This window comes from Rhipicephalus sanguineus, chromosome 7 (genome assembly GCF_013339695.2).
Source record: "Rhipicephalus sanguineus isolate Rsan-2018 chromosome 7, BIME_Rsan_1.4, whole genome shotgun sequence".
NCBI lineage: Eukaryota > Metazoa > Arthropoda > Arachnida > Ixodida > Ixodidae > Rhipicephalus > Rhipicephalus sanguineus.
Genome location: NC_051182.1, coordinates 153,644,698 through 153,748,745, shown reverse-complemented (window position 1 = coordinate 153,748,745; position 104,048 = coordinate 153,644,698). Strand labels below are relative to the sequence as shown.

The 104,048-nt window shown below is 49.0% G+C and overlaps 6 protein-coding genes across 6 annotated transcripts; 4 read left to right on the top strand and 2 right to left on the bottom strand.

Moving 5' to 3' along the window:
* Nucleotides 1-14,773: 14,773 nt before the first annotated feature.
* Nucleotides 14,774-16,815, bottom strand: LOC119400959 (uncharacterized). Its single transcript, XM_037667837.2, has 2 exons — nucleotides 16,645-16,815; nucleotides 14,774-14,974 (listed from the first exon to the last, which is right to left on the bottom strand). Exons 1-2 carry the CDS (start codon nucleotides 16,776-16,778, stop codon nucleotides 14,839-14,841), a joined length of 270 nt encoding a protein of 89 aa, XP_037523765.1. The 5' UTR covers nucleotides 16,779-16,815; the 3' UTR covers nucleotides 14,774-14,838.
* A 1,975-nt stretch (nucleotides 16,816-18,790) lies between these two features.
* Nucleotides 18,791-33,304, bottom strand: LOC119400958 (uncharacterized). Its single transcript, XM_037667836.2, has 11 exons — nucleotides 33,163-33,304; nucleotides 32,545-32,560; nucleotides 30,406-30,503; nucleotides 29,468-29,632; nucleotides 26,926-27,172; nucleotides 25,256-25,415; nucleotides 23,575-23,687; nucleotides 22,970-23,108; nucleotides 21,498-21,671; nucleotides 19,785-19,910; nucleotides 18,791-19,001 (listed from the first exon to the last, which is right to left on the bottom strand). Exons 1-11 carry the CDS (start codon nucleotides 33,302-33,304, stop codon nucleotides 18,798-18,800), a joined length of 1,584 nt encoding a protein of 527 aa, XP_037523764.2. The 3' UTR covers nucleotides 18,791-18,797.
* A 3,719-nt stretch (nucleotides 33,305-37,023) lies between these two features.
* On the top strand, nucleotides 37,024-41,483 carry LOC119400288 (uncharacterized). The gene is made up of 2 exons (XM_037667310.2): nucleotides 37,024-37,847; nucleotides 39,533-41,483. The coding sequence occupies exons 1-2, from the start codon at nucleotides 37,381-37,383 to the stop codon at nucleotides 41,142-41,144; spliced, it is 2,079 nt and encodes a 692-aa protein (XP_037523238.1). The 5' UTR covers nucleotides 37,024-37,380; the 3' UTR covers nucleotides 41,145-41,483.
* Nucleotides 41,484-44,995: 3,512 nt separating this feature from the next.
* Nucleotides 44,996-49,860, top strand: LOC119400285 (uncharacterized). The gene is made up of 2 exons (XM_037667308.2): nucleotides 44,996-45,562; nucleotides 48,221-49,860. The coding sequence occupies exons 1-2, from the start codon at nucleotides 45,090-45,092 to the stop codon at nucleotides 49,830-49,832; spliced, it is 2,085 nt and encodes a 694-aa protein (XP_037523236.1). The 5' UTR covers nucleotides 44,996-45,089; the 3' UTR covers nucleotides 49,833-49,860.
* Nucleotides 49,861-59,229: 9,369 nt separating this feature from the next.
* On the top strand, nucleotides 59,230-63,069 carry LOC119400287 (uncharacterized). The gene is made up of 2 exons (XM_037667309.2): nucleotides 59,230-59,786; nucleotides 61,094-63,069. The coding sequence occupies exons 1-2, from the start codon at nucleotides 59,314-59,316 to the stop codon at nucleotides 62,703-62,705; spliced, it is 2,085 nt and encodes a 694-aa protein (XP_037523237.1). The 5' UTR covers nucleotides 59,230-59,313; the 3' UTR covers nucleotides 62,706-63,069.
* A 3,206-nt stretch (nucleotides 63,070-66,275) lies between these two features.
* Nucleotides 66,276-71,869, top strand: LOC119400284 (uncharacterized). Its single transcript, XM_037667307.2, has 2 exons — nucleotides 66,276-66,883; nucleotides 69,823-71,869. Exons 1-2 carry the CDS (start codon nucleotides 66,414-66,416, stop codon nucleotides 71,432-71,434), a joined length of 2,082 nt encoding a protein of 693 aa, XP_037523235.1. The 5' UTR covers nucleotides 66,276-66,413; the 3' UTR covers nucleotides 71,435-71,869.
* The last annotated feature ends 32,179 nt before the right edge of the window (nucleotides 71,870-104,048 follow it).

The window sequence follows — 104,048 nt, the reverse complement described above, 5'->3', positions numbered from 1 at the left end:
CAATGAAATTTGGCAACATGAAATGATAGGGGAGCTCAATAAAAGATCAGATTGCCGTATCAGGAACGGATGGTCGCCGACAAGTCCACGATCTAGAGAAGCATCAATTACTTGAAAAAGGGTTCTTACAATACGCATGTGACCGGCGAATCTTAGAGGGCCGCATTTGTGTACACCCGCATTCCTGTACTTGCCGGCGCCGGGCTTTTCGCGTACAACGGCACCACCGAAATCTAACTCATAAGAGCTTCGCTTAGAAACGCAGTGCCATAATGGCGTTCGGTGTAAAGGAAGGACGGAAAATGTGTTCATAACGCTCGGGATAGATTCAGCAAACGCGACAGGCATATACCTACCTCTCCTGGCCGGCCTGATGACCTTTTGCAGGAGGTCTAGGACCTGGTCTCCCAAAATCAGGTGCGAGCACTCGTGAAGCGGCGGGCCCGGACGCACACCACCGCCTTCCACCAGGCAAAGCAGGGAGCGCGGTCCTGGGGCCAAACACCAATATATTGTTACGGTGCGACATGGGTTCTCCGAGGATAAAGAAGACGAGTAAACGTGAAGCGCTTGCGCGTGGGGCTCATCAGCCATATTGTATTAGCTGCCGATTCACTGGTATAAATATCTATTAAATCTACATCTCGCCTCCGTCACAATAAGTGTGACGTCACACTCAATAGAAGCGGCTAGCAACATTGCCGACGTCATCGTAATCAGCCTGTCAAGCTGGGCTAGAAATTGGCCTGACTACATCGTCTGCAGGACAAAGGCCTCTCACTTGCTGCACCAGTCAACCCGGTCCCGTCCTTGCTGTGGCTCAGTTATCTTGGCAAACTTCTTTGCTTCATATGTCCACCTAACTTTCTGCCTCCCGATAGTGCACTTGCCTTGTCTTGGAATCCAGTCAGTTACTCTTAATGGGCAGCGGTTATCTTGCCTTCTCGCTGCTTGTCCTGCCATTGCCCCATTTCTTCTTCTTGATTTCGACTAAGATGCCCTTAACACCAGTTTGTTCCCCGACCCACTACGCTCTTTTCTTGCCGCTTAAGATTACATCTATCATTTTGATGGCTTGCTGCGTCGTCCTCATTTTAAGTGGAACCCTTTTCGCAATCCTCCAGGTTTCTTAACGAAAGTCTTGTGGCGTTAAAAGAACAAGAAAAAAAAAAACGAGAGAAGAGAGGACAGGGCGCACTATCCTGTCTTCTCTAGTTTCTTCCTTGTTCTGCTTGCGCCACAAGTCTTTCGTTAGGCTATGCACCAACGCTATTAACGTTACACTCTGCCCACGTACCAAATTCCTAGGATTGTTGAGAGCAAATAATGAACAATAGCACACAGTCGTAATGAGGGAGCCGGCGAATCACGTTATCTTACCTGGCCCGTGCATTTTGGTTGGCAGGGGCAGGGCTGCCAAGAGACCTCGTGGCCGGTCGTTGGGTGTGTCGTCAGAGTTGACGTCAGTGCTCACGCCTCCGGACTCGATGCTCTTCACTCTGCCGTCGCTTTGTACCTCTGTCGCCGTCGAAGACGACGCCTTCTTGTCGCTGCCGGTAGTGAGAGGGCGCTCGCTGCCTACGGCATTGGTGTCGGTGTCGGGCGCTTCAGTTCCTGACAAGACGGTGCCGAGAGCAAAAGAAAATTTCTGTCATTGGTGGATCTTGGAAGAAATTCTTCATGGGTATTGACAGACCAGCGTAATTTCAGTACTTTTTTATAATTTATTCACTTAATTACTTTACGTGCGCAAAACATGTATTCTTTTTTTTTTCCACGTCTCTGCTTTCTTACGCGGGGCTAACTGTAATAATTTCTGGTGTGTTACCTGCCAAAACCGCGATATGAGTATGAGGAACGCCGTAGTGCATGGCTCAGAAAATTTCGATCATCCGATCATACTTAACGTGCGCTGACATTGCACAATGCACATTCCCCTAGCATTTCGCCTCCATCGAAAGGCGACCGGGAGCGAATCCCTGACCTTCGGGTCAGCAGCCCTAAGATATAGCCCCTTCCGTATAGACGTCAATCACGTACCTCCGCCGCTTGAGAATGGCGTCTGCGCCGTCGTCCCGCGAGCTGTCGTGCCCGTCGCTGGGACGGTCGTTGCTGGCTGGTCTCGCCAGATGGGCCGATAGCTCCCCCTCGAGGCCACGTGCTTTTTCGCTGGTCTAGACTCCGACACTGCTGGTGGTGCCGTTGTTTGGTTGGTCCGGAACTTTGCGAATTCTAGAGAGAATAGTGAGAGAGAGGAAGAATTGGTTAGACCTAGGCGTGCGACGGGTTTGGGGGGGGGGGGGATAAGTCTGCCCCATACCTGTATGAAAATAGCGCAAAAAACGTAAGACCAGACGAAGAAGGCCACAGCACAAGCAAATACTAACAACTGAACTTTCATTAAAAAAAACGAAAATATATAGGAAGCGCAAAACCACATGTTTACCACGAACAGATCTAAAAAGCTCAGATGTGCGTATCCAGGTACCCTATCTATACTTTATTTAACGCGAGGGAGGGCTTTGCCACACTGTTATCTCCAGCTTTCACCGCTTGAGAATGAATTACCTGCTCGCCCAACAGTCTACTCCCATACCTGTACTCTGTCGGACCTTTGACGTCATTGTTTAATGTGAAGGGTTATAGCTATGCACATTTTTTACAATAATGGCGGCCGAGTTCCACTGATGTCGCATTCCAAGATCAGCGTACGTCCCAACTTTAACCACACAAAGCCGTGAACCAAAAGCAGGCCGCTAGGAAAAGCACGTAATTGGCTCATTTCCATTTTTGTATCCATTGCAAAGCTTGTTATTTTTTTCGGACTCGACCAACGGTGGGAAGGGAGGGGGGGGGGTGAAACTTCACCCCCCCCCCTCCCACCACTGTGTTCAGAATGAATGAAGGTCGTGTTACTGTCGCAATTCAGCAACTAGCCAATAGTTTGTTAACGCTAACTAGAACTAACCAATGTTAGAAAATATGTCAATATGACCCGGTACTAGCCAACATTACCTTTCGTTTAGCCACTAACGCTACTCAACTTTAACGACCATTGAGCCAGAACTAGCTATTAGGCATTTAACTCACCATTAGAATGCCGCATAAGTTCGTCTGCTGCAAAAGGTAAGCAGGAGAGATCTGTGATTACCAGCAATAGGCGTGGTTTTTGGCGACCCCTGAAAACTGCGTTGAGGACAATTGTGTGGGATGCCTTGCCAATAATTTCTAAACCTGGCTATTTGACTACTGAAACACTCTGTATGCTACTTCCAATAATTCCATGTTTCCGTCAAGGTTCATAAGAAAATACGTGAAAATATATGGATTCCGTAAGCAAACATATGGCATTTTTAAAATGGCATACAGAATGTTTCAGTAGGGTTCAGATTAATTACGGTTGCTATAATGGAGCAACGAACAATCCATCTTGTAGTTTCACTTCGCATATCTTATAGCATACCACGAAACTTCTCAGTCCTGCTGCGAGAAATAATACAAATATCGGTGTTGTTGGACATTCTATTTGATAAGAAAATAATAGCTAGAAAAAAAAGCTAACGTACAAGTATTTTTGATAACGAGATGACATGGTAACGATTTAGATATCTTTAAAGATATTCTTAGCGAGGAAACATAGTGATAAAGAGTTAAGCCACATTAAGCGCTTCTGTTGAGTGAAGAAGCGTTAATATTTCGGGTATTGCATATAGAGCGTATGAGAATCATATGAGAAATACAATGGCGGTAAAAACAAATAGAAAATACATTGATGAGGGTGACGTACCGTATCTTCGCATCTCGTAAGCGCTGGGCAAGTCCTCATCGTCGTCTACGAAAAAGAAGCAGCCGATATGTTTTCATAACATACACACTGATCTGTATTACATTGTAATCTAATAGTCTAAGCAGTGCTTTCTCTATTGGGAGCAACAGGGACAACTGCTCGGCACGATGCTCATTGCAGGTGCTTTTCGAATGCTGTCATTCTCATGCAGGGTCGTCTAATGAAGTTGGCTTGAATGCAGGACATATGGGATTACTTGCATGTTACCGTTCATAGAAGAGAAACAAACAATCGAAGATGCGTCCAGTGCTTGAAGTTATGCATCAATGCGTCTAGGATAAAGGAAGTACTTGCTTTTAAGCTCGTCCTAGATACATTTCCAAGTATGACTTTGTGACTATACATTAATTTCGTTTATCACATTCTCTTCTTCACTGTAAAAAAAAGGAAATAAATGACGGTATTATTATGGCAAAAATATTATTGTCTCATGTTGTGCTTGTTACGCACCTTTCCTGTGAAGCTAAAATCTACAGTCGTTGCGCTATTAGTTTTGAAACAGTTACGCAGCGTTGATCGCGGCAAATACTTTAGAACGATGTAGTTTTTCTAGAAAGGGCGTTTGTGGACAAAAATAGAACGGAACGGGACAGTGCTAAATTAGCCTACTAGCTCAAAGTTAACATAAACCTAAAGTAACCCTGTGTAACCATTGCAATAGCAGCAAGCACGAAACGCGTTTTTGTACCATGCAGGACTGGCATCGTGTGCTGTATGCAGGTGTGTGTTGTGCTGTTCGTTTTATGCAATGTGACTGTGTCTGCACTGCCTGCCGTTCAGTAGCGTGAATCCTATCTCAGCACGCTCAAAGCCAGGTCGTTCGAAGCTTAAGTAACGCGAAAACAATTTTCGTAATAGGCGACACTTCTTATACTAGTTATCAGTTCATCGCTTTATCATAAAAAATAATGACATCATGATCAAAAAAAGATATTACTCACTGTAAGCCAAATTCATACCGGCTTCATCGTAATCGTCCAGCGAAGCTGTTAGGAAAAAATAAAAAATAAAGAAAGAAGAAAGAGAGAAAAACGTAACCCATGTGACAAATATTGTTCCTTTCCCTAGGCACATTCAGAGTTTGTTATGAACTACGAACCGTAAGCGACAATTGCGAATTCAAGAAATGTACTGCGCGTCCCTGAATGATACCAAGAAAATGCCATCGGATGAGATATCGAGGAGTCCACATAATTTTTGAAGGTTACTTCGCCCACTGAATGTTATCAGGCGTCGTGATCCAGTTAACGAAAAAACACAGAACGGCGCATTACTTAACGGGGTTACACTGATTCACTCTTATAGTATTAGTACATTAGCGTGACGATTAGGATGACTGCTCGCTTACCTCTGGTTGAAGCGCTGCTCTTGTGACGGGACGGCCATTGCCCTTTCCTAGGAGCTGCGCGACCTGCGTTTGTTTGAGATAATTTCTCTGTGTGGTGTTTATAGCGCCAAGGAACTTGCGTTACACTGTGATAAAGATCACGCGGTTATCGAGAACAGATCGCATGTGTGTATGCAAGTGAATGAGGTATTGCCTTACGCGTGCTACGTTTAATATCAGGGCTATCCCACGACGCCTACATAGGATCTCATGCGTTTTATCGCCGACTTGCCTGTAAAGCGGGCTCTGTTGCACTAACACCTTTCATGTGGCAAAGATGCCTTCACGAGCAAACACTTTTGGTCGATTCGGACGCATGAGCTTTTAAAATAAAAACGTTAAATAAAAAACAAACTGAGGCAAACTAACTCACACGTACGAAATAATTGTGACTAGCTAATGCTCGGATGCTATCAAGTGATGATTGAACTCTACATTTAGTCGGTTACCGTGATTGGTCATCGCTTGATTGTCGCTAATACCGCGTGATGAAGGCTTAATTGTAGTGATAGGTTAGGTTACAACTTGTAGATAAACAGTGGGCCGTTTACGTTTATTGAATGCGGAGAAAACCTGTGGCTGCGTAGTTTCGACGATGTGACATAAGCGTAAAAGTTCAGGTCGCGTCTTTAGAAACCATATTAAGTCTATGTCCGGTAGCAGGCTGCTACCGTAGCGTGTAAAATTTTGCAAACTATATGCTTGGCAATTGAAACGGAATACTCGGAGCGCGTGGCTGCTGGCAGTGAGGGTGAGGGTGAGGGTGAGAGCGTTCCTTACACATGCAGGACCGCATCCGGTAAGCAGTCGTTCAGTCTGTGGTTCTCGGTGTCGCCGGCGGAGCGCTGCTTGTTGTAGCTTAAATACACTGCGCTCACGTGCCGCGCCGAGCTAAGCGGCTGGAGCTGGTGGGCGTGCGTTACGAAGAATGGCAGCGCTCCGCATCGTTCCACCGAGAACTATATGTATACAGACTGCACAACTGCTTACCGGATGCAGTCATCCGTGCGTCACGGAACGCCCTCGCCATTACGGTCAGCATTCACCGCCAGCAGCCACGCGATCCGAGTATCGCGTTTCGGTAGCCGAGCCCAGTACGTGTTGCCTACAGACTGTATAGTCGAAAGTCAAACCTCGGAAGTATTTTTACTCCGAGCCAGCAGTCTCTAAACATTCTTTTTTTCAGCATGGTAACAAACAAACCTGGCTTTGGCGATAGCATCCTGGATGGCCCAGCCGTGATTCGAGCTGTGGCGATGGGCTCGATGTTCATGTCAGAATCTGTCAGAATGCGAATACAACTTGTAAGACACTAGGGCAAAGAAAATGAGCTTTCATTTAGCTAAAGGATAGCAAGATAAAACTAAGGAATGCTGTCGCGCCGATTTCGAAGCTACAATTATACTTATGTTTGTTTCAATTAACCAGAACTTGGTTCAAGAATGCCTGGTGTAAAGGGTGTGACCACCGATTTGTGTTTTGCGAACTTTTTTTTTCCTTGGAATTGTTCGTGTTACTTGCGTTACTATGAACAACATGAAGGATCGAGCTACGGCAGAGTGCTCTGAATACCGTTGTTAAAAGATAACAGTGGACTGACAGATTTAACGTTTGAACAACGTTACCTGCTCTGTCAAGGCCTGCCACCTCGTCGATTGCTGCGCCCACTGGGAAGAAAGAAAGAGAGAGAAAAAGAATGAAGAAAGAAAGAGAGAGAAGAAAAAATTAAAAGAAATTGCGGATCAGGAAATAAACTCCAGTCATTGTATCAAAACTGTATTTTTTGAAGCACTAATGGTATTTAAATATCTGAAGGACAGGGCGTCCTCGGAACCGAGATGATATATTGTCCGGATAGAACGCCAAGAAGTATTTCAGTATAAGTGTTTCGGTAGTAGGCTGTGATTGGGCTGTTGGGTGCTTTAATTGTTTGCGATGTGCTGCGCATGTCATTGAGTATATATATGTTACGTTCAAGGCGTAGTTCCCAATCGCTCTGAACGTAACACCCTTCTTTGTTCGTACTAATACATTTAAATACAACTTTTCCACGTGCAATAGAGCTTTGTAATTCTCTCCCTTGTAACGTTCGCTCCTTACCTCTTAAAGATTTCATAGTTGCAATTGAAGAACATCCTACTGACATGTAAACTACTCCATTTTTGTTATTGTTCTCTTATGTGTGCATTTGCTTTACCGTTTGTAGTATTTTATTGCATTTTTTATTTGTTGTCTAGCGTTACATAACGTCACATTCCAGCTATAAATAAATAAATGTAATACAATATGAATAGATAGTCGAAAGCTTGCCCCCCTTTCCCCCCGGTCCCCTTCCCTCGTTATTTGTTTGCGCCTAACCGGCCATATATTTTTAGTAGGGGTGTGCGAATATTCGAGTTTCGAATTCGAATCGAATAGTTCTTTATCGAACAATTCGATTCGACTTTCGAATAGCTAGTATTCGAAGTTTCGAATAATTCGACAGGACGAATATCTAAAACGCGACAAAGGCCAATGGCGCAACTTGGTTAGGGTGGGGTGGCTAAAACTAACGCTAACGTCGCCGTTCGTTAAACTTTCAGCGACATCCTTATTCAAAATCGAGTGCATGTGATCCTAAAAGAGATTATGTCATTTGCGCACGTAGAAAAACACATGAGAAAACTGTCAAGTCCTTCACAACATCACTCCCGAAACGAAGGCACGGACTTCTTGCGTAGTTCGGTCGCATATGCCGCAAGCGCCGTAAAACGACCCTACTTTAGCCTGCGAAACCCTCGGTGACTGGCTTTCTATGTAAAAATTTGTTCACGCTGCGCAGTCGCCAGTGCCACACCGCACCACTAGTTCAGAAACTCCCATCGTTCCGGCGCGCAGTTAAAACGCTGCTGTGAACGGGCGCCCGAAGACTTTTGGGGCCGGAGCACCCATGGCGATGAAGCACATTACCGTTGTCAGATGCGCCGTATTGCGCGACCATAGGGATAGAAAACTAGCTACCGTACCCCACTCTGTTGGAAGTTAGGAGTGGCGCTGCTGATGACTGTAAAATGGCCGCTCTTCTATCAACATGCTTGCGTGCCCATAAACGTTGAAACAAAAGCCACTACCGAACAAGTGCGTAATGAAGCTGTAAGCACGCCATAGTGTCCCTAATTTTTCCTTTGTCTTGCCGTAACTGGCGGTACACATTTCGTGTAAATATACCATTCGATATTCGATTCGATATTCGATATTTTGGCCACTATTCGGCACTATTCGATTCGAATTCGATTCGATATGAAATTTCCCTATTTGCACACCCCTAATTTTTAGCTCTACTGTGTAAAACAAACCGATTAGACCAGCAACGTGTCCTTTTGTTTTAGTAGCGCCTATCCTTCTAACTGGTGCCATGTAGTTTTGCACTTGTGTGCAAGTATGCTGATTCTGACAATATCGTAAACTCTAAAGTTCCGACGTCTCACCGTGCGGTCCGCCAGAGAGTACGAAGGTTGCCGTGGCAACGCCTCCCACCGCGCACAGGAGCCCCAGGAAGCTGCCCAGGTAGACCAGGGGCCGGCCCAAGTTACAGTCCGGCGAAGGCAGCTTGCTATATGCAGAGAGATACGGCACCCCAGTACAGAACCTAGCTTAGCCTTTAATCACTAACAAATTTTAACCTAAACATATGAATGCTTCTTGTTGGGCTAGTTCGTGAGACACAGCTATAAACTGAGCGGCAAAAATTAGGATATTAGCGCTCGGGGGATTTCATTGATGGGTGTATGTCCTAATTTGCTCTTCTTAATTTATAGCCAACCTAGGCTGACCAATCCTTTACTTTCCTCATGTAGGTATAATTTGACGTAACCTGGCCATCATTGCACTGCGTAACCTAACGTTGCTATCCTACAATGACCTAACATCGTGGACGAAATACTCATCTTGAAAGAGTTAAAAAAAAACCACGAAGCACTGAGTCGTAACAAAGTTTATCGAAAAATCAACAACCGATGGACGTGTGCAAAAACATTTATCAGTAACATGATTGTGTCACATGTGCACAAGTATTAACTGGTGTAAGATAACTCCATAAGTTGGTACATAACGCAATTTACCCGTTACCTGACGTAATCATGACTAATTTTGAGTAACATAACGCAATGTAACCTAAATTCACCTAATGCAGCCTGAAATCTCACCTGACTTTATCTAACGCAGCCGAATCTTGCCTACGGTAGCTAAGCCGTATCAGGAACCTGATAGAAGTTAACAACAACGAGCGATCGGGAAAGAACGCAGCATGATAGTCCAAACAGTGCGTTTCGTCACTTAGATTCAGAGAGAAACGAATATTTACGGAAACGTTGATTGCAATTGAATACGAAACACATGACATATTACTGATGTTGTCTAATAGTGTTCGATTCGAACCTCCGTGGTAGCCTAGTACGTAAGGTGTCGCGCTGCTAAGCTCGAGGTCGCGGGTGCGATTTAAAGCCACGGCGGCCGCATTTCGGTGGGGGCGTAATGCAAAAGAACACCCGTGTACTTTGATTTATGTGCACGTTAAAGAACCTCAGGTGGTTGAAATTAATCCCGAGTCGTGCAGTACTGTCTCACAGTCATACGTATCTTAGTTTTCACGCGTGAAACACCAGCAATTATTATTAATGATGGCTACGGCCCATTAAACTCACACGTATCCGGCGTCGTTGTCGTGGGAGCATTCGGACGAGGGCGGCGAGTGTGACATCCTGCACGTGTCCTGCTCGGAGCAGGATATGCTGGACCAGTGTATGCCCTCGAGCGACGCTGGGCTATTCGGTGCAGGGATCAACTTGCGCTCTGCGGGTGCACACACACAACTTTCTCAGTACAGTGCAGCGCGTGAACACACAGGCGACACATGTTATTACTGTGATTTGCTTGGGAAGAAATTGCGAACAGCGCGCTGAGCCATGCAAGAAAAACTGCAAAGGGGAAAGTTCACAGTAAGACACCTTACACCATTAAAGGGGTTTTACCGTGTCTATAACTAACACTCTTACACCCAAGAAAAAGAGACATTTTCACGAATCAATACACCCATATTGTGGGGGATTGCCAATTGTCTAAACGCACCTTTTACTGAAAAAGAGAAAATGAAAGTCTAGTTAGGGAATATATAATTGCATCAACATCCAAGGATAGAATACCACACACACACACACACACACACACACACACACACACACACACACACACACACACACACACACACACACACACACACACACACACACACACACACACACACACACACACACACACACACACACACACACACACACACACACACACACACACACACACACCACACACACACACACACACACACACACACACACACACACACACACACACACACACACACACACACACACACACACACACACACACACACACACACACACACACACACACACACACACACACACCACACACACACACACACCACACACACACACACACACACACACACACACACACACACACACACACACACCACACACACACACACACCACACACACACAACACACACACACACAACACACACACACACCACACACACACACACACCACACACACACACACACACACACACACACACACACACACACACACACACACACACACACACACACACACACACACACACACACACACACACACACACACACACACACACACACACACACACACACACACACACACACACACACACACACACACACACACACACACACACACACACACACACACACACACACACACACACACACACACATGCACACACACGCACACACACAGTTGTACAAGAAATTACACTATTTCCCGCTAAGAGGACCATGAGGCGATGCGAAGCCGGAGCACTTGCACGATCGCGTTCCGTTGGCGTTCGTTGGGTATGCTACCGACATCGCGTCGTGGAACGCGAAGAGGAACTCTACGCACGTCGTGTTTTCCCTCTAGCCTGGCCTTTAATTCTCACAGGGCGAGCGGGGAACGTGGTCGATAGGCGCGCGAGGTAGGGAGAGTAGGAGAGGAGAGGGGGAGGGGACGCGCATGCGCTGGCGCTCATCCAATGCCACCTAGTCTAGGTGGCGTTGGCTCATCGCGGCGTTGCGCAGGAGAGGGGGAGGGGGAGAGGAGGTGTGTGGAGAGGGTTTGCGCATGCGCAGTAAGAGTGGTCACGCCGCACGTCACCACCGGATTGAACTCCGCCATGAGATGCTTCGCATCTAAAAACATTGCATAGTAAAACACGAAATGGACGGAGCGATTGCGCTATAGAAACATACACCGACCACCTGGTATATAGAGCCATGGTATCTTGAGCTGCCGTTGAGTGCCGGGGGAGATATTCTTCTTCTCCAAAATTAAACAATAAACATTCGCAGAACATGCGTGCATTTCTGGTAGGCTTTTAGATAGCCCTGAACAGGCAGATCATTCAGGATTCGTTGCGCTTAACTGGCGAGTACAAAGAAAAAAAAGAAATATACTAACAAGAAATAGCGCGAGATGATTTTGAGCGCAACACTGCCACGTATTTCATAACGTACTTTTCTGTTGAGGGATGTTTAGCCACACCATTTCATGTCTTAGTAAAGCGTTTCTGTGTTAGACTTGTAGTTGAATAGACAAATTTGAGTTGACTTGGTGCTAGACTTAGAGGCTTTGCCTTGATATAAAGCAATCGTGTTTGTGGAATACCTAAGTCCTAATTAATCGGTTTATGGCGAAATAAAGGGATTGCGGCCTAAGTGTAGGTACACTCACTTGCTTCGGCCTCAAGACACTGTTCTGATTGCTACTAAGAGTATGTTTACCGAAATGATCACGGGTTGAAATACTCGCGCGTAGAACATATGATGCGCGGAGCGTTGTTATCGATTTGGACTTTATACGGAACATGACGGCGACAGTAACGCCGACAGCAGAAAGCCGCCGAGGATGTCCATATAATTGCTATGGCAATAAAATCAGAACGCACGCGCTGCTCACCCGCAGGTTGAGGACTTGGCGTCAGCGCCTCCATCGGTTTGTTGGGTGATTTCGGTATGGACGTCCTATTGGTCTTCATTCGTGCACACAAAAAAATAACACGAAATAAATTAGCATACTGTATTAAAGTATAGCGATACGACTCGTAGCTGCAGCAGCAACATCAAAACAGTTATTAAACACAAAACGCGAAGTAAAAAGGAAGGCTAAAGCACCCTGCACTTGCATACGTTTGTGTTAGCTGCTACAACGTGTTTCTGACAATGTAAGTACACATTTTTTCGCATGCATGAAATGCTATAAAAGCCAGGCCAAAAAAAAACTCACAGGGTCTCCTATGCATTCGCCTAAGATGAGTCGAAGGCGAAGGCCATTTTTTTCCTTCTCAGTCTCAACCTTCGTATAACACGTCCGATGTTCTACCAATTGAGCTACAGCGACGGTCGCTTTCCAAAGCGTTATCCGAAGGTTGTGGGTTCGGTCCCTACCTGCGGCAAGTTGATTTTTCATCCACTCTAATTCATGTCCATTTATGTCTTAGTTACTATACTACAGTTTAAGCATGCGATCTACTCCATACCCTCCTTAGCTTTATTGTCTGTTGGTTTCACTGCGTTATACTTCCTGAAGCAAGATCACGTTCATTTTCTTTGAAACAATATTCTGCAGCGTCGTGCCAGTCGGAGCTTGCGTCCGTGTCCTAACCTGGAAAGGAATTTTCGAAGCCGAGATTCCCGAGGTTATTGTATTGTTCAGGCCACCTTGACGACGCAACTCGCCTATCGTTCACGCCAACAATGAATCCTAAGTGCTTCCTAGCTTCCTGCTTCGAAGTAGGAGGAGAACGGTTTTACGGCTTGTAGATGTAGATGTAGATCCTAAAATTTTGACTCACACCCACCACGAGAGATCGGCCAGAAATCGGGTAGCTTAGAAAAAAGATTTAAAAGCTAGAAAATGGAATAATTTCTCGGCTTACCTCGCGGGGTCCACAACGCTCGCGGTCTTCTCTTCTTCTACGTTCTTCACGTGCAAACGAAGCAGCACTGATGCACGTGTTAATCGGCTGTGCCTGGCGAAGTCCCTAGCTAAAATGGACGTTTTCTTGCCCACGATGTGAAACCTAACCGAATGTCTGATGTCATAGAGTTTCTTACAATTATTTGCTACAAAGACGATGCATAAAAGAATGTACGCCGTGAGCTTGAGTGTTTCGATGCGGCTGATTGAAAACTGGAGGGATAGATAAAGATTGTTTTTTTAGTTGTAGTATTTGTTGTAGTCATGTTCGATGTCGTTGGCTTGAGCGGTAAGTAACCGCACTGCAGAATCAGCTGAGTATCAGGCCGTAGTATGAGATCGACAAACGACGTAGTTAATAGTTAGAACATTGACAGATGAACGGTGAAATTCAAGGGTCCGGGAACAACACAAATCTAGGTAAATATACGCAGAAAACTGAACAAAAATATAAGTCTACTTGCCCGAATATTTCCATATTGCTTTTCTTTCTTCCTCAAGAGCTTTCTTAATATTCTTCGGTGTGAGCCAAAACTCTAAGAAAAAAAAGTATGTGTTACTCTTTACGGTGAGTCCTGACTTGCCAGGCATATGACTCTCTTTAAAGATACACCTGAACACTCTTTTGGGTCCCACGACTCTCCGAATAGTGTAAACTTACCTCCAAAAGAGTTCACGTAACTCCTTAAAGAGGGTCATATACGTGGCGAGTCAGGACTCACAGAAAGGAGTCAAATGACTCTAGTATACATTTGGTCGCTGTATTACTGTAAGCTTTTTATTAAGGCGAAAGCCTTCGATGCCTCATCAAACGCGAAAATTGACCGGCGTCCCGCGTCGGCGTCTTCTGTCGGCGTCCGCACGACTGATGCAAAAAAAAAAAAACGTCATCACATGATGACGTCACCACATGACGTCACAGATCGCCAGAATTTGTTACGTGACGTCACATGATGGCGTCTTCACATGCATCTTAGCTAGGTCAATGGTGCGCCGATCACGGAGGCAGTGCAAAACTAGGTGAGGGGCCTCCGATCCTGGAGGCAATGCAAAACCACATTAGGTGCCGAAAGCTTTCGGAGGGTAGCTGCGCAGGAACAACACATCGGCTGAGAAGAAAAAGAAGATGGTTTTTGCCTTACAGTCGTCTTAGGTGTGTGCATGAGGGACCCTGTGAGTTTAACTTAGCTGGATGTCTAAGGTGTAGTAGCTTAATGTCTGATACTGTAACCACACCTCTGTGTGTGCTATAGTTGTATATACATAGAGAAGACGGAGAGAAAAAGCAAAGAAAGTTCGAATTGTTAACCAGGCCACAAATCCTGTTTGATACACCACATGGTTTGGAGGGGGAGAGCAATCACTACTTTTCGCAGCACATTGTGTCTGAAGAACTCATGGGCTGTCGCATTACCGGCAATTTACACTGCAGAACAAAACCACAAACGAGCGTAGTCAAAGTTTGATGAAAGACACCTTTCGCCTGGTGCGCTTTATTTCCACATCTAATGCATATTTTCCTTGACCCCCGAGATGTTTTACGAGATGCGTTCACGGCAGGTGCGGTCCGAGCCGGGCGTCCAGGTGCAGGTCGTGCTGAATGTACGGCGACTCTGGTTCCACGTATGGTGAGCCGTACAGCTGGTCCCTCATCAGGCAGCAGATGTTGTAGCGGTAGCAGCACTGCCTGCGTGTATAGGAAAAATAAATAAATGAGCAAACCAATCACACGCAGTCGCACATTGCGTGCGACTGCGTTTCTGTAGGGACTTTCTGAGGTAGTCCGTTAACAAGGCTAGATTTGTATTTATTGTATCATGTAATTATTCTGCATGTATTGTGCATTACGAACGTATTATGTATGAAGTGTTCAAATTCTCTATGATGAACAATCGTTTCTTTCTGTTCTTTGATACCTTTTATGTTGTGTTGAATGATGTGATTTTAGAGCCCCCCTTACACAATGCCCAACGGGCCTGTAAGGTATTTCAAATAAAAAAAAAGAATAATGAATTTATTAGGCTGCTTATGCGCAGCATTTTTTCCGCGTTGCTTGCTAGGTGCTCAGTGGGCAAATAATGTAAATTGAAACATTGTTTTCACCTACGCCCAGGGCTTGCTGAAGGACCCTGAGATTTAAATCGAAAGTTCGACGGAAACCCGTCTGGTCGGGAAGAAACATGATGAAGGGAACGAAGTACACCGACCAAATAAAAGCTTAAAAGAAAACGACGTTTCGGCTTCCCTACGGAAGCCTTGCTTCTTGAATGGATTGTGAACAAGGTTGGTTGGTTGGTTGGTTCCTAGAGGAATGGCTCAACCCACCACGGGGGATCGACCATGAATCGTGCGGCAGTAGGATTTGTGAAGGAAAAAAAAAAGGCTTCCGTATGGAAGCCGAAACGTCGTTTTCTTTTAAGCTGTTGTTTGGTCGGTGTACTTCGTTCCCTTGACCCTGAGATTTGGTTTTGTTGCAATAATGTTTCACCTCTTCTCTGCCTCTTTCTATATGCCTCCCTGTCCTATTTGAGTTGAATTGCTTGCGTAAAACACGAACACAATAATTAAAGCACGAACTTGAACGTTAAAGAAACTTCACCAATTAGTGCGCAATTAAGCGCTTAAAGCAGCATATGTCGTAATTACAGATTTGGAATCTATCAGCCACTGCGCTAATTTGAGCATAATGATTTGAAAAAAAAAATGTTCTGTACGATTTTCGCCATACCTACAGCTCGCTCGGAGTGCTTGCGCTTCACGATGATTATGATGTTTATAGAACATCTGTCGCTTGTGGCACATAGCCAAGATGTGTGCAAATGAGAGCAATAAATAAAAGCTCAGAGAGTGTTGAAGCGAACCAATGTACACATCCTTACAAGTTGCTTTCACTGTTTATTTTCGTGCCTAATGGGGCACTATTATTGACACCCTTGCCAAGATACCACCGAGTAGGTGTTCTAATGAATTTTATAGCGTAAATTTCTTACATGTTGATAAACGTCTGTGCAATGTTTTTCATTTCCCTTGCGCTTACTTTTTCACACTCGTAATTACGAACGCAGCTCAAGATACAACAACGTTGTTTCTTGAGGAGATCCCATTGCAGTCTTTTACTTCGGGACCCCCTTCTGCGTAATAAGATCCTGTAATCTTCTTAATAATCACAATAAACCAATTCTGGTGCTCAACGTCCGATGCCTGCTTAGAACCAATAGATTTGAGGAAGATTCGGTAGCTATGTTCTCTAATCGAGTCAAACATGAATGTTTTGAGAACAGGCTTCGACATCGGATATTCGTTCGGCAGCGGATATTCGCTTTACTCCTAAACGTAACTGCAACACGCCATACTCACCTGCGCACGGTCTCCGCGATGCCGCAGTACATCCTGCAACGCTGATAGCCCGGAGTCGGCAGCTGAGCCCGAGCCACATCCGAAGCCAGAAGGATTGCGGCCAAAACTAGTACAAATGCCCTCCCTGCAGACATCTTGCTATCGCCCTAGTAACCTTGCGAAACCACGTTTATGGCTTAATGAAAGATGTGCGGTTTCCCGCGATTGGCCTAATATTTGTCAAGGATATAGGCGGACAGCCGGTTACGACTGTTCTTGCAGAGTCAGTAATGTCTGTCTTGTCGTTTTGGCTTGTTGTTGGCTTCTGTAGCCTGTAGTGCACTCGGGTCAGGTCAGACCCACCAGTCGTGGCCAATAAGTACAATCACGTGGTCAACCCCACGTGATATTATCTGCTTCTTGTCAAGCGTTCTACAATCAGCATAGCAGTGCCTTTTTCAAGTGCACCCATTTTTCGTGTTTCCACAGGGTTCGCAAAAGCCGCGACCTTCGTACAAGAGTTCAAACCGTTGACTGATCAAACTGTGCCCCGCTTGTTGCAGAAGTGTGGTTCAAGATTTTAGGACGGCGAAGGACAACGGAGGCCCTTGGAAAGTGGATAAGTTCCAAACTGCTCTCTCATTTTCTCATCCTCGACAAGACGAGTTATGAAAACACACTCGAAAAACGGGGTAGATAAGATCATGCGTTCGGCTCTATCGGTTTCTACAGCGCCGGTTTCAAGCTGGTTGGGTGTTTGTCCACGCGATTTGCTCATTTTTCGTTCTTGTCTCTCGCGAAAGGGTGTCTCGCGGAAGCCGGACGAGTCGCAAACCTTTCAACTTGACCGTTGTCCGGGGTTTCCGAGGAAATCGTAAAGCCGTCTACGCTGGCAACACGTGTATTCGTCCAAACACAGGAGGTTGAATGACCCGCAAAACGGGCCTTGCAAGGAAGCCTAAGGCTGATCCGTTACCTTTGCCACTTATTGCCGCATCTTATCGCGCAATATGTATTAATGCGCCGATAACCAACTCGTCTGGCAACCTCTTGCCCGGTTATTAAGCCTCAAAGAATTAATGAATTTTTCGTGAAGCTTCCAGCATTAGCTGTTTTTCAACACGTAAGTGTGTACTAATGCCGGTGCTCACTTTGAAGCACATCACGTCTGCCACGGAATTGACATTAATAAAAAAGGCACGCGGGTAGCTCAGAAAGAAATTCAGAAAAAAAAAGAACATGAGTTCATGCATGTCGAACTGTGTCATGCCGGCCCAACAGCAGTACAACTGTGCAACGAAGTAGCAATACCAATACACACTGTGCAAATCGTATTTCTTAACGTCCAACACAGCTGTAACTACTTCTAGGAGGGCACGTTTCACTTTCATGTTATGAACAATTCCCATGAATGAGGAATCAAGTCTTCTTATTCCTTACCTCGGTTTTGAAGTTTTCCTGGGGCCCAATGGTGCGCGTTCAGTTTCTCTAATCTTAGTGCTTGTAATAAGCGACAGAAGGAGGTATCGAAGAAATTGAAGAAATTGCATTGCCATTTAATTACTGTGTCATTATGCTGACAAGTAGTCTGTCACGTAGGCAACCTTGATGCGTACTTCCATGCCAAATGATCAGATTGGAGTGGAAGTGGATGGCATGACGTTGTCAAACTGTCGCACATCAAACCTGTACGCGCGAATGCGTACGTGATCGAGCATTATCATCATCATTATTAGGAGCCTCAACATCGTCACCCTTTATCAACATCATCATCATGGCTTCTTTTTATTTATTTATTTATTCCCTACCCCATCGGGTCAGGTGACCTTTGTGACCACTACTACTACTACTATTACTACTACTACTACTACTACTACTACTACTACTACTACTACTACTACTACTACTACTACTACTACTGCTTCTAATACTATTACTATTTCTACTAGTACTACTACTACTACTAAGACGACGACGACGATGTAAAAGTCAATAAGGGACAAGAAAGCGTTGCAACCATCCATGCAGTAGACTGAGCGTTTATTGTAGCACTTTATTTATTGTTAAAACTTTTTTGTACGCGGACGCGTAATTGACGTGTACATAAAGCAACTTTTTGGGCGGGGAATAATCAAGCATGTGCGTACTGTTATCCCCCGCGTGTCGTCAGAGGGTCACGTGGCTTGTTTCTCGCAGTCCCCAACGTTGCCTGGGGTCACGTGACCCGCCTTGAAGAAGTCGAGCACGCGACGAAGCGCGTGCAGAATCGGGAACGGGCCCCGCTTCGTGGAGCAGACGCCCGAGAAGTCCGCGTAGTCGAGGTCGAAAACAGCGATACCGAATTTCGTGGATGTGTGCTGCGCCTTGATTGAGCACAGCTGCAAAGAAATTGTCCGTTAAGCGAGTAAAAAAAAGAGAGAATCGGGATCTAAAGGAGCCGCAGCTTTAACGGAGAAGTTTAAATAGCGGCACTTGTATCTTTACAATTTTGTACGTTGTTTACCGCGAAGTTTAAACAGCGGTATTTGTAGCTTTGTTATCTTATGTTTGACAACGCGCTCACCACGATTAACTTCGACTAAACTCTGGCATAGCCTGACCTAACACAAACAACCTAACCTAACCTAACCTAACCTAACCTAAACTAACCTAACCTAACACACCCTAACTTCTAGCCTAACCCAGCATAAGTCGACTCGACGAAAAGTAACTTCTAACCTTGGCCTATCTTTATTAAGGCGGAAGCCTTAGATGCCACATGAAACGTGAAAAGTGACCGTCGCCGTCGGCGCCAACACGAGTGATGCAAAAAATCACGTGATGACATCATATCAACGTGACGTCACAGGTCGCCGAAATTTGTGACGCCATCGTGACGTCACTGTGACGTCGCATGTCGCTTGGTCAAAGGTGGGCCGATGCCACAGGCATAGCAAGACCACGTCATGTGCAGAAACCTTGTGACGAGAGCTCCGATTTAGCACAAAAATTCTTCTGCAAGGCAACTTAGGCGAAACGCACCGGGACGTCGCTGACATTCTCTGCGAAACCGGTGATAGGCAAAAGCCATTACTTCACCGGAATACCGGAGATGCTAAAACTCTGTCGCACGTCCTAAGACCACGCCAACGGAAAAGCGTGTTCACGTGACCAGAGCTCACCTTTTTGCTAAGTCCCGTCCGGTCGTCGTAAGAGAACACGAGCGACCTGCCGGAATGGCGAAGTTGAGTCGCCTCGTAAAAGGAGCTGTAGATCTCCCTCCTCGAATAGTCCGGGGACTTGCACACCTGTTCACGTTGCAGGCAGCGAAAAGAGCGTACGTAAGAATATTGCGGCTGAAATGTATGAAAGGAAGAAAAAAAATGGGGCAGCTACGAATTAGTAGGGCGAAGACTGAGGAAACAGGGGAGCTGATGGCCTTCTGCTCACCCTTACTTATCTTTCCCACACCCTTGCTATATCATACTACACATGGCTATGGAATCCTTTACCCTCTAACCTCCTACTTTCTCTTATCATCACCCTCACGTCACTCCTCCTCAACTTAGTAGACTTTAGCGCGAAAAACAGGGATAAAGAAAGCAGTACACGAACACGGCGCAAACTATCAACTGAGTTTTATTGAAAAACACACGCGTATAAAGTCTACTAAGATGCTGAACCAACTAGCCCAACAAGACCCTCTTCCGAACTCCTCCACACCGTCACTTCTCTTTCATACCTCCTTGCTTGCTATACAATGTTATGCAATCCTTTACCCTCTCCTCCTCACCCTAACTTCCCTTTCCGGTCCTCCCCTTGCTATACTATACTACGTAAGGATACACTATGCGTTACCCTCTCCCCTCAATTCCCTCCTCCTCAACCTCACTTCTCTTTCCCACCTCATTGCTATAATATACTAGGCGTAGCTTTGCTATGCTTTCTTTTTCCTTCTCTCTCCTTTCCTTCCTCCAACGCGTTGTTAGGCGGCGCACTCGGCGAAGCCAGGCGCAGCTATGCCATGTGTCTGAAGTGTTTAGCTCAGAATTATGAAGACGGGACAAGAAGGGAGAACACGTACACAGGCGCTTCTTGTCCCGTCTTGATAATACTGCGCTAAACACTTCAGGTATGTCGTACCAACAAGGCCAGTAGTCAGCCCTTGCCATGCCAAGTGGTTGCTAGGCGGAACCTCGTGCTCCAACGGCTTCGCTGTTAAAAGTGGGGTGGAGCTCTCAGCATTTAAATGGAGGTAGGTGGAGCCATGGTGGTACACTTGAATAAAGTTATTAAGGCGAAAGCCTTAGGTGCCTCATCAAACGCGAAAATTTACCGTCGGCGTCCCGCCTCGGCGGCGTCAACACGAGGGATGCAAAAAATCATCAGCACGTGATGACGTCACCATATGGCGTCATAATGACGTCATAGATCGCTAGATGTTGTTACGTCATCATCACAAAACGTATCGCGAAAGCACTTCTTGTAGAGATTTTTGTGCTGTACATCTGTGCGCCTCTGTCGTGTACTTTCGTGTGTTTCGTGCCTTGTTTGCGCTGGCCGTCATGAATGCTGTACAGATTCCATAAGCAGGAATCTTTGTTATAAACATGCCTTTGTCAAGGGTGGCTTGTCAACCTTGACGCCAAGAATGACAAGGCGCCTTTCACTAAAACAAGTGCACCGATGAAGACGTCGGCCGGCATATATGAGGAACGCTATTCCTGTTTATGGAACCCCCTTAGTACATTGTGTTTGCATCCGTCGACTGCGTTTTTACTGTGCAGAGGCGCAGATATATCGGTACAACGCTTTGTCTTGTAAGGTATCGAATGACCTAACGAAATGTCAGCTGTGACTTGGTTAGGTTGACAACATGACTTGGTTAGGTTTACCTCGGCGTAGCTGGCGAATGATTCCATGCTGCTATTGCTGATGCAGAAATCCTGGAAAGCCAGTAGGTGCGGGTCTGCGCCCGTCGCTAAACGACCCTTCAACGTCACGGAAAGCGCCAGCTTAGTCTTCGAACGCTGCGTCGACACCACGTCGATGCCGTTTGCCGCCGAAGTCTGCGCGAAGCAATATCAGCCAGGATTAGACGAATATTGGCAATGCGCGAAAATGCTGGAAGAATACAGTCAGCGTTTTTTTCAGTCTTGAAGGCTCGATCAAATTCAGTCAATGTGTTTTGATAACACCCCAACCCACTAGCGGCTACAAAACGCTAGCGTGTTGGGGTGATAGACAGATCTATCTATCTATCTATCTATCTATCTATCTATCTATCTATCTATCTATCTATCTATCTATCTATCTATCTATCTATCTATCTATCTATCTATCTATCTATCTATCTATCTATCTATCTATCTATCTATCTATCTATCTATCTATCTATCTATCTATCTATCTATCTATCTATCTATCTATCTATCTATCTATCTGTCTGTCTGTCTGTCTGTCTGTCTGTCTGTCTGTCTGTCTGTCTGTCTGTCTGTCTGTCTGTCTGTCTGTCTGTCTGTCTGTCTATCTATCTATCTATCTATCTATCTATCTATCTATCTATCTATCTATCTATCTATCTATCTATCTATCTGTCTGTCTGTCTGTCTGTCTGTCTGTCTGTCTGTCTGTCTGTCTGTCTGTCTGTCTGTCTGTCTGTCTGTCTGTCTGTCTATCTATCTATCTATCTATCTATCTATCTATCTATCTATCTATCTATCTATCTATCTATCTATCTATCTATCTATCTATCTATCTATCTATCTATCTATCTATCTATCTATCTATCTGTTTGAGCGACCTAGATACACTACCTTCCACAGTTTGTCTAATATCTAATGAACGCGCCGTGTTATGTACCTAACGAGCTTAGAAAATCCTAGCCGCTAAGCTGTCACAATATGGAACGCAAGCAAACAAGATCATACAAGTACGTCCCATGAAGGGCGCAACTATTTCTAAGAGTGTGGAAGACACTGCAGCGATGAGGGACTCCATAATAATTTTGATCAGCTGGGGCTCTTAAATATTCACCTGAATCTAGATACACCGGAGTACTTTTTTTGTATAAACCAAACAAGTGTCTCTATTCGTAGCACAGTAGGTGCGCCACCCGCCACGTTGGTCTAGTGGCTATGGTGTTCGACTGTTGACCGAGGTCACGGCATCGAATCCCGGCCGCGGCAGCCGCATTAAGATGGAGGCGAAATGCTAGAGTCCCGTGTACTTAGATTTAGGTGCACGTTAAAGAACCCCAAGTGGTCTAAATTTCCGGAGCCCTTCTCTACGGCGTCCCTCATAATCATATCATAGTTTTGGGGTGTAAAGCCCCAATAATTATTATTAGTAGGTGCTCCACGCTCACCAGATCGTGCTGGTAGCTGCCATGACCACTGGCTGGTCTATGTAGCACCGTCGGCGGCATGATGATGCAGGTGGGCAAGGTATTGTCCCCGCGGACGTAGTGGCCAAGAGCAATGAAGACGTCCGGCACATTGTTTTGCCTGAGCATGTGTGCAGAGAAAAAAAATTCACCGACGATTACGATACTGCCTAATGCGTATTCTCTCTCCCCTCCCCCTCTCCATTCCCCTTTCCCCCTCTCCCCCCTCTCTCCACTTCCCCTCTCCCTTTCCCCTCTGAAATGCGGGCTCGACATGCCAAAACGCTGCTTCGCATCGCCTCATGGTCCCCTTTAGTGGGAGATGGTGTGATGTTTTTTCTTCAGTCGACTGTATTGACTGAGGGAAATCGACGGGCGTGCGACTGCATGGCAAAGCAGGGTAGGAGACAAGTGAAAACTGATAACCCTAGTGTATCGACCAATCGAGAGCTTATTTCCTCATGACGTCACGTGAAGAGGCTACTAGCGTCACGAATTCTGCCGAAAAGACGAGAAACGCTAGGAGAGAATAACGCACTCGATCTTTGTTTTTTTGAGAGGCTGTTTAGGGGCCCTTTAAGACTTACTTGAAATAGCGGACATATGTGTCAGCCAAGGTGTCGTTGGGAATGGCTGCGGCAAGAAATGAGAGCATCGTGTTGCCCATACGCCTGAGTGGCACCGTTCTTGAGTGCACGATCTGCGAAAAGACCGAATACGTCAGCAAGACGTCATTCCTAACGTCATTCGCTACATACAGCGCACGTCAAAAGTTTACCGAGCGCAGGAATAGTAGCTACTCACTACAGGCAGATACACACGAGTTCCCGCACAGAACGTCCGAAGCACTTACCTTAGTACTGATTTCGGAACAAGATATCCAAGTATTCCTTTTTTCCACAAGCAATCCGCGAATTACAAAACCACTCGAAAGTTTCAAGGCCAACATATCAAACAATGCTTTGTAGATATGACCGGAATGCAGGCGCACTGCACCCGCCACGGTGGTCTTGAGGTTATTGTGCACAACTGCTGACACGAAGGTCGCCGGATCGAATCTCGGCCGGGGCGGCCGCTTTTCCGATGGAAGCAAGAACGCTTGAGGCCCGTGTACTTAGATTTAGGAGCGCATTAAAGAACACCGGCTGGTCAAAATTTGCAGAGGACTCCACTACGGCGTCCCTCATAATCATATCGTAGTTTTGGGACGTGAAACCGGAACAATTATCATTATGTGGGTCATGGTAGGTTCGATTCCGCATTATACCCTGACTTTTATTCTTTGAACCCATCGGAATTTTTCATTCGCGAACAACGCTACGGACACCGACGCCGCATTTTCTGAGACATGGCCTGTTTAACGCTACCGCGTTAATAAACCGCTTCATCGTGTATTAATGTGCCAGTTTATGTAAAAAAAAGCACAAAGCTTTCGTTTTGATGCTTAAAAAACGTCATTGAAAAGAACAGTATTAAATATGTTTCTTATTCTAACCTGACATGCGGTTAAACTAGATTATGCTTTGTATGCCAACCTAAAATGCTGTTAAACTGTTGTATACAAGTTAGATGTTCTCATTACGTTACGTATGCTAATCTAAACTGTAATTAAATTATTGCGTAACTCTGTCTCCTGCCTGTAAATTTATGCATGTTATTTCAGAATAACTTCTTCCTGGGCGAGTTGGTGTTCACTAAACGTATTGTAGTAGCGCAAAGTTTGCCTGTTTCTTCTGTCTCCTTTTTTTACGAACTTTGCGCTGTTACAATATGTTTAATATGTATGTTATGGTTGCATGCATCCATACTATCATTCTGCTCTGTATCCATGAAAGAGGATAATTTTGAGGGCTCGTTTCCTTGTTTGACACAACCTTAATGAAAACCAGCAGATAATGAAGCCAAAGAAGGCATAGGGGACGGTAACTGTGCAGTTTTAAGTGTATTGTTGTAATTGTGATAGAGATGTGAAGAAAGTGAAAGGGACGAAAAGACAACTTGCCGATGGCAGGGACCAGACCTACAACCTTCGGCATGCAACCGAACCTGCAGCCTTCGGATCCGAAGGTTGCAGGTTCGGTTGCATGTTTTATGTGCGATTTTCAATAGTGACGTTCTAGAGGCAGATAACAGCTACGTTCCAAATGCAGGTACCCGGCACCATACACTTGTTTTCTGTATTAGAAACCTGAAAGCCGCAGCGTCCACAGCCTGTCCGACCCCAATGAATTAGACGAGCCACGTCCTACTCGAATATTAGATACGCACCCTGAGAGATAGCAGGGCCTCTAGTAGGTCTTGTTCGCTCGTGTCCACGGTTGGAGTGTCCAGGACGCCGTAGTGATAGATTTCCTTTTCCCAGAAGGGCTTCAGCGGCTCGAAAGATGAGTCGGCCTGGAGCAGGGCCGACGCGAAGTGAGACATACAACTGCGTCATGGAAAAAAAAAAATAGGCAGCGAAATTTCCAGTGGGTAACTGTCGTGCAGTGCACGAAGCATGTGTTGGAGGGAGGCAGCTGCGAAGTAGTACACATGCATTATTTTATTAGGTTGTTACAATGTCGAACAGCTAATATTAGCCGACATTTGGCAGACACTAGCCTAGAGCTGGCCATCGCTATACTCTGATACATCAGCTGCATCTTGCAGTAGGTGCGTTCGCACCAAGAAATGGTTCAATAATATTACCACCCGTAATGTGATTTTTTTTTTCGTTTTTAGACTGAGTAATAAAGAAAGACGCTTTTTAACTTAAAAATAAACAAACCGCGTCATTTGTACGGTTGCCAGTAGGTTTTTCTGGATCGCTTAGCGTCTCTTTATTTTCGCATCGTGGCCTCCGCGATTAGTTCCGGTAGCACGCAGCCGGATCCACTCGCGGAGGCCAGATTAAAATGACGGAATCCAAGCGATCCAGGCGCGAGACGCACGGACTTGCACATTTTACTGACCGAACTTCGTGCAAAGCTTCCACAGCGTTGCACCTGGCGTATGAAAGGGAGTGCAGCCAAGATTGGACAAAAAGTTATCCAAGGTTACACACGTGCTCATATTCTGCTGGAAAGCGCGGTGGGCTTCCAACAAACTGTACGCCTTTTCAAAGGAAGCTTGTTATGAGCTACAGATTTCGGTGGCGGAGTAGTACGCGCACAACCAGGCGTCGGTCGGGTACAGAAATGCGGCTCTGGAAGGCGCGCCTGTAACAAGCGTAATTTGTATGCGCCGTTTTCTAATAATGGATGCTCTCGCGATCGCGGGCTCGTCGGCGATCAGCCATTTATGACATGGTAATCTCATCTTTTATCGAGGCCACTTGTCACTTCACGTTTCCGCATTTCAGTGTTGCCAGGATATGAACGCATGACCTCACGTTACGGTGCCGGCGCCGGAACGGGTGTCATGAGGCAAGCGAAACGGCTCTGATTGGTTGCGGGAGTGGCGTGCGTAGGCGCGCCCTAACGCCACTCCCGCAAATAATCAGAGCCGTTTCGGTTTCCCCTGGAATAGAAAAACAGAAACAATGATAGAAAGAAGGAAAGAAAGAAAGAAAGAAACAGAAAGTAGTAGGCCAGACACACACACACTCCAAGCTTCACTTCAATCAATCAATCAATCAATCAATCAATCAATCAATCAATCAATCAATCAATCAATCAATCAATCAATCAATCAATCAATCAATCAATCAATCAATCAATCAATCAATCACCACTTCAGGAAGTAGAGGGCATGGGAAGAAAAAGCTCTTCTGAGCTTGACTTGGCTTCCCAGCCTTACAGTTCAGTTGCAGTGACGGTATGCAAAAAACTGGCGTACATAAGTATAAACACACAGGGAGCATACTTTCTCGATATTCCCGATAAGGGAAGACCTTCTTTTTTTCTTTCGCGTGCATGTGTCTTTTCGTCACCAAATGAACTACGGCTCCCTTCTCTCACCTGTGAGCGATGCCAACGCCGAAAGCCGTGGCCTGGTACGTCGGGTAGGCGTCAACGAAGGCGCTCAGGCTGGCGTCGAAACCTCTGGGAGCCAGGAGCGGGTCCGTGTAGCCCTTGTAGAGCGAGTCGTATAAGATGTAGTCGCACAACGCGTCCGGTGGGAACATCTGCGTCGAGTTGATCTTCGCGCCCATTGTGCACACCAGAGGCTCGTCGACGTTCCCTATACGAGGTCGCCTTGACGAGGCTGCATACCGTACGCAAAAAAAAAAAGACGAAAACCCTTTAAGCATGAACACACAGTTGTTTGGCCACAGCGCACACATGCGCGGAATGTATTTTGATACATTAGACAAAAAAAAAAGCATGCTTGATGGCTCCGTCATAGAAATCGGTGTAACACGACAGTGAAACGTGCCTTCCCAGAAGCATAGGGGTGCGCACATGGGGGGGGGGCAGGGGGGCAGGGGGGCGGCCGCCCCCCCCCCGTAGTCACCTAAGATGAGGGGGGGGCGAAAAGTCTTCCCCATACATTGACTTAATAGGGAGGGGGGGGGCGCCGCGATGAACCTTCGCCACCTCTGAAGGGGAACCCTGCGCACGCCTACGCACAGAAGTAGTTGATTGTTTATTGTACATTGATATATTAGAGCTTCCGCAATGACTATTTGTGTTTAGCAGCTATAGCACCGTTTAACGATGCCGCCTGGTGGCGCATTTCCATTCCGACCACTAACGTCCATGATAATCATTAAACCTTTGTGGTAATTGAAGTAGTTAGCATAAACCTGGACGCAACATATGGTGAATCCCGTGCAAAGATGGCATCAACAAGCACATAATAAACACTAGTACTCGATATGCACTCATTCAAATAATAATAGTAATATCTGGGGTTTAACGTCCCAAAAACTCATTCAGTGCGTCGTCATTTGAGGAGAGGAACGGCAAGATGTGGGCTCCCCAGTAATAGGGTAACCTATGCCCCTGCTCATGGATACACTTCCACACAGCGCTTCACGAACGCGAGTTGCAGAGTTCGTAACATGAGCCATGACCGCGCCAAGGCGTTCCACTTCCCGCTGGTGTCTCACTCGCGGAGAAGGTGTGAGATATGTAAGGTGCGATTGTAAAGCCTCGTGCATGTGTGTGTGTGTCTCGTTTTGTCAAAATGCAGAAAGTGCGGATGGATGTACCGGAGTGGGTTTCCAGAGTGGAATCGTTGCAGTAGGAAACTGGCCGCTAAGGAAGGCCTCTGCTCGTGACGAGTTGTAGGTGCCAGTCAGACTGACGTACAGATAGATACAGACAGGCAGACAGACAGGCAGACCGATAGACATACATGCCTTAGTTTTAACGTGCAGTCACCTAACAGCTAATGGTGCGTATTGATTTTTGAACGAAGAAACAGCGCTAGGACAGGACAGGACGACGACGAGAGGAGACAAGCATGGCGCTGACCAACAACCATATTTTAGTGCGTTTGCACGTCAATATATACAGGAGAAAACACAGTCAGTATGTTTCCCCTGTATATATTATAGTATTAGTATTAGTATTAGTATGTGTCCCCCTGACTAACCAGCCCAATTCAAGACATTAATGGTGCATCACTGCACTGTTCCCTGATTTACGATTAGCGTGTGAAAATTCTTGTGTGAGGCGATAAAGAAAAAAAAAAAGTCGGTAGCGCAGTGTATGGAGCGACCAGCACCTATCGCCGCGGGTTGAGAGGTCATGGGTTCGACTTCAAGGTCATCCGCATAACGAAACTTTCTACTTTTTCTTTGTCATCTGTCCGTGTGCATTTAACCAACGTCATTCACAGCACGAAAATGACGCCAGTGAAACGCTGGTGCACCCCGCCATAAAACACTTTCGTGTAAAAAAATGTTGTAAACCAGCGGCCGTGGTGTCGTTCTCACTTTGTGTCGTACGCGCTGTCATTTACTGCGTACTTGGCGCCAACGAGCTTAACGCTGCTCTCTTTTGCAGTAGGAAACTGGCCGCTAAAGAAGGCCTCTGGTCGTGACGAATTGTAGGTGCCAGTCAGACTGACATTCAGATAGATAGACGCAATATTAATGAGAACTAAGAGACAGTAATGCCAAGGAAAGTGTAGGGGATGGTATTTGTAGTCTCTGCCGGTCCCTGCCGGCGGCAAGTTATCTTTTCCTCAACTTTACTTTATTCACATTTATATCCTAATTACTACAAATAGCGTCCCCTATACTTTCCTTGGCATTATTATCTGTTAGGTCTCATTAATACTGTGTCTAACAAAAAGTCTTCTTTTCTTCATGGATAGATAGATAGACAGACCGACATACATACATACATACATACATACATACATACATACATACATACATACATACATACATACATACATACATACATACATACATACATACATACATACATACATACATACATACATACATACATACATACATACATACATACATACATACATACATACATACATACATACATACATACATACATACATACATACCTTATACACTAGCGATAGACCTACTTTTTGGTAGTGGGTTTTTCGACGCAGAAGGCGCAGGAGGAGTGTCCATGTCGGTGGAGTTCTGGGCGTCTGCCCCGCTGAGGAACAAGTGAATGTTACCACCGCCGCCGGGGATGCTGCTGTCTAGGTAGTCTGTCTCGGTCGTCCCGCTGGACAACTGGTGGCCTGCGAAAGCGTGCATTCTCATGTAAGTCAAGTGTGACTGGTTTGCTATACGAAAGTAGGGGAATTATCCGAGGGGCTCATTTTCTCTACTACACGCAACTAATGAAACCGAAAGACAATTGAGCCAAGGAAAGCATAGGGGCCATTTTTGTGGTTTTTTAATTGTATTGCTGTGATTTTCACTTAAATTGAAAGAAATTAAAGTGGACGAAAAATCCCCCTTTCTGTCGGTGGGATCCGAAACCACAACCTTCGAATTACGTGTCCGATGCTCTACCGTTTGAGGGACAACGGAGGGTGCTCCCCCGTCCACTTTTTCGTAGGGTATTTATGTGAGCTTAATACCTGGGAATGTTAGTCAGCGCACCCCTTAGCCCAGGCGATGAGCGTGGCACGCTCTTTTTTGCCAGAGATCTCCGTTCTGCGACACTTCAGTGGACCAGTGTTAAGAAGTGTGGTTTGCACCATTTCTTTGGTGCATACGTTTTTGCCCACGGACCCTTCATTTTAGTGGACAGTGGTGAGAAGTGGGCCTTCCCAATTCCCGCGGCGCATATCTGCGCTAGGGACAACCTGCCTACGGAAGTCCGTTTCGCCTTGGCATATACAACTTCAATGTGAAACAAAATCAGCTCGGTCAACACAGGTTAAGTTGGAGATCATCGAGGGAGGCCGTCGTCTTGCAGGGGGCATAGTAATAGGCTGATGATGATGATAATGATGACGTAGAGACACGAGAAAGTATGCACTTAGACACCAAAACTAGAGCTCACCTAGCGCCAGCAGGATGAGCGTAGTTACTGAGCCTATAAGCATGAAGAAGATGACGGCCAGAAGGGTCATCACCATTGAGGGCGCATTGAAACACCATCTGCGCAAAACAAACAACACCGGTACATAAGTACAGGGCTTAAACGTATACTGAAAAGGAAAAAAAAAACGCCAGGCCTGCGCGGAAAGCGCAGCACAGTCACAGCGAAAGCTGGAAGAGCGGCATTTTTAGAGTGTTATAAACTCTCCTGTGGCTACTAATACAGGTACATTAGCAACGTACCCACTACGCCACGAAGCGTAATTTTTGGGAAGCTGGGAAGCACCCAGCACGACATTATTCGTTGTTCTGCGGAGAAGCGAGGTACCATATGCAAGCGATTATGTGCAGTTTGTTGATGCGGCGGTTGATGACGATGAATAATTAAGGTTGCGCCCTTTGTAATGGGTTGGAAGCTTTAAACGACCCACTAGTTACGTAATGCATATTGTGTGACGCCCGGTCGTTATTTAACTGTCCCACCACGCTTTATAACATACGTTAACCGGAGAAACGTAGAGCGAGAGAGAGAGAGAATTGACTTTATTGAGACCCTGAGGAAATGGATCATGGGAGCCTTATGGGCTTCCTTGGCAACCAACAGAAGTGCACATGCGAGGAACCCACTACGCTATAAATCATTGTAATTTTTGAGAAGTAGGGCAGCAGGCACTGTGCCATTTTTCGTCATTCTACAGACAGCCGTGGTACCTGCTAAACGCATGTAAGGCATTATGCGCACTTTGTTGATGCTGTGCGTGATGAGTATGAAGAATTATGGCAGAGCTCTTTGTAATGGGTTGGAAGCATTCAACAACCTACTCGTTGCGCAATTCGCATTGTGTGACGCCTGGTTACAGAATTCGCGTTGTGCGACGCTTGGTGCTTATTCTACTCTTTTACCACGCTATATTGCATATGCTAATGTGGTTCGTTCCCGAAATGAAGCCTGTATAGGACCTTTTTGCAAAGCAGTTTCAAGCACCGGCATGGCTCAGAGGTTGAATACTGGGCTCCCACGCAGAGGGCCCAGGTTCGAACCTCGTTCCATCCTGGCATTTTTTTCTTATTTAGTTTTTTTTTCTTATTTCGAGCGATACTGGTTACGGACACCGGCGGCGGCGGCGGCGGCGGCGGCGGCGGACAACTACGGCACCAAAAACGGCCGGTGAAATGATCTCATAACAGATTTCGCTGTAAAAACGTTTTAGAACGAAAGCTCTAAAACTCCACATCTCCCAAGGTCATTCATCGCGTCGCAGTGACCTTGAGGTGCCGGAGAACGTGTGGCGGGCGTGACGTCATGCCACGTGATTGGCTGTGGAAAGGCGTTGGAATTGCGCTCGCTCGGAGCCTCGCCGCTGAGGTACCACGTGACAAGGAAAATGTTGAAAGGGACGCCATACCATCCCGAGGTGGAAATTTAGTTGTGTGGCTGCAGTTCTGCACGGCGAGCGGAGTTACACGCGTCTGATAACCGAAACGCGGCCCTTGCTCGTTTAGCTCTTTCGTTCGCTACGCTGCATTCGTCGGCTCGTCTCTCCTCCTGCTCGAGTGTTTCTCCTTGTCATGCAATGGCAACGAGCAGGGAGCGCGTGAACCGTTCGCACGTAACAAGAGGTATCGTAGCGCTAGCAGACATGGACGAGAAAGTCACAAAGGGACGAGCGCTCCCCCGTAGACCGCTCGTCCCTTTGTCTTTCTCGTCCATGTCTACTAGGGCTAGGCTAGATTTTGATGCATTCAACCAACTAGCCCAAAAAGCCACTTTGTCAATCTTCGCTCGTGTCTTGCAGATCACTAAGCAAGTGACGAAGGCACTCATGGCGGAACACCTTCTCCCCCACTCCTCCCTGTCCACAATTCCCGACTTCAACCCATACATTGATATAAACGAGGGATGCATTTTTTCGCATTCATCTCGTGTACTTCGTAGCCAAGTTGACTCATGTAAGCTTTGGTGCCAGCGGCATATCACCCAATCGTTTACATAGCGCACTTGTCCGTCCGATGCCAAGGTTAGCGGCTAAGTTCATTTTAACGTTAAAACATCGATATGTTGAAGCGCAAGTTTAGATCAAGCCAAAATGCCTGTACTTACTTGGGCACCTCTTCATCTGAAAAAAAAAAGAATAAATACTTAGCGGCGATTCAGCGGTGAATGCAAGAGTTACCAATCAATTACACTGATAGGCTGCTAGCCAACATCCAATGCCTACACTACCCAACATAGCCGGTAGTATCTCAGTAAGTACGGTAGCCCGCCTACATGGAACAGCCCGATTTCACACAAACTCTGGAACACTTTCCCTGTTTTCCCCTCCTAACGTTAGCCCACAAGAAAAAAAAAATCGTCAGTGCCTTTTGTCTGCGCCTTGAAGGATTGTTCCATGTGCGCCTTGAAGAAAAACTTTTTTTTTTAATCTGTGGTTTAACGTTCCAAAACCACGATATGATTATGAGAGACGCCGTAGTGAGGGGCTCCGGAAATTTCGACCACCTGGGGTTCTTTAACGTGCACCTAAATCTAAGTACACGGGCCTCAAACATTTTCGCCTCCATTGAAAATGCAGTTGCCGCGGCCGGGATTCGAACCGCGATTGAAGAAAAACTTAATCCAACCTAACCTAGCCATACGCTTCCAGCTCACGGCTTCAGTTAAGCAAGCAAACCTTGCTTTGCGCTCCGACTCCTGTCCGCTATCATGCTTCGTACGTACCTTTGGTGACAGTAGACGTGGTAGACGCCGTCGAGTAGTACGTCGTTTGAGTGTAAGGCCAGGTAGTAGCCGTCTGGTCGTAGTAGCTCTGGTACGGGGCGTAACTCTCCGGTGTCTCGTAGGAAGCCGCAGGGTACGACATGCTGCTGGCAAGCTGGTGAACCTGCAAACGGACGGAAGCAGCACTTCTACTTGAGCACGTTTCGCGGTGTTCAGTACAGAGAGGAGCGCTATTGTCGTAGTTGACACTACACAAGCGGCACCCACAGAGTGAGTGGGATCTGGCAATAGTTGGGTGGTGTGTATGCTTGGTTTGGGGAATAAAAGAAGGATGGGGCTACTTTCTGCCGACCATCAGGGAGCATGGCTCAGTGACATTCAAAGCGGAGCAGAATAAAAGTGATGATGATGATCGTTGGTATCTTGCTTCCGAAAATCACGATATGATTGTGAGGGCCGCTGTAGTTGAGGGCTCTGGAAATTTTGACCACCTGGGGTTCTTTAACGTGCACCTAAATCTAAGCACGAGGGCCTCAAGCATTGTCGCTTCCATCGAAAATGCGGCCGCCACGGCCGGGATTCGATCCCGCGACCTTCGAGTCAGAAGTCGACCACCATAACCACCATGGCGGGTAAGGAGCAAACAGAAAAAAGTGACATGGCGCCCTATGCATTTGCATGAGATGACTCGAAGGCGAAAGCCATCTTCTTTATCTTCCCAGTCGAACGCATCGATTCCATATCATTATTGTGCGCAGTAACAAATCGATAGGTGGAACGTGGCAAACACGTAGGGCAGGTGCACCTAAACGCTTGACGCTCGCGTTAAACGTTAAACGAAAGGGCGATCGTTAACGCTTCTCCTTTCGGCGTTATACCCTGTCTGTGTGACCGTGTGTACGCTATGATAAATTCCTGTGTGTAAACTAAATTCTTTTCCACGGCACCTTAACCCTTTACTACGGATGAAGGCGGCATGCAGGAAAAGTATTCCTTGGGGGACGCATGCCGTGTGTGGACGTGGACTTACCGGAGCAAAGCACAACTGGCCGCCGAACTCGAAGAAAGCTGCAGGAATGGCACTAGGAGGACGACGATGATGATATCCTTTCAATACGGCTATTACCCACTATGGGTGTTTGCCCAAGGTTAGGGCATCTGAACATTTATATACTAATTTGAGGTACAAATTGATAAAAGGATCGAAAATAAAAATAGTACACCATCTCCCACTAAAGGGAACCATTTGTGGATGCGAAGCAGCGGGGAGCTGGGTCGCTTGAGCGGTAGTTGGTGTAATTTTTTTAGGAGCTGGCTCGCCAGGTTCTTAAGCTGGGGCGAGGTCCCGCGCCGTAAGCTGCATCCATCCATTCAAAACGTCGTTAAACGCGAAGAGGAACGCTACGCGCGTCGTGTCTTCCCTCTAGCCTGACCGTTAATTCTCACAGGGCGAGCGGGTAATGCTGTCGAAAGGCGTGCGAGAGGGGGGAACATAGGAGAGGAGAGCGAGGGGGAGGAGAATGCGCATGCCCAGTAAGGGTGGTCACGCCGCACACCACCACCACCGGATTGAACTCCGCCACAAGCTGCTTCGCACCTAAAACTTGGAGCACTCTTGAACTTCGCTTTCAAGAGTGGAATGCGATAGCGTAATGGGACCGTGTTCTTACCGTCTTCCCAACGGCTAGCCTGGAATCGCTTCTCGGTGGACGCCTAAACCGTGTCGTAAGAAGCGCCAAAGGTTGGACGCCCTCCGGCTCCTATATCCGTGCTTGCGGCGTGACGAAACACGGTGGGGCGATGCCGTTTAAAGCACGCCCGTGGGCCCTTTGCGCCTTCACGCGGGTGATCGTCAAGCGCCTGCCACGCTGAAGCACCTACGAGATGTGCGTACCACCAACGCTAAATGGTTTATATGAATAGCTCATCGTTGGTATGCTTGAAGGTGTATGCGTGGTGGCTGAGCGGCTAAGCGCACCGCGCTACGGAGCGAGGAGTCGCAGGTTCGAATCCCCGGTCCCACTGGAAGCGAAAAATTGCTTTTATTATTCCTTAATCGAGCTCAAATTTTCGCTCGCTCGCAACCAACAACGCCGACGCCGAGACCGACACCGGAATTCCTGCGAAACGAGCTCTTTAGCGCTATGACCGTTAAAAAAATATAAAATAATAAAGTGCAAGCACTGTGGGATTGGGAAACAAGACCAGACTGCTTTATAACCTGACAATAATATTTTGCAGTAAGCACAGAAGAAGTTAAGGCCTGTTTTAAATAACATTTTGAGAATTTTAGGCTTGTTTTTTATCTATTTTATTTTTTAAAGACGAATTTGAAATCCTGTATGCTTTGTTGATGAAATAAAACGGGAAACGGCATCACAGACATCCCCGTGGCAACATTATAGAGCCGTAACAACGAACGTGAATGCGATTTTTGGTGTTAAATTTAACCCTATCACAGAAAGCGAAATATTCAGAAGTGTTTGTAAAATCAATAAATATCGGCGACATAATGACACAGAATGATCGATATCTTCTATTTCTACGCAAGATTCAAATAGGGACGACAATACCAGGCCAGCATTCTATACAGCATAAAAACGGCTGTCGAGTGAAAAAGAGACGCGTTATTGCTTATGAAGTGAAATACGAGGGACTATAAGTACAATTCGGCTGGCTGTTGAGAGATCAGATATCAGAGATAGCAAACTACGTCCCGTTTTCCAGCCGAATGTCACGATTCCGCCACTGCACAGATGAGAACACTCGCCATTTTGCAAATTGTACGTTCGTTTCTCGGCTTTCATGTTAATAATTGTTGGGGTTTTACGTCCCAAAACCACGATATGATTGTGACAGACGCCGAAGTGGAGGGGTCCGGAAATTTTGACGCGCTGTTGCTCTTAAAAGTGCACCTAATAAAATAATATCTGGGGTTCAACGTCCCAAAACCACGATATCATTATGAGAGACGCCGTAGTGTAGGGCTGCGGAAATTTCGACCACCTATGGTGTTTTTTAGCGTGCACCTATATCTAAGTACACGGGCCTCAAACATTTTTAATTGTGCGCCTAAATCTAGGTACATGGACCTCTAGCATATCACCTCCATCGAAATGTGAACCCCGCGACAGGGATCTGCACGTCTATCAGCACACTTTGCTCACATTTAAAAAAAAAAGGCCGAGCGTCTAGGTCGTGTCTTGAGGTTGAATACGCGTTTTAATGGCGAAAAAAAAGGTCGTGTTTTCTCGGCTAGGCTCTCCATGATAGCTGGCAGACGTGTTTGTTCCTAAAATCCGCAGCACGTCTCTTGCGACGCCCAGCGCTTAGGAAGCCTTCATGTGCGCGCCTCATGAAGGCTTCCTACCAGAGCTGCTTCGCAGACTCCTAAAAAGCTTCGTGTACACCGATCACCACAGAGCCGTCGGAACTCGATAATTTCCTTCTTTTTTTTGTCATGCGCAGCTGCTGAAGCTTTTAAACGCACGTCATGGGGAAGACCAATTGCTTTACTGCTGCGCTCAGAGAGAGTGTCCAATGATAAACTAATCATTTGCGCATGTAGTGTAGGCAAGATTATTCGGAGTAAACAGAAAACCTTTGTTGTCGCTATTGCGCATAGATGCGTGGGTAAAACGCGTAAAAACGACAGACATTCCCTGTGACGTCTCTCTTTTCTGGTTGCGATAATCCGCAGCTAAAGACAGCTCTTGGTCTACGACGACAAAACGTTCAGGTCAAATGCTGCGTACTCGGTGCTAAACCACAGTAATTGCGCGGCATTCAAACGGTTACCAGCTTTATATCTAACGGGACGTTACCGCTCGGATAAACTTATATTGATCTCCACTCCCGAAAGAATACACGTACAGAGCTCAACATACTTATCTAGAAACGCCGGAGCAACGCATTCCGCCCTGAACAAACAGCGTCTAGACCCGTAATGCGTGGTTTGAGATAGCTAAAGTCTACGCATGCGCGTTCACCAATGATGCATGATTAGATGTGGGCTATCTTATACAAGGCGTCGTCGGTATAGACGTCGCCAGTGCAGTTCAGAATGCGCCATTCGAGCTTTCTAAAAAAACGTGTTGAGTTCTGTACGATTAAGATCTGGGGAAAGACAAAAAAGGTGCGGTCTGGTTTTTCGTTCGGACTTCTTTTTTCACGAGCAGCGCAAGGGCGCTTCATTCAAAGGCTGCCGACGACCACGCCATGGGCCACAGGAAACGCATCAGGGAGGAAGAACCGAGTTTCGATGACATCGACTTCCCGGGAGTGAGCCTGAACATTCCTTGCAGCGCTCGAGGCGGTGGCGACGACGACGGTCGCAGCATTCCGACGTCCTTCTGTCACATCCTCAATCGTCTCTTCCACTGGAACCGCTTGCTATGGCACGTCGGCTTGCAGTTGCGAGAACTACGTGGTCCCGGCAAGTTGTCCCTGGTGCGCTTGGCCCACTGGGGCAGCGGCGGCTGCAGGCAGCAAGAGCGCAGCCACATCGCGCGGGTTCTCTTCCACGTCCTCCTGGTTCGGCACAGCTGCGTCGAGAGCCTGTACCTCGACGACGTCCTCATCGAAGGCAGTGGACTCGGCGAGTACCGGGAGCGCGTCGTCTCGGCGCTTCGGGAAAACACGAGCCTACGGACGTTGTTTCTCGGCAGTCTGTTCGACGACTACAGGTCAGTACGTGGTACGCGTGGTTTGCCAGTACGCGTGGCTTGATTCGTTGGCCAACAGGTGTTTAATGGGCGTGTGCGTGTGTCTTCCCTCCCTTTCTTGTCTACGTTTTTTTGTGCAGCATTGCTCTTCGGAAAGTGAATATGCACCGACTGGCCCAAGTTGCCATCTTGTTTAATTGGTAGAGTTTGGGACCTTTGGTTCTTTGGATGCTTTGTGTTTGCGTAGGCGTGTCGTAGATGCGTTAGACTAGGATTTGGCCCAAACAAGCCAAAATGAAATGAATTACTCTTGAACATTCACGAGAATAATTCAAAAGTGCTTCGGTTGCTGCTCGTGTAGCTATTTCGCCAAGATATGTCGCCGGGATGCCAAAAGTGAAGCGCCTGGTGAGTGCGCACGCAAAGCTCTGTGTACCCTAATCTAAAACTGCGTGGCGCATTAGCTCTGCGTGATGTGCTAGCGACCAAAAAGAGGCACGGTTAAGATTTTCAATACCACCGGCTCTTATTGCGCAGAGGATGGCAAGCTAACGCCAAGGTTTTGTCAAGGGGACTTGTTACGTTAAGGACAAGTCTCGCGGAACTGTTGCTTCATATGAAGTCTCATGTTCGAGCACTGGTCACTCATCGGCGTTATGAATGGCTGAAATTTGGGCGTGTTCGCAGGGCATAAGGAATGTAAGAACAGCGCAACAGACAAGGACTGGCGAAGAATACACACGCAGCACTGACTTCCAACATTCAATAGCGAATCAGTTAACATTTGATCCCGCAGTCAACTCGAGAGATTATTGAAGCGTATCACGTAAGAAAGTGTATTAGCTTTTGTGTAAGTTCCCCATCAGTGGCGATATTGCACAAAAGATTACGCGTATCAGTCAGTTTTAAATTTCGTACTGCCCTCGAGCGCATTCAACACGTGACAAGAGATTTGTTATTTTATAGTCATCGACACGCTTGGTAACTGTCCTACGCATGCCTCCGTACCATATTTATATGATCTTCGCTTAGCTATTAAAGGTCGTCGAAAGTCCGCACTGCGTGTGTATTCTTCGCCAGTACTTGTCTGTTACGCTGTTCTTATGTTCATTGCGTAAGCCCTATACCTCGTAGAATGCGTGCGCAATGCGCATGCCCTACTTCTACGTGACACCACAGTACATGTGCCGGCATATCAACGCTTTAAGCCTACAGCCACCGCTTACCGGGTTCCTTCGAAGAGGTCAAATAACCGTGGCGTGATGAATCGGGCTTTAAGGGCGTAGCGAAACACTAAAGCAGTCGCGACTCCTGGCCGCACAAGAACTGTCATCGCAAACTGCAGCGGGAGGTTCCGTGAAGCGACGACCGCCTTAGTAATTGATTTCTTGCTGCCATGGCGCGTGTGAACATATGTACGTGTCGCTGGAGCACACGCTTGAGACCGAACCTACGACCTGCAACCTTTAATTGGTAGGACATCGGACGCGTTACCCGAAGGTCATGCGCTTGCTCCCTACCTGCGGCAAGTTTTTATTCACGTTAAATCCTTTCATTTATGTGATAATTACTGTGCTACAGTTAAAACATGCAAGTAATGTTCTCTGTACGTCCCTTAGCGTCATTGTTTCTTTCATTTCGTTGTGGTTAACAAAAAGAAGCGAGCCCTCGGTCAATCTCCCTTCTCTCGTTTTTTTTTTGTCCAGGAGCATTCGAGGGGACATGTTCAGAGCCATCTCCACGATGACCAACCTTCGAGAGCTGGTCCTCCTCGGCTGCGGCGCGGCCTCCATGGTCCTGCTGGATGCGATTTGTGTGCTTCTCGTGGACACCATGTGCCTGATCACTCTGTCGATGCCGCAACTCGTTTTCGACGAGGAAAGCGGGCGGCTCCTGATTAGCGCGCTCCGCCGCAACGACACCGTCGAGAATCTATCCCTACACGGCAGCGTCGTGCATTCGTACCTGTCCAGCGGGCTTTCCCGTTTCTCCCGCTTTCTTGGCAACAGCCTGCTGCCGACCTCTCTCAGTGTGGAAGGGGAGCGTTCGGATGCCGAAAGCACGTACGCGGATCTCCACAGCATCATCGCGCCGCTCGTCTTCCGCGGTAAGCTCCAGAAGCTCCGCCTCTCGGGCTACCTGCTAAGTGCCAAGTGCGCGGCCCTGTTCGCTACCCTCGTGTCTAGGTCAGATGGGCGTCTTGAAAGCCTCGACATTAGCGGCTGCCGGTGGAGAACCAAGCCTTCGCCTGAAGGCCGAGGCGACTGTCGACCTAATGAAAGCGACCAGTTGGGTGACCCCGCCTTCACGCAGTCAACCTGTTCCTGGCTTCAGGAGTTCGACCACACCGCTCGTGTGGAACTGTCCTTCTTCGCCCTCAGCTTCGGGGGACTGAGACCGCAGAACCTGCGGGCTCTGTTCAACACCGCCGTCACCGTCGATTCCCTCCAAGTCATCTCGCTGAGAGACGTGTCGCGGCAGAATCTGAGCCAGGTTTGCCGAGTAATCCGGGAGACCGGAATGAGCGATCGAGTGCGCCTAGAAGACGCCCACCTCGTCCAATATTCGGTGCTAGTCGAGCTTCGAGAGTTTCCCGAAGCGCTGCGCAAGGTGGCGATCAGCAGCGTCGGCTGCGTGAGTCCGAAGGCCTTCGTAGACACGGTCCACCTGGCGTGTGCCTGGTACCACTTGATTGCGTTCAGGCTCCTTTTGAATCAGGACGTGCTGTCTGACGTCCACACGATTCACAAGCTGAGCAAGTGCTTGAGAGGAGCAGTCTCGCTAAGGGAGCTAGTTCTCGTCGGTCACAACCAGCCGGATCTGGAGCGTACCCTTCGACCGGGAAGTAATCCCCACTGCGTCCTCCTTGATGCGATCTTCGCTAACGAAGGCATTCAAGAGCTGCGCTTGAATGGTCTTCGCCTGGGTCAGGCCAACTTGTGGTTCTTGGCCGAGAAACTTGTCACCAGCGACAGGCTGTACGCGTTCTTCTTCGCCTCTTGGGACCTGGCCGAAAACGACGCGTTCGTTCAGCTCCTCGCCGCGGACATCCGAGAAAACGACTTCATCGTCGACCTGCGTGTCGCAGAGTCCGCGAACGGCGCCAGAGAGCATGAGAGGTTCATCATCGATGATGTCATCGGCCGCAACGTGGGATACGTGACGTGCGCTGCGCACCATGTCGTCCACGGAGAGGTCTTGCCGCGCTGCGTGGCTGCCCACGGGGTCGTCTCCGAAAGTCCTTTTCTGAAGAAGATAGTTCAGCAGCTCAGGAAAGAGCTGAAAGAGACGTGCGCCATTGAAAGCATTTTGGAATAGTAGTACAGCTGCCAACGCAGTTGTCTCGAACGCTGGAATGGCACGCTCCGGCGTCATGTATACCAATAACAAGTAGTTTGATTTAGCCCGCACTTTAGTATTTATCCTTAGCGGCCATGCATGCTATACGTAGGGCCCTTTTTGAACTAGATGTAATCGGCAAACGCCGTTAGTGCTGTCTGGAGCGCACCGTTCTAGTGTTCTAGACAAGTTTTTTGACCTCTGTACTCGCTGTCGGGCTGGTTGGTGCATGTTCCGTATCAATAGTAAACTTGGCGCCAAAAACACGACCACTCTGAAGCACGAAGCAACACAGACAACACAGGCGCTCTTCCTGTCACTCCTCCTCGAGCGACCGTCCTGTCCTATCTGTGTGTTCCTTTGCTCTCTCGGTGTCTTCTAATGCTGTAAATATGGAAGCGAAAATACGAACTCTGTCAACATATTGTGTATCGTTCCTTTGTGTTCCTGCGTGGTGGTGTTCTTGGCGCTAAGTTTACTATGCAATCGGACCATTTTGGAACAGGTACAAGTTTTCTGTTAGAATTGCCGGAAAGGTTTTACATGTTTTTAGCTAACGTCGGGAGTAGTGTGACGAAGAGAACAGCTGATGTTCTCCGACTCCATACACATCATTTACCATTTTTCGTGCAGCCATTCATCCACTGGAACTGCTCTTGGGCTCTATTTTTCAATAGTCTATTCATTCAGACAAGAATGAAACCCCGGGGTTCTTAGATTCGAACGACGTGACTTACATTCAAAGGAGGTGCCATGAATTTGTCATTAGTGTTGTACTTCTGTCTCATACGCGTGTGTGTAACTAAAACTGCTGCTCATGCCCATTGCAATTACATGTTCGCCTTGTTCATGTGGAATCAAAGCACGTTTTACTTTTGACGATGTGAGAATGTCACATTAAAAAAAAAATGTTCGAAATAAATGCAACTAGCAGCCTAGTCGACTTGCCTCTGGGACACTTTATTTTAAAGGAACGCTTGATTGCGTGGAGCATGTCATGCTGCGCGTGAAACTGTTCTTAAATCTTCGCACTTCAATTCGATTTTCGAATCACCCGGATACTCTGTGGTGCTTCCATACTAACTTTACTTGATAAAAAGTTTAGCACTGCAACAATCCTATCCCAGGGATAATAGCCCACGACTTCGCCTGCATAACTTGAGCGTTTGACAGAGCTCGTTCAAGTCTTAATTGCTGACGCGTAATGAAATTTCAAATGCTGCCAAAACTTAAAAGTCGCTGGTGTGTACTTCATGATTCCTCGATTGTGTATTCCTAAAGCTCGCTTTCGCAAATGCCGTACGCGGTCCTTTAAGTAAGCTTGTCGCTGCCCGAAAATTTGCAATACTGTTCACACTCCATGCTTTGTTGTTGTTCAGAAAAAACAGGGTGGTCCGCCGCGGTGGTATAGCGGTTACGGTGCTCGGCTGCTGACCCGAAGGAGGCGGGTTCGATCCCGGCCGCGGCGGTCCCATTTCGATGGAGGCGAAATGGTAGAGGCCCGTGTACTTAGATTTAGGTGCACATTAAAGAACACCAGGTGGTCGAAATTTCCGGAGCCCTCCACTACGGCGTCTCTCATAATCATATGGTGGTTTTGGGACGTAAAACCCCAGATATTATTATTATTATTTAAAAACAGGGTGGTTCAGCCTTTTCAAGTTAAAGCTATCTGCAAACCGATTCTGCGGAAGCCTGCAAAGTGGCGGAAGAGTAAAGAAAGGAAAATCGACAACAATCCGTTTATAGCCCAAAGCTACAATTTCTCGGAAAGTTCTTTATTGCGGCGACGTGGGAGCGGCCCGCTGCGTGCTAATCGCGCGTACCGAAGGACTAAAATAAAGTTGTTCATCCATCCATCCGAGAAGCGTTCTTTTTGAAATCTTCTTTTTTCTTTTCGGCAACTGAAATGGCTTCTTTCTGTGGAATCTGTATGGATTTCCTTGTGACTTCGTGCTACAAACGAGCGGTTTTGAATTTCCCTTGTGTAAGTGATCTGTTAAATTAGTTGGGTGATTTAGCTGCACAGCTACTTCGAATGTGTGCTTTCCACACTACTATTCAATTTCGGTAGTTATGACCGTACCAGCCGCTACATCCGTTGGATTACAACTCACCATTTCCACTTTCTGTCTAGAGCCCGTCGCGCTTGTGCAGTGTTAACGGTGCTCGGCTGCTGACACACAAGTCGCGGGTTCGATCCCGGCCGCGGCGGTGGCATATCGATGGAGGCGAGATGCTAGAGGCCCGTGTACTGTGCGGTGTCAGTCCACTTTTAAGAACACCAGATGGTCTAAACTGTCGAAGCCCTTCGCTACGGCGTGCCTCATAATCATATCGTTGGTTCGGCATGTAAAACTTCACAAACTGTTTTCTGTCTACAGTCGGGTGCAATTTTGCAAGTCTACGATATAACCTCCTCAAAGACGAATGCACAAAAGTCTGCCCCAATGGGCGCGCACTTCATATTGACGTCGTGAGCGGGGTGGCTGGTGACCCCGCCTTCGGAGAGCCCTTCTGAATGCATGAGCGGGGCTATGTCTTTTGTGGCAGAGGCGATCGGCTTCGGTCATCTGGTTGGGGCCTCTCCGGACTTGAGTTATATCCGACTGTAGAATGAATACAGGTGTCAATGAATACGGTCACAGCACAATTGTCTACGGGGATTTGCCAAATCAAAATAATTTGAGTTGTTCACTAAGGATGGAAGGAAGGAAGGAAGGAAGGAAGGAAGGAAGAAACAAGCGGAACGACAGGGAGGTTAGCCAGTTCTTAGACCGGCGGGCTACCCTGTGCTGGGGGAAGGAGTAAGGGGGATAAAAGATGATAGAAGAGAGATGTTACAAAAAAAAGAGCAAGAAAAGGAAAAGAAGAGAGCTGTTTACTAAATGCACAGCTGTCCCTTATGGGCTCGCTTCCATAGTTGTTGCTTAAAAATTCAAAGTTCATAAAATGCCGAACGTAGCTAGTCTATACGCAAGCCTCACCTTGTACAAGATTATGCAGAGGATAAAGCTGGTCACAGTGTGAGCATCCGCCTTTATTGGAACATATGCGTCACGCAGCATGGTAGATAAGCGGCTAGAATATGGCGCGGCCAAGCTCATGTACGCGGGTTCGATGTCAGATCACGGCGGCGACATTTCCTCGAGGACGAAACGCAGGATGACGTCTGGTGATTAGAATTACTCCTTGGTTGCCGACTACGGCGTGCCTGTGTCAACAAGCCGTGTTTGTACGCAGCAGTCGTAGCATTGCACATGCGTAATTTACACCCTTGAGAAGGGTACCTGCTTCACCGAAAAATGTAAAGAAGGCGTTTTGAAAAACCCATAGCCAAGTCGGAAAATCATTTCATCTTCAACTACTGCACGTGTAGGTTTGTCAGTTTACTTTTTTGTTTCATGTGTATCAGTGTAAGGATGCGAGACCCACACCGAGAGCCGACCTTTCGTTTTCTTGCTACGCCAGGCTATCGTGTCTATTACGTAACACTTTTCTCTTGCACACTTCCGATGTGCAAGATTCGTGGCAATATACAGAAGACAAAAGGCGTGCCTAGTGTGTAGGCGCATCGGCGAAAGAAGTATCGCTGGCGTTGAGTGGTTGAGTTACTTGTATTCGTAGTCGCGATAATCTGCTGCTAACAACCGGTTTTCAGTCGGCGACGATAAGAGGTTTAGTACAAATTTCGCCGGCTTGCCCGCTATTGCGCTATAGTCGAACGGTCGGCTCCAGCTTTATATCTGATGTGACGTCAAAAGCCTACAGAAAGTATATTGGTATCCGCTGGCCGAGCAAGAAAGGATTTGTAAGCGAGCCAGCAACGCGAGAAGGTGCGGCCCGGTTCTTCGCTCGGACGTCATTTCGATCAGTAGCGGAAGGGCCGTTTTGAGCAGCTACCTACGAGCCTTCGCACAAGCCATGAGCGACACAATACGAATCGGGGTTGAAGAGCTAGATTCCGACGAAATCAACCGACGGTTTCCAGGAGTGTGCCTCAACGTTCCTTGCAGCGCGAAAAGTACATGTTACGAGAACGACCGCAGCGCTTCCACGTCCATCTGTCACGTCTTCGACCACCTGTCCCGTTGGAATTACATCCTATGGCACGTTGGCCTGCAGCTGCGAGAAATCCGTCGCCCCGGAAAGCTGTCTCTGGTACGGGTCTTCTACAGGGGTAGGGGCGGCTACAGGCAGCGAGCGCGAAGCCGCGACGCGCGGGTTCTCTTCTACGTCCTGCTGGTACAGCATAGATGCGTCGAGAGCCTACACCTTCACGACGCCCTCATCGAAGGCAGCGGACTCGGCGAGTACAGGGAGTGCGTCGTCTCGGCGCTTCAGAAAAACACGAGCCTACGGACGCTGACCATTGGCAGTCTGTTCGGCGACTACGCGTGAGTAACCACGTGTCCTTTATCGATCGTTGAATGGTGGTCCAGCTGGTGTGTCAGTGCTGTTTCAACTTCGAGGTGGTTGTGAGAGAACAACTCTATTTAAAACAAAGCACGAAACCCAGTTCGGGTTCACTAAAAGAAGCAAGGCCTATTCATGAGAAAGTCTAGAAGTTCTAGGTGTTCGAGTGGTGCCTTCATGATGTCGGGGGAGGGGCAAGGGGAGTTGGTCGGCGACTCATCCAGGGTCGCAGGTCTTACTTTAGCGGGTATATGTCCTCGGCTTCGGCTCATGGTCGCTCAGGCACCCGCACAAACTGCCTCGTTCTGACCGCATAGCTATCAAAATGAGGCAGTCGGGCATGGTGAAGGTGTAATATTCTACTGTTCTCGAAGAGGGGTAACTTAAACTGCTGTCAATATTTCGTCGAAAGAACTTGTATTTAGCGTAACAAACCTCAAAACGAGTTGTTCTGATAAAGTGTAGTTTCCTCACGAAACTGTTACGTGCAGTGTAATCTCTTGTGAAAGGACTGCTCACAAGTAGGTGTGATACGGGGGCGTAGCCAGAATTTTTCGGGGGGGGGGGGGGGGTGTTCAGTTCAACCATACTTTGCGTATGTTCGTGCGTGCGTTTGTATGTGTGCGGGTATATATACTCAAGCAAAATTGAAAATTTCGGGGGGTTTGACCCCCCCCCCCCCCCCCCCCCTTTGGCTACGCCCGTGGTGTGATACGCATGCGTGAAAAGACAACGTGATGATTGTCCACCTCTCATTTGGCAGCTCTTCGTGGCGGATACATTGGTTCGTGAGTGGAGGTTCTTTAGCTTAGAACCGCCGCTCGCGGATAGTTATTGCAGTGAGGCGGTAATCAAGCGAAGAATTTAAGTTCTATGGCAAGGCGTAGAGCACCGCTCAAGCTATGGCGGTATCCGGGCTAAAAAAAAAAGCAGCTGCCTTGAAATAAAATTGGCCGCGTATCTGCGTGCTTCGCTGCAAATGTCGTCTAAAGACGATAGAAGAGGCGCTGCGTGAGATATGGACGCCATCTGGCAATACGTCGGGAAACACGAGTGCTGTGTTGCAGGCTGGTAGTCCCGGCGCAGCGGCAGGCGAAGACCGGCGGTGACCAACGCGACCGGTGGGGACGCCGGCCAGCCCGAACACGCTGTTTGGCGCGATGCGCCGAAGGAGAAGAAACGTCCGCACTCAACGAGTACTCTCCACAAGCTCTTACTTACACGTCGCCTGGGTAAAACAAAAATGCCAGAGCGGCACCCCTGTCATTCGTACAATGCAATACTGAACCGAAACCGAAACACAACATGAGCTTGTGTAGAGGGCACGGAGGAAGACAAGTTTCAGCGCAGTCGCATTTTCAGCGCACCTTAAGAAACTAGGGTTGTAACATTGTAGGGCGAGTAGGGCCAGAAGGACCGTCACGACGAAAACCTGCCTCCTCAGTCGTATTCGCCTGGAACGTTGGTGTGGCTTCGCGTTCCCTCCTCCGCTCCTGGCCTTTCCACAAAGCTACTACCTAAGTACGAAGGCCCCTACCGCGTCCTACGTCAAGCATCCCCAGCTAACTCTATGATTGAGCCTGTTCAATAATCTACGGACCGCCGTCGTCGCGGCCGCGAGACTGTTCACGTCGATCGACTGAAGCCGCATTATGACCCACCAGTTGTACCTGTTCCTTAGGACGCCAGGATGGCTCCTTTTCCGCGGGGGAGTGATTTGTAACATGGTAGGGCGCAGACAAGAACTGCCTGCGAAAGAAGACGAAGACGGTTGTTGTTGGCGCTCGCGCTTGCTCGGCTTGGACCGCTGATCGCTTCAGCTGTGGCAATCTTTTACTAAACGCGTTACTGTCTCAACGTTAAACGCATACCATCAAGGTCTTTAAAATTGCGTATCTATGTATTTTCTGTTAAAGGAACACACCGCCTAATACTTACCTAGTGATGTTGCGCCTCAGATATGCGTAATGTTTGCTTTTTGATCAACAATGTACACAAGTATGAACCTAGTCAGCCGTTCACGATGGCTGGCCCTTGGGCAAGTGGTTCAACTTTGGCCGAGTGGCTGAATCGAGGGACGTGCCGACAAACAGAAAGACAGACAGAAGGACAGACAGAAAGACAGACCAAAATTTCTGCGTTTAAGTTCCCCAAGAAAGACTATCGTCTTTAATACAGACAGACCGAGCTGAAACGAATGGTGACCTATTTGGTAATTAATTTGTTGTTGTCGTAATGGAGCTCGAATAGCAAGGCGTTTTCGGATAGAAGCGAGTTGACATGGTCGCTGCCACGTTGTTTACGGTCGCGTTGTTCACAATTTTCCATCCCAATCGCGTTGAAGTGACCCTGCACCACATATGCTTGCCACTTGTACTTGACGTACTCGAAAATGTTTCGAGGCATATTCACGAAGCAAGAGATCAACAGTGACGTTTTTCCATAATAACTTCGAAAGGTGTCAGAGGGGCCCCTTTAATTACCTGCAGTGCACGGGAGTACATGGTTTCCTAGTTTGTCTCTTAAGAGCCTGGTTTCTTGAAAGGTTTCACGTTCCTTTGTTAAGGTATTTGTTGTGTAACTTTACTCATGAACAAATAGGCTTATTCAGTCATATATCGCCCTCGTTCTCTACACAGGAGCATTCGAGAACACATGTTCCAAGCCATTTCCACGATGACCCACCTGCGAGAACTGGTCGTCCTCGGCCGCAGTGCGGCGCCACCGGCCCTGATAGACGCCATATGTCCACTCATCGAGGACACCACATGTCTCGTCACTCTCTCGATGCCCGGCATCGTCTTGGACGAGGAAGGCTGGACGCTTCTAACGTGCGAGCTCATGCACAACGATACCATCGAGGATCTGTCCGTGCACGTCAGCATCCTGCATTCGTACATGCCGAACGGAGTTTCTATATTTTCCGCGTTTCTGGCCACTTGCATGCAGCTGACCTCTCTGAGCGTGCAAGGTGTGAACTTGGATCCAGAGAAAACATTCTCGGACATCGAGCGCATCGTCGGAGCGCTTGTCCTTCGTGGCCAGCTCGAGAAGCTCAGACTCACGGGCTTCCTGCTAAACGCAGAGTGCGCGGCTCTGCTCGCCGAACTGGTGTCTCGGAAAGAAGGACGCCTTCGAAGCCTCGACATCAGCGGCTGCCGGTTTTGGATACCCAAGTCATTGCCAGAACGCCGACCATCCGGTGAAGCTACTAGCGGCGAACAGCCGGGACACCCGGTGCTCACGAAGTCGAGATGCCTTTGGCTTCAGACATTCGACCACACTACACGAGTGGAACTCTCGTTTCTGGCCATCAGCATGGCGGGACTCAGGCCTGACGACCTGCAGGCTATGTTCAACGTCGCCATCGCCATCGAATCTCTCCAGGTCATCTCGCTGAGAGACTTGTCGCGCAGTAATCTGATTGACGTTTGCCGAATCATCCGGGAAACCGGATTAAGCGGTAGAGTTCGCCTGGAAGACGGCTACCTCGTCGACTCTCCGGCACTAGCTGAGCTTCGGGAGTTTCCGGAAGCACTGCGCAATGTGGCGATTACTTCTGTCAGCCATCCGAGTCCCAAAGCCTTCGTGGACACGGTCCACCTGGTTTGCTCCTGGAAACAGGTGACTACGCTCAAGCTCCTCTTGACGCAGGAAGTGCTGTCTGACGTCCCCACGTTTCACAAGCTGAGCAAGTGCTTGAGTACTGCTGTCTCGCTAAGGGAACTTGCGCTCATCGGTTCCAAACGGCCGGATCTCGATGGAACACTTAAATCGGGCGACCCTCCTCACAGCGTTCTTCTGGACGTGATATCTGGTAACACGGCTATTCGAGCACTGCGACTTAGCGGATTTCGTCTAGGCGACGGCAACTTGTGGTTCCTCGTCGACGAAATTGTGGGAAGCGAGAACCTGTGCGAGGTCTCTTTTGTGTCCTGGGACCCGAACGAAAACGACTGCTTCCTTCACCTCCTAGCCGACGAATTCCGTGAGAACAAGTCCGTCACCAAGTTACGACTCCGGGAATTTACGGACGGTGTGGATGAAGAGTGGTTCATCGTTGAAGACATCATCAGCCGCAACACGGGATGCCTGACGTGTGCGGCGCACTATTTCGTGGGCAATGACGACTCGCCGCGTAGCGAGGCTGCATACGAGGCTCTCAGCCACACTCCGGCCTTGATGAGAAAGGTGGAGGAGCTAAGAAACGAGGGTCAGACAACGGGTACTTCTCGAAGCACTCCGAGATAGCCTCTGAGCTTTCGTGAGAATTTTCGAGATGTAGCTGCATTTTTTAGCACGATTTTAAAGGACGGAGAGGACAGCCGATGTCCTCTGACACTTTACTGTCGGCTACACAACAATACGGACCACGCGAGCACGTGGTAGAACTGCTATCTTCGCCGTCTAGTGGTGAGCCATCTACTAACGAGAGCTCTGGTGATTGCGTGGCCAGTGCTATGCTCTCGACAGCAGACGGCTGGCCACTAGAAGGCACTGACGGTAATTCCACCACACGCTCTCGTGGTCCGTATTATTTCGTGGCCGACTGTAGATTTAATATCATTCACTATCCTGCCGCACTCATCTATCTATTCACTGACGACGTTCTTGAGCTGTTTATCTTCTGTTGTAATCAGCCAGTTATTGGAAAGATATAAGGGTTATTCGATTCTATCAACCTGATATACTATCAAGAAAAGTGTCTTTATTTGCCTTCTGTGGTGATTGCTGTAGCGCAAAATCGGGACAAGGACAAAGAGGCACACGAAGGCTAGTGCTAACTATGACCGATACAAGAGTGGTAACCACCGTTAGCGTCGTATTTGTTTCATGCTTGTTTACCGTATTAAGTTTTCTTCATGTTAATTACCACTTCCTGTTCGCCTTGTCTTTGCATGCCAATGCACCTTTTATATTGGACGATGTGAATATGTTGCTGATTTTCAATAATCGTCGAAATAAACCGAGTTCTCCTATTGACATGCACCTGAGTTATTTCATTCTGACGGATAGCTTGGCTGCACACATGATTTCGTACTGCTTATGAAAATGCCTTGAAAGCCGCATAGTTCATTCAGTTTCCGTGTCATCCGTGCGTTTTAGGGGCGAAGCTCCTTAAGGCGGCACCCGTTCGTCCCTCGTAGTCGTCGTGGTCGTAGTAGTGAGTAACAAGTCTTACGCTTTGACCTCCAAGGTGGTGCCGGTGGGAGATTTGTCCTGTGCGTTGTTGAACAATAAAAAATTCGCAGCGAGCGCGTTAACTAAAAGCCGAATTCTTCTGTCTCTCATTCCCCATTAGCAGCCATTGGCATGTTCCAGTAGGAAACGTTAGTAGTAGAAGTGTAAGTGTTAGCTAAAAGCCGACTTCTTCTGTCTCATTGCCATTAGCAGCCATTGTTTACCTCCAAGGTAGTGCCTGGTGAGATTTCTCCTGTGCGTGATTAAACAATAAAAATTTTGTTCAAAACGCCGTTGATTGATGAAATAAACCAACGAAAGACGCCAGATGTTTTGTAAAAGCAGAACGAAAGAACGCCAGATGTTTTTCTTAAAGTGTAGTAGTAGTAGTTGCATGTAGCCACCTCGCCCGATCGTCAACGGGCGAGGTGGACCGGCAACGGCGCGAGGACCCTGCCGTACGAGAGTTAAATCACACTAAAAGACATACTTTGCGGGCGATACACTCTAGTGAGCTTTCAACTTTTCGTCTTAATGTACATGATAAAGAAATTATTTCTACGAAAAACGCAAGGCACACCTTGAGCAATATGTTTGGTTTTGGGACGCTAAATGGAACCATGAGGCGATGCGAAGCCGGAGCACTTGCACGATCGCGTTCCGTTGGCTTTCGTTGGGCATGCTACCGACCTCGCGTCGTGGAACGCGCGTCCTGTCTTCCCTCTAGCCTTGCCTTTAATTCGCACAGGGCGAGCGAGGAATGCGGTCGCTCTTGGCGCTCTTTCGCTCGGGAGCGGACTTCTTCCTTGCATTTCACCGATCACAAGTGATAATGAAGGGACCACGTAAACCAACAGTACAATAAAAGTTTGATGTTTAGTATATACACGATGTTTCACACTCTTTATATTATGTACTGGGCGCATTTCACGGAAGAGTTTCACGGTTTACAGATGATTCCCTCCGTAGCTTCGCCCCACTCATCATCATTCACCCCGTGGATATGCTGTGATTTTTTTAGATGCTTGCGCACTTGAATTACTTCAGAAAAGTTGCCGAGACACTTAAAGGGATACTAAAGAGAAATACGAGTTTTCGCGCACTAGTAAATGGCCTTGAGGACACAAAAAACGCCATGCTTGCTGCGAGAAGGCCTTTGGAAGGCGAGAAAACACGCAAAAAGAAATTGCGAGTGGCGGCGCACCTGCACCAAGTTCGTGCACCAGTCGTCGTGACGTCATATATTTTGCGGCATCTACCAGGACCTATGTAGTTCCTCATTGTTAAAATAAGAAGTAAATTGCAGTCTTAGGGAGCCACACTCATCACACATTGTTTCAGGCCAAAACACGAGAAAGAAACGTTTGATATCCGTGACGTCAATATCGGAGGTTTCGGCGGGAAACTGAAAAAAAAAAATCCTTTGACTGATTTTATAACCTGCTAATAAACATGGCGATGAAACTAACGACACGAGTTTTCAGAGTATAATTTATCAGGATGAGCTAATTTATGTCCCCTTAAGCCTCCCTACGTGCTTTGAATACCAATGCAGCATGGAACTTGGAGAGAGACATGCAGCGGATGGGCGCAACCAGCAATGTAGCCGCGTGTGTGGGCGTGTCGACTACATCGTCTTACAAGTTATTTCGACGTCATGACACGTGACATTGTCAGATCACGTCATCCCTAGGTCATGTAACCTTGCACCTGCCTGTCGTTGTAACTTAGAGGGTTTAGCGCTGGCACGCTCAAGGACGCAGGTTCGACTCCTGCCATGGCAGACTTATTTCTATGGGGGCGAAATGCGAGAACAGCCCTGTACTTGATGAATCACATGTGTCCGAAATTCGGCGCAGCCAAGACCGGCGTGCTTCATATCGTGGTTAAGGTGAGCAAGCCCTACAATGCAATTTAACAAACCATTGCAGTTTAAGACAACCCGCCGTGTTGTTCCAGTGGTTAAGGTGCTTGACTGGTGACACACAGGTCGCGGGGTCGAATCCCGGCCGCGGTGGCCGCATGTCGATGGAGGCCAAATACCAGAGGCCCGTGTGCTTCGATATAAGTGCACGTTAAAGAAGCCCAGGCATTTCGGAACCCTTCGTTACGGCGTCTCATGGTCATACCGTGGTCTTGGGACGTAAAACGACAACGATTATTATTATTCAAGTTGCGAAGGCAACGTGAGGAGGCGGGAGACGGCCGACTGATGTGATCCATCTGGTAATCATCATCAGCCTGTCTACGCCCACTGCAGGGCAAAGGCCTCTCCCATGTTCCGTCAATCAACCGAGTGCTGTGCTTGCAGCTGCCAAGTTATCCCCAAGGTATATGTAAACTGGTAGCGTAACTTCCGTAGAAGCCCACGTGTCAAGCCGGTGGCTAGTTGTTGCAACAGTCGCCATCTATGTGAGGAGGGGACAAACAGAATTAAAAAAAAGAAAAAGATGACGTCACGACAGGAAGCGGAAATGACGTCACGTTTTAACGCGATGGGCGCGAAATTATGAATTTTTTTGACAGGGCGCCGTTTCTTACTTTTTTTATAGCTGCATGTTCTTTTTCTTATCACTATGACGGCTCCATAATGGCAGCCTGCAAGATAACGGGAAGACGGAAAAGACAGATTTGATAAATAAGGTGCATTTTATTGGCGAAATATTGCAGTTGAACAGGATATTACCCCAAAATATATAACACAGAAATCAGAAGTAGCATAACAATTCAACGTGCACACTGTGATGGTGTAATGTGGGCCCAGGATCCGAAATAATTCAACCGGCAGTCAGGTGATTCTGTACACACAACACAGACTTTAACACAACCGATAACTCTGACGATTCACACACAACACACTACAGCATTCCTTATTTACATCCTAAACGTCCTACGCGCCTCGCACACAAACTGTCCTACTCGCCGTTATGAACTGTTGCCGCTGCGGCGAGGTCGGTCGTCACCGGTACTCCTTGGGCAGTCAACAGTCACGCTGCCTTGACCGTGGCGAGGTGATAGTGGTGGTGATGATGGCACTGCAGGCCGGTAGATCACCAGGCCACTGCAGCGCAGGTTAGTTGCCCGTCGCCAACATGAGCCGCGGCCACCTCGTGACACCACTCGGGCCCCAGGACTTCAGGCCAGGAACAGACTAGGCAGCCGGTCTCCGTGTCAGCAACGGGCACAGAGCGGGAATCAGGCTCACCAGGTCCACATGGCTGCCAGACGCCTGGTTAAGCGATGTCGCGACCCGAACCGCCGACCAGCGGCTGCCGTTCCAACCGTGTCGCGCTCCAACTCCTCAAGCCGCACGCCCCGCTCGCGCTTCCTTTTCGTCGTCTTCCCCTCCAAGGCGTACATCAGAGCAGAACTGTCGTTCCCTCTTCGCCCCGTCACGGGCCACACAATCCACATCATCACACACACAAACCTTGCACACGTGTTGCTCTTGCATCCGTAGACAGCGCAGCGTTTCTTCGCGTAGCGTGGCGGACTCATCGTCCCGAAGGGCGACAGCACGCCGGCCGTGCGCTGGCAAAACACAGTCACTGAAACGGTTCCCGATGGCTTCGATGGGCTATATTACCTTCTGCCAAGTACCACGACTAGAAAACAACGGTTATGCGAGGAAATATCTACGGACGACAGGCAACAAACCTACTGCGCAAAAACGAGCGACGCCATTTGCATCTCAAAATGCGCAAAACCGTTGGCCCATGTTACCAGACTGCCTGCATGTGCCCGCTGTTTCTGAAAATAAACGAAAAAAATTGGCCACTCAACCACATACCCAAGACTGAAGTTTGATTAAAGTAATCTAATTTATTTCGTGACAAATAAATTTAAAACTAATGAAAATAAACGCTTAATTAATTTTTTGTTTTCATTATTTGTCCCCCCCTCACCTAGTAGCGCTTTAATCGTCACGCGGGTGTTGATGTTTGTCGCAATAGGTTTACGACCACTTTTCGTTCCGACTTTCGCGACCTATTTAGATTGACCTTGTTATCCCCGCGAACTTCTTAATCTCGTCATACCGCCTAACTTCCTGTCTCCTCCTCACCCGTTTTCCTTCTCTTGGGTCCAGTCAGTTACTATTAATTACAAGCGATTATCTTGCCTACGCGCTACATGTCCTGACCATGTCCATTTATTCTTCTTGATTTCGACTAAGATGTTTATAACACCCGTTTGTTTGCCTGGCCCACTCTGCTCTCTTCTTGTCCCTTAAGGTTACACCTATAATGTTCTTTTAGATTGCTCGCTTCGTCATCCTCAGTTTAAGTTGAACCCTCTTTGTAAGCCTCCACGTTTCTGTTCGTTAGGCAAGTACCGGTAAGATGCAGCTGTTATATACCACTTGAGTGATAATGGTGAACTACCATTCATGATTTGGGAATGCTTTCCGAATGTTCTCGATCTCACCCTTATTCCCATCTGGCCACTCATCAGCCATTGAAATGCGTTTGCTCCGAGATACTGGGCAAGCGCGCGATAAAGAGAAGCCACGCGAAGGCTCGCCGACTTCCTCGGTGCGTGCGACAGTTGTATCAGAGATAGGGCACTGGAGGCTCTTTAATATCATTTAGCTTACAGTCATGTTTCCTCAGCCGCCTTCGGGACTAATCGTGGCAGCGAAGGAGGTATTAAGTTCCATGAGAACGATTTCTAATGACACTGTTTGTGAATCCCGGGTTGTCGGTTTCAATTTTGTCAGATGTAGGGAAGCGCCACTTCGCTGACCCTTGGCTCCTTGCTCTGCCGCGAGTCGTACCGTTGCCTGTAGCGTATCCTGTAGGTTGTCGCGCTGCAAATCTCGAGGACCAAGGTTCGGTTCCCGACCACGGAAGCTGCATTTAGAAGGGAACAAAATTAAAGAACAGCCGTGTACTTTGAGTTCGGTGTACGTTAGTAACCCTAGATGTTCAGAGTTAGTGCGGTGTTATTACGGCGTGACCCGTAATCATATTGTGGTTTCGGTATGAAAAACCCTCTTAATTTCACTTAACTTTAACGCGTGTTTTTTTACTAATAACAACAGGACGTATCTATTGTGACGTAAAGTAGCAACTGAAAAATATTAGCACATGTGACTGATGACCGGAGCGGCAAAATCGAGACACGCGGCGCAGTTGTTCCCGGGCACGCCTATAGCGAGAATACCATGCACGTTCTAATTTCCAAAGCAGGGGTGGCCGGCGGAAAGCACTTAAACAAACAGCTTTTTTGAAGCAACTGCGGTAAAGATACGGTTGCTCGCAAGTTTAGCAAAAAAAAAAGAAATCATTTGCATAAGCACGCTCTTCCGATAAGGAATGTACAAGCGTTTATTAGTGCGCTTTCGGATGGGCCAACAGCCGAAATCCATCGTTGCCTTGTCACGGTGAGCAGCTTGTGTGATGATTTATACTGTTTGCTTGCGTGAGTAATAACGGCAAGATTATTAACAGCAAACTAGCGTGCAGTGGCATGGACAAAATGTAAAAAAGAAAGAGTTTTACCTCTGGTGTCGGATCTCATCAATTTGTTTTGGCGTTAATTCGGAGCTAAAGACGAGATTCTTGGAGTACGACGATAAAGATTTCAGGAGCGATCCAACGCTTGCGTAAAACAGCAGCGAATGAGCATTACTGAAACCATCGTACAGCTTTACATCTGATGTGATGTCAAATTCCGGGGCAAGGGTACATCGGTTTCCGCTTCCATACAGTGAAATGACACGCATGCAAGCTGAGCACTCATAATCATATCTTGGTTTTGGCGCACAAAACTCGACAATTTATATGCTTTCTGTCTCCAGTCGGATAAAAAATCCCCACCATATCCACGAAGTGAATGATGTTAGAGGAGCTTGCTCGGAGATAATCGGGTAAACCATGAACGCTCCGTACAATTCCTCTGCTGTCATATAAAGACGTGACACGTTCTTATAGTAGCGAATGTGGTTAGGTTGTTGTCGCACCACAAGCGGTCGCAGACGCTGTAGCTGTGGCCGAACGTGTGGTCGAGGAAATCGCGCTTGAAGCGCGCGTCAGCTCCACCAACTTCAGATCGCGACTGCTTTCGGCGCTTGGCCGCTGCATCCCGCCCCCGTACCTTCTAGGTTCTCTTGCCGCCGCTTTCGCACTGCTTCGGCTTCGAGGGCTTGTATCTCGGGGTCCGCACGACGATGACGTCTCTCTGCGACCTCGCGAGCTCTCACTGCAGGGTCTTGGCGGCGAGCCCGTACTGCTGCTGCCTTGCGAGCCCTCCGCTCCGCCGCCTTGTCTTCTTCGTTCAGGTTGTTAGTATCGAAGCGCATTGACTGACGACTGTCGAAAGAGAGAGGAAGCGCGCAGTTGTGGCCCTTTAGTGGTCTTCTATCAAACTAGAGCACGCGTCGGAGTGGAGCGAGCGCCACATGCTACAGTTGGCTATGCTGTATGTGGTTTCGCCTGCGTTAATATCACCATCAAGGCGCTCGAAGAACAAGAGGAAGAAGACTTCTCTTTCGCGCGAGCGTGCGCTGAGCCAAGCTAGCGGGAGCAATGAGAACTAGCGGCTACGACGGACAAGCCCCGAGCATAAAGAGCAAGCTCCTAAAACTTCAGAAGTCTGCGGCGTTTCCTCCTCAAACGCGGTTGCACACAAACCTGCGCCAATGGGCGCGCACTGCATACCGACTTCATGAGTCCGGTGGCCGGTGGCCCCGCGTTCGGAGAGCCTTGCCGAGTGCATCAGCGGGGCTATATCTTTAGTCGCGAAGGCGATCGGCTGCCGCGCTTCGTTCATCTGGGTGGGGCCTCTCTCGACTTCCTGAAGTTGTATCCGACTGTAGAAGTACAACAGGTGTCACAACGAATACAGTCCCGGCACAATTGTCTGTTGGAATTGCAGGAATTGTCGTTTTTTACTGAAAATACATCTGTCTCATGTGCAACCCTTTTTCATATTTTTGCCTTAAAGAGTTCGACGTTTATGAAGCGCCGAACATAACAAGTATGCGGGTAGCCTTTATCTTGTACAAGAGTATTCACAGGGTAAAGCTGGTCGCAGTATTAACGTCCCCCTTTATTAATAAACATGTGCGTCACCCACCATGGTATGTAAGCGACTAGAATGTGCCGCTGCCAAGCCCGAGGACGCGGGTTCGATTCCAGGTAATAGTAGCGGTAATATGTGAGGCTTTAAATGTCAAAACCACCATATGATTATGAGGCACGCCGTAGTGGAGGGCTCCGGAAATTTCGACCATGTAGTTGTTTTTAACGTGTACTGACATCGCACAGTACACGGGCCTCTACCATTTCGCATCCACCGGAATGCGACCGCCGCGGCCGCGATCGAACCCGCGACTTTCGGATCAGCAGCTGAGCATCGTAACCACTGATCCACCGTGGCGGACTCGATTCCAGCTAAACCCGGTCGCAAGTCAATGGGGACAAAACCCAGGAGAACACCTCTTTTCGGGGCACGTCACGTAACCCAGGGTAATTAAATCAATCCGGGGTTGAAATAGGAACAGCGCAATAGAGAGCAGCAGCAAAAGATGGACACAAACAACAGCGCTGACTTACAGCAACGCTTGTCACAGACGCGCCATGCATACATGCGCAGTGAATAACCGAACAAATGAAGAACGATATAAAATCATAACAGCAAAGCAAATGTAAAAGCCATACATTATCACCACGACTGCACACCATGAATATCATGCGTACGAACGTGCTCAAGAAAATAACTTTCTTTCTCCGGTAAAGCGATCGAAGGCCTGCTGACGCACAAGCTACCTAGCCCAGGCATTTATGAAGCCTCACAGATATCGCGTATCAGTTGGTCCCCGACTACGGTGTGCCAGTGTCAGCAAGCCGTGAACGTACGCAGCCGTCGTCGCATTGCACATGCCGCGATAACGTTAGCTAATTTGCTGACAAGTGCAAAGATGGCGTGCTGACACACCTATAGTCCGGTCGCGGAATCATGTCATCCTGAATTATTGTGCGTGTCAGTTTGTTAATTGACTTTGTTCATGCGTACCAGTGGAGGATTCAAGAACCACACCGAGAAGCCGACCTGCCGATTTCTTGCCACTCAAGGCTAGCGTATCTACTAAGAAATACTTTTCACTTGCGCACTTCTCATTCGCAAGGTTCTCGTCAATGAGAAGAAGGCATATGGCACGACCTCGTATGCCGCGCCTAGTGCGTAGGCGCATGGGCAAAAAAAATATATCTCTAGCGTTGAGTCAGTTGAAATTGTGGTCGCGATAATCTGCTGCTAAAAACCCGTTTTCCTCTTACGACGATAAGACCTTTCCGACAAATTTTGCCTGCTTACCCAGAGCTGCAGCTATTGTGTGATAGTCAAGCGATCAGCCCCAGCTTCCTATCTGATGTGACGTAAAGACCCAGATGAAAGTATACCGGTATCCGCTTGTCAAGGAAGAGTTGATTTGTAAGCGAGCCAGCAAAGCGAGAAGGTGCGGCCTGCATAGGTCTTTGCTAGGACGTCTTTTCCATGTGTAGCGGAAGGGACGTTGTTGAACAGCTACCTACGACCCTTCGCACAAGCCATGAGCGACACAATACGAATCGGGGTTGAAGAGCTGGATTGCGATGAAATCAACCGACTGTTTCCCGGAGTGGGCCTGAACGTTCCTTGCACCGCGAAACGTAGCGGTGACGAGAACGACCGCAGCGCTTCCACATCCATCTGTCACATCCTCGACCATCTCTCCCGTTGGAATTACATCCTATGGCACGTCGGCCTGCAGCTGCGAGAACTCCGCGGTCCCGGAAAGCTGTCCCTGGTACGGGTCTTCTACAGAGGCCGAGGCGGCTCCAGGCAGCGAGCGCGAAGCCGCGACGCGCGGGTTCTCTTTCACGTCCTGCTGGTGCACCACAGATGCGTCGAGAGCCTACACCTGAACGACGCCCTCATCGAAGGCAGCGGACTTGGCGAGTACCGGGAGTTCGTCGTCTCGGCGCTTGGGAAAAACATGAGCCTACGGACGCTGACCATCGGCAGTCTGTTCGGCGACTACACGTGAGTAACTACGTGCGCTTCGTCAACCGCTGAATGGTGGTCCAGCTAGTATTTCGGCTGCGTTTCAGCTTTGAAATGATAGAGAGAGAGAACTTTATTAAAAGAAACACGATCCCCAGTCCGGATAATATAAAAGAAGCAAGGCCTAGTCATCCGGCAGTCCTAGAAATTTCAGGTGTTCGATTAGTGCCTTCACGGCGTCTGGGGGAATCGGTCAGCCATTCCTCCAAGGTCGCAGGTTTTAGTTTAACAGGTGTGAGTCCGAGGCTAGCACCGATGGCTGCACGGGCACCCGGGCAATTCTACCAAAAGTGGGTGTTTTACGGGAAGCCTAAGATAGCGATGAAAACGAGTCAATTGTGCACGGTTGAGATGTATTGTAACGTTTGGCTGTGCGCGAAGAGGGGATAACTGAAGCTTATGCCAAGATTTGGTAGGGAGGACTTAATTTTAGTGTAACAAAGCCTAAACCAAGTTGTTCTGATAATGCCTAGTTTCTTCATGGAACCGTTGTTTTCTGCGACATTTCTTGCAAGAGCACAAGTCAGTGTGATACGCATGCGTGAGAAGACCGCGTGATCTACCTCGCATGTATTAGATCGTCGTGACGGACACATCGGGTAGCGTACGCTTTAGCGTACGCCGCTTACGGAGCTCTAGTGGAGTGGTAGGTTAATCAAGGAAAGAAAAGTTTATAGGCGTGACGTAGCGCAACGCTACAGCTATGGTGGCATCCGGTTTAAAAGGAAAACAGCTTCTTTGAAGAATAACGATAGCGTGAGCTGATACGAAGTGATGAACTATTTGAACGATGATATAGCGCTTGAACAAGACGAACACTAAAGGACATGCCCCAACCAGCCCAATCCAACACCCTAATTGTGAACGATTTGGTCATTATTTTTGTTTTTGTATTGATGGAGTGTAAATAGCTGAGGGCGTTTTCGGATAGACACGAGCAGAGGTGACCTCTGTCACGTTGTTCACAATCGCAATCACGTCCAAGAGACCCTGCAGCACTTATACTTGACGCGTACACTTAAACTTACTCGAAAAGCTTTTTCGACAAGAATTCATGAAGCAATAGTTCAACAGTAAGGTTGTTCTATCTATAACTTCGAAAGGTGCTAAGAGGCCTCTGTTATCTGCAGTGCACGGTACTTCACTGCACTCCATAGCTTCTTCACTTGTCTTTTGACACCCTAGTTTCTTGAAAGATTCCTAGTTCCTTAGCAATGTGTTCTGCAGACCTTAATCATTATCAGATAAGCTTATTGAGCCAGAGTTGACTCATTTTCTCTACACAGGAGCATTCGAGAATGCCTGTTCGAAGCCATCGCCACGATGACTCACCTGCGAGAGCTGGTGGTCCACGGCAGCAGTGAGGTGACGCCCGTCCTGATAGACGCCGTATGTGCGCTCCTCGAGGAAACCACGTGTCTCGTCACTCTCTCGATGCCCGGAATCGTTTTGGACGAGGAAGGCGGGAAGCTCCTAACAGGCGAGCTGATTCACAACGATACCGTCGAGGATCTGTCAGTGCACGTTAGCATCCTGCATTCCTACATGCCGAACGGAACTTCCATATTTTCCCGCTTTCTGGCCGGTTGCATGCAACTGACCTCGTTGAGCGTGCAAGGCGTGCACGTGGATCCAGAGGAAACGTGCGCTGACATCAAGCGAATCATCGGACCGCTTGTCCTTCGCGGCCAGCTCGAGCAGCTCCGCCTTACAGACTTCCTGCTGAACGCCGAGTGCGCTGCTCTGCTCACCGAAGTTGTGTCGCGGAGAGAAGGGCGCCTTCGCAGCCTTGACATCAGCGGCTGTCGGTGGTGGATACCCAAGTCGTTACCAGAACGCCGACGATCCGGTGGAGCTACTCGTGGTGAACAGCCGGGTCGCCCAGTGGTCAAGGAGTCGAGGTGTCTTTGGCTTCAAGCGTTCGACTACGCTGCACGAGTGGAACTGTCGTTTATGGCACTCAGCATGGCGGGACTCAGACCGGACGACTTGCAGGCTTTATTCAACGTCGCCATCACCGTCGAATCTCTCCCGATCATCTCGCTGAGAGACGTGTCACGGAACAATCTGAAGCAGGTTTGCCGAGCCATCCGGGAGACCGGAATGAGCGGTCGGGTGCGCCTAGAAGACTCTTACCTCGTCGACACTTCGGCGTTAGCCGAGCTTCGGGAATTTCCGGAAGCGCTGCGCAATATCGCCATCAGCTCTGTCGACCATCCGTGTCCGAGGGCTTTTGAAGAAACGGTCCACCTGGCGTGCTCCTGGAAGCAAGTGACTTCGCTCAAGCTCCTTTTGACGCAGGACGTCCTGTCTGACGTCCCCACGTTTCAAAAGCTGAGCAAGTGCTTGAGCACTGCTGTCTCGCTAAGGGAACTTGGGCTCCTTGGTTCCTACCGGCCGGATCTCGACGTCACACTTAAATCGGGAGACCCTCCTCACAGCGTTCTTCTGGACGTGATATCAGGTAACACGGCTATTCGAGCGCTGCGAATTAGTGGACTTCGTCTAGGTGACGAGAACTTATCGTTCCTCGTAGACAGAATTGTCAGTAGCGATAACCTGTCTGAGGTATCTTTTGTTTCCTGGGACAAGGCTGAAAACGACTGCTTTCTTCATCTCCTGGCCGACGAATTTCGCGAGAACAAGTGCGTCACCCAGTTCCGTCTCCGGGCATTAACGGACGATGCGGACGAGGAGTGGTTCGTCGTTGAAGACGTCATCAGCCGCAACACGGGATGCCTGACGTGCGCGGCACACTTTGTCGTGGGCAAAGACTACTCACCGCGCAGCGAGGCTGCATACGTGACTTTTGGCCACGCTCCTGCCTTGATGAACAAGGTGGAGGAACTAACGAATGAGGGCCGGACAACGGGTACTACTCAAAACACTTCGAGATAGCCTCGTAGCTTTAGTGAGAATTTTCTAGATGGAGTTGCCGGCCTTTTAGTTTGCTTTTAGTATGACGGAGAGGGCAGCCGATGTTCTCTGACACTGGAAAGTCTGCCGAAAAATAATACGGGCCACGCGAGCACGTGGAGAAATGGCCATGTAGTGGCGAGCTGTCTCCTGTCGAGAGTCCGACGATTACGCTGCCAAAGCAGTGCCCGCAATATCAGATGGCTCGCCACTAGATAACGCAGACGCCATTTTTCCCACGCGGTCGCACGGTCCGCATTATTTTGCGGCCAACTGTGCATGTATGGATTTGCGCGCAGTTATCTACCCATTCATTGACAAAATTCTTGAGCTGTTCATTGTTTCTTGTAATATGTGAGTTTTCCGGAAACCAACAAGGTTCTTCCATTCTATCAACCTGATATACCATCGAGAGAGACACCATAATGTGCCATTAGCGTTGTATTTTAGTTTCATGCTTGTTCACCGTATTAAAACTGTTGTTCATGTTCATTACCACTTTCTGTAGGTCTTGTCTGTGTACGGCAATGCATCTTTTACATTGGACGATGTGAGAAGGAATTTTCAAAAATCTTCAAAATAAATACACCGGGTACCATTAACGTATGTCTGAGTCATTTCATTGTGAAAAAAAGCTTGGCTGCACGCAGCATGTCATATTGCTTATGCAAATGCTTTGAAAGGCGCGTATATTCCATCCAGTTTCTAGGTCGTCCGTGCGCTTTGGGATGCTTCCATGCTATAGGATTACTTGAGATAAGTTAGGCACTTAAGTCTCGTTACGTGTTTACAATGCGAACGCAGCACTGAGCTTGCACAGAGACCGGAGTAGAGGAGCCAAAACCAGCGAGCTCACCGCGTGTCTGCTATATCGCCTTGCATATTATTTCGACGTCTTCTCCCGTGGCATTGTCCGATGACGTCATAGCTGGTGTCATATTTTCACTGCTTGTGGTAGTTTTAAAGCCTGAAGAATTTTCTTTATCTAAAAAGAAAACACAGATGCTCTTTAAGAAGGGTTAAACACAACGACCGATTTGTCCTGCATGTGTGAATTCGAGGTTCGCAAGATGTCTTAGCGGTGTAGCGCACACGCTCTCTTATTAATGGGGCCCCTCACCCCACCGAGTTCAAAGACGAGGGAATGGTTTCTCTCTCGCCATCCCTACCCTTCCTACAGGCGATATCTCCTCCTTGCCATTTATTTCTTAAACGCACGTGTACAATGCCAGCAATAAGCGTGTAGCCTATCAGGATTTCGCGTTTTTCAGCAACACGCTGTTATCTCCGCTTGCGCAGCCGAAAGCACACAAAATGAAGTTAACTCAGTTGATCCCGTACGACAGTCATGCGAGACAAGGCAGAACAGTTGGGTGGCTGCATGGCAAGAGCAGTGTAGGAGACAATTGACAACTGATATTTGGCGCATATGAAACAATAGAGAGTATGTACCGTATGTCTGTGTCTTTTCTACGAGGGGCGTCTTGTGTGGTTGCGCTGTTTCTTTTACCTCCAGTACCGTATTGACGTCCCGTGAATCACTGTTCTTGCGCCACGATGTGCGACGGAAAGACGAGAAACGCCAGAAGAAAATAACGTGCTCGGTTGTTGAATTTTCAGAGGCTGGTGAGGGGCCCTTTAAGAGGAGGGAATACTGGAGAGAAAGAATTGAATGGGAGGGATGTTAACCAGTTCAGAAAAAAAAAACCCGGTATGCTACCCTAAATTGGGGGAAGGAATGAGGGAGGGAAGAGAGAGAGAGACATAAACGGGGGGGGGGGGGAGAAAACACTCAACTTCGCAGTCAGTCAGTCTTGTGTGGTATACAGCATCACTATCAGTGTGCAGTTGCTTGTGCAAGTCAGTTCAATCGGGGAAATAACTTTATTGAAAGATCCTGCGAGTTTGTGGGACGGGCAAGAAGTCCCACCTGGCTAGGTGAAGGCCAGGACTTCTTGCGTCCTGGTGGCTTCCGCGGCCCGCTGAACAGTCTAAGCTTGATGTTCACTTGTCCTTAAAACTTTTAACAACGCCTTCGTCGCCTTTGTCCTCGATAGAGTTTTATGATGACATTCCCGCACTATTGCTACCGATATCGGTCTGTAGTCAAGGCGGGCTGCCTTAAACTTGTGAAAAAGTATGCATAGAGAAACCCGTCGCTGTAAATGCCCTCCTTAAAGCTCATTTGCATTGCCCGTCATTGTAACTTAGCCACTAGAGGGTTTAACGCTGCCACGTTGAGTAGAGGACGTGGGTTCGAATCCCGGCCATGGCAGACACATGTTGAAGGGGGCGCAGTGTGAAAACTGCTTGAAGAATCCCACGTGGCCAATATTTGGATCATTCCAGAGTGGCGCGTCTCATATCGTGGTTAAGGCACGTAAGCCCCAGAGTGTAATTTAACAAACCATTTAAAAGGTAAAGACAAAGTGGGGCGGCGGCTGATGCCCGACTCACGTGGCTCATCTGTTCACTCATCAACAATCGAAATGCGCTTGCTCCGAGGTACTGTGCACAAGCGCGCTTAATATAAGACAAGCGAAGGCTAGCTCACTTGCTCGGTGTGTGTAACAGTTGGATCCGAGATAAGGCACCGGCGGCTCTTTCATATCATTTCGCTTACTCATATTTTCTTAGCCGCCTTCGTGACTAATTGTGGTAGCGTAGGTAATATTTAGTTTCATTATAAAGATGTGTAACGACAGTCTTTGTGAATCCCGGGTTGTCGGTTTCAATTTTGTTAAATGTAGGGAAGCACCATTTTGCTATCACTTGGCTCCTTTCTCTGCCATGAATCGCACTCTTGTTTGCACCGTAGCGGGCAGAGTACTGTGCTGGAAAACTCGAGGGCATGGGTTCGATTCCCGGTTGCAGCAGCTGCACCTATACATGAGCGAAATGCAAGAGCAGTCCTGTATTTAGATTTCGGCATACATTAAGCCACCTCAGGGGTTCGAAATTAATGCGGTGTCATCCACTACGGCGTGACTCGTAAGCGTATCGTGGTTTCGGTATGCAAAGCCCCCTTAATTCCACTTAATTTCAACGCGTGTTCTTTTTACTAAAACCAACAGAATAAATCTGTTGTGACGTACCATTTTCCCGCGCAGCTTTATGAAGCGTTGGCGTACCCCGATTTCCAGTGTCGTTTTACAATTTCTTTGTATTTTTATGTGAACCGATGGAAGATCGATAACCCACGCCGAAACGACAACCCATCATTGTCTTGTCACTCTGAGTAGCGCGTCTGATATGTTATACTATTCACTTCCGCGTGTCTTATCGGCAAGATTCTTATCAGTAGACAGTAGACACATAACGTCATAGCGTGGAGACGCATGAGCAAAAAGTAAAAAAATCTTATCTCTGTTGTCAAGTCTCTTTAATCAGTGGTAGCGATAATTTGGACCTAAAGACAAGTTCTTGATCTACGGTAATAGAAAGGGTAAGGAACAGTGCTTGCCCAAAACAGCATCGATTGAGCAGTAGACAAATGATTGGCAGCACATATGTCATGTGACGTCAAGATCTGAGGAAGGGCTATATCGGTTTCCGCTTCAGTCCGGTGCAGTGATAGGCAAGCAAGTAAGCACTGGGAAAATGTTGTGGTCTGGTTTCTGCTACTAAGCTTCTTCACTGAGAAGCACAAGGACCTTTGTTCAACGGCTGTCTACTTTCCCGCCACTAGTCATGGACCACAAGATGAGCATCGGGACAGAACAGCTGTATTTCGACGAACTCAATCAACGCTTTTCGGGACTGAACCTGAACGTTCCTTGCAGTGCGGAAGGTGCTGCTGGCGAAGACGGCGGCAGCGTTCCGACGTCCATCTGTCACATCTTCGATCGTCTGTCCCGCTGGAATTACGTCCTATGGCACGTAGGCTTGCAGTTGCGAGAACTCCGTGGTCCCGGAAGACTGTCCCTGGTACGGGTCGTCTACAAGGGCGGTGGCGGCTGCACGCAGCAAACGCAAAGCCACCACGCGCGGATTCTCCTTCACGTTCTCCTGGTGAAGCACAGCTGCGTCGAGAGCCTAGACCTCGACGACGTCTTAATGGAAGGCGGTGGGCTCGGCGAGTGCCGGGAGCTTGTCGTCTCGGCTCTTCGGAAAAACACGACCCTGCAAACGTTGACCTTGTGTAGTCTCTACGAGTACAAGTGAGTACGGTCTGAAAGAAGTTTCTAGAGTTACCGAGCTTTTTGACGCGTTCGCAGTGCGCATCTGCAGCGTCGCGGAAGGTGCAAGATTTCACTTTTAGATATTTGAGTTGGGCTAGTTTGTGCGTATTCACTTCAGACCTAGCTAATTAGCGCAAGAAAAAACAAAGGATAAGGTGAAGAAAACACAGGACGTGGCGCTGATCAGACTGGCAAATACCAGAAGCATATTGCATGGGAAAAGCGGGCGACAGTGCGTAAGTGCTCCGTCGCTGGCTCTGAACAATAAAGAATGCGCATATTTTGAAAGAAACCCGCGCATTGAACTGTTTGGTAAGACGCAGAACGCCTAGGTGGAAGCGTTTAAAAGATTAGGGAGCGCTTTTAGAGCGATTTTTTAAGTGTTGCGCACCTTTCAGCGCATCTTGTGAATTGTGTGTTTTTCTGCGAGTAAATCCTAACTTTATTGTAAATCCTGTTTTCTTTTGCTTTTCATTTGTCCTTTTTTGCGCTAATTAGTTGTGTCTGAAGATTCCATTTATATTTTTAATACAGCGCCCTTAGTTAGTGGCCTTGACACCATGTGTGGTATCATTGCGGCGTAGGCCTCTAAAGTTTTAAAAGAAGAAAAATACAGCGGTCGAATCAGACACGGGTCTCGTCTGTACTTGATTTAAAACCGGTTAGTCTTAAGTGTTGCATGATGCGTTATGGTCAAATCGAGACAAATGTCCATATGAAAATTTGAAGACTTGATGCACACTGGCCTCGTTAGGAATGACGTGGACGTCAGCCAACGCTGCCAAAGATGACTTGTACTGTTCAGTGCGACAAGTCCTAATCAAACTTTCCCTAAAGAAAAACAAACATTCTTGTTGTGGAAGCGTTGGATCTAGCCGCACCCCTTGTTTTACCACTGGTCCACACTTGCGTCAGCGTGGTGCATTAGGTTCGCACTAGCCGCAGGTGTACTAAGAGTTGACATCGCGAACGCCGATGCGTCCACAGAGTGATGTGACAATACACGATGACCAATTCTGAAAACTTACTATCACGTCGCTGAAAACGTGAGGGCGCACTGCGACAGAAGGGAGTGGACTGCTGGTAGTCTTCGGGAATGCGCGCGCACACAGCTTTCTTCATGAAAGAGGATGAGTGCAAAAACACGGATACAGAACAGTACGGGACAACGAAAACGCCGACTATCAACTGAAAGGGCGCACCATATGCCGTGGCGAAAATGACAGCAGACGCAAAACCTATTCGTGAATTCTCAGGTGTGGTAGCGCCGCCTGTCAGTCAGACATATGTGCTGGTGTAGGCGACAGATAACTGTTTAGACCTTTAATTCCTTCTCCATGGAATCTAATCGAAGGCTGGCTCACGCATGCGCTTCCACTAATGTTGATGTGCTAACCTCGACCATGAGACGCGTCTCTTCGTTACCATGTCTCTACGAAACGGCGCATTTATTGAAGTTGGGCATAATTTTGCAATCTCGACAATGCAAATTCAGATTAGATGGCGATTCTCCGGTTAAACCTTTTATGCCCTATTAATTTGCTTAACGCAAGGGCCCGGCGGTCCTACGTAGGAGCGGCCGCAAGGAAAAGGAACTTCATAAACCACACCAGTATGACATGCTGTATACTTGGTCTGTTTTACAACACAAATGTTTGTCCCCTTTTTAACCGTCACCCGCTCATTCCTTCCCTCCACTGCGGCTCATATGGAACGGAGCTTATTGGTAGCCGTGCTAGAAACGTTAAGACCATATCCACTTCCTACTTTCTTTGCTAAGGCTTTCTGCAGCCATGTTCGAACATGACGAAATGATCAACTTTTGTATAGGTTCAGCGACAACAGCTGCAAACACGCCAGCATAACGTACACCTTTAAAAGGCGCGTAAACTGAGCATGCAAAGCTGGCGTTGACTTTCTGCACATTAGTTTGGTGAGGGATGAAGAAGCTACGATCCTCTTCCATGGTGAATACTCACCAACTAGCTGAACTTTGAGTCGTTCAAAGCTTTCGTGCTTGTATGTTTCAAGCTGCTTCTCTTGAACGATATCATATTGCTTTTACGATAAATGTTCGCTCATTAATAACCTTGGATCAAAAATATTTCGACTGACGTCTTGCCGTATCAGTTAATGAGTAGAACGGCCTTCCGTAATCCATTCCAGATATTAAGGAATTATCTTCCTTGCAAACGGCTCCACTAATCTACCTTAATGAGGATATCTGACATACTAGCTGATCTGTGAACAAACCACCTGTCTGATTTTTTGTCCGATATGTCTCATTCTTCGCTACATCTGAATCCTTTCATGTTTTTGTTCTTTATACTTTAATGGTTCTGCAGGTCAACCTTGTGTTAGTTCATTGTTCGAGTATCCCGTTAGGCTACTATTAAATGCACTGTATCTGGGCCGGCCACGTAATGCGTTAGGAGAGTCAACCGGTGGACAGCAAGACAGAGTGGTTACCAAGGGATAGGAAACGCAGTCTAGGTAGGCAGGTAGTTAGATGAAGTGAAAAAATTCAGAAGTTCGCAGGGATAGATTGGAACCGGCTCGCACAGGACAGGGTAAATGGAGGTCATTAGGAGAAGCCTTCGTCCTGCAGTAGATTAAAACAGGCTGAGAATAATAATCGCCATGATGATGATGATAGTGGTGGTGATCTCTTCCATTGTGATATTATTTCGTGCTTCATTTAAGTATTATAATTCTTGTTACCACCTTGCGTTCTAAGTCTGCTGATGTTTTAGCAAACTCTTCGATTGTTATCCATCCCCCCCACCCCACCCCGAGTAATGCCCGAGTCTGGACCCTTAGATTAAATAAATGAAATGGAATGAAAATACGTTCGTCACACTTTGTTCATTCTCAGATCAACTTATGCGGCCCCAATTTGCCCGCCTTTCTCTGCACAGGAGCGTTTGTGCGGACCTGTTCGGAGCCGTCGGCACGATGACGAACCTGCACGAGCTGACCGTGCTCGGCAGCGGCTTGCCGCATTCGTTCGTTCAGGACGCAGTTTGTCCGCTTCTCGTGAGCACCACGTGTCTTACCACTCTGTCGATACCGGGAATCATTTACATCGAGGAAACCGGTACGCGCCTGGTCGACGCGCTCCTGCGCAACGAAACCGTCGAGAATCTGTCAGTTCACGCCAGCATCGCGAGTACGTGTCTGCGGAACGGATTCTCCGAATTCTCTCACTTTCTTGCCAACAGCGCGCGGCTGACCTCTCTGAGCGTGCAAGGCGTGTACGGGGATCCCAACTTCACCTACCCAATTATCGAGAGCATCGTTCCCCCGCTCGTCTTTAGCGGCAAGCTCCGGAAGCTCCGACTATGGAACTTCCGGTTAACAGCGGAGTGTGCGGGTCTGCTGGCTGTTCTCGTGTCTCGACAGGAAGGGTGTCTTGAGAGTTTGGACATCGGCGGCTGCTGCTGGAGCCCCAAGGGTTGGCCGGAACGATGGTTTCAAGGTGATTTGCCCGACGGCGAGCATACAGGTGAACCCGCGCCCACGCATAAGACCTGTCCCTGGATTCGGATGTTCGATTCCACCGCACAAGTACAGCTCTCGTTCTTTGCCCTCAGCTTCGAAGAACTCAGGCTGGACGAACTGCGGGTTCTATTGGACAGAGCCGCTGCCGTCGCATCTCTAAGAAACATCTCGCTGAGCGGCGTGCCACTGAACAAACTGAAGAAAGTTTGCCGAGTCATCCGGAAGGCCAAAATGTTCGGCCGAGTCCGTATAGACGAAGTCTACTACGTCGACTCTTCGGTGTTGGCCGAACTTCAGTGCTATCCGGAGGCGTTATCTAAGATGGCGATCACGTCTTTCACGGAGCCGTGTTTGAAGGCGTTTGCAGGAGCGGTCCAGCTGGCATGCACCTGTTTTCGGGTCACCCAGCTTGAACTCAACTTGACTCAGGAATTCCTGTCCGACGTCCTGACTTTTCGCACGGTGAGCGAGTACTTGAGCACCGCCGTCTTACTGAATGCGCTCTGGCTGACCGGATGTGACGACCCGGATCTCAGCCGTACCCTACGATCGGCAGGCCGGCCTTACAGCGTACTCCTCGAGGCGATATTCAAGAACGTGGCCATCCAAACCCTACGACTGAACGAGATGCGCCTCGGTGAGGACAACTTACGTTTCCTGGTCGACGAAGTTGCCGCCAGCAAGAGCTTGTGCCAGCTCGTCTTCGCATCCTGGGACCCTACGGAAAACGGCATGTTTGTTCGGTTGCTTGCCGCCAAGTTTTGGGATAACAAGACCATCTCTTACTTGCGTGTCCTGGAACGTACGGACTGTGTAGACGATGAGTGGTTCGTCATTGAAGACATCATCGGCCGTAATACGGGATACCTTACGTGCGCGGCGCACTGTGTATTGCGCAAGGACGACTCGCCGCGCTGCACGGCTGCCTTCGGCGTTGTCTCAGGCACTCCCGCCCTGATGCGGAGAGTGGAGGAACTAAGGAACAAGGTACAACCACCAGGCCCTTTTCGGAGAACTTCTGGAGCTTAGACCCGTTCGTGGGAATCTTTTGGGTGGAGTCCCACGCTTTACCAAGTTTAGTAAGACAAAGAGGACCAGCCATATTCTTTGACACCATATAGATACACATCATTTCATCAGTTACCATTTTGTACTGCCATACTGTCTGTCTATTGGCACTTTTTTCAGCTGTCCGTTGTGTGCAATGTCGTAGTCATTGAGACAAGAGGAAATGAAACGTGAACATTAGGCCATTATATCAAGCTGTTTCGTTACCGCGAGATGTGCCACAAGTGTCCCATTAGTACTGCATTTTATTTTTTTATCGGCATCTCTTTTTATGAAAACTCTTGCTCATGTTTATTACCATTACCGGCTTCACATTGTTCTTGGATGCGAAAGAACGTTTTTATATTTGACGATGCGTCAGATTTTGAGAATCTGCGAAATAAACTGAGTGGTCCAACTGAACTGCCTCTGAGATAGTTTATTCTCACTGAAAGCTAGGCAGCACGCAGCTTTCCGGCTGCGTGTGAAACGCCCTTGAAAGCCGTGTGCGTACTCTTACGTAACTTTCTAGAGTCGTTATTCTGCTGTGTGATGCTTCCACACTTACATTACTCGAATGAAATTTGGCACGGCGATCACTTATTGCCTATGATAATGGCAAACGAGTTGGGCCAGATCTTTCGACATAAAAAGTTTCACTTTATATTGAGGACGAATAAACGAGACCGTAGTTTACTTAAGTTTCTGGCGGTTAGCATAAAAGAAGTGCACTTGTTCGAGTGGGCTTGTTTCTTTTCTTGGACACAAACTAATGAATGAAAGACAGTTAAGCCAATGTAAGCATACGGGACATTACTTTTAGGGGCGAAGCACCTTAAGGCCGACTGTTGTCCGGCGTCTATCCGTGTGTCCGTCACGGCACAGCACCGCGTATATCTGTGGCTCTGACCCACCGCGGGGGATTGGCCAAGGATTGAGTGGTTTTGTGCAATGTTATGGAACTTTAGAATAAGGGAGGTTATAGAACAGGAAATATTCAATCAAAGCATATGACAGCACAATGCACGCTGCTGTGAAAATACACGAGATGGTGAATTAGTGCGTTCCAGACCACAAATTCTCTTTCTGCCATGGATGAAAAAACCGAACGTGAACGCGCTCTCGCCCGCGAAAGGGAACGCCGACGCACACAACAACATACCCCGGGGGCGACATCTTGGGAAGCAGCGGCAAAGCAGCAGCGCCGACAACAAGCTGCTACTGCTGAGGCGAGAGCGCGTACGTCGATCTTGAAATGCGTATTATGAAACAAAGTACAAGAAAAACCCCTTCGTACTAGTCGGTTGCTTTAACGTAGACATCATGGACAACGACGGGCTTCTGCAGTATATGTCGTCTCGATACGCTCTACAATGCATTTTGTCTGGCTGGAAACAATCAACAACCACCAGGGGGACGTGCATAGGCCTTGTCTTTGCCAAGTTCAGGCTAGGTTCGATCCAAGAACCATTGGCGCTACATTTCACGGACCACAAACCAGTAATAATGAAGGGAAAACGGAATCCACAACTCAACACGACATACCATTTATGACCAATAAAGATGGTATATAACTGTACACCGCTTTGTCACTCATTTACATGCGTGAGTGGGCAATGTCACGGGTGATTTACGGTTAGACCGAACAATCTCAATCCCACTCATCATCATTCACTTCGTATAGATGCGGTGTTTTTTTTTACTTCTAGATTATGTAGAAAAAATGATGTAAACGGAAAGTAATTAGGATGGACGAAAAAAAAAACACGTTTGCTGTCGGTTGAATGAGAACCCAGAGTCTTCGAATTACGTTTTCAATGCTCCACCATTTGATTACGACGGCGGGCGGGCTTTCCCCCGTCCACTTTACTGGGCATTTATGTGCTTGTCATATGGGAGTGTTAGCCAGGGTCTCTCGATGGCAAGGTGGAATGACACTTAACCTTTTTGAGTATGGTTGGCTCAGCGCTGTGCTCGTCATCTTGCTCTTGTTGGCGTTATCCTTAGCGCTGCTCCTCAACAACGAATATTAGCCTACTTGTCGAATTCCACTATCCTTCTAAATAGTAACAGGTATGGTTACATACCACAGGGGTTATAATGGTCATTCAACGTTACTTGTCATTTTGTTTTTGGAAAAATGATAGATGTAACCTTATCGGACAAGAAGAGATCAGAGGGGGTCGGGAAACCAACAGGTGTTAATAAGAACGTCTTAGTGGAAATCAAGAAGAAGAAACGGGCATTCGCAGGGCATGTAGCGAGAAGGTAAGACAACCGCTGGCCACTAAGAGTAACAAACTGGATTCTCAAAAAGGCAAGTGCGCGAAGGGGCCTCGGAAAGCTGAGTGGGAAGTTAAGAAGTTTGCGGAGATAACGTGGTCGTAGAAGCACAGGAACGGGTTGATTGGAAAAATGTGGGAGATGCCTTTGCCCTGCAGTGGGCGTAGTCGGGCTGATAATGACGATGATGTCTTTTTTAACAGCAGAGCTGTGTAAGCTTTTCGTTGAGCCGGCTAGTGCAAACGGAAACTCAGCCTGATTGCGCCTCGCTTCGCGTTGCCTAGCAACCACCCATGGCGTCACAGCTGAGTGGAGAAGCTCGCAACAGTCGGCGCGATGGCAGTTCTCTCGCCTCCTCTGCTGCCATGCGGTTGCCATTGGAAGACGTAGGACAGTCCGTGCGCCCGATGAAGAAACGGCTTACCGGGAAAGTCGTCGTGTAGCCCGGCTAGAATAAGACCAAGCCAACCCAGAACACCGCGCCCAGGTTGCAGCTGAAAAAGGAAGTCGAGCAGAGGATCTCGAGTTTCGGACCAGGGAGAGCGAGCGGCGGCGTTGGAGTAATCAGCGCCGCCGAGAAAGAGATCCCAACCGTGCGAGCCACAGAGAACGCCCAATGCCGAGCCCGACGACACAACGGTGGCGCAAATGGCGTATTCCAGCGTGAGGCGATGAATGCCGCGAAGGCGACCAATGAAAATTCGACGGTAGCAGTCTGCCCACTGAAGTGAACGGAAATCGGAGCGCGAAGAAAGTTGAATGTAATCCACTGAGGTGATCGAGAGCTGGTGTGAGGCAGGCGGGATGTCGGAGCCACTCATAGGCAGGGTTCCCTTTCAGGGGCGGGGGGCGAATGTTCGTCGAAGCGCCCCCTCTTCCTATTATGACAATGTATGGGACTGACGTTGCGCTCCCCTCCTAGGTGAATGGGGGGGGGGGTCCCGCCTGCTCCTCTTCCCGTACGCACGCCTATGGAGCCACTCGAAGGAGATGCGCAGGACGTATTATCAAGAGAAAGCGAGAGTGGGCATCGGGACAGCGCGTCGGCATCAGGATGACATTTGCCAGACTTGTACGCGATGGTAAAGTCGTATTCTTGCAAGGGCAGTATCCAGCGCCCCAGACGACCTAACATATTGTCACGGGCGAAATAAGACAGACAGCCAGGTGTTGAAGTCTTCCCCAGAACCAGACCAGCAACAACAACGTTCTCTTCTTCTTCCACTCGCGAGTACGTGCCACAGCGGATGGCTCATACATGATGGCATGTGGCATTACTCCCTCTCTCAGAAAAGCATCGTCTCGATGCTGGTTACGCGCACTAAAAAAAGGAGGAAAGAAAAACAAAACGTCACTATACAAACGAAACAACTGTGCCCGTAAGGCAAAATGAACATGCTGCAGTCACTGAAGAAGTAAATAGAGAAAGTGGGACACAACAATAACAAGCAGAAAAGCAACAAAAAGAAAGAAGCTAAGTGGCTTGTAGTCAAAGTCACTCTGCGTTCGATTGACGACGCGAGAAATATGGCTTGAGCCTTGAAACATGAACCACATCAGTTTGTGGAAGCCGACGGGAACGTCTTGGGGTGCCTTCTGGGAGAACCTCGTAGGTTACGTCGCTGAGTCGGCGTAGAACCTTGTAGGGGCCGAAGTAGCGCCGCAGTAACTTCTCTGACCGGCCGCGCTGTCGGATGGGGGTCCACACCCAGACTTCATCGCCTGGTTTGAAGGTAACATCTCGGTGCCGAAGATTGTAGCGGCGTGCGTCTGCAGTTTGGCGACTCTCAATACGGCATCGGGCGAGTTGACGGGCCTCCTCGGCGCGTTGAGCGAACGTGGCAGCATCCGTGTTAAACAGTCCCTGGTTGTCGGGGAGGAGCATTGCGTCGAGCATTGTAGTGACCTCTCGACCATGCACTAAGCGGAATGGGGTGAAACCTGTACTTTCTTGCACCGCAGTGTTGTAAGCAAAAGTTACGTAAGGGAGGATATCATCCCAGTTCTTGTGGTCAATGGTCACATACATTGACAGCATGTCTGCAATGGTCTTGTTCAGCCGTTCAGTGAGTCCGTTTGTTTGGGGGTGATAAGCCGTGGTTTTGCGATGTTCTGTGCCACTGAGCCTAAAGACTTCCTGTAGCATCTCTGCGGTGAAAGCTGTTCCACGATCAGTAATTATGACAGCTGGCGCTCCGTGACGGAGGACGATATTGTTGACGAAAAAGTGGGCGATGTCAGCTGCGGTAGCTTTGGGCAGGGCCTTTGTTTCGCAGTATCGTGTTAAATAATCGGTGGCGACCACAATCCACCGATTTCCAGACGCAGACGTGGGGAATGATCCGAGCAAGTCCATGCCAACCTGATGAAATGGTGCTTTCGGTGTGGCGATTGGTTGTAACAGTCCCGCTGGTCGGACAGGTGGAGTCTTACGACGTTGGCAGTCGCGACATGTGCGAACGTAATGCTTGACAGTCTTCGTGAGACGTGGCCAGTAATAGGAGCGACGAATTCGTTGCAATGTGCGCGTGTAGCCAAGGTGTCCGGCCGATGGTTCGTCGTGGCAAGCATGTAAAATATCGTCACGAAGCGAGGTCGGCGCAACAAGCAGGTAAGTAGCTTGCGTATGGTCGAAGTTCTTCTTATAAAGGACTCCATCCCGGAAACAAAAGGAGGCTAGCGAGCGTGCGAAATTTCGAGGAAGACTAGATGTGCGCCCTTCCAGATAGTCAATTAGTGGGCTGAGCTCCAAGTCGTCGCGCTGTTGTTGAGCCAAGTCGGTTGCTGATACAGAGGAAAGGAAAGTGTTGTCCTCATCGAGGTCTGCGTTGGCACTTCCGACTGGTGCACGTGAGAGACAGTCAGCGTCGGTGTGTTTGCGTCCTGACTTGTGAATGATGGTAACGTCAAATTCTTGCAGCCGAAGGCTCCACCGTGCCAGACGACCTGAAGGGTCTTTGAGGATTGGCGAGCCAGCATAGAGAATGGTGGTCGCTAACTACTCTGAATGGGCGTCCGTACAAGTATGGTCGAAACTTTGTTATAGCCCAAACAACAGCTAAGCATTCTTTTTCTGTTGCAGAGTAGTTTTTCTCTGCTGATGATAATGTTCGGCTGGCATAGGCAATCACACGCTCTAGGCCATTTTGCCATTGAACTAATACAGCTCCAAGTCCGACGTTGCTGGCATCGGTGTGTAGCTCTGTGGCAGCGGTCTCGTCAAAGTGACCGAGTACAGGGGGAGTCCTGGAGATGGCTTCGCAGGGTATCGAAGGCATGTCGCTGTTCCTGACCCCAAACAAACGGTACGCCTTCTTTCGTAAGGTGGTTGAGGGGTTCAGCGATTTTGGAAAAACCTTTGACAAAGCGTCGGTAGTAAGCGCACAGCCCCAGGAATCGGCGTAGATCGCGCTTGTTTGTTGGCACGGGAAATGCGGCGACGGCGCTTGTTTTCTCAGGGTCTGGGCGGATACCAGCGTGACTCACGACGTGACCAAGAAACTTGAGTTCCTCGTAGGCAAAATGACATTTCTCAGGTTTGAGAGAAAGTCCGGCTGTTCGAATCGCCTCAAGAACTGTCTGGAGGCGCTGGATGTGCTGTTCAAAGGTGTCAGAGAAGACCACCACGTCGTCTAGGTAGACAAGACATGATTGCCATTTGAGCCCAGAAAGAACCGTGTCCATCATTCTTTGAAAAGTAGCTGGCGCTGAGCATAAGCCGAAAGGAAGGACTTTGAACTCGTAGAGGCCGTCAGGAGTAATAAAAGCGGTCTTTTCGCGGTCACGCTCGTCAACTGCAATTTGCCAGTAGCCGCTGCGTAGATCCATGGAAGAAAAGTATCGAGCGTTCCGTATGCGGTCCAAGGAGTCATCTATTCGGGGTAAAGGATAAACGTCCTTCTTCGTGATCTTGTTCAACTTTCGATAATCAATGCAAAAGCGCAGGGTACCATCTTTTTTCTTCACCAACACAACAGGGGAAGCCCAGGGACTAGTCGATGGCTGGATGACGTCGTCCTTGAGCATCTGCTGGACTTGCTGACGTATGGCGTCTTGTTCTTTTTGCGACACCCTGTAGGCATGTTGTCGAACAGGTCTCTCGGTAGGCTCGGTGATGATACGATGCTTGGCAAGCGGCGTCTGTTTGACCTTCGATGTTGTAGCGAAGCAATCTCGAAATGAATCGAGTATATCCAAAAGACGCGCCCGTTGTGCGGAAGGTAGATTCTGGTTTACGTCGAGAGTGCTTGCGAATGGCATGCCGGAATGGTCGCACGACGAAAGTGCAGCTAATGTTGAGGGACCCGAGACGTCGGCAATGTCTTCAAGGTATGCGATCGCGGTGCGCCTTGTAAGATGGCGATACTCCTCGCTGAAGTTCGTGACTAGTAGGCGAGCCTGTCTATTTCTGGGTTGAACAAGACCTCGGGCGACGCAGATTTGTTGTGCAAGAAGGAGAGACAAATTTCCCTCCGCGATTACAGTGTCGGGGACGTCCTGCTCACATTCAACGCTGACAAAGAGGCTGCTACGAGGAGGCAGAGTCACAGATTCGGCGGACACGCGTAGGGCTGTCTTCGAGAAGGGGGTGTTGTCAGCCTCAGCTTCAGGATGAAAGGGGTCCTCGAAAGACACTAGCAACTCACGTAGATTAATGATTGCGCCGTATTCACGAAGAAAGTCCAGTCCCAGAATGAGCGGGCGGGAGCACACAGGTAATACGAGGAAGGAGCCCGTGAACGTCGATGCACGTATCCGAATACGTGCTGTGCACATTCCAGTCGGCTTCACTAGATGGCCTCCTGCCGTGCGCAACGGGGGTCCTTGCCATGGGGTCGTAACTTTCCTCAGTTTAGATGCCAGGGCGCCGCTCATAACTGAATAATCGGCACCAGTGTCGACGAGGGCAGTGACAGCATGATTATCGACGAATACGGTGATGTCGGCAGAAACAGTCTTGCTACTCTCGGAAAATAACGAAAAATCTGAACGGTCATCATCGGGTCGTTGCGTCGAGGGAGGCTCTTTGGCAGTTCGTTGGGAAGCGACTTCACCCCCAGAAGCCGCGGTTCCTAGTTTCCCCTGTGGGGACTCGGTGACCGGCTTCTGAAAGGAGCGTAGGACGACGAGGGCAAACTAGGTGACATGGAGCGGCGAGGCGACGGTGATCGTGATTGGCGGCGTTGAACAGGGGGAGGAATTTGCTGGCCCGTAAGGTACGCTTCGATTTCACGGGGGCGCTCACCGTAGCGTGGGCACCGAGCATCAGGGTGGAAGCCGCGTAGACCGAGTTGGCGGTACTGACAAGTACGATACACGTGCCCCGCCTCGCCACAGTGGTAACATAGCGGACGGTTATCCGACGTGCGCCACACGCTTGCCTTGGTAGCGTTCTGTCTTGAGCCGGACGGCTGATACGTGGGTGCGCTCGGGAACCTTGACGCAGGGGGCGAAGTCGAAGAGGCGTCCTGGAATAGATGACTAGGCGGGTCCATTGTCCGCAAAGTAGGACCAGTAGCGTGTGGTGCAGGAGATCGTAGGGCCGCCGCATAAGTCAGGACAGGGACCTCAGGTCTTGGTGGTGCGAGTGGTGCGAGTGGTGCGACCGCCTGTCTGATTTCATTTCTGATGACGTCCACGAATGCTGGCGCGGTTGGTTGAGGTCCCACTGCTTGGAGTTGGCGGAGCTCGTCCCGCACGACACTTCTTATGAAGTCTGCGAGGGCCTGCCTCTCGCTGTCAGACCCGATAGAGCATGCCGTGGCCGTTATGTCGTGGCGTTCGTACTGTGACGACCGCTGCTGGAGAGTACGTTCCATCGTGGTCGCCTCACTGATGAACTCAGCCACGGTCCGTGGTGGATTGCGTACTAGCCCGGCGAAGAGCTGTTCTTTAACCCCACGCATCAAATGCCGCACCTTCTTTTCCTCGGACATCGCAGGGTCGGCCCGCCTGAAGAGTCGAAGCATGTCCTCGACAAACATCGAAACTCTCTCGTTTGGTCGCTGGTTCCTAGACGAGATGGCTTGTTCCGCTCTCTCCTTCCTTTCGGCGTTGCGGTACGCGTCGCGGAGCTGGCGGCTAAACTCTTGCCACGTCGCAAAGGAACCCTCGTGGTTCTCGTACCATGTTTTGGCAGAGTCTTCTAATGCGAAGTAAACCCTCCGTAGCTTGCGACCTTCATCCCATTCATTGATGCTGGCAACTCGATCAAAGTGGTCGAGCCAGTCATCAACATCCTCAAAAATGTCTCCGTGGAAAGACCGTGGTGTCTGCGGTGCATGAAAAACATGCGGGAGCGGAGAAGAATAGGCGTCGTTGGTTTGACTCGCCTGGCTTATAGTCGAGGTTGTCATCTTGTCAAGTCTTGACAAGGGACCGAATTCTGGGGGTAGTCCTAGCAGGCGGCGGCTGCTTCTTGCTGTGGGAGCTGTGGCTGTCTCCAAGTTGCTAGGAGTCACGGCTGGAAATTGGGAGCCAAGGTGCATGTACCCAGCGCCTCCACCAGTGTCACGGGCGAAATAAGACAGACAGCCAGGTGTTGAAGTCTTCCCCAGAACCAGACCAGCAACAACAACGTTCTCTTCTTCTTCCACTCGCGAGTACGTGCCACAGCGGATGGCTCATACATGATGGCATGTGGCAATATTCTTCATTGATGACAGCCAACACAGTGCGTGATGGTCGGTGACGGTGGAGAAGTGCTGACCTAGAGGTACGGGAGAAATTTCCGTATCGACCAGACAATAGCCAGGCACTCCTGCTCCGTAATCGTGTCGTTACGCTCCGCTATCTACAGGTTCCGGCTAGCATATTCCACAACCTGCTATTTAGAGGCGGCATCATGCTGTAGAAGCGCTGCTCCGATACATTGTGCGCTTGCATCAGTGTGGAGTATAGTGGTCGCTCTCTCGTCAAAGTGGCGAAGCACTGGTCCGGAAGTCAGGCGTTCTTTAAGGGTTTCGAACACGAACGCGCAGTCCTTGGACCATGCGAAAGAAGCCCCACCGCGATTCCAGCGCTGTTGGCTCCAACCTTGCACCACTAAGTGCAAGCTGTGCAATATTTTTAACCTATTTTTGACAAGCTCACTTCTACTCCATTACACTACGAAATATTTATCGCAGCTACAATTATCGCGTATTCTCTGGCATCTGTACCAGAGAATACGTGGATTTAATTAGTTAGCCGGTCAGTAGATGAGCGTCAGTATTGATTATCAATTCCTAGCTATTTCTTCTTGCATCTTTTTCTTGTCATACTTCCTTGTGCTTTCATATTTGCCACAGCCATCACAACCAAAGCCTGTCTCTCAGTTAATTGGTTGGTTGCTTGGTTCCTCAGTAACCTGGCGCAAACCACCGCGGGCGAGCAGCCATGAAACGGGAGGAACTTGTTTTAGAATTTGCTTTATAATGGGAAGACCGCGATCGTCATGATGATGATGCTGATGCTCCTGGGATGATTGGCACCTATCCACTCAGGGGGATAGCCCACTAGAAGGCTACAGAGAGCGCAACCCATTACTCATTAAAGGCGTCGCTACAATTCCCCCGGGTACGAAAAGGGAGCCGTCCGGCGACCTAACAGCTCGTCACTATGAGTAGGTCATAGTAGGCCTTGAGGCGCTCCACGTTGACGATGTCGCGCCCTCGACGGCGCATGTCCGAAGATGGTTCGATGGGTTCGATCACGTAGTTGACGGGGGATGTGCGCTCGACGACCCGGTAGGGGCCTTCGTATTTCGGCAGTAGTTTTGTAGAGAGGCCAGTTGCAGTGGTAGGGACCGAGAGCCATACGAGCGCTCCAGGGAGGAACGTGGACGCAGAAGTGGTGGTTCCACCGCGAATGCTCTTCTGCCGCTCTTGTTCCTGCGTTGTAAACGTCTTGGCAAGCTAGCGACACTCTTCCGCAAGCCTGGCTGTGTCAGATATCGGCGCTCACTCAGTTGAATCCGGCTTGTATGGGAGTATCGTGTCGATGGTGTGCGACGGGTGCCTTCCGTACAATAGGAAGAAGGGTGAAAAACCAGTAGTGCTCTGAGGGGCGGTATTATAGGCGTAGGTGACGAAGGGCAGAATGGCATCCCAATTTGTGTGATCGGCGGCGACGTATATTGAGAGCATGTCGCCGAGCGTGCGGTTAAAGCGTTCGGTGAGCCCATTCGTCTGCGGGTGGTAAGCAGTAGTTTTGCGGTGAACAGCACGGCACTCTTTCAGAATGGCTTCGACGACTTCCGACAAGAACACACGGCCTCGATCGCTGAGAAGCTCCTGGGGTGGACCGTGACGCAGCATGAATCGGTGTAGCAGGAATGAGGCAACATCGCGCGCTGTAGCCGCTGGGAGAGCGGCGGTTTCGGCGTATCGCGTTAGATGGTCAACAGCGACGATGGCCCAGCGGTTACCAGCCGATGTCAGAGGAAGTGGTCCGTACAAGTCGATGCCCACGCGCCCGAACGGACGGTTCGGGCAAGGTAATGGTTGCAGACCGGCGGGTGAAACGTGCGTTGAAGGTTTTCGGCGTTGGCAATCAAGGCAGGAGCGAACAAACTTCTGCACGTAGCGGTACATCAATCGCGAGAAGTATCGTTGTCGAATGCGGTGGTAAGTTTTGGATACCCCAAAGTGCGCGCATTGTGGATCAGAGTGGAAAGACTCGCATATTTCAGAACGCAGACTGCGGGGTATCACAAGTAGCCACTGGCGGCCGTCGGCGTTTTAATTGCGTCGGTGCAGTAGGTTGTCACGAATGGTGAAATGGTAGGCTTGACGACGCAACGCACGGGTGGTTGGTGTTGCCGACGGATCAGTGAGCAAGTCGATCAGCGAGGCGATCCATTTATCCTTGCGTTGTTCGGTAGCAATGGTGTGAACGTCGATGGAAGAAACAACATTGTTAGGTACTGAGCAGGGGGCATCGTTGTCAGGCAAGGGGGAGCGCGAGAGTGCGTCGGCGTCAGCATGCTGGCGTCCGTTACGGTACAGCAGGCGAATATCGTAGTCCTGTAGGCGAAGTGTCCAGCGGGCGAGGCGGCCTGAGGGATCCTTCAATGACGACAACGAGCATAGTGCATGATGGTCGGTGATGACATCAAATGGGCGGCCATATAAATAGGGTCGGAACTTTGTAAGGGCCCATATGATCGCCAGGCATTCCTTTTCGGTGACGGTGTAATTGGTCTCGGCTTTAGTAAGCGTACGACTTGCATATGCCACGACGTATTCAGGGAACCCTGGTTTGCGCTGTGCAAGGACAGCGCCAAGGCCAACACCGCTGGCGTCTGTGTGTACCTCTGTAGGGGCCGTAGGGTCGTAGTGGCGTAGTATGGGAGGCGACGTCAACAAACGACGGAGCTGTGCGAAAGCGTCGTCGCACTCCGACGACCACGAATGGAGGGGCCCGTTACTTCCGAGGAGCTTCGTCAGCGGTGATATGATAGTCGCGAAGTTTCAAATGAAGCGCCGAAAGTAGGAACACAGTCCTACGAAACTGCGCAGTTCTTTGACGGACGTAGGTTTCGGGAACTCGGTCACGGCCCGAAGTTTGGCTGGATCGGGGAGAATTCCGTCCTTGGACACGACGTAGCCGAGTATTGTCAGCTGCTGTGCTTCAAATCGGCACTTCTTTAGATTCAGTTGCAGACCAGCGTCGCTCAAACGCGTCAACACATGCCGGAGGCGTTGAAGATGCGTGGAGAAGTCTGGAGCGAAAACGACGACGTCGTCGAGGTAGCACAAGCACGTGTGCCATTTCAGGTTGCGCAGAACAGTATCCATCATGCGCTCGAAGGTGGCGGGCGCATTACACAGCCCAAACGGCATGACGTTGAATTCGTACAAGCCGTCGGGCGTGACAAAGGCGGTATTCGGTCGAGCGTCATCAGCCATAGGTACCTGCCAGTACCCTGAGCGCAAATCGATAGATGAAAAGAATTCGGCTCCTTGTAGGCTGTCAATCGCGTCGTCTATTCGCGGTAGTGGATACACGTCCTTACGAGTGATCTTATTGAGTCGTCGGTAGTCCACAGAGAACCGCACAGAACCGTCCTTCTTCGCAACAAGTACGACAGGAGACGCCCAGGGGCTGTTAGATGGTCGAATAACATCGCGTCGAAGCATGTAGTCGACTTGCTCGTTGATTACGCGGCGTTCTGTGGGAGATACGCGATATGGACGTTGCCGCAGTGGTGGTTGGGCGCCAGTGTCGATGCGATGCGTAACGGTGGACGTGCGGCCGAGAGAAGTTTGAGCAATATCGAAAGAAGCGCGAAATTTTTCCAAGAGGTCCAGAAGCTGGGACCGCTGGACCGGCGTAAGGTTGTCAGCAATGGAAGAAGCAAATACATCAGCGGGCGATGAACCAGACGTGGTAACAGAACTGAGCGTGCCGGAACTGGGGCAGTGCGTACCATCTGGTTCGTCCATAACTTGTGCGTCTTCGAGGGGTTCCACGCTGCCGAGACATTCTCCTCGCACCAACGTAACACTGTACGGAGATGGGTTGATAACAAAAATTGACGTGCTGCCCTGAGTGACTTGCACGGTCGCGAAGGGCACCAGCAAGCCTTTCCTCGTGCAAACACGGTCGGATGGCGAGAGGAGCGCGACGGTGTCGCAGAGACTGGCGCAGTAGACGGACAGCGCCGTTGACGAGTATGCAGGCAGTTTGGTGTCGTCTTTGACGAGTACCTTGCTCACAGACGATGGACTGTCAGCCGGCGTCAGATCAGAGAATGGTGAGAGCTCTATTTCGGCGGGTGCGCAATGAATCACGGCGTCGTGGTGGGAGAGAAAATCCCATCCTAGGATGACGTCGTGAGAGCATGCTAGAATTATGTTCAATTCGACGGCGTACAGAGCATCCTTAATCATGACGCTGGCTGTGCACACCGCTGTAGGGTGAATACTTTGGGCGCTGGCTGTACGGAGGGAGATCCCGGGAAGTGGCGTCGTCACTTTTCGCAGTAGTCGGCTAAGTTTGGCGTCAGTAACGGATACGGCGGCTCCAGTGTCAATAAGGGCAGATGCGCGCACAACGTCCACAAACACGTCTAACACGTTCGATGGGCTTCGCTGAGGGCTTTCGCAGTTCGATAGCGTCGCAGCCCTTGCCTCGTGGACTGCGACGACTAGTTTTCCTGGGCACGTGGAACCGGCCGTGGCCGCATCGGTGACAGTGATCGGCGTCGTGGTGACGGCGAACGGTGGGTAGATGGAGCTGGGCGAGACGACGGTGACATAGGCGGCGGTGAATCGTAATACGGGCGGCTTGACTGGCTGGGGATGGCTGAGGCTACACGAGGCGGCTGCACGCGATTGCAATAGCGGGCGACATGACCGGCGCGACCACACGCGAAGCAGATCGGGTGGTTGTCAGAAGTGCGCCATCGGTTCGCCGGGGTAGGTCCCATCCATGGAGCAGGACGCGGTGGACGAGGCGTCTGCTGATACGACTGCATGATGGGCTGCATCGGTGGCCTATGTATGGCGTCGGCAAACGCAGCAGGCCCACTCGCTTCGAAGGCTTGAGGTCTGGCGACGGCTTCGGCGTAAGTAAGTGGGGCAGCCACAGGAATCGCTTGGGGTGACCTGGCTACAACCTGCGCGTAACTGAGCGGCGCAGGTGCCGGAGGGGGCTGGTGGTATTCCGGCATGACCTCCGCGATTTCCTGCTGAATAGCGCGGCGTAAGGGAGCCAGGAGCGTGGTCGACGGCTGTTCAACATGCTGCGGGTGAGGGAAGGCCAGTAGGGAGAACTGGCGGGCAATTTCCTCGAGCACGAATGACTTGATCTCGGCGAGCAAGGCGGACTGATCAGAAATGGCCGACAAGCCTGCGAGATCGGCGTCGCCTGATGGAGGTCGACGGGTCGAAAGTCGCTGCCGGCGCAGCTCCTCGTAGCTTTGGCAGAGCGTGATCACCTTGGCCACAGTACGAGGGTTCTTGGCGAGCAGCATAGTGAAGGCATCGTCGTCGATGCCTTTCAGAACGTGGCGGATCTTGTCAGACTCAGGCATGGCCGCGTCAGCCTTCTTGCACAAGTCCAGGATGTCTTCTATGTAGCTCGTAAAAGACTCACTGGTCTGCTGAGCTCGTTCACGTAAACGTTGTTCGGCTTGCAGTTTACGAACGGCAGGGCGGCCAAACACATCGATGATGGCGGTCTTGAAAGCAGACCACGTGGGGAACTCGGTGGTGTGGTTGTTGTACCACAGGTCCGCCACACCCGCGAGGTAGAAAACCAGGTTGCTGAGTTTGCCTGCCTCGTCCCATTTGTTTGGTACGCTCACACGCTCGTACATCGCAAGCCAGTCCTCAACATCGGTCCCATCCGCGCCGGTGAAAATAGGAGGGTCGCGGATGCGTGGGACACCGGGGCATGCGGTCGTTGTGGAAGGAGACGTTTGCTGAGCGGCGTCTTGAGGCATGGTAGTCGGTAGGGTACGGGATCTCAGCTCCAGGGGCATCGAATAGGAGCACAGCACTCTCCACCAATTTGTTGAGGCGTTTATTGGACGGTAGTCGGCGGCGATATGCAATGGCGACAGTCAAGGCAAATACACGGAGTCAGAGCGCGAGCGCGAAGAGCCAAAGGGGACGACCCACTAGAAGGCTATAGAGAGCGCAACCCATTACTCATTAAAGGCTTCGCTACAGTTTCTTAAATTTCATATGATCAGTTCGTGGCCGATCCCCCAGTGTGGGTCCGAGCCATTTGAGAAGGAAATCGTCATCGTCAGCATTGGTTCGAGGTGCACGTAATCCGTCCTCTCGAGCCCGCTGCTTCTGCTCCTCGGACGACATCTTTATTCGAATCGCGTTTGAGCACGGTGAGTGTGGTTTTTTCTGCTCTTGCGCCTAGGAATAACTGCTGCCATTGCTGTGTGCATCAAGCTTTTCCTAACCTTTCAACTGTTTGTCTAGAGACAAACGTTTCAATTTCGAAAACCTCCCGATGAATGGGACAGATGAATGAGACTGTGTGCGAGATTGGCGCTGTGTGTGAGGACTTTGCACGAGGATGAATGTGTGTGAGAATGCCAATGTAGAAGAGTGTTCAGCAACGGTGTTTGCCGATGCGACAGCCCACGATAAGCTACTGCGAGGTGTGCGCGCAGATCTCTCGCGTTATGTGTGGCGTTCGCGGCTCACAATAAACAAGACGCGTTTACAAGCAAGTGCGCGCTCAACGGCTTTTTTGAAATGTCGGCGTTTTATCTTCTGCAAACAAGTATCGCTGAGTATCGGTACGGAATAGGCACCGTGCAGTCGAGTTATCACGTGTGACTGCAGCGCCAGAACGCACAGCCTAGCGGATAAAGAAAGCAACGTTGAGACGGCCCAGGGACAAAATCAAACGCGATGCGCGTCCCTCCGCCCCTGCATGAGTGTGCAGACAGTAGCCGGGCCAGAAGGGGGGACGCGTGCGAGCGTCTGTTTTCGGCCTGCCCCTAGCGGCCAATATCAGCCAACTTGAGACGGCCCACAGAGAGCAACGCAGCTCCCTCTGGTCAGTGGACGGTGCCTATAAACCGCACACAAACCTGTCTCGAAGTGATTCGTCAAAGAACATGCCGGATTCGCAGGTTTGAGCGAGTTTTCTGAGCTCGGCTACATACTGTGCGACTGCTTCATGTTGCAGCTGACATCTCCCGTGAAATTTAACTCGCTCTCCGAGCCCAGACACTCTCGGAGTGAAGTGATTGCGAAGCAATTCTGTTAGTTGCTCGAACGTCTTTTCTGACGGCTTGTCTGCTGCAGTCACAGACTTCAAGAGACTGTACGACTTCGGCCTAATGATGCTAAGCAAGGCATGCACATTCAGATCTTCTGGAACTTTGTTCACCGCAAAAAAAAAAAAAAAAATGAGGCGTTCTTTGTATGATAGCTCGTCACTTAGTTTCGTCGAACGCTTCGACTTGGCCAATTTGACTGGACGCTGCCATCTCAGAATATTTGTTGCCTTTTGTCGTAGCGTTAAGCCTAGCCCCTCAGAAGGTTTTTGGTGCTTGGTTGCCATGAGTTAGCGCTTCTTCCTTGCGTCTTGCCTTGTTTTCACCATCCTTCGTCGTCAGTTGTGATGTTCGCGGGTCACAATAAACAAGACGCGCTTACAAGACTGCGTAACATTTATTGGGGTAACAAGAATGCTTCATATCGGTGCGTTGCTGTCGATAGATGAAAGCAGTCTGCCGCGCAAGAGCGGGGCTCGCTTGCTACAAACGCTCCCGCTGACGTCACTTGGCGCGACTCGTGCAACACCGGCCGCTGTCTCCGGCGTCTCGTAGCCTTATGCTTAAGAAACGGCCTGCGTGCCATACGCTGGGGTGTTATTTGAAGTATAATGCGAGAGGACGACAACGGAAAAAAGGGGGAGCACACACACACACGGAACGCCTTACACTTCGAATATGCTGAAGCAACACACCCAATCTGCCATTCTTACACGCTGGGGTCAGTGTGTCGCGGCGTGCCCTGCGCTGTAGTACAGGTAAAGTTCTTCGTGAGTTAATGACTGTTTCAATATTCGTTCATTATATTGTGTTTGTCGATCGCTTGTAACAAACTAGTAATATCGACGCCGCACCCCCGACAGCGTTCACGCGCGTCTAGGGAAAAAACACTGCTCGCAAATGAATGGCGCGCAACAGCGTCTGTTTCCGATAGCCTAACTTCCAAAACAAACTGTCAGTGTTGTAGGACTAGATGCGAGGCCTTATCACCCCCACAGCTGTACCGTAGTCCAGAGGCGGTGTTCCGTGTCCTCATGTGTTGTGTCGTAGGACCGAAAGCCAGCGCCATAGTCGGGGCGGTCGCGTAGGATCGCATTCCCATTTTCTTGTATGACAGGCCGTACGTACATCACACGTTTAGCAGTGTAGCGTCAGTGTCGTCAGTCTTTTCTTGTGTCTTCGTGTGTGTGCGCTGTTTAGCGATGAAATCACACCTTTGCAATACGAGTTTAATGAGAAGATGCGGTCTAGACTTTATCTTCGCCAGGGCTCATAAAAACCTTGCTCAATTCGTTAAGTACGTATCCTACTTCAATATTCAGCGTCCGAGGCTAGGCATCGTGGTTGTCGAAGGTCAGATAGGGGTGTCGTACGTCCGGTAGTGAGGTGTAGTAATGACCGGACCCGACTCAATGGAAGTTAACGTAACGAATGTTAAATACATGTACTTTGACGGCAATCGTGACATGGTTCCCGTCGACCATGCTTCTTTTATCGTTCCCTTAAAGGGGGCCCTGAAACACTTTTTTAAAGTGGTCAGAAAATGCTGCCGATCGCTAGTGGAGGTTCCTGCGAACATGTGAGCCAAATATTACAGCGCAGAGCGCGGCATGGAATTTACAATGAAGCCTCAAAGTCAGCTAGAAATCGCTCGCTCTTCTCTCTACAAGTGATGACATCAGCTCATTTGGCTTACGACGTCAATTTGGCTTACGGCTGTCGGCTGATTAGAGCATCGTGAGCTGCATAACTACCGCGGCAGCGGCGCTTGCTGAGACGTAGCCGCGCCCAGGTCTATAAAGGTGGAAATACACAGAATAAGCCCCCCCCCCCCCCAGAAAAAAAGATTACACCATCTTCCGCTAAAGGGGACCATGCGAAGCCGGAGCACTTGCACGATCGCGTTCCGTTGGCGTTCGTTGGGCATGTTACCAGGGGCGTAGCAGAAATTTTTTTCGGGAGGGGGGGGTTCAACCATACTTTATGTATGTTCGTGCGTGCGTTTGTATGTGTGCGTGTATATACGCCAGCAAAACTGAAAAATTTCGGGGAGGTTTGAAGCCCCCCCCCCTTGGCTACGCCCCTGCATGCTACCGACCTCGGGCATGCTACCGACCTCACGCCGTGGAACGCGAAGAGGAACACTAAGCGCGTCGTGTCTTCCCTCTAGCCTGGCCGTTAATTCTCACAGGGTGAGCGGGGAACGCGGTCGACAGGCGCGCGAGAGGGGGGTAGCGTAGGAAAGGAGAGAGAGAGGGGGAGTGGACGCGCATGCGCTGGCGCTCATCGCTGCTTTGTGCAGGAGAGAATTTTGGCATGTCGAGCCCGCATTTCAGAGGAGTCAACCGAAGCAAGCGCTGGACTGAACGCGCTCAGCGCTCTACCACTTGAAGGAGAGGAGACTAGATGAGGAGAGTAGCGCATGCGCCGCGAGAGTAGAAACGAGGACGCAGGAGAAGCGCAAGCAGGTGCTGGGAGAGAAGTGGAGAGAGTAACGCGCAGCTGTTGGAGAGAAGGAAGGAGGAGAGTTGCGCATGCGTAGTGTGAATGCGGACGCCCAGGCCAACGCCGCGGCACATACCCCCAAGCAAGACGTGCTTCGCATCTAAAAGGCAGGAGTCAGGGGAAAATCGAAGCTTGTGATGAAATAAAACCCGTAAACAGGGTGTGTGCTGGAGCCGACGTTTCGACAAGCGGACTTGTCTTCTTCAAGGCTGCAACTGCTTTCACAATATAGAATTACACCAGCATGCTCGTGATGACACTGCAAGGGAGCCGCGAGTTCGAAGAAAAAAAAAAGAAAGAGCTCAAGATCATGGCGCGCGCTGGCGAACGGACCTAAATTCTCGTCTTTTATCCCCCCCCCGTCCCCCCTTGTGTAGCTTTCAGCGCGGTCGCTAGCACGAAAGCAGAGAGCTCGCGCTTAAAATGTGCGGCAAATCCCACCAACTCCACACGCACTTGACGAACTCAGAGTCTTTGTGGCAGTCGATTAGGGAGGCAATAAACTCCTGTAAAGAAGTCATTCGATGGTAACTTGGATAAGGGTGTCAGAGCTTCTTAAAGCATGTCGAGTATGACTCTCATTTACAGGTCGCCAGCTTTATCGCCTTCATGCAGTACGACCCAACCGCCTGCGGCCCGGCATATTACACGGCACCCTACAAACAGGGACTTTACGTTCAAGGACTTTACGTACAGGAACTCAGCGCGCCTGTACAATATGGAGAGACACCATATGGACAGACACTGAACTTGGAGGCACCGTACGGCCAGACTCCTTACGGACAGACTCCGTACGCCCAGAATCCATACGGACAGACTCCGTACGCCCAGAATCCATACGGACAGCAGTCCGACTACTACGTGCAAGATGGCGAGGGTACGTCACGCGATACAACTTGCCGCTGTAGTATCATTGTAAGTCTTGATGAGGTACGCCCAAAGAAAAAGTTCCAGTTTAGTTAAAAGTTAAATTCAACTCCTGCGATATCAACACTGTTTTCAATATACGTTCTCTTCGGTACTCTGATGATATGTGCGGAACGATATGATAGCAAGTGATTTACATTTTCTGAAGACTAATGTCAAGATCGGTAGTGCTTTATGGGTACGACTTTCCAATAGCGGGACTTTACAACAGCGGTACGACTTTCCAACTCGGGTGGGTATGCGCCACAGCAATCGGGCAAGCCCCACTACCGAGTACAGCAGGTGCGAGGGAAAGCGAATACTTTACAGGGAGAGAGCGCAGCGATGGAGAGTGATGGGGAAGGAGGTTGGAGCCTGGAATGGGAGAGAGTAAAGCCTAGTAAAACGAGGAGTGCTGAGGCAAGGTGCCGGGAAGGAGGAGGGAGGCGAGCGTTAAACAAATACTCTGCTAGGAGAAGTTGAGAGGAGAAAGGAAAGGAGGAGGAGGGGAAAAGTGGCAAGGAGGAGAAGAAAAATAAAACCGAATAATATTTTTTGCCGAGGCGGGATTCGTACCCGGATAGTCACCGTCCGAAGGCGAGCGTCGCAACCACTCGGCTATCCAGGCACGGTAGCAGAATAAGCCTTTCTGGGTACCGTATGACTGGGTTGCTATGGAGTTACGAGATGGAGTTGCGAGAAAGAGGAAGATGAAAAGAATGAAAGACAAAGTGAGAGAGAAAGAAGGAAAGAAATCAAGAGAAAGAGAAAGAAATTGAGAGAGAAAGAGAGCGAAAGAAAGCATAGCATAACCATGTATACTATTGTATAACAAGGATGTGGGAAACGGAAGTTATGGTGACGAAGAGGAAAAGGAAGAGGGGAGGGGGTAAACCATAGCATGGTCATGTATGCTACAGTATCACAAGGAGGTAGGGAAGGGACGAGAGGAGAAGGAGGAGGAGGAGGGCAAAGCCACTAGCTCCGCTGTTTGCACGGTCTTTGCACCACTAGTGCTTAGCTGCCCCAACTTTTTGTAAGGGCCACCACGTGTGTATTAGCTAGTAGCCTGCCCTCTGCACGGCGACCCGGTGCTGTTATGGTCGCTGTAGTTGCCGTTGGCAAGCTCAGAAGAGCTGGAACAGTTAGGTGTGTCGTCAGGTAGACGTCGCCTGTTTCACTGTTCTCGCTGTAGCGCCCCATGTGCTGTGTTTACATTGCACTGCCGAATTTTGTGATGTCATCGTTGGTGTTGTCATTATAGATGTTGCAAAGAAAAATCACAGCCAGTCCCACACCGGGAAAACCGTCAGCCAACGAAGCTGTCGCCCCTTTTGGTCGGGTGTTGCATTTCCTGTCTTATTTCGCGAGTATTTTCGAACAATTTTCTTTGCTACATCATCGATGTTCTTTCGTTACTCTAGGTTAAGCTATGTGGTGCCAAGGAGCCGGTTATGAAGGATGTGGGTTAACCTGCGCTGTTCTCCTGTTATTATGCCCAAGTCCTATCTCCGTTGCGCAACACCCTGTACTCATACGAGCGAACGTACAACGACACTCCTCGCTTTCTGCCCTTCTGAGCGAGCCTCTCTCTCACCACTCTTGGCGAGGCGCAGCCCTTTCTCCTTTCCCCTGAGCCTCACTCAATCCTCAGGTCACGTGACTTGCGAACGCCAGCACCTGCACTGGATCGGCTATGACAGCTTCGCTTTTGTAGCTCCCTGTGAATTTTCTCCAGTGATGAAAAATTTGTAAACTTCTGCATTGATGTTCTGCAGTGATGAAAAATTCGAAAAATTCGGTGTTTGCTGAGCCGATGTTTCGACAAGCGGACTTTTCTTCTTCAAGGCTGCAACCTTGAAGACGACAAGTACGCTTGTCGAAACGTCAGCTGCAGCACACATACCCTGTTTACGAATTTTTCATCGCAAGCTTCCATCTTCCCCGGGCTCCTGTCTTTTTTTTTAGAAGCTTGCTCGCCAAGCTTCTCATGCTCGCGCCTTGTCCACACGCGGCGTGCCCGGCGGCTCACTACTTCCCATTGGTCCCGCCAGGAGCGCAGCTGCGCTCTCTCCGGTGATTTCAAGAATGCTCACTAGATCGCGCCGCCGCTCAAGGCGGCACGAGGCGGCAGACACCACGCTCGGCGCAAGCGCTAGTTAGGTGACTGCTCGAGGGCCGCACCTCTCGTTTGGCGCGCTTCCGTTCTCTTCGCCGGGAGCTCACTAAGTGAACACTCTTCGTTGCCGCTCCGCAGCACGAACGGCAGCAGCGCGACGGGCTCGCAACGCAGCAGCATCTCGGGAAGATCTCGCGTTGCCAATAACCAGCCAACACATGATGTCACGTTACGCTCTCCGATGCGTATCGTACGACTGCAAACGTCCCACCACCGTCAGGCGCACCTGTATCGATGTTGCCTTCTCGAACTTTCCATTGCGTCCCATCATCGATGATACCTTGGCAACATACTTTACTGATCATAAATCAATCATCGTTAAAGTTAAACGAGTCCCCAAGCTCATCGAGGGACGCCCTTCTTGTACTTTGTAAAAGAACATCTCTTGTGTATATGTAATGCACATAGTTCATCCATCATAAGCAATCATCTTTAAGGGAAACCAGTCCCCGAACTCATCGAGGGAAGCCCTTCTTGAACTTGGTAAAACGACATCTCTTGTGCATATATAATGTTTATAGTTCATCCAAATGTATATAGTGCATGCAACCGTAAATTATAAACATTGTGTATGTAATGCATATACAACAACGTTGTCACGTCTATATATGATGGTAGAGGAATGTGTACGGAGCATTCGCGGGTTACCCGATCATCTCCGAGCAAGCTCTTCTAACATCATTCACTTCGTGAATATGGGGGTGAATTTTTGTTGTCGGTGTTTGACAGTGAGGATCATTTGACTGTGCAGTGCATGAATGCTCCTACTATCTACCATAAAATATGTTGACGTATGTACTGGCACTGCTCACACTAAAACTCGTGCACCGGTAGAACTGCTCGTTCTGTGTAACGTTTGTCAACGGCTCGCAGAGCACTTAACATTGCTTTTTATGTGATATCTTTTTTTTTTCACAGATTATAAGAAAGATAAGGCGTAAGTACACCAATTTATCATGACGTCACACCATGTAAATTGTATAACGACTGAGTGGTTTAAAGCTACCGCACCATCTCTAAGTGCTCAGCAATAACTCCTATCTTCATCATCAGCCTGAGCGTCAGCTAGGTGTGCAGCTACGTAGGTGCGCGTACTGCCTTACAGCCGCGTCGTGGGTACTTCGCTACTTCGCAAAACGGGTGTATATTGGCGTAGTCGGTACTTCGCAAATGTACTTACTGTAGGTACCCTAGGAAAGTTTACAACGACAAATGTCCAGCGCATAGACGTTCCTTTCCTCACGATACGGTTGAGGTGTTGAGCAAGAAGCGAGACATGAGAAGCGATTGAGAAGGCTACTCGAACGAAGCGCATAACGCTGTCGCGTTCCGCTGTTAAATTCCAAGCTTAAGCGCTCCCTCATTTATAGCTTTCGCCCATGCACAGTAGTCAGCAAGCTTAAATCGAACGCTCCGCAGCGTGGCCTGAACTGGCTTGACTGATGCCAGCCGCGAAGCACTGGACGCTGTTGCCGAGGCATGCTTAAATATATGTCGGCTGTCTCGGAGACAGAACCCAAAGCTACGCGGCGCTGGCGTCAATCAAACCGTTTCAGGACATGCTGCGAAGCGTTCGAGTTGAGCTTGCTGACGATTGTACATAACGGGTATCATCACTTTTATTTCAGATGGTTGAATTATGGTATGTACAGTGGTCGGCGATATAAACGTGATACTCGGAGTGCGTGGCTGCTGACGGTGAGGGCGAGAGCGTTTGTGACGCGCGGTGGATGCATGCGGTAGACAGCCGTTAATGCTGTGGTTATTGGTGGCGCCGGCGGAGCTCTGCTTGCCATGGCTTGTAGTGGCTGGAGCTGGCGGGCGTGTGTTACGAAGGACAGCGGCGCGTTGCCGGCGCCACCGAGAATCACAGACTGTCTATTGGGGCTATCTATTGGATGCAGTCACCATGAGTCACAAACGCTCTCGCCCTCACCGCCAGCAGCCACGGGCTCCCAGTATCGCGTTTCAGTCACCGAGCACTGTACTTAAGGCAGTACAAGAACCTTACTGTTGGCTACCTTTCGCCGGTGTTAACCGTCAAGATACCTCAAGCTGGGTAGACGTAATAAAAGAAGTACTGATAACGCATTTCTCTTGCACTTATAGCTTAATCACAGCTGCACTTTATTTTTTTTTTTCTGGCGCAGAGAGCGCGGCGATTGCACGACGGTTACGGTGCTGTGCGCGACCGCCCTGCTCCTGGTGGTAATCTCGCTCGGCATTCTGGCATTCGTGGGTAGCATCGGTAAGTGTTAATGCGAAAGCCTTAGGTGCCTCGTTAAACGCGATAAGGGACCGTCGGCGTAGGCGTCAACAGGGGCGTCGCGAAAAAAAAATCACACCTGATGACGTCATCATTACGTTACATATCGCAAGAGTTTGTGACGTCATCGTGATATCCATATTGCGTCCCATAACGAGACATCTCATGATGACGTCGTCATCACATCGTCGCTTGTTCAAAGGTGGGGCCGATCCCAGAGCCACTGTAAATCAATGTGAGGTGCAGAATTCTTCCAATGCCTCCGATCCCGGAGGTAGTGCACACTCTAAAAAAAAAAAAGTTCTTATTTGAATCTTCCTTGCTCCACATGTGACTCTACCATGTATAACTCTATTTAGAGAGACACGTTCACTCTTGTTAGGAAGGTCGTGGTACGTACGACTCTGCAAAGACAGCGTGACTCTCCAAAGAGAATCATACAACCCACTATTCTCCCAAATAGAGTCAGCTTGCCTCTCTAAAGAGAGTTGTGGAAGAGTCGCATGCATATCAAGTAAAAGTCAAGCGACACCTTCTTTCTTAGAGTGCAAAGCCTCGTTGAGTGATGAGAGCTTTCTGGAAAGGGGAGGGGGGGGGGGGTTCAATACAATCGATTGGACAGGAGAATCATTAGATGGTTATCGCTTTTCAGTCGTCTTAGGCAAAGACTTGTGAGACCGTGCGAGTTTTATCCCAAGCGGGGCGGTGTGGTGTAAGCTTAGAGGCTAAGGTATTGATATGTTGAAATCTAGGGCGTGCGTTCGATTCCCGGCAACGGCATTTCTATGGCGTCGATACCTTCATACCTGGAGTTACTTGCACGGTAAGGAACTACAGGCGGTTAAAGTCAACCCGGACTTGCTCACTATGACGTGCCTAATACTCACATGACCCGTTATGCATTCGTCTAAGACCACTCGAAGGGAAAAACGACCTCCTTTTTCTTTTCAGTCGTTGATTGTCACTAATCTCACTTGATGTCACTAATTATGCACGACGTCACTAATAACCCGATGACGTCATATTGAAACGCGCGAGCGAAGATTCGACGAAGAGGAGAACGAGGCTGGACTGGCTCGCGAGCGACGCCGTTGACTCTTGGCCGAGCTACACCTCTGCATTTTCCCATCTTGTGAATAAACGCTTTCCATCGTCACAATTGTGGTGGAAGGTGCGGGGTAAGCCAGCTACTACCAAGTGATACCGGAGAGACACCGTCCCCTAACGACGGAACCGCAACAATACGAGCTTCGCCGCAGCCGTCGATTAGCGGGCTTGGCACCACTACCTCAAGAAATGAGCTCTGACGGAGACAACCAGCAACCATCCGCAAGGACGTCGCCCTACCACTACAGGGAGCCGCGGACCTTCACAGGGAAACCCGGCGATGACGTGGACGAATGGCTAAGCCACTATCAGCGGGTGAGCCGATCGAATGGTTGGAATGCGGCTAGCCAGCTGTCTCACGTGGGGCTCTTCCTAGATTTCACGGCGCTGGTCTGGTTTGAGAACCACTCGTCTGGTCTGGTTTGAGACTGGCTCGCGAGCGACGCCGTTGACTCTTGGCCGAGCTACACCTCTGCATTTTCCCATCTTGTAAATAAACGCTTTCCATCGTCACAATAGGATGACATCATGTGATGTCATCAGTTTACAACGTCGGTTGTTCAAAGATGGGCTGATCCCTGCGGTAGTGCAACACCAAGTCAGGTGCGAAAAGCTTCAGAGGAGGGGGGAGGGGAGGAGGTAACAATGCAATCTGCTGAGAACTTCAGGGTAATTTAAAGCGCATCTCTCAAGCGGTGCCGGTCAAGGGGGTATGCTGATTACGGTGCTCGACTGCTCACCCCAAGGTCGCGAGATCGAATCCCGGTCACGGCGGCCGCATTTTCGACGGAGGCGAAAATGCTTGAGGCCTGTGTACTTAGATTTAGGGGCAAGTTAAAGAACCCCAGGTGGTCGAAATTTCCGGAGCCCTCCACTACGGCCTCCCTCATAATCATATCGGGGTTTTGGGGCATTAAACCCCAACATTTATTGTTATAGTATTACTCTCAAACCGCTGCTGCATACATAGTCTGACTTCTATTTGTTTAATTCATTATCAAATGCGAAGCGGGCTTTCGTATTTCAACTGTTAAAGATAGTGTAACATGCTACAGAATTTTTAACAATTTTATTCCTATCTTGCATCGCCGAACAACTACAATGGCGGTATTGCGCTCTTCCCATTGGATTGCCGTCTGAGACGTTCCAAGTGTTGTCTGTTACGTCACGCCTGCGTGTGATTTCATTTCTCCCTTTAATATCGCGGCTCCCTCGAAATAACGCATTCATGCTGCACCTATTCGAATATACGTTTGTTTCCTTTTTTCATATTTCTTTTTCTTTCTCTACGCTCGGGGACGCTGCCATCGCGCCGGATGGATTGAAAGTCTCCTACATTTCTCTTATTTAGTGACATTAGGAGGGACAATTCTTGTACGCTTCGGATGACTTATACATTGAAATAACCTGACCTTGTTTGGTTGCGATAGCAATTTTATGAACACTGTCAGCGGGTTTTTGCCATTGCCGTCGGCTCTGCTACCGCCGTGCCGTTCCTTATATATATATATATATATATATATATATATCCCACAAAGAAAGAAATATTACATCATCTCCCACTAAAGGGAACTATGTGGGGATGCGAAGCAGCGCTTGGTTCGACTTAAAGTTGCGTTCATCACGGGCACCTTGCCCGATGTTAAAGCGTCCTTGCAAGTGGAGCACACCATGACTTGACTGTAGTTGCCGTTGCTGTTAGTCGTCCCGAACGTGGGTTTATCGCGCGTCTGCAGAATATCTTTCCCCGACGCCATCACGTGATTGCTGAGAGAGAGTAAGGGGGAGAGGCCACAGCGTCTTACCCAGCCCCTTACACAGGCTCGAAGGCGCTAGCGCGTGCCAGCACAGACGGTTCCTGAGCGGACGGTCGCCGATGGAAGGACGGACACAGCACCGAGCAAAAGCTACTTCGCACCTAAAATGTCCAGATGAAAATAGTTTCGAAGCGTTCGACTGGGGAGTCGCTCCTGCGAACCCTCGTTCCACAGCGCGACTCGGCCACGGAGCATATTAACGGCGAGCTATTTATATATTCCATTTACCGTTGATGGTGCACATATATCTGAGGTGCTTCAGCGTGGCAGAGGCTTGTTCACTATGAGCCGCGAGATGGCGCAAAGGGCCATAGGGCGTGCTTTAAAGGGACATTAAAGGCAAATAACAATTTATGTCAAAGTGAAAGCTCAATGGATGACAACTTCTAAAACGGCAATATTATCAACAGCAGTGCCCTACTTACCGAGAAATTAAGCTAAATGTATCACATGATGAGCGCCACGAGTGGGACATTTTCGAAATGATCCCGATGACGTTTCAGAGTCTGCCTACAACAAATCACTAGTAATCAAACTAGCAGCAATAAAAAAAGAACCTTCCGTGCATCAAAAGACGTAATAAAATGCTGTTTGTTCGTTTCCGTTTGATTCATGGAAAAAAAGAACCTCTGTGGCGTTTCCATGGGGAACGGCGCGCGTGGTTCAAATGTTCCGTTTTCGCCGAACTGCGCGCTTCGCCCGGCCCCCTTTCGCTCACGCGGTGGCGTCTCAGTGGTAGTTTCGGGATCGCAGTCTGCCGCGTGTGTTTTGCGCGCTCGTGAAAGTCGCAGGTCCACCACAGCTTCGTCGCCCGACACCGCACTGCTGGTTTCCTCGCTGCTTTCGGTCTCGGGCTCGGGAGAGTCGCTGCCGAGGCTGCTATCGTAGTACGCAACGACGCCGGCACTACGAGCCCTCAGCAGCATACCGCGTTCATCGGGGCTCAAGTCGCTGAATTGGAGCCCAGCGTCGTGAGCCAATGTCTCGTTGTCAAGTTCTCCGTCCACATCCATTGCGGCGATTGCGGCAAGCTTCGATGGCTTCGATGGCCGTTGTTGCTACTGTGGGTCCCGCTACTTTCGCTCTGCTGCTACTAGTGTCGGCGGCCGCGCAGTAAAGGCGGGCAACGTTGGGCATGGCAGCAGTGACGTATGAAAGTCTGATTTCAGGCGGGTGATTTGAAGTGCGCTAACGCGATGCGGACCACTAAAACGTGATTTTATTTCAAAATAAGGACTTCCTTGGCATAAAAGTAGCACTACGAGCTTTCTGGGCCGCTATTTCCACAATCAACGTCGACTTAATATTTGCCTTTAATGTCCCTTTCAAGAGCGCTGCCCGTCTGATTTCGCCGGATTTGGGCGCGCCTCCGGCCCTGTACTTTGACCTACAGGGTGTAGTCGCCTATGTCCACGCGCTTATCTCTGGACGGGCGTTAAACAGATGGCGCCCGTTTTCGTTGAAGCCGTGCACCTCACGAAGGTCACTTCGCTCGCTGCGTGGCCCTGTTTGTAAACGGAGTGAGCTGCAAGCCGTTCTTTGTATGACACTCCAATTTGTTGCTATCGCAGTCATTACTTCATCCTTACGGTGAAACTGACTTTTTTACAGGGCGATCCGACGAGGTAACAGAAACGGAGGTGGCTGCCGAAAATTCATTGCTTATCTTGAGTGTGCCTAATCCCTGGCCTCCTGCCACCCCGCCTGTTGTCCCCACTTCTACGTCGCTACCTCCACGAACTTACCCGCCTCCCACTGGATACACGCCCAAAGCAGGCAAGTCTGCCGTAGTGTAACCGAAAGCGGGAGAGTTGGAGCATTTCCATTCTTGGGCAGCGCGCAACAATACAGCGCACGCAGAGAGAACACAGGAGAAGCGTGTTCTTTCTCGTGTGGTGTCTTGTCTACCGTATTCATAGTCAATTAATCACTCTGCGTAGATCTATCTATCTATCTATCTATCTATCTATCTATCTATCTATCTATCTATCTATCTATCTATCTATCTATCTATCTATCTATCTATCTATCTATCTATCTATCTATCTATCTATCTATCTATCTATCTGTCTGTCTGTCTGTCTGTCTGTCTGTCTGTCTGTCTGTCTGTCTGTCTGTCTGTCTGTCTGTCTGTCTGTCTGTCTATCTATCTATCTATCTATCTATCTATCTATCTATCTATCTATCTATCTATCTATCTATCTATCTATCTATCTATCTATCTATCTATCTATCTATCTATCTATCTATCTATCTATCTATCTATCTATCTATCTGTCTGTCTGTCTGTCTGTCTGTCTGTCTGTCTGTCTGTCTGTCTGTCTGTCTGTCTGTCTATCTATCTATCTATCTATCTATCTATCTATCTATCTATCTATCTATCTATCTATCTATCTATCTATCTATCTATCTATCTATCTATCTATCTATCTATCTATCTATCTATCTATCTATCTATCTATCTATCTATCTATCTATCTATCTATCTATCTATCTATCTATCTATCTATCTATCTATCTATCTATCTAGTCTGTCTGTCTGTCTGTCTGTCTGTCTGTCTGTCTGTCTGTCTGTCTGTCTGTCTGTCTGTCTGTCTGTCTGTCTGTCTGTCTGTCTGTCTATCTATCTATCTATCTATCTATCTATCTATCTATCTATCTATCTATCTATCTATCTATCTATCTATCTATCTATCTATCTATCTATCTATCTATCTATCTATCTGTCTGTCTGTCTGTCTGTCTGTCTGTCTGTCTGTCTGTCTGTCTGTCTGTCTGTCTGTCTGTCTGTCTGTCTGTCTGTCTGGAATATCCATAAAAAGCCTTCTAAAAATGGAAACCAATGGTTCTGGCTCAAGTTAAGCGTTATATTGGATGCATAAGATATCAGAGCACAAGATTACTCATTTCTAATTAACTGTCAGAAGGGCTAATGAAAATTATTTGGTTGAGTTCGTTGAGATGTTGTGAACAGCTGGGCCGTTGCGGCACTTGGCGGGGAAGAGGTCAACGCCGCGCTTCTTTCTACGTCGCCTCTGAGATACGCTTCGGCAGCGCGAGCAACACTCAATCCAAGGAATAAACCAGGATGCACGAACGACGACGTGCTAGTGCCACTACCACACACCTATGCCGAGGATTACGGTCACCTCCAGAAATTTTAGGGGCGAAGCACCTTAGGGTTTAGGCCTGTCCGTATGTCCACGTTGTCCGCCACGTCACGGCACATACCCGCTTCGTCGCACATACCCGACGAATCATCTGTGAACAACTGAACGAGAAAAAGGTTAACAAAAGGTTAACAGGAAAAAAAGACCAAAAGACCGTATAGAAACGCCAACATTTAAGCGCCCATATGACAGCACAATGGACGCTGCAGTGAAAATACGCGAGAGGGCGCTGCAGTACAAATGCGTATATAAGCGCGCTACAGACCACACATGCTCTTTCTGCCATGGATAAAAACGAACGTGAACGCGCTCTCGCCCGCGAAAGACAACGCCGACGCCGACAACAAGCTACCACGGAGATGAAGGCACAGCAGGCGGCGGCAAAACGGCAAAAACGCCAAGCGGACCCGGAGTTGAGAGCCCGGGAAGCAGCGGTTCAACGGCAACGCCGACAACAAGCCACCCCGGAGGCGAGAGCGCGGGAAGCTAACAGTCGAACGGACCCGGAGGTGAGAGCTCGGGAAGCAGCGGCAAAGCGGCAACGTCGACAACATGCTGCTACCCCGGAGTTGAAGGCGCGGCAAGCGGCGGCTCAACGTCTACGCCGACAACAAGCTGCTACCCCGAAGGCAAGAGCTCGGGTAGGGGCGGCTAAACGTCAGAAGCATTGCCTACCGGACATGGGAGGCGCAGATGCGCGGTTCAAGCGTGATTTCCTCGACCGGAGCTTCGGGCACAGCTGCAAAGTGTGTGATTGCGTGTGGTTTGATCCACGCATCTCCGCAATGTCACGGGTGATTTAGGGCAATAAGGATCCCAAGTGCTTCGCGCACTCGTCATGATTCACATCGCGTGGATTTTTTTGTTAGTGAACCTCTGGTGGTAAGATAACCGTTCTCATATCTACCAGTCTGACTCGATCCATCGTTTAACGTATTAGTCTTATGACGTGGAAGGCATCGTCATCCTTTTTTCCTGTTTTGCAGCCGACAGGCAGCCACTGGTGTGCACCATGGGCGAGAGGCTTATCTCGGTTGAGCAGTTCCCGCCGGACGAAGTGTGCGACTACATATTCTACGACTCGTTGTACAAGGAGGGTGACCGCAACCTGCTTCCCAATGAGACCACGTACTCCAAAAGCCTGAACACTTTTCTCAACGACCATCGCGACTACCGACACACAACGCTTGGCCTCGGCTTCGCTTTCGAGTGAGCAGACAGGGTGATATCAGTGCCACCCCTCTATTGCGAACGCAATTACATGGACACTTCAGGGACGTTTTTGCCCTCAGTTTCAGTTTCAGTTTATTTAGCAATCTTTTTTTCAGCAATCGTGTAAAGCACAATGTTAAGGAACAATGAATTCAATATTTTCATACAATGGTAATGGTCAACACAAAAGAAAATGCAAATCAGATTAAAAAAAAGTGAAAAAAAAAGATGCAAGGACAGGAATTAAAAACTGCTAAAATGCAGCTTGACGGCGTATAAAGTCCAAATCGATAACTTCGCCCCGCGCGTCGTATTTTCTTTGTGCAAGTGAAATCATTCCGTGGCAGCCGACGATTGAATGCGTTCCAAGGCATCCGCGACAAAGTCTTGCTGTCTGCTCACGTGTAACTCGGGCCTCAGATTTGCTCTCGAGTGAACAGACGAAGTTATATCATTGGCATCCTATTTAAGGCGACGTCAATGAGAATACTTTTCTTCCCAGTGTTATTAAATATATAATGAGCCTGGGTCTCCCCCACCGGATTTACGTGGCGGAGTGTGACGATTTCCAGTGTAATGACGATATTTTCTGAACGAATTCAAAACAGTTGTCTTCCGTAGAGGCTAGCCGTAGCAATAGCTCCTCTATTCACTCTCATACAACCGGCTGTGGCTTGCTTTGGCTATTAGCGGCTCTTGTATGCTGATTTTATAAGAGAAGTGGTTGAAACAGCAAGTGAATTAAGAGACCGTAACTGGAACAAAATTGAGTGTGCAGCCAAGCCCGTTGCATGTTCCCTGTGCGAGGGAAAGCACGCGAGGGCGGCCAGCGATCGCGGCTCAAGGGGCGATAAAGCGCGCCGGCCATCTTCCGTTGAGCACAAAATTTACCGATAGTTCTGCATCACTAGCACAAAGGCCCGCAGGCGGGGGGGGGGGGGGGGCTGCGTGGTTCTGGCAGAAACCGCATACTTTGAGAAGCCGGACGCAGTCGCCGCATCTTGACAGGGGTCAGCAGACAGCTCATACCTTCGTACATACTGTATTTTCAGCGCTTAGTGTGCGTTGAAGCGATATAGTCTGCAAAGGTCGCTTCACTCGCTGCAGCGGTCGTGTTTCACGCCAGCGCTTTGGTGAGTGGTGGCAAGTCGGACGCTAAAGGGGTTAGCTGCTAGCCTTACATCGCATAACATTCTAATTTGCTGCTGTCGCATTCGTTGCTTCTCCTTTGTGGCGAAAGTGTAACTTTCTAAGTTATTTGATTGCGTGACCCTTTATTTACATGGCAGCTTCTTGGCGAAGGCGGAGGAAGATTTGAAAGTGAGAAACCCTAGTCCGCTCGCACCTTTTTGGAACAAGGACATTTTCCATGCCGGAGTTCTTGACCCTCCCACGGGGCCCACGCGAGAACGGACG

Excerpts from the sequence above, each read along its gene's own strand:
- LOC119400958 (XM_037667836.2), bottom strand. The coding sequence starts at position 33,304 with ATGTCGTACCCTGCGGCTTCCTACGAGACACCGGAGAGTTACGCCCCG. Across the intron at positions 23,688-25,255 it reads AGGCCCTGCTATCTCTCAGG|ATCGTGCACTCAAGAACGGT; the intron begins GTGCGTATCTAA and ends GTCTTTTCGCAG. Across the intron at positions 23,109-23,574 it reads ACATATGTCCGCTATTTCAA|GCAAAACAATGTGCCGGACG; the intron begins GTAAGTCTTAAA and ends ACACATGCTCAG.
- LOC119400288 (XM_037667310.2), top strand. The coding sequence starts at position 37,381 with ATGGGCCACAGGAAACGCATCAGGGAGGAAGAACCGAGTTTCGATGAC. Across the intron at positions 37,848-39,532 it reads AGTCTGTTCGACGACTACAG|GAGCATTCGAGGGGACATGT; the intron begins GTCAGTACGTGG and ends TTTTTTGTCCAG.
- LOC119400284 (XM_037667307.2), top strand. The coding sequence starts at position 66,414 with ATGGACCACAAGATGAGCATCGGGACAGAACAGCTGTATTTCGACGAA. Across the intron at positions 66,884-69,822 it reads TGTAGTCTCTACGAGTACAA|GAGCGTTTGTGCGGACCTGT; the intron begins GTGAGTACGGTC and ends TTCTCTGCACAG.
- LOC119400959 (XM_037667837.2), bottom strand. The coding sequence starts at position 16,778 with ATGTCTGCAGGGAGGGCATTTGTACTAGTTTTGGCCGCAATCCTTCTG. Across the intron at positions 14,975-16,644 it reads ATCGCGGAGACCGTGCGCAG|GCAGTGCTGCTACCGCTACA; the intron begins GTGAGTATGGCG and ends CTATACACGCAG.
- LOC119400287 (XM_037667309.2), top strand. The coding sequence starts at position 59,314 with ATGAGCGACACAATACGAATCGGGGTTGAAGAGCTGGATTGCGATGAA. Across the intron at positions 59,787-61,093 it reads AGTCTGTTCGGCGACTACAC|GAGCATTCGAGAATGCCTGT; the intron begins GTGAGTAACTAC and ends TTCTCTACACAG.
- LOC119400285 (XM_037667308.2), top strand. The coding sequence starts at position 45,090 with ATGAGCGACACAATACGAATCGGGGTTGAAGAGCTAGATTCCGACGAA. Across the intron at positions 45,563-48,220 it reads AGTCTGTTCGGCGACTACGC|GAGCATTCGAGAACACATGT; the intron begins GTGAGTAACCAC and ends TTCTCTACACAG.